At 35.9% G+C, this 121,896-nt stretch overlaps 3 protein-coding genes and 2 long non-coding RNA genes across 6 annotated transcripts; 3 read left to right on the forward strand and 2 right to left on the reverse strand.

The window, feature by feature from the left end:
* Positions 1–22,677: 22,677 nt before the first annotated feature.
* On the forward strand, positions 22,678–24,028 carry LOC127255717 (transcription factor MYB1-like). The gene is made up of 2 exons (XM_051281409.1): positions 22,678–23,157; positions 23,229–24,028. The coding sequence occupies exons 1-2, from the start codon at positions 23,025–23,027 to the stop codon at positions 23,771–23,773; spliced, it is 678 nt and encodes a 225-aa protein (XP_051137366.1). The 5' UTR covers positions 22,678–23,024; the 3' UTR covers positions 23,774–24,028.
* Positions 24,029–57,985: 33,957 nt separating this feature from the next.
* LOC127255863 (transposon Ty3-G Gag-Pol polyprotein) lies at positions 57,986–58,357 on the forward strand. Its single transcript, XM_051281614.1, has one exon. It carries the CDS (start codon positions 57,986–57,988, stop codon positions 58,355–58,357), a length of 372 nt encoding a protein of 123 aa, XP_051137571.1.
* A 26,642-nt stretch (positions 58,358–84,999) lies between these two features.
* On the forward strand, positions 85,000–90,964 carry LOC127255934 (uncharacterized). 2 transcript variants are annotated; one of them, XR_007839744.1, is made up of 5 exons: positions 85,000–85,252; positions 85,373–85,458; positions 86,315–86,398; positions 89,878–89,944; positions 90,717–90,964. It is a non-coding gene; the product is annotated as an uncharacterized LOC127255934 (long non-coding RNA). The 2 variants fall into 2 exon arrangements; XR_007839743.1 differs by lacking the exon at positions 89,878–89,944.
* Positions 90,965–94,792: 3,828 nt separating this feature from the next.
* LOC127255872 (uncharacterized) lies at positions 94,793–114,891 on the reverse strand. The gene is made up of 7 exons (XM_051281626.1): positions 114,607–114,891; positions 114,332–114,478; positions 113,972–114,070; positions 96,218–96,409; positions 95,860–95,979; positions 95,461–95,532; positions 94,793–95,248 (listed from the first exon to the last, which is right to left on the reverse strand). The coding sequence occupies exons 1-7, from the start codon at positions 114,838–114,840 to the stop codon at positions 95,024–95,026; spliced, it is 1,089 nt and encodes a 362-aa protein (XP_051137583.1). The 5' UTR covers positions 114,841–114,891; the 3' UTR covers positions 94,793–95,023.
* A 2,767-nt stretch (positions 114,892–117,658) lies between these two features.
* LOC127255859 (uncharacterized) lies at positions 117,659–119,866 on the reverse strand. Its single transcript, XR_007839734.1, has 4 exons — positions 119,778–119,866; positions 119,287–119,343; positions 117,834–118,167; positions 117,659–117,749 (listed from the first exon to the last, which is right to left on the reverse strand). It is a non-coding gene; the product is annotated as an uncharacterized LOC127255859 (long non-coding RNA).
* Positions 119,867–121,896: the final 2,030 nt, after the last annotated feature.

The following is a 121,896-nucleotide window of genomic DNA, read 5'->3' on the forward strand; positions in this document are numbered from 1 at the left end:
CACCCCAAAACCGATCTGGACAACTGGCAGATAACAACATGGCTTGAATTGTGTCTAAAATATGACGATGCTTGCGCTCTGCCCTACCATTTTGTTGAGATATGTAAGGACAAGAACGTTGGACAAGAGTACCTTGGGTGGATAGAAAACTAAGAAAGGCAGAATCATTATATTCGAAGGCATTGTCAGTGCGAAGAGTCTGAATAGGACACGAGAATTGAGTTTGCACCATTTTAGCGAATGCAGAGTAAATAGAGGCAAGTTCAAACCGCTGACGCATAAATTAAATCTAAGTAAATCGAGAGTAATCATCAATAAAAACCACAAAGTAACGAAACCCAATAAGAGTATCAACAGGAGAGGGCCCCCAAATTTCAGAATGTACTAACGAAAAAGGTTTATCAGCAATAGACAAATTATTCAAAAAAGGTAACTAGTTGTTTTCCAAGTTTACAATGCAAGCAATCAAAAGACTCAAAACGAACTGTGCATAAAACACCTGTATTTGCAAAAGACTTGAGTTTAGATATGGATGTATGACCAAGTCTGAGGTGCCAATGATAGGAAGAGAAATGAGAGACTGCAGCGGAAAAAGATGGTGTCTAGTGAGGGCAAACGTAGTGAAGCTCAACTAGGCGGCCTGTCTTGCGACCCGTCCCAAGTATTTGATCCGTCTGCGTGTCCTGAACCTGTACACCATAATAAGAAAAAATTACAATAAGATCCTGCTCAACCAACTCACCGACAGATGCAAGGTTTATAGCTAATTTGGGAATGACATAAACATCATCGAGGTGAGTGGACGATATATGACCAGTATGGGAAATGCGTATAGAGGTGCCATCAGTGGTAAGTATAGGAGAGGATGAGGTGACGGGTTGAGAGGAATGTAAAAGGCGAGGGTCAAGTGTCATGTGGTTACAACAGGCAGAATCAATATACCATGTGTTGTTACCTGATGTCGAGGCTAATGAAGGATGAATTGATAAAACTTGAGTAAGCATGTGACGTAGGTTCTTAAGAGTCGGAGGCGGTTGAGATGACTGTGATACACTAGTAGCAACAGCAATGGCAGAGGAAGAGCCGGAAGAGGACTGACTAGCCTTGGGATTCTTGGGACAATGCGAACGGATGTGGCCTTTCTGATGACAGTAGTGACACTCAACCTTAGGGCAATAGATATAAAGATGATCAACATTCGGGGAACTGCGACATTTATCATACTGAGGTGGTCGGACATCCTTACGATTATCTCTGCAATGAGGAGTAGAAGAGGGAATTGCCAAGGCCGAATCAAGGGTAGGAGCCTTAAGCATCTTGAGGCGGGTGTCCTCAAACAAAATCTCCTTCATTGCTATCTCCAAGGAAGACAAGGGATGGCGATAAAGCAAGGAAGCACGCACAGACTCATATTCTGGACTAAACTTCATCAAGAGTTGAATCAACTGAAAGTGCTCAATCTGTATGTCTGCCTCATCAATGCGATCCCATATAGACTGTATAGTAGAGAGGAACTCATTCATATCTTGGTGCGAGTCATGTGTCAGTGCATTCAATGACCCTATAAGGTGATAATAATGCACGCCTCCAGTGGCCTGATATCGATGCTGCAAATAATCCCAAGCTTTTTTGGCAATGTCCATGCTGCAAAGTTGAATTTGAATGGACTTGGAAGAAGTATTCCGAATCAAAGTAAGATTAATGTGGTTCTTACTATCCCACTCATCCAAGGTATTCCGATAGTTCGTGAGAGCCTTATTGTTGAGGGGCGCCGTTGAAGTGACAACATGAGCAACCGGTGCAGAAAAGTCGCGAGTAACATAGCGCCATAATCTTTTACCAATCAAGAAACTCTTCATGGATTCAGCCCACAAATCATAATTATCACAAGAAGGAATAGCAATAATCCCGAAAGCGTCTACGCGATCCATATTAAGAGCCATACTATAAAGCAAGAAAATCAAGAATAGTATAGCGCGTAAAAGAATCGTGCAGAAAATCAGATTGTGCAAGCCAACCCAGTAACAGTCGCAAAATAAATTCAAGTCAGATGGCAAAACCGACCATACCAGGATATCGGGGATCGAAGCAAGAGACGGCGGCCGGGAAGGCAACGGTCGTCGGAGGGATACGACGTCGATTTGCGTCGGAGGCACGTGCGGCTGCCACGCGCTGGCTTTGGCGGCGAAAGCAATGAGAATTAGTAGCTATGTCTATCCCAAAAAAAAATAAGTTCTGATACCATATTTGAATATTTGCGGAAAATAAATATATAAACCAAAAAAAAGAATTTCAATGTGCATATATACATGTATATATACGTGGGTTCCAAATAACAATATATAAATAAAATACTAACACCACATTTATTAGATGACACAAATGATCCTTCATAGAAAATATAAATGAAATTTTTTACAAAAGCTTTGAATGAGAGAGATTGGAAAGCTATTGGGAATAATTGAGTGGTACTTGTTGGCTTATATATCTTCAGAAAAGATAAAAATAATATATAAACTTTTTGTGGACTATGGATAACGATATAAATTCTTTGCATGTGAATAATACATAAAATAAGAAAAAAATATATTAGAATTAGGGTTGTAAAAGAATTTATATATATATAAATAGTTTTGGTTACAATTATTATTATTATTATTTTTTCTTTTATACTAAAAATTACTAATATGTGCAAATTATGTTATCCTTTAATGTAGAAATGAAACAAATTATGAGAATTCTTTTTAATTATGAAGATTTAGAAGTTTTTATCTTTTTTGTTGTTAAAATAATACAATTTAATGATTTTGTAAATAAAAATAGGGATTGAGCATTTGTGTTTGTTTAGAAAATTCATTTACAGATTGAAGTACTCACATATGTATTAGAATTTAAAATTTGATGAATACACGATATTGTTAAATTTGAAAATAGTTGATTGGATTATTGATTACATTTTAAACATTCTAAAAAAATGTAGAAAGTGTCACTCAAACAGGTGAGCGCTCCCTTAATATCAATTGCAACGAAAAACATGTGTAGAGAAATTATTTGTTTACTTGGAAGATTTTACGCTTGATTTTACTATTTTAATTTTTTTTTCTCTCTAAAAATATCAAATCAAATACGCAATTCTTATTTATTTTATTACACTAAAATCTAATTTTATATTCTAAATATCACATCAACACATATTTATATCACATCAAACAACTATTTCAATTCAAAATTTTTCTATTCAAAATTAAAATTCAAAACTAAAACCTCACAGGTAAACACACATGTTTATATAGACTTTTAATTTTATTGTAGATTTCAAATACAAGGGTATGTCTTTGGGAGCAATATTATAGATCACATAAATTCTATTCTTCTAACAGCATCGAGATACAACCAAAAGGTTTGATCTATTAATTACCATTAGAAAAATGTTTCTTTCGTTCCTTAACAATCTATTTATTTTTTCATTTTGGTTCATCCCATAACAAAATATCAATTTTTTTTAGTAACTGTATTATCTACCTAACATTACAAATACCCTTCCAATTTATAATATATTACACAAATGTCATTACCTTTATATCATACAATACTAATAGGGTTAATTTAGTCTTTTTACTTTTATTTCTACTTTATTATAATATAATACTAATATTTCTAAAACTCTGTGTAAAAAAACAAATAGATATATAAATATAGGACAGAGAGAATATATACTTATTTTACGGATATTGACTTTTAGTGCAATCATTAACATTATAATAACTACCTACATATTTGAGAGATCACAACAAGAATGTCTAGAAAACTTTATTGAAGTAGTTATTTCAATATTTGATTAATAATAATTTAAGAAGGCAAATGCTAGATAGATACCTAAAACAACTATTTCATGTAATCAATAGTGTAATCTTTTTTTTTTTTTTTTTTTTTTAAGTCACACTAAATACATAAAATGACATGATTTTGGTTCATCTACCTCTGACATTTAATGTCTTTTTGAGTGGCAGAAGTGCAGAAGTAAATTTTATTGTAAATAGTATTGTTGGAAAATAGATTTTGGGAAAAAATTAATTTCGGTCCTAATATAAATAAAATTTATCAATTTTGGTGTTAATATAAAAAACTCATCAATTTTAGTCTTATTATAAACAATTTCAATCAATTTTGGTTCTATTATAAACAACTTCAATCAATTTTGGTTCTACCGTTTAAAAAACTAACGGAAATTGCTGACGTGGACATAACGAAGTTGAAGTGACAGCTAACCTGAAAACTATACGACCATGTACAATTATACATGATCATGCTTTTACACGGTCATGTATAATTCTACACGGCCGTTTACTTTTCTGTTTTGATCTAAAATTTTATTTTTTTGTTGTATTTTTTTTAAAAAAAATATTTTGAATTTAAAATAGTTGATATAGTTAAAATTGAAAAAATCAATATCAATCATAGTATAATTAAAATGTATCAATTTTAGTTTAAATATAAAAATTTATCGAGTATGTCATTTTGAAAGATTTTGTCTAAAATTCTATTATTTGTCAAAAAAATTTCTCTTAAAAATATTCAATTACACAACTATTTTTATTTTTTTATATTATAGTATTAAAAATTAATTTTACATTTCAATACAATTATATGTTTACCTTGAAATTGTATTGAAATGTAAAATAAAATTTTAATATAATATAAAAAAATAAAAAAATAGTTGTGTAATTTGATGTTTGTAAGAGGAAAAATTTTGATGAACAGTGAAATTTTAGCCAAAATCTTTCAAAAGAATATATTCTATAAATTTTTATATTTGAATTAAAATTGATACATTTTAATCATATTAGAATTACTACTGAATATTTTTATTTTAACTATATCAACTATTCTAAATTCAAAAGAATATATATATTTTTAAATATAACAAAAAAATAAAATTTTAGGCCAAAACAGAAGAGTACACGACCGTGTGATAACATGGCCGTGTAGTTTCCATGTCAGTTACCACGTCAACTCCGTTAAGTCCACGTCAGCAATTTCCGTTAGTTTTTTAACGGTGAGACCAAAATTGATTGAAATTGTTTATAATTTGATTAAAATTAATTGAAATTGTTTATAATGTAACTAAAATTAATGAGTTTTTTATATTATGACCAAAATTGATAAATTTTAGTTATTTTGAAACAAAATTTAATTTTTTTTTTCCCAAAGATTTTTTATTGACATGATCTGTGTGTTGATCAGACTACCAAACAAACAAGTCACTCCAACTCTCAAATCACTCGAAAGAGTCTATATTACTTGGTGACACATGAGGTGGCAGAAACAAGGATGTTTGAGTATGGAAAAATTTGCAATTTCAGGACACAAAAGGAAAACTACAAATAACAAAATAAGGATATGAAGATGTAAGGACCAAATGAGATAGAACTAAGAGATAAAATTTGTTTTGATTAGTCCCATCAAGAGAAAAATCTTCACACAAATTTGGATTACATTGATTAGCTAAAATTATATTATTGAAATCTTGCATAATAAATTTGATTTTGATTAAGAGGATAGGGTAGGGCAAGGGGTGGCTGTAGCCCCCCTCACCCCCACTCCAGGCCACCCTATAATTTTTTAAAATTAAATATATATACTTTTTTCGTCTATTTACAATGTTTATATATTTCTATTTTGAACATTCAATTACAAACTTAATATTTCATTAAATACCCTACTTTTTTTCCACAAATACCTTTACTTTACATCACATCATTACTTTTACACAAAAAAAAAAAAGTAAGAGCAAAAATGTCATTACACTACTTTTAACTACTCACTATGTTTAAAATACTATTATTTCTTAAACACCGCGCTAAAAGTAAATGTAAATTTTGTAAGTGGACGGAGGGAGTATATAATATTATATAATATAATATAAAAATTGATAAAAAAAATCATAAAAAATGTTGAAAATTAAAATTGATTAGATTTTAATTTTAAATCAAAATTATTATTTAATTTATATAATTTTTAATAAATATATATTTATAAAATATCACAATAATATATAATATTTAAATTCAAATTAAAATCAAACATATTTTTAATTTTGGGAATATGATAACTTTAATTGATTTTTTTAATAAAAGTAATTTTTTTTTAAAAAAAAAATAAATGTATTTTTTGTCAATTTTAAATAATATAAAAAATATATATTTACAATATGTAATTATTATTTGTCAATATTTTTAGAATTTTTTAACAAAGATATATATCGTGCATATCATATTACAATTTAGTGAGTAATGATTATCTCTAACCAACATCTTATCTAGCATAATTTTTTAAAACATAAGAACTCAAAAATATAATTACTCGAAAATAAATCAATATATATATTTTTATACATATAAATTAAATATAACTGTATTATTTTTTATTTAAAAAAATTAGTCCCCCTCCGGCTAAGTTCTGTTCTACCCCTGAAGAGGATTTGTTTGTATTTTGAAAGTGATAAGTTACAGATAGTGCTGATTGAAAAATACATTACCGAGGAAATCATTTGATAAAAAATAAAAAAAAATTCATTTTATGTGATATTCATTTCCATTTCGACATTTTGATGTATGCCAACTATAAAGTCTGAATTTGTTTGGATTAAATCATGTATTGAGCCAAAAGAATATAAATAGCGATTTTTGAAAATATGTGGGATATATTTTGTCAGAGAGATAAATATAAGACAAAAGTAATAATGAAGTATACGTGTGAAATATTTTTTGCAATTTTCTTATAAATATAGTGAGTTATTATCTTATCCAACCTATTCTTGTAGTTCAAGCCCTATGATATAATAGTTTACACTTCAATAAGTTGCTCAAAAGAATGTTGAACGTGTTTTATAAATTTTGTATTCTATCATTCAACGTCTATCACTCATTTGAGCAGGGCGGCTCGTAGCAGGAGCAAGATGAGCAACTGTTCAAGGTCCCTATTGCTCATATTTTTAAAAAATATTATCTATTATTATTATTATTAAATTTTAAGTTTTAGTTTATATATATATATATATATATTTACATAATTATTCAATTTAATTTTAAAATTTAATTTTAAATTCTAATCATATACCCCCTCCGTCCCAACTACCATGTCCACATTGCCATTTTTGTCCGTTCCATATCTAATGTCACTTTCTTTTTTTTGAAAATGATTATACACTTTAATCTCATTTTTTATTTTTTAATTTAATTTTTTTTAATTTTAATTAAACTAATTAGTTATCTTAACCTTAATCTATAATTATTTATATTATAAAATAATTATTTTCACTAATATATTCTTAATTATCTACTAATTATACTTAGTCTAAATTCTTGTGTCTACAGTGACCCAGACATCCAATGTGGGACGGAAGGAGTATTATTTTTTCTATATCTTTCTTTCTAACCACGGTCTCACATATCTTTCCAAATTTAATCATTGTCTACATTTCTTTATCTCATACCCTGTCGCATTGCGTCCACCAATTCATACCAAACTCACCTCACATTCTTTTTCATTCTCCTTCAGTCCTTCTTGTTTTTCGATCGGACATACCATCCTTCATCTTCTTTTTTCAAATTGATATTGTCCAAACCGTCATGTTCAACCTCTTATCCAATCGACGCTAATCAGTGATATTATTTTAAATATATATTTTAATCATGTGTTTATAAGGATCTATAATTTATTTTCACCCAGGATCCCAAAAAAGTTCTAGACGGCCTGCATTTGAGATAGTTAATATAATTAAGGCGCGCATCATTCGTAATATAATTATTGAAAATTTCAATTTGAATAAGTGGTGATAGATAATGTTAGGGTGTGTTTGTTTGATGGATTTGGATAAAATCTCACTATTCATCCAAAATTCCCTCCCCCAAACATCAAATCAAACACCTATTTTTTATTTTTTATATTATACTAAAAATCAATTTTACATTCAAAACATCATATCATCATCTATTTATATCACATCATACAACTATACAAATTCAAAATTTTTACTATTCAAATCTCAACTCAAAATCCAAAACCCCAAACAAACACACCCTAAGTCAAGTCAAGAATTCATCCCTAACTCACATTATATTTAGTTAAACAACAAAATAATTTAAGTTATTTTTTGTTGTTTTAATTTTGAATGTTTGGATTGTACTTGTAATTGACTTACTTCCAAAAGTTTGATTATTATTTTATATTTTATTTCATCTTTTAACAAATAATACCTAAAATAATAATTAAAAAAATATATTTTGATAATAAAATTCAATATATTGGAAATAAACCAAACGAAAATGAATAATAAATTATATTATTTATTATTATATTAATAAATTGTTAATAAAAAATATTAAATTATTATTGATTGACTATAAAAACTAATTATAATTATTTAAAGAAGGAAACTAGTGATATAGAAATAAATAATATTTTTATAAATATCTTGATTTTAAATATAAAATGATTTCTTGGTAACATAAAAAAATAATAAAAAAAATAATAATGTGAACAAGAAACTCACGCTTTGGAACACTCCATTGTTAGTGCCTTTAATTAAATACCATAAATTCGATGGTGGATTGATGTAATTGGTAGAAGTATTTTCTTTTGTATTTGTATTTCAATTATTTTTATTTTTTTGTAATAATATAATCAATTTATTGTTTTTTTTTTGAAAAATATAATATGAAAATAAAACACTGACATGATTCACACGGTAGCATCTGACATCACTATATGCATATGAAGTGTGTTTACTCGTGAGGTTTTGATTTTGAGTTTTGATTTTGAATAGTAAAATTTTGAATTAAAATAATTATTTAATGTAATATAAATATGTATTGATGTGATGTTTTAAAGGTAAAATTAGATTTTAGTGTAATAAAATAAATAAGAATTGAGTGTTTTATTTGATATTTTTGAAAAAAAAAAAAAAAATTAAAATAGTAAAATCAAATTTAAAATCTTACAAGTAAACATACCATAAGGGTTTGCCCACTTCATTTAGATAGCACACATTTTGGAAAATAAAACATATGTTTTTTTTTTATTTATATTTAAAATGTATGAACTATAAACATATATTATATATTTAATAGGGGTATGTCGTATGTTTATATATATATATATATTTATTTTCAGTTAATAAAAAAATAATAAAAATATCAAACCAGCCATTATTCATGGAAATCTATTAGGAAAAATCAACAACATAGTCGAAAGTACAAAATATTAAAAAATAATCCAGAAAAGGAATAGAATAATACATTTAAAAAATATGTAATATATAAAATAAAAATAAAATACAACAAATCCTTTTAGTATTTGTCACCGGTAAACTAAAATATTATAAAAGATGATCTCATAGTGTACAGATAGATGATCATGAATATTGAAAAAAAAAAAAAAAATTGAATGGTAAAAGTTACTATATCAATTTTCCCTATTAGCAAATCATACACAAAGAAGACATATAGTTTCAATTAGTACAACACATGTTATAATACTTAAAACCATATGCTAATAATTTTTTATATAGAGTGTTATATATTTTTATTTATATATTGAAATCAATAATAGTATAGAAAAATGACATATAGTTTCAATTAGTATAGCACATGTTGTAATACTTAAAATCATATATGCTAATAATTTTTTATATAGAGTATTATATATTTTTATTTATATATTGAAATTGTATAGATAATTTTAATATGATATCAATCAAAATTATGTTGCATTCTTTTTTATTATAGCCATTGTAAATATACTAAATTGTGATGTATTACTATATAGGATAGATGGATGAAAAATAATATAAATACATTTTTTGCGAACAATCAAATAAAAAAAAATATATACGTTTTATTTAGAGGAAATTTATAATATTTATATTTGTATCTTATAATTTTTTTCAAATTAAAATAGTGATAATTTCCTATAGAAAAATATTTTTCTTTATCTTTTTAATAAACTATAATATTATTTTTATTTTTTTTTTTACTATAAATAATAAAAATACACACTCATATGTAAAATCTCATGTCCTAAAATTTGAACATATTTTATATATGATGAATAGAGTAAAACACATGCAGTTAACATATGTGTTTTTGTAGTAAACATATATATATATATATTCTCTCTTTATTTCTATCTTGATTAATAGATAATACGTATATTTTATTATTCAATGAAAGTGTATAAGAGTTTTTGACATTTTGCCTTTTGATTTGATGTATAAAATAATTTTATGTGTAATGATATGTTTGTAATTTAAATAAAAATTAAAGTTATTTTTGAATGTATGATTATTTTTTCTAAAATAGGAAGTAGATATTTTGAAGTGGGACAAACAAAAATGGTAAAAAATGTAAATTTGAATTGAGACAGATAGAGTATTATTTTAATTAATAGAAAAACACACATATATAATATTTCTTCCGTCCCAATTGAAAATATTTTTTTATGATTTATGTTTATCTTAGTCAAAATTATTTTATATACTTCCATTAACCAATAAAATATTACTTTTTCTGCCCACCATAATTATGTCACTTTCTTTGTAAATGTATAATTATAGTGGACGGAGAGACTATTATTTCTTAATATATTACAAAAATCTAAACGTATACATTTGTTTGGTAAGAAAGGAATACAAACTATAGTTTTTACTATTTGAAATATAAGTACCATACTTTATATACATTCCAAAATTATTTTTAGAGTAAATTATATAATACGTGTTTTAGTAAAAATGCATAAAATATCATGTGTTTTAATTATTGCATGAAACTGTCTTGTGTTAATGTAAAGTTTGCATGAAGCACCCTCCTTGTCCAAAATTGATATTCGGTTCTAAATAAAGACTTAAATTACGCAAATTTTATATAAATAAAAAATGTAAAATATGTTAAATAATTTTTTAAAATAAAATAAATAAATAAATAATTCTTCATTTTATACTTTTTGAAGACAAATTGTTATCTGATTTTTAAAAAAATTGTAAAAATAAATTATTGATCAATTATTTATTTATTTATTTTATTCAAAAAATTATTTAACATATTTTTATATTTTTTATTTTTATAAAACTTGCATAATTTAGGTCTTTATTTAGAACCGAACATCAGTTTTGAACAATGAAGATGTTTCGTGCAAATTTACATTAACACAAAGGGATTTCACGCAATAAAACACAATATGTTTTGTGCATTTTTACTAAAACATAAGGGAGTCTTATATAATTTACCCATTATTTTTACTACTATGTACGTCGCGCAAGAGATGAGTCTTTTTGTCAAGGATAAAGTATTTTAAATAGTATAGATTAGTAAGTTATTAATAATAATTTATGATATTATTTTATTATTTTTATATAAATAGTGTTGTTGGTATTATAAATATTTTTATGATTATATCTTAAATAAATACATGCAATATGAATATCATTTTGTAGATAATAAATTTTTAGATATTACAAATAAATAAAAATATATATTTATTTATTTATAATTAAATTAAAATTAATTTATAAAAAATGAGAAGTTTTAAATATAGATATTTGTTTATTGAGCAAAGAGATATAAATAAAGGAGTTTTGAAATAAATACTACATGTAATGTAAGAAGTTAAAATTTTAATTAAATTAATATATATTTATTAAGTATGTTTAAGATGAATAAATTTAAAAAAATATAAAAAAGTCATCTTGTTTTAGACAGACAAAAAAGAAAAAAATATTCATATGGCGCGGGAGGGAGAAAATACTTTTCAACAACAATACTAGGGATAACAATGGATTCCCGATAGATTCAAGGCCTGGCTCCAACCCCACTCATTTAATTGGGGTATGGTTTACTTATTTATGTATCCAATCAGATATGGATCTAGGGTATGTTTGTTCGGGGGATTTGATTTTATTTTCACTATTCATTTCATTTTTTTCCCCCAAAAATATCAAATCAAACCGATATTTTTTATTTTTTATATTATACTAAAAATCAATTTTACATTCAAAATATCCCATCAACTCTTATTTATATCACATCATACAATTATTCAAATTCAAAATTTTTACTATTCAAATTCCAACTCAAAATCCAAACCCCCAAACAAACAATATTATATATTATAGAGCAACCACAGTAATGAGAATACGAGGTTCCCGTCAGTTTGAGACATTTTGTTAAAAATAAAATGTACACTAGCTTGTTTATAGAAGCAAAAAAAACAGAGGCAAGAGCTGTGACACTAAGGGTGTGTTTGTTTGGGGCTTTGGATTTTGAGTTAGAATTTGAATAGTAAAAATTTTGAACTTGAATAGTTGTATGATGTGATATAAATAGGTGGTGATGTGATGTTTTGAATATTAAATTGATTTTTAGTGTAATATAAAAAATAAAAAATAGGTAAATGATTTGATATTTTTGGGAAAAAAAATTGAATAAATAATATAAATCCAATCAAATCCCCAAACAAACACACAGTGAAAATGAGAGAACATTTTTGCCTTCCATTTATCTCTCATCTCTCATATATAAAAAAAATATATAAAAATCTCTCTTTTATTTTTATTGATTGTTTTTTTTTCTCTCTTTTTTCTATTGATATTTTTTTTTTTTTTTTTTTTTCACAGCAAACAAAATAGTCACTGTACATGTTTAAAAGAAAACATGTTTGAATCACAAAAAAATATTTAGACAAATCATTATATAAAAGTATTTTTTTCTCTCAATCACTGCGATTGCTCTTATAGAGTTCGAGACAGCTCCATGATTTAAAGTTAATTAAATCTAATTAAGTTTAAATACAATTCGATTGCAATATAATAATATCACTTATATTGAACAAAACTATTATTTCATTATAATCATTTTAAAAGTATGTTTGTTGAGTATTATCTATTTACTTGTGATAGTTTTATCATAGTTTTTTTTTTTTTTTTTTTTTTTTTAAAAAAAAAGCATAGATTTTGATGTGTGAGTCCAAATTCGAGTAAATTTTTAAATATTGTAAAAATATTTTAAATTTATTGGATCTATTGAATCTTATCGGATATACTTCAAATTGAATCCAAATATAGTCGGGTTCGAGTATGTTCAAGTTCAATTCAAACTGGAGCCTAATTAATATATATATACTAATGTCCATCGGTGCGCTACGCCGTGCGCGTAATTGATAATGTATCAATTTTCGATATCTATTGTTTGAAATATAAAACTATCAATATTATCATGAGGTTGTATATAGTTGAGGTTTGAATTGAAGCAAATGATGTATATCATTTGAAGGTTTTTTTTTTTTTATATATATAATTATACTTTAAAAAAAAAACACAACCTTTATTTATTTATAACAAAAAATTTCGTGAAAATAATCAAAACTAATTAATCTATATTATTTTTTAAATGGAAATTTATTTGATTTGCACAAATACAAGGATGGCGATGCGCCATTTTATGAGGTTACCGACGCACTAAAAGCGGAGGAAGACCGATGTGCAGGCGTACAAGCGTTTTATTTATTAATGGCTATCGGTGACTTTAGTCTTGCCACCTGGTTCCAAACGGCCGCTTGGAAGTTTGGCTTCGTTGGATCAAACCGGCGGACCCATGTATGTGAGCCGTCTGTTGATGGAACCCTAGTTCGGGCATTTCGAGAGGGGTGGGTGGCAAGCATGGAGGAGATCCAACTGCGCATAAGAAGAAAATTTATAGGAAGAAATCGGCGACTTATGTGTTACTTTGTTACAGAAAGAATGAGATTAATTATGCTTTTAGAGGAGGGACAAAATACCTTATCCTTTTTTCACCGGAAATTCTGAATGATCACCATAGCCGTTAAATGATCATAAGGTTTTTATGAATTGGTTTTCTAATATGATTACCTCATCGGTGATTGTAACGTGTGTGTGTGTGTGAATAGCTTATTCAATTCTTGTTTGTATGCAAGTGGCAAGATTTTAAATGGGTTCTGAAGCAGCTAATTCACGCTGCACACAAAATCCAATTACGTGTGTTGTATGATGGGAAGGACTGTTGTTGGTTTAGGTGCGGTCGGAACTCTTATTATGAATGATTTTCAACCTTCTTTAGAAGATACAATTTACTATGCAATTCAGAAAAATAAAAAATTATATCAATATGTATACTATTTTATAGCAAAACAAAATTTATTTTTGAACCAATAATATTGAAAAGTAAACGAAACATATAAGAGAGAATTATACGTTCCAAAACAAAAACCTTTTTTTTTTTATGCGGGTGTTCACTGAAACTAGGATGGATTGAAAGGGTGTCCGGGTTACGACAAACCCCAAAGCAGGATGATCGACCTTATATGACTTAACGTTTGTAACAACATGTGTTTTAGATTTATGAATCGAGATCCACAAACATAAATATAGTAATATGTATATTTGCGTGCGTGTTGAATTAGAGTTGCAAGATTTGTGGTGTATAAACAACAACATATTTTTTTTGTTGGGCTCATACTTGCATTGTCTTGGAAAATATAGAATAAGTGTGTCTTAGTAAACGGGGAGGCTTTGGCTGGTTTTCATTTCTTACAATACAAAAGGCCTAACATTTTTTGTAGCCGAACGTGTTCGTCGGCAAACACTTATTTACAAAAACGGCATGACAGGGGAGGGTGTTTAACATATTAAACAAAAGATGTCAAGCTGGAGTGTATTTAGTTCGTCATGTTTGTTAGAACTACAATAGCAAAAGTTCGTCACACAACAACTCATTTATTTCCTTTGGTTGTTGAGGTGCGGATCTTCTTTGCGGGGCTTTTGTTATACAGGCCAGAGGCTGGGCTTTCATTCTGGGGTGCGGTGGCAGTAGCTTCTAGCAGCGGGAGCAGCTCTTTCTGTGCAACTGGTAGGAAAAGTGTCACATGTAGAAGAAGAAAGAGACGGTGTTTGGTTTTCGTAGGTGGTACTGTGTGTAAAGATAAATAGGGAAAATAATAGTATGTGTTACATGTTTGCGATCCCTCTTCAATGTCAGGGGAGGTTCTCAGGCCATGAAGTATTGGTTTAAATGATATCTTGCTAACCCCCAATCTTTCTTCGGTAGTTTTCAATTGCGTTGAGCTTGCATCATCCATATTATCTGTAATATGAAAAACTCTTTAGAAAAACACATTCCTTTCTCAGTAGTTGATCTTATGTAGTTGACAAGAATGAATTGTACAGTTACCTGACTCCAGTGTTTGAACAACATTAATGGTGTAGCTAAAATTGCTAAATTTTGTCAATGTTGACTATTTTTTCTTCACGGCAAACATAAACTTGCTTTCTTTGATACCCTCATTGCGGTTTTTGCAGTACATGAGGATAGCCTACGAGATGTGTTGATTACAATTAGTATCTCGTTAGCACTGTTTATTAATGATTTAGATGACCATGAGAGGTATTTGCAACTTTTCGATAGGAATGTTTGGGAATTTTCTCATGCAACGGGATGACAAATCACTTAGGAAGAAAGAAAAAAAGCATTAAAAATGTAGTTTTTTTTTGGTTGTCTATTGAAGTGGTGGTGTATTGTTGATGAAGCGCAGAAAAATATGGTCATTAAAGAGGATCGACTTGGGTTTCCTAGTGTGAAATGGGTTAGTTTTATAGGTGCAAGCCGTCCTTATTTGATATGCGTTATGCAGATGGTTTAGAGATAATTGACTATATACAGGGGCTCTGGTGTTCAAAATGAGGTATAAAATGTTGAGTGTTAGGGAGAATGGATACTTTGTAGAGTAATTGCTTACATGGTTGCCTTTACGTTCAAGAGTTGCTGTATCGCAGCCGAGCAGATCGTAGGCAACATGTTCGTATGCGACGCAATTAATCTTTCCAGTTGCGTCGATGAGGTCTATACTGACCATATACCTGATAATATTGTATTTTTATTGGAGAGCGTCCCAACATTGTAATTTAAAGCTCATTTTGGTACTGACCTAGGTGTAGAAGTCTGGACACTTGCGCAGCGGAAACAATGATATGGTCGGGGTATAAGCGTTATTGTTGCGCAGTGGCAACTTAAGTAGGACTTGTATGAGAGCTTGATCTGAGGAGAAGTGCTTATTTGAAAGGTTGCAATCAGGTTTTGCTCTCCTTGCTATAATAAGGAATAACATTTTAAAGGATTAGTGACGTAATTGTGTGAGGATTTAAAAATTAGGCCTTGTAAAAAAGTTGAACCTTTGCTTCTTCGAGATCTCTGATTGATTGTAGGGAACACGGAAATGTGGGCAACCTACTCTTGTCAATGGACAATACTAAATGCTTCAACAGGTCATCTATATAATGGATGTTTTCCATTTTCCTAGAAAGAGTAGAAATTATTATAGATTGGTAGCAGTGAAGTGTGCAAAACAGTTCTCATGTATTATTACCAGTTATCAAGATCGTGGATTACTGCATAGGGGGTTCAATTAGAATGTTGTACATAGACGTGGCTGACAATGATATTCCTATTGAATAGAGAGGGTACACTATTAGGCAAGGGTAATGGCGTCGATTTACTGAAGAACATAGTTAATCTAAAAGACGTAATAAGTGCATCGGAAAACTTTGGAAAGCTGTGACCCTGATGCTCTTGGCCATAATAATCGGCCTCTCTGAGAGAAGCGTTGCAAGTAGGCCACATTCCGCTCCGATTAGGTCATTCCACAAAGTGAGTTTAGTGGCATGTTTCCTGCTAGGACACCAAGGTGTGTTATGTATAGCAGATTTAAAAGCGACGTATTCACAAATACAAATATCAAAAGATTTAATTTAGTCCTCTGTCACTATGACAATCTCCCATAGTTTGTTAGGGCCTTTTTGTTGCGTGCCGGTAACGTCAATCACAACCCCAAGTATGTCTACATTGTGCATTTTAAATAGGGGAGAAAACATCATGGCAATGTCATTTTAAAATCCAAGGAATATGAGATGATGGATTAAACAACGCAAAATGTGTCCCGGTACGCAGAGTTGTTGTGTGGCCATTATTACCTATCAAGTTTTTGTCCTCAAGATGCTTGAAAAGGGCAGCATAGTGGGCAAATTCTGGACGATCCACGAACATGTTAATCGGGTTGTCAATCACTGGAGTTATGCTCGATCTTTGATTCAATATGAGTTGTGTGTTTGGATTTTAACCTTCTAATATCACGGTGCCTGATTTTGACGTTGCTCCGAATTTGTCATATGCTAAAAAATATGGAGGCATCCATCTAGCTTTGCAATGTCAGGGTGGAATGCGCAAGCTTGTACCTTGGTACCCTGTAGATCGTGGTGCGGTTGTTATAAAATAAAGCTTAAATAGAAGATGGTAAAAGAGTGTTTTGGAACCTAAGACAATAATCATAACAACAATACATAAAATATGAAGCAGGGTGTAATGCATGGTAGGACAACATGGTGGTACATCGAATATAGTTTGGGGCATATTTGAGCATTTGTTTCATAGTTATCATGTCGGGGATTGGATCGAAGTAAGCCCGATAGCTCACCTCTGCGTCAATGAAGACGTAACGCTTGTAGTTGTGCCCGGTTTTGGTGGAAGTCCTTTCAACATAACGCTCCAACAATATTACACGTATTGTCCAATTTTGCAGTAGATGAGTAAGTTCTGCAACTTTGGTATAGTGGTCAACTCCTCCACCCTCACCTGGTTGAGCTTCCATCGTTTAGCCAGTTCCGTGATGCCGATGTATGTGCATTGGTACGCCCCTTTTAAATAGCATGGGAGAGTTAGCGGTTTATTGGAAAAAGGCACCGGTGGTCTACACATGGGTCATGTTGTTTCACATCATCGACATAAGTGGATTAGTAGGTGTTGAAGTTGCGTATTGGATGTTCATTTGTCTGCTAGATTTGGATTTCTCTAGAATTAAGTTTGGTATTATATTATATTATATTATATATATTTGTATATTTAAAAAAATATTTATACAAAAATGAGAACATATACAAAAATATAAATATAAATACATGTATGTAAATGTATATATATCAAAATACTAATATATATATAATATAAAAAATAAATATTGAATATAAATATAAATAAATATATAAAATATAAAATATATATACATATGATAACTATAAATGTAAGTATATAGATTTAATGGTATAGTTATGTAACAATGTCGCTAAGACTGTCTTAGTATATTAAATCTTAAAATACACATACAAATATGAGAGATAATATTAGGCGAGTGGTCATTCTTGCGGGCTACTGTAATTGGTAGAATAGCGTACGTCTAATATGGATATATAAAGAGGCAGATTTACTGGTATAGATATATAGCAATTTGCTATTATTTGCCAAAAGGTGGACCCTTTTAAAAAGCTAAATAAAAGACGAAACCTGTCGTCGGTCATCCGCTACAGATAACGAAACATTCACATCGTAATTTCTAAAGCAATATTGAAAAACATGTTGATAAAAAACTTGATATCGGTCATTGCGTAGGGTTTTGGTAACTGTGCAATAGGTGGTACACTTCTCGGTGGTTGTTTAACATCAGAAGATTCAGTACTAGTGCGTGCAAATCAAGACTTTAATGATTGACTCTGGTTGTTTTGCTTTTATTCGGGTAATACATTGTCTTCGAGCGTTCATATTATTTTCTTGGCAAGTGATACTGACGCGCGAAGTGATGCAGAACTCTGTGTATGTTACTACGGATGGCGGGTGGTTGTAAGTGGTGGTACTTTCGACGTGTGAGAAAGGTAAGTGACATGGACGGGGGAAGGTCCGCAGGAGACGTTGTTCGCATCAGTTTAGAACGGCATGAAAGACTGATGGATCTAGGGCAAGGGCCTCTATAAACTAGCAGTTTTCCTTGCGGAGTCATGGTCAGAGTATGATTGATGCTCAAGTGCCGTGCGGTGGCGGCGTCTAAATTCCTCTCATAAGTGGATTGGACGGTGATGGTTGATGGATGTCGGTGACGTTTTGTTCCTGGGTCTAATGATTGGTATGCAAGTCTGATGCGGATTTTTGTTATACAAAATGCAATAGGGTTATGTCACGCAACCAAAGGTACTGTATTATGAACATATAGTGTTCTTGTTTGCTGCAAAAATGATTAACTCATTATTCTTCAGTTTAAAGGTTTTGGCTTGTTCAATGTTGGTTTGTAGGAGCTTCATCACTAAATATTTAAAGCTGGTGGGTGAAGTTGTAATGTAAATGGTAAGGGTTATGTGGTGATAATTGTATACTTCCTAGAGTAGATTATGTAAAGTGTTACTGTATTTTTTTGGGTTTAACAATGTATAGGGTAATCATATCATCGTGGAAAATATATTGGGACAATGTGTGTATTATACTGTATTCTCTATAAAAAAAAATTCTAAATTGATAGTGATATTGTATTGTATTCACCGTAAAGAATTCTAAAATGTTAGTAATATTGTACTGTATTCATTGTAAAGGATTCTAAAAATATCTCCTGATTTCATACATTATAGTTTATACTTGTTTATTTAGAGTTAATTATATTCAAAGCAAAAATAATAGCTTTCTAAACTTAGTATTTTAACCTTTTTTTTTTTTTTTTTTTATCAAAGTAACTATCACAACAATTTTGACTGGTATGATTTTAAGAAGAGCAAGGCATAATCAGTATGCGATGAATTTAGCCAATTACCGTTAAATTTTGGCAGCAAGTAAGCGTTGTTCTGTGTAATGTAATGACAAGAATGGTTTAAACTTAGCCGAAATGTTGTGTTATGTGTGAGACGAAAGGTGAGTTTTGGGGTTGATGTTTGCAAACTTCAGAAGGAACAAATGCGCGATTAATATTACAATCTGTTAGTAATTTTGGAATTTATTTAATGAGTGGTTTGGTCTGATCTGTGCGAAGTTTTGCCCGAGAGAGTGTAAATATGGTGGCACAACAAAAATAGCTGTAAACTCATTGCTTGTAAAATTTAGGCATACACTTTTGCTAGCGGCTGACGGGCCAAACATTTGTAGCACAATAGCATAGTTGGATGCCTTTATACAAACTGTACCGCTTAACTTAGTTCTACGTGGAACAACATTTGTACCATATGAAGGTAGCAGTTAGGCAACTAGAGCAAATCTAAAAATTGATGCCGGCCAGACGAAGAAATTCTGAGTAGGCAATGTTTTTTGTCCACTCAACCACTGTGTCAGCCAACGCTAAGGATCGGACAACGATATGTAAGAAGTTGTATGATTCTGCGTGTGACAAAGCTACGTAGAGCATCCCATGCATGAATACGGGATCAAGAAGGTAAACACCGACATGTTCCAAAGTTTGCCTCTTTGCTTTGTTAATAGTCATGCTGAAACATAGCTTAACTGAGAACTGCGTCCTTGTAAAATCTATGGAGGAATGCTTGACGTTCTTCGGTTCTAAGACACGAGGTATGAAACATGTTTCACCAGAACAAAGACTTGTAATTATTTCAGCCTCGAGAATATTTCGCGATATTGCTTTGCATATCAAACGGGTCTCGTTTGATAAACCATTACATGGGTTGAGGTTTCGTAGTAACATTATGAACGCTCCTTTTTTTAAGCTTTAAAGCATGTGGAGGCATTCCGTTTGGCGTTGATGTAGAAAAATAGTCTTTGTAATGTGCTTGTAGACTTGAATCTTTAGTAACATCACGACCAATAGAAGTAATTGAATCTTATGGAATATTGGGTAAAACAAGATTGTTGATTTCATCTACTATTTCATTAGTTGTAGTTAGAATCGAACGATTGGCGAAGAAATCTGAACAAAAAGAGTATTTTTTTTTTTTGTGTTTCTTTTAATTTTTTTTACTATTTAAATTTCATAATTTTTTAATAAATATATGTATATTTATAAATGTATATTTATAAAATATCAAGGGTTTGTTTGACTATATTTTAGGGTTTGCATACAGTAGAATAATAATTTTTTAAATATAATAATTATTCAATATAATATAAATACATATTTGATATTATTCTTTCAATTAAAAACCTTTGTTTAAATATATAAAATGAAAAAAAAGTGATGTATTGTGTGATTTTTAAAGATGTACATAAAATTACTATAAAGAAATAGTAAAAATAAAAATAGAACTAAATAAACTAATATTTTTTTGAAAATGAAATGTTTAATACTCCTATTTATTTTTTATTATAAATATTATGTATATAACATTTTTTTTACAATATATAAAAATAATAAATAAAAAAGATGCAAAAAAAGAAAAAAGATGATATTATAGGGTCCCCTATCCTCCAATGAAAACGTAAAAAGAAAAAACAATACATGTGTACCTTATCTCTTACACTGTGTTATAAATGTAAGTGAACAAGTAGGCATGGCAATCAAGGCGGGTCTCGTTCGGCCCAGCCTCGGTCCTTGTGTTAATGAACCGAATATATGTTTAATTTTATATATATATATATATATATTTGGAATATATTATGTTTCTTTAGTTAAGTTTTTACAAATTTTATTATTTAAATTCTGCATTTTTAAAATAAAAATATATTTTTTTATCTCATAAAATATCTATTAAATATTATTTTCATATCAAACTCAAATATTTTTTTTTTCCAAACTCATCAAAGAAACACACTAGGCAGAAAATATTACAAATTTGATTAAAAACTCGTTAGCTTAGCGTCAATCTTAACCTGTTTAGATTAATATTATATATTCTTATAATTTTTTATATTATTTAATTTTATATTTAAATTGTTTGTTATTTCTTTTAATTTTTTATTGTTCTAAATTCTCAATCATGCTTATCATTTTTTAAGTGGTCATCACTACGGCTGAAAATGTATTACACCTTTCGTCTATTAAAATTAATTTATTTGAATATTATACGGATATTTAAAAAAATATTTTATTAAAAAATAATTAAAGTAAAAAAGTATTTGGAAGTAATTTTGAAAAATTAATTAAATATTAAAGTAAACAAAAAAAAAGAATATAATAAAAATAGTGATATTTCATGTAAATAAATGTTAAATAAGAGATAATAATTAAATATTAATTTTTTAATTTTTCTAAAAGTTAAATATGTGATAAATTTAGCAGAAAAAATTTAAAAATTGGATAAATTTGACTAAAGAAAAAGGAGTCTCATTTTGGTAATTGAGATTTTTAAAATTAAAAAAAAAATCAATATTTAACTTTTTATTAGATTTTATTAATTATATAATCTATAACATAGATAACAGTTCACCTCATCGTTTTTAATATAAAAAATAGTATGTCAATTCAACATTTTTAATAGAATAATTTTTCATAAATATTATTAAAAAAATATAAATATACATACACATCAATATAATTTATACATTATTCACTCATATAAAGTCAATCATTCAAAATAAAATATTATTTTTTATATTACTAACATATTTTTTCGTATTACACACAAAAAAAATCAATTTATTTAAAAATCCTTGAGTGCACGGACTAAATATATTTTGTGATGAATAATTGACTTTTTTTTTTTTTTTTTTTATGAATGTATAATATATATATATTATATAAATACGTTTATATTTTTATTTTTTTAAGTAATATTTATAAAAATAATTTTATTATATATATAACCATGCTAGCTTGTCATTTCAATATACATGTATATATTTTTTCTCTTTATTTGTTATTATTGTGACAAGAAGTAAAATGTAGCGATGGTCGGCCTCCCAAGATTTAAAGCTGATTCCGCTACTGCACTCCATTGTAGTCAAAGGACACAGAGAAAGAGAGGCAGCGGGTTAAATAATTGAGGTGTTGATATACAAATACATACAACATATGTATCTATATGTATATATATATTCATTCCAGTGGCTTGTGCAAGATCCCAATCCCAATCCCAATCCCAGTTCCAGATTCTCTCTCACCACCTCCTCACTCACTGGGAAGAAGGAGAGACATAGAGACAGATATACATATATATATATAGAGAGAGAGAGAGAGAGGGAGAGAGAGAGTAAGAGAATAAAATAATAATGGGAAGATCTCCTTGCTGCTCGAAAGTGGGTTTGAGAAAAGGGCCATGGTCTGCAAAAGAAGATGCTCTTCTCTCCAACTTCATCCACAAAAATGGCCAAGGCCAATGGCGCTCTCTCCCCAACAAGGCCGGTAATATCACTGCCATTATTAAACTCGATTTATTAACTAATTATTATATAATAATAATATTAATTAATTAGGGCTGCTGAGGTGCGGGAAGAGCTGCCGGCTCCGGTGGATGAACTACCTCCGGCCGGGGATCAAGCGCGGCAACATCACCGCCGACGAGGAGGATCTCATCCTCCGCCTCCACTCCCTGCTCGGAAACCGCTGGTCCCTCATCGCCGGCAGATTGCCAGGTCGAACCGACAATGAGATTAAGAACTATTGGAACACTCACCTTCTTCACAAAATTAATGAACCTTCTTCTCCTCCTGCTGCTGCTGCCGGAAAACCCAATAATGTTATTAAGCCCTGCTGCAACAAACGCCGCCGCCGTGCGCCGCCGCCCAAGACCAAAGTGTATTCGCCCAAGCCTATCCGGCTATCCCCCGCGTCCCTGCCCGCGGCGGCGCCGGCGCAGGCAGTGTCGGATGATCTTGTGGTGGGAGCGGGAAGCATTCTGCCGCTGCTCCTCCTCCAGCAGCAGCAGGGGGAGTACGATGAGTTCTACATGTCCATCTCCGGCGGCGGCGATGTGGGGATGCTCGAACAGGTCTACGACGAGTATCTGCAACTTCTCTAAATTATATATATATATATATCCAAATCAGGTAAATTATTAATTAAATAATGGGTAGTTACTCTTTACTTATTTGTGTTGTGTATCAAAGACTTGAATTATATATGTGATCAGCTTATATAATATATTTTTATCTCTTTTAGAGGATGTTTGGTTAGGGATAGGGAAAAAAATCGAACCGAACCGCCAAACCGTTGAATCGAACTGAATCGAATCGGATTTTCGGTTAATCGAGCAAATTCGATTCGAATATAAATACTGCATATTTGAGATTTGCTCGGTTCGGTTATGTTTCAGTTTTTTATATTTGCTCGGTTCGGTTTGGTTTCAGTTTTTTATATTTTTTTCGGTTCGGTTCGGTCCGAACCGAATATATTTATATATTTATGTTATTATATTTTAAAATTTATATTAATAATTATATTAGATTCGGTTTCGGTTGTGTTACGGTTCAGTTTCGGTTCGGATATTTGAAATATTTGCAAATATTTTGATTTAATTATAATTTTAATTATTTTTTAATTTCGGTTCGGTTCGAATTATTTGCAAATATTGCAAATATTTTCGGTTAACCAAATTTTCGGTTCGAATACGATTCATAATTTCGGGTATTTGTTTAATTCGGTTCGGATATCAAATACCTGCATATTTACAAATATCCGACCGGTGCCTAGCCTATGTTTGGTTAATAAGATATACTATTTTTTACTTTTTTTTAAAAAAACCATTTATTTCATAATTCAAATCTTACCACTTTCCACTACATCCTTTTCACTGTAGAGATAAACAAATTTGTAAAAATAAAATAAAATAAAATTATTACGTATGAAATTTAGAATTAGGTTTAAAAGCTCAAGATAAAAAGAAAAATAGGCCTAGCAATCGAGTTGATCGAATTGGCTGAGGGGCACCGTGGGAAACTCAGGTAGAATAGATATATTTCTGAGGAAATAGCGGGTCGGAAGGTCCGCAGGTCGGGAGGTCCGTAGGTCGGAACGTCCTTAGGACGGAAAATCCGCAGGTCGGAACGTCCTCAGGTCGGGAGGTCCGCAGGTCGGAACGTCCTTAGGACGGAAAATCCGCAGGTCGGAAAGTCTTCAGGTCGGAAAGTCCTCAGGTCGGAAGATCTTCAGGTCGGGAGGTCTACAGGTCGGAAGGTCCTTAGGTTGAGAGGTTTGCAGGTCGGAAAGTCCTAAGGACGGAAAGTCCGCAGGTCAGAAGATCCTCAGGTCGGAAGGTCCGCAGGTCGGATGGTCTGCAGGTCGGGAGGTCTGTGACTGGACCAATAAGTCGGATGGTCTTTAAGTCGGGAGGTCTGCGGCTGGACCAATAAGTCGGATGGTCTTTAAGTCGGGAGGTCTGCGGCTGGACCAATAAGTCGGATGGTCTTTAAGTCGGGAGGTCTGCGGCTGGACTAATAAATCAGATGGTCTGTAGGTCGGGAGGTTTGTGACTGGACTAAATAAGTCGGGTGGTCTGTAAGTCGGGAGGTTAGCAGTCGGATCAATAAGGTGGAAGATTTGCGGTTGGGCCAAAGTGGCGGAAGGTCTGCGGTCGGTCCAGGGAGTTAGATACTGTTGCTAGAGAGCGAGAATGACACTTCGGTTGGTTGAGGGCACGTGTCAGCAGGAGAAGGGTTAGCAGACGGTTGGAAAAGAGGCGTTGTAACAGTTCGGTCGACGGTTTTCAGTATTTTTTCTCAAGGAATATTTAAGGATTTGGATTTTTCTGGAGAAATTATCTTCAATCATCTACAAACGACATCAAAGTCAAGAAATTCGGGGATCACCACTTTAATTTCCAGTTAATTTTCTTATGTACCGTACGGTGTTTAGAGATTCCTAATCTCAGGCACTAATTAATCAAGTTTAAGGATATTTCCATATCTTTGAATTTTACTTTTTGTTTGTTGAAAAAATACATCAACAAATTGGCGACCACAGTGGGAGAAAGGCAAGATTGCTGATCCTACATCAACAGAGAATTTTATACGACTGAGGTCTGGCCGAATCATCAGAAAACTTAGTATGGCAGGCTCACAACCTCAATCATCATCAGCACCGGCGGGAGAAAATGTTTCACCACCCGTCGTGCCAAACTCAGGGGAGATTCCCCAACCACCTACTGATTAGTTGTCTTATGTTCAACAATTGAACAATCAGCAAACTGTGACTATGCAGAACATGTTGCGCGAGCAATAGAACATCATGTTGCGCGAGCAACAAAATCTTATGCAGAACATGTTAGATCAAGCATTATCAAGGGTTACTCTTCAACCCACCCAGACGCTGCCAGGGATTTCACCATCAAGGATGCAAGCAAATTTTGCAGGGCCATCGTATGTGGACAACACACTTCCAAGCGCCACAACGTTCAACCGAACAGATAGGGGAAAGACTCATCTGACTTTCCCAAATAATATTCCTTTGGGACCAAGGGTTGAAAATGTGCAACCGAACATTACAAGAGAGGAAAGACCAGGGGGACATATGCAGGATCCTATTCATATTCCTGTGCAAAATCCCATTGATATTCCTGATCATCAACAATTTCGTTTGGGAGATGAAATTGCTCACGTATTGAGGGTGCAGTTCGGTCTAAATCCCCAGATGGCCAACCGACCTGCTTGTGAAAGACCTTTTCCAGAAAGGATTATTAATGAATATCATCTCCCAAGGAATTACAGGCCACCAGATTTTCATGCTCTTTCTGGAGAGGATGGATCCTCTACTATAGAGCATGTGGGGTGTTTCACAGCATAGTTAGGGGAAATTGGTAACAATTCTTTTTACAAGTTACAACTGTTTGGATTGTCTCTAACTAGGACAACTTTCTCATGGTTTGTAAGTCTGCCACCTGGGCAAATACAAACTTGGGAAGGTTTGGAGATGGCATTTCATGCCATATTTTTCAATCCCCTGCCCACAGTTTCTTTGACTGATTTATTGGAGATGAAAAAATATCCAGAAGAATCAGCTTCACAATTTATTGAAAGGGTGAGATTGATGAAAGGACGATGTCCTACAATAATTAATGAAAAAGAGATGACTAACTTAGTGCTTAGAAATATGCATGGTCGCCTAAGGGATGCGCTCACTGCACATGATGTGGAGGATTTGGCAAGTCTTGCATCCAAGGCTGGACGTTTAGAGTCTCTTTTCAAGGAAAGGGATCCGAATTTCAGGCGTAATAAAGGTCAACATAGGGCTAGTATGGAAACAGAAGCATACGACTTTGATTATGATCAAACAGAAGAGATGGTGGCCGAAATCATCTCTTGAAAGCCTTATGTGTGCTCTAAGTTAAAGCCAGCACTAGGAATTGAAGCTAAAGGGCAACCGACCTTTGACAATTCAAAGGCAGACGAGATATTTGACATTCTGCTAACTGATGGTCAAATCCGAATTCCAAAGGGGCAGAAGTTGGCTACTAAGGACGAAATCAAAGGGAGGTCATACTGTAAATGGCATAACTCCTTTACACATAACACAAGTCAATGCACTCATTTTCGAAATGAGATCCAAAAGGCTATTAAGGCAGGTCGGCTCAAATATATTACTTTGGGAGTGAAGCAGCAGCAACCATTTCCAAAAGTAACCACAACAATGGTTAATATACAAGCAACTTCCAGTAAAGAAAAAGGGAATTCATCAAACAGTGGCCGACCAGAGGAGAAACTGAAGGTCTGTGAAAAAACAGTGGCTGAAAAATGGGACAACCAAGATGGTTCTTTTAATGTGGAATTAAAGGATCAAGCTTTGGTTCGGGACCACCCGACCAGGAGGACGGGTGCGGTTGGAAGCAAATGGACTCGAAATAAGAAACCTTTACCAATTGATGTGGATCCTCGCTTCCCAGGCATGAATCGTACTCAGATTCGGAATGCCAAGCGTAGGTATGCTGCAAGATACAGAGACAAGGTCGCTTCCTTGAGACAACCAAGTTCTTCGGAAGGAGGTCGGTACATACGGGGCGCCTCAGCAAAGCAACCGAATGACAGCCAAGGTGTTGTTAAGTATACTGAAAGAGGTCGGTCCATCAGGATTGTTTCGTTGGACCAGTCGAATGAGGTAGAAAAGGATCGGCCCATTGAGGTCGCCTCATCAAAGCAGCCGACCAACATACGAGACACTGTTAATTACAATGAGGGAGGTCGGTCCTTGCGAAAGAAGGGTAAAGGCTTGTCCGATGAAAGAGTTGAGGGTTTCAAATGTCAGTATTGTAAGAAGATTAACATTAACCCGCCTTTGGAGGAATTTTGTTTGGAATCTCTAACTGTTCAACCCGAAATTGAAGTCGGAGACGAGATTCCAGAGAAGGATTCAAGGTCTATCAAATCTCGACTAGGGCTACGTATTCCCTGCCGAATGACATAAATTAATTGGGTTGAGGAAGAGCCTTTGTGGGCAAGTCTGGTGGATGAGTCTATAGAAGAACCAGAATGGGCAAAGATTTCAGATCCTGACTTTCAATCAGAGGTCCCTCCAATAGTCTTCCCTCCCATTCCAGAAGGCATGGCGTCTCATTTGAAGCCTCTGTACGTTAATGCTCATATTTGTGGGAAACCAATCACAAAGGTTTTCATAGATAATGGGGCCATCTTCAATGTAATGCCATTAAAGACTCTCAAGAAGTTAGGAAAGGGAGTTCATGATCTATCTCCTGTGGATTTTGAGATGACTAGCTTTACAGGGCAGCCAACCAAACCAGAAGGCATGTTGGTCGCCTCCATTGAAGTCGGTCCAAAGAAGATTTCTTCTGTTTTCTTCGTGGTGGATGCAGATACAACATATTCAATCCTCCTTGGATGAGATTGGATTCATGCATCCAAGTGTGTACCATCAACACTGCATCAACAATTGATGTTCTGGGAAGGCAACCAGGTTTTCAAAATGGAGACAAATGACAATCCTTTTGGAGCATCAGAACAAGTTGAAGAATCAGTTTTTTATTCTGGTCATGTACCTCAAATGTATCAGTTTTTTATGGCTAATGACTACCCAAAGAAGGGTTTTAAATTCATTGGCCAGAATTCAATGTTCTTTTAAAAGAACAACTGTACTATATGGCTCTTTAGTAAGCCAGACCTATTTTGTATAATACATTTCTTAAGGAAGAAGCAGAATTACAAGATTGTAATTTACTTATTAATCAGTATTATTTAGATCAACTTTTGAAAAAAGTAGAAAAAATCAAAAAAATACATGATGTTCATTTCCAAGAAGATGAACAATTTCGTTGGCCTGATCTGTTAGAGAAAATAGAGCCAACTTTCTCAGCACAAGATGCTCTGCTGGAATTTAATTTAGGAACCGACCTGGTTCCAAAAATAATCAGAATGAGTGGTTATTTATCTGGAGAGCAACAAACATTGATGCTCGAGGTTATAAGAAACAATATTGATTGTTTAGCTTGGGACTATTCAGAAATGCCTGGTCTGGAGCGAAGTTTGATAGAACATCGATTGCCCATTAAAAAGGATTTTAAGCCTTGTAAGAAATCTTCAAGATGCATAAGTCTTGACTTGATGTCTCAGATTAAAGAAGAGATTCAGAAGCTTCTTAAAGTGGGTTTCATCCGACCTTGCCGTTATGCAGACTGGTTGGCCAACATTGTACCAGTGGTTAAGAAAAATGGTAAGATCAGGATATGCATCGATTTCAGAGATCTTAATATGGCCACCCCTAAAGATGAGTATGTAATGCCTATGGCCGACATGCTAATTGACTCAACAGCAGGACACAAAATTCTTAGTTTGATGGATGGTTATGCAGGATATAACCAAATCTTTCTAGCAGAAGAAGATATTCACAAGATAACATTTAGATGTCCAGGAGCATTAGACATTTATGAGTGGAAAGTTATGCCTTTTGGTTTGAAGAATGCTGGGGCGACTTATCAAAGAGCCATGAACTCAATTTTTCATGATCTCATTGGTAAGTCTATGGAAGTTTACATTGATGATGTTATTGTCAAATCTGCTAGTTTTGAGGAATATTTGAGGGATCTTAAGGATGCTTTCAGTCGGATGAAGAAGTACAAATTGAAAATGAACCCGACTAAGTGTGCTTTTGGTATATCAGCTGGGAGTTTCTTAGGGTTCTTGGTTCATGAGAGGGGCATTGAAATCGATGCCAACAAAGCCAAGGCAATTCTTACCAGCCGACCACCTCAGACGGTTAAAGAAATTCAGAGTTTATTGGGAAAAGTAAATTATCTCAGGCAGTTCATTTCCAATGCTGCTGGCAAGGTCAGACCAATCACTAAATTATTGAAGCCAGGAGGAAGTGCCTTTGAGTGGGGACCAGACCAACATACGGCTTTAGAGGCTATAAAACAAGCATTGGCTCAACCACCTGTGTTGATGCCTCCCAAGGAAGGTCGGCCCCTCAAACTTTATTTGGCAAATACCTATGAAGTGGTTAGTTTTTTATTAGCTCAAGATGGAGATGATGGAAATGAGAGGGCAATTTATTATTTGAGCAAGACTCTCACAGGACCAGAATTAAATTATACAATGCCAGAGAAGATGTGCTATTCATTGGTGTTTGCATGCACCAAACTCGAACATTACATGCTGCCTAGAAGAGTTGAGGTTATCTCAAAGGTTGATCTCATCAAGTTGATTTTGCAAAGACCTACGTTGCAAGGCAGACTCATGAAATGGGCCATTAAATTAGCACCTTTCGATTTGTATCATTCTCCTTTGAGGGCGGTCAAGGGCCAAGCAGTAGCAGACTTTTTGGCAGACTTTGCAGATCGTGAGGAGCAGCCGACTGGGTGTGTATCTTATGTAAGCACCCAAAATTGGTTAATGTTTTTTTATGGTTCTACCTCAGGAAACAGATCGGGAGCCGGAGTTTTGTTATAAGGGCCAGATGGCCAAAGGATTAATCTGCAGTTGCAATTAGAAACTATGACCCATAATTCAGCAGAATATGAGGCTTTAATCTTGGGTCTGGAGGCTTTGATAGCTAGGAAAGTTCAATCGGTCATTATAAAAGGAGATTCCCAATTGGTGATTAATCAGGAAAACAAAAAGTATGTTTGCAATTATCCCCACCTACGCAGGTACAGGGATTTGGTAGGTCGGTTGCTATCAAAGATCTCCGAAGTCATAATTAAGTTTATTCCTAGAAAGGAAAATCAATTTGCAGACGACCTAGCTCAAAAAGCGTGCAAAAGAATCTCAAAAGATATTTGTGCAGAGGTCGGTCCTGAGACAGAAATAGGAACCGACTTGAGGACAGAACTTATCCTGTATTTGCAAGATTCAGGAGCAAATGTACCAATTGGAATTCGATTGAAAGCATTACGATTTCAGTTGGTATAGGGAGTGTTATATAAAAGGACATTCGAAGGATTACTCTTAAAATGTTTGGGTCCCGAGCAGGCCTTGGAGGTGATGACAGAAGTACACAGTGGAATGTGTGGGGCTTATCGAGCAGGTCTGAACATAAGATGGGTTATTCATCGTTTAGGTTTCTTTTGGCCAAAGATTTTTTAAGACTGCATACAATTTGCCAAGGGCTGCCAAGAATGTCAGAGGCACGGGCAGTTAATTCATTTACCAGTAACAGAATTGCAAGCGATGGTGAAACCATGACCTTTCAAATCTTGGGCTATGGATATCATTGGTAAAATTCATCCTCCATCATCCAAGAATCATTGTTCTATTCTGGTCGCAACAGATTATTTCACCAAATGGGTGGAGGGGGTTGCTTTGAAAAATGTAGATCAGAAGGAGGTTATTGATTTTGTGCTGAATCAGATCATATATAGATATGATATACCTCATTCAGTAACAACCGACCAAGGTCTGGTCTTTAATGGGGAGAAGTTTTTAAGCTTCTTGGCAGAGTTTGGCATTCGTCTGAATCATTCTTCGCCTTATTATCCCCAAGCTAATGGGTAGGCAGAAGTAGCTAAAGATTATCATTGGGATCATCAAGAAAACAATTGAGGAGAACCCAAGGAAATGGCATTTGTTGTTATCTCGAGCTTTATGGGCACATAGGAATAACAGAAGTTCTGCCACAGGGTTTTCACCATATCAGCTCACTTTTGGACAAGATGCTGTGTTGCCAGCCGAAGTGCAGGTCTCATCTGGACGCACAAGCTTTACCAATGATGAATTTACTAAGGAATATCAACAAATGATGTTGCAGCAATTGGAAACTTTGGATGTCAACCGACTTCATGCAATTGATCAGATTGTGAAGCAAAATGAGATCAGGGCCAAGACTTATGGAAAGAAAATCATTTACTAAACATTTAAAGAAGGAGACCTGGTCTGGAAGACTATTCTTCCAACTTATAAAAAGGTTGATCAATTATGAAAGTGGTCCCCGAATTGGGAGGGACCATTCATAATTCAAAAGAAAATTGGAAATGGTGCATTTATTATCATAAATCAAGAAGGTAAAAGGGTACACGACTGCATTAATGCTAGATATCTGAAGAGGTATTTTCTTGTCTTTTCAGATTACAAGAAGGCATGAAACAATAAGTTTTCAGAACCCATTTGCCAAGGGTTCGAACCTAACAAGGGTTCATTCATGGTCAGATGTTGAATCATGCCGAGGATCACTTTCTCCTGAGTCAGAATCGTCATTCCAATGATTAAGGATTAGTTCTGGCTCTTCATCAATAAGGTCTTCTAAGCTAGGTCGGTACTTCTCCCATTGGTCCTGCATCTTCTCAAGATCATATTCGGTCCGAGCTTTCATGTCTGTCACAGCTTGGCGTTCACGATCAACAAGAGTGCGTAATCTTAAAAAGACCATACGTTGGTTGGAGAAGGTGTGATCCCAGCCAAGGTCTGGAAGTATGGCTATCACGTGGTGTTCAATCAAATCCATGTGATGATCAATGTCGGGAAGGCGACTTTGAATATCTCGAAGGGTCTCATATCCTTCTAGCACGTTTTCCATCAGGCGAATGACACGATGGATGGTCTTTCTGCCTCGTTGGGAAAACTTGAATTTGAAATCTAATTGTTTGAGGGTGCATAGCAGGTCTTCAGCATGACCTCCAACTGGATGATTACCCACAGAAAAGGGTTGGATAACACCTTGCCAATTGTTTATAGGAACATGAGGACGGTGAGGAGTCATTTTAATACTGGTTGGCAGGCTTGTGCAAGGTTGATTTGTGAGTAAATATTTATTTGATGATTTGCAAGGACTGCAAATATTTATAAGGGTGATGAATGGATTGGTTCCCCGGAGGGTTGGAATCTTGGAAGGTGATCTTTAATAAAAGGAGAGAAATTTTATGTACCAAGTCAAAATTTACAAAAGAGACCCTAAGACAAGTTTTATTTAGGACCATTTATCCTGTGTCCTGGAGAGTCGCCTGTTATTAGCAGCCGACTGGTACTGCTTTATGAGTTGTGATCGGGCGTGAATCTTTAACTCCTAGTCCAGGTCGGCTGCATTGCTTTGGTATCGCTCAATTAGGCGTTGTTCATCGTTTATATGGCCTTCAAGGACTGATTTCTCTTGATGAAGCGCCCTCAGTTCTGCTTCCTTTTGCTGGATTGACCCCTCTATTTGTGCCTTGGCATTATTCAGGCCTTCTAGTCGGCCAATTGTCTGTTGAATAGATTCCTTGGCCTTGGTCAAGGAAGCCTCCAAACTTATTCTATCCAAATCAGGCAAGGGTGTCTCAGCCGTCAAAAGTTGGGCGAACAAAACTTCATTCCGGAGTTCGGATAGTCGTTCCATCAGTTGGTGAAGAATGGGGGCAGCAGCCGACTCTGAAGACATTTGAAACAAGAGACCACCAATGGTTTGAAGAAGGCTGTCAAGCAAGTCTGACCTCAGGTTGGGAAAAGATTGGTCAACAGCCTGTGCAATTATAGCTCGGACGTCCGTTGGAATGGGGACGACCGACAACAGGGCTAGGTCAGAACATCCCTAAAATAAAAGATGTTTATCTCAGACTAAATAGAGCATGAATATTGAAAATTATTGTGGAAATTGTTCTTACCTCTGAACGAATGGTGGTTACTGAGGGTGCCAGGATAGCCACGAACTTGGAAGGCTGGTTGGTTGATATTTTATTAGCCGACTCGTCTGCTGCTTCCAATGGGCGTTGAGGTTTAGATCTGGGTCCCTGAATTATGGAAATATAGTGTGTTAAAAATTATGTTAACATTAGCTTGTAGTGTGAGAGGAGAAATCTCAAATGGTTACCAGATTAACAGAAGTCTCTGAGTCGGAGGAATGAATCTCTTGTAACTCCTGTAAGAGCCCCCTTGGTTGAGCAGGTACAGGTTCTCCTTCCTGTCTGTTCGCTGCTGGTAGAGGGTCTGCTGCGCCTGGGTCGGCTACCTCCAAGTCAACTGCCCCTGGGTCGGCTACCCCCAGGTCGGCTGCTATTGGGTCTGCTACTCCCGGGTCGGCTGCTATTGGGTCTGCTACTCTCAGGTTGGCTGTTCTTTGGTTTGATGCGTTTGGGACGGCTATATCAGAGGCAGCAGAAGCAGGCATAGGCGTGGCCATCGGTGCCATAGTGGGCAGAGACGGGTCTGAAGCAACATAAGGTAACCTGACCATCTCTGAAGCAGTCGTCTCACTAGGAGATGAGACCCTTGTTGTTGCCTGCTCGGCAGATGAAGGCATTTTATTCGAGGCCCGGCGCTTGGTCGGGGGCTCAGGTCCTGGTAGTGGATCGGTTGGTGGCTTTGCTGCTTTAGTTGATCTGGAGGCAGGTTGGGCAGTCGCCCAGGCCGAAGTCACACCTGAGTATAAAATAAGGATTAATACCATGGTAAGGAAAGGATCAAGTTAAATTGAAAGTATGAGATTATATATGGACGGGGTCGGGTCTTTACAAGGGGCCTACCGGGTGGGCGGTTTGTTAGGGACGGTTGATTGTCCCCAGAAGGGGGAATAGTTTGAGTCTGAAAGGCTTTTCTCTTCCTCTGTGGAGTACCTTACTCAGTGCCTTGAGTAATCAAGTTCCTTCGGGTGTTGGTCAGAGGGGTCGCCCCTAATGTTAATGCAAGTGGGGGAAGAAGGATGCCCAGCAAACGATCCTTGCTAGGGGCAATCAAGGCCCAAGTAACCGACCACCACTCGCGAAAGGATTCAACTGAAGTTGGAGAAGATTTGTAAGGAATGTAAGAGTTGGAAGTTATGTAATTGGTGAGTTGGGATATGTATGGGGCGATTGCATCAGGAATAGCTCTCCCATCCGGACTTTGAATTATTAAATGAGGATGAGCAATGGGACCAGACAAGCTTTGTTGGCATCCGAATTGACAGGCCAAAAATTGAGGCTGGTAGTTGAATGTATAGAAGACTTTGGGACCCTTTTTATCGATTTTCTTACTGGCGAATAATGACCTGGGCTTAAGAGCAACATCCCAGGAAAAAGAATAGGTGGGATGTGGAAGTGGATCTGGTTGGGACAAAGGTGACAGAACAAGGAATGGCCAAAACAAGCCGGATGCATAACCAATATACCTTTTGTGTGGGTAGAAATGGCTATCATTTCGATTATCAGTAAGGATAGCAGTTATGATCGGATCAGACGCTTGGAGGTTATTACGACCTAAGCAAAGTCGGTTAAGGGCTACTCCTAGAGACTTCTCAAGTGTGGGGGCAATGGGAGGATGACCAAGGCGTCGGGAAAATAGAAACAGAAGCATAGTTCCAGAAACCAGAAAGGACCCGACGCAGCAGTGTCTAATTTTCTACCATCCTTTTCTGTAAGGCGGTGTTAACCCTGGATAGCCCTTCAAAGAGATTGGCAAGGAAAAGGGTGCCTAATGAAAAGAACCGACCCGAGGCTATGTGTATGGCAAGATCAAGATGAGAAGGGAGGACACATTTCGAAAGGGAAACCACAACGTAGCCAAAAGAGCAGGAAGGCTGTGTGTTCTCGGTCGATTACAGGGGTCCCGTTTGCTCCTTGCTGGTCTATTAGAAATTTAGTCCAGCCCCATTCTTTCACGTCTGTCAGAGACCAGCCCAAATGGTCTACCTTGGGCTCTTGTCCATCTAGGGCACCCATTACAGGGTCTTCCCCTACGATTGGCAGATGGGCGATCATGGCCATATCCATGAGGGTGGGGCCGATGGGGGCTGTTGGAAGAAGGAAGATGCAAACCTCAGGGTGCCAAAACGCTGCCATGGCCAGAAGGACTTTCTCATGTAAATGACATGGGAGAGTTGACAGACGTATGGCCTGGTCGATTTGTTGAGCTTTCCATTGACCCTGGTAATGTTCTGCTACTCTTTGGTACCAGGTGCGGTAGGGATCCTTGGGGTTTGTCAAGTGCGTTTTGATGTTGTCATGGAGGCGGGTTGCGTTGTAGTTGGGGTTATTGATCGCCAGCAGATTTCTTGCCTCCAAGACTTCCCTCATACGGTTGGAGTCTTCAGCAGTTGTGCAATATGGGCGAACAGTTGGAGTGCGCATTTTCGTCGACACGAGAGTGGTTTCAGGGATTGATCCGTCGAAAGGGAGTGCAGGGATGGATCGATTCACCATGGTGAGAGTTGTAGAGATTATGACTCACAAAGGCTCGTATTGAAGAAAGGAAAATTTTGTGGAATCAGGAGTGTTGCAATAACTGGTGTAGTTGCCAAGGTGATTTCTCAGTAGGGTTGTGATTTGTGAACTTCCAAACGATGATTGAGAAATGGCGTTTGAAAGTCCCTTGGCGGTAGGTAAGTTGTTACGTATGAAATTTAGAATTAGGTTTAAAAGCCCAAGGTAAAAAGAAAAATGGGCCTAGCAATCGAGTTGATCGAATTGGCCGAGGGGCACCGTGCGAAACTCAGGTATAATAGATATATTTCTGAGGAAATAGCGGGTCGGAAGGTCCGCAGGTCGGGAGGTCCGCAGGTCAGAACGTCCTCAGGACGGAAAATTCGCAGGTCGGAAGGTCCTCAGGTCGGGAGGTCCGCAGGTCGGAAAGTCCTCAGGACGGAAAGTCCAGGTCGGGAGGTCCGCAGGTCGAAAGGTCCTTAGGTTGAGAGGTCCGCAGGTCGGAAAGTCCTCAGGACAGAAAGTCCGCAAGTCGGAAGATTCTCAGGTCGGAAGGTCCGCAGGTCGGATGGTCTGCAGGTCGGAAGGTCTGCGACTGGACCAATAAGTTGGATGATCTTTAAGTCGGGAGGTCTGCGGCTAGACCAATAAGTTGGATGGTCTTTAAGTCGGGAGGTCTGCGGTTGGACCAATAAGTCGGATGGTCTTTAAGTCAGGAGGTCTGCGGCTGGACTAACAAATCGGATGGTCTGTAGGTCGGGAGGTTTGCGACTGGACCAAATAAATCGGGTGGTCTGTAAGTCGGGAGGTTAGCAGTCGGATCAATAAGGCGGAAGATTTGCGGTCGGGCCAAAGAGGCGGAAGGTCTGCGGTCGGTCCAGGGAGTTAGATACTGTTGCTAGAGAGCGAGAATGACACTTCGGTCGGTTGAGGGCACGTGTCAACAAGAGAAGGGTTAGCAGACGGTTGGAAAAAAGGCGTTGTAACCGTTCGGGCGAAGGTTTTCAGTATCTTTTCTCAAGAATATTTAAGGATTTGAATTTTTTTGGAGAAATTATCTTCAATCATCTACAAACGACATCAAAGTCAAGAGATTCGGGGATCACCACTTTAATTTCCAGCATTTTAATTTCCAGTTAATTTTCTTGTGTACCGTACGGTGTTTAGAGATTCCTAATCTCAGGCACTAATTAATCAAGTTTAAGGATATTTCCATATCTTTGAATTTTACTCTTTGTTTGTTGGAAAAATAAATCAACAAAAATAAAATAAAACTCTTTTAATCATTCATTTGTTCATTCTCCTTTATTTATATATATATATATATATTTATACATCAATTTAAAATATTTGACAATCACATTGTCTATATAGATCTTTATAGATGTGCCAATTAGACTATGAAAAATAACGCTCGTAGCGTGTTGATAAGTAGTTCCTTGCCATGGCATCGATAAACATACCGGCTATCGGCACTACGTCCTCTTCTTCAAGGATTGCAAGGTCGATGTTTTGAAAATCAATGAACATGCACATATTCCCATTTTTTTTTTCATCACCAAAGTGTTGTGGTTTTATTCTGAATATTTTGGAGTTATCGAACAATGCCTTATAAAAAAAATACAAATCAATTAATAGCGGAAGCAAATAAATCGAATAAACTCAAAATTGGTTAATGTTTTTTTATGGTTCTACCTCAGGAAACAGATCGGGAGCCGGAGTTTTGTTATAAGGGCCAGATGGCCAAAGGATTAATCTGCAGTTGCAATTAGAAACTATGACCCATAATTCAGCAGAATATGAGGCTTTAATCTTGGGTCTGGAGGCTTTGATAGCTAGGAAAGTTCAATCGGTCATTATAAAAGGAGATTCCCAATTGGTGATTAATCAGGAAAACAAAAAGTATGTTTGCAATTATCCCCACCTACGCAGGTACAGGGATTTGGTAGGTCGGTTGCTATCAAAGATCTCCGAAGTCATAATTAAGTTTATTCCTAGAAAGGAAAATCAATTTGCAGACGACCTAGCTCAAAAAGCGTGCAAAAGAATCTCAAAAGATATTTGTGCAGAGGTCGGTCCTGAGACAGAAATAGGAACCGACTTGAGGACAGAACTTATCCTGTATTTGCAAGATTCAGGAGCAAATGTACCAATTGGAATTCGATTGAAAGCATTACGATTTCAGTTGGTATAGGGAGTGTTATATAAAAGGACATTCGAAGGATTACTCTTAAAATGTTTGGGTCCCGAGCAGGCCTTGGAGGTGATGACAGAAGTACACAGTGGAATGTGTGGGGCTTATCGAGCAGGTCTGAACATAAGATGGGTTATTCATCGTTTAGGTTTCTTTTGGCCAAAGATTTTTTAAGACTGCATACAATTTGCCAAGGGCTGCCAAGAATGTCAGAGGCACGGGCAGTTAATTCATTTACCAGTAACAGAATTGCAAGCGATGGTGAAACCATGACCTTTCAAATCTTGGGCTATGGATATCATTGGTAAAATTCATCCTCCATCATCCAAGAATCATTGTTCTATTCTGGTCGCAACAGATTATTTCACCAAATGGGTGGAGGGGGTTGCTTTGAAAAATGTAGATCAGAAGGAGGTTATTGATTTTGTGCTGAATCAGATCATATATAGATATGATATACCTCATTCAGTAACAACCGACCAAGGTCTGGTCTTTAATGGGGAGAAGTTTTTAAGCTTCTTGGCAGAGTTTGGCATTCGTCTGAATCATTCTTCGCCTTATTATCCCCAAGCTAATGGGTAGGCAGAAGTAGCTAAAGATTATCATTGGGATCATCAAGAAAACAATTGAGGAGAACCCAAGGAAATGGCATTTGTTGTTATCTCGAGCTTTATGGGCACATAGGAATAACAGAAGTTCTGCCACAGGGTTTTCACCATATCAGCTCACTTTTGGACAAGATGCTGTGTTGCCAGCCGAAGTGCAGGTCTCATCTGGACGCACAAGCTTTACCAATGATGAATTTACTAAGGAATATCAACAAATGATGTTGCAGCAATTGGAAACTTTGGATGTCAACCGACTTCATGCAATTGATCAGATTGTGAAGCAAAATGAGATCAGGGCCAAGACTTATGGAAAGAAAATCATTTACTAAACATTTAAAGAAGGAGACCTGGTCTGGAAGACTATTCTTCCAACTTATAAAAAGGTTGATCAATTATGAAAGTGGTCCCCGAATTGGGAGGGACCATTCATAATTCAAAAGAAAATTGGAAATGGTGCATTTATTATCATAAATCAAGAAGGTAAAAGGGTACACGACTGCATTAATGCTAGATATCTGAAGAGGTATTTTCTTGTCTTTTCAGATTACAAGAAGGCATGAAACAATAAGTTTTCAGAACCCATTTGCCAAGGGTTCGAACCTAACAAGGGTTCATTCATGGTCAGATGTTGAATCATGCCGAGGATCACTTTCTCCTGAGTCAGAATCGTCATTCCAATGATTAAGGATTAGTTCTGGCTCTTCATCAATAAGGTCTTCTAAGCTAGGTCGGTACTTCTCCCATTGGTCCTGCATCTTCTCAAGATCATATTCGGTCCGAGCTTTCATGTCTGTCACAGCTTGGCGTTCACGATCAACAAGAGTGCGTAATCTTAAAAAGACCATACGTTGGTTGGAGAAGGTGTGATCCCAGCCAAGGTCTGGAAGTATGGCTATCACGTGGTGTTCAATCAAATCCATGTGATGATCAATGTCGGGAAGGCGACTTTGAATATCTCGAAGGGTCTCATATCCTTCTAGCACGTTTTCCATCAGGCGAATGACACGATGGATGGTCTTTCTGCCTCGTTGGGAAAACTTGAATTTGAAATCTAATTGTTTGAGGGTGCATAGCAGGTCTTCAGCATGACCTCCAACTGGATGATTACCCACAGAAAAGGGTTGGATAACACCTTGCCAATTGTTTATAGGAACATGAGGACGGTGAGGAGTCATTTTAATACTGGTTGGCAGGCTTGTGCAAGGTTGATTTGTGAGTAAATATTTATTTGATGATTTGCAAGGACTGCAAATATTTATAAGGGTGATGAATGGATTGGTTCCCCGGAGGGTTGGAATCTTGGAAGGTGATCTTTAATAAAAGGAGAGAAATTTTATGTACCAAGTCAAAATTTACAAAAGAGACCCTAAGACAAGTTTTATTTAGGACCATTTATCCTGTGTCCTAGAGAGTCGCCTGTTATTAGCAGCCGACTGGTACTGCTTTATGAGTTGTGATCGGGCGTGAATCTTTAACTCCTAGTCCAGGTCGGCTGCATTGCTTTGGTATCGCTCAATTAGGCGTTGTTCATCGTTTATATGGCCTTCAAGGACTGATTTCTCTTGATGAAGCGCCCTCAGTTCTGCTTCCTTTTGCTGGATTGACCCCTCTATTTGTGCCTTGGCATTATTCAGGCCTTCTAGTCGGCCAATTGTCTGTTGAATAGATTCCTTGGCCTTGGTCAAGGAAGCCTCCAAACTTATTCTATCCAAATCAGGCAAGGGTGTCTCAGCCGTCAAAAGTTGGGCGAACAAAACTTCATTCCGGAGTTCGGATAGTCGTTCCATCAGTTGGTGAAGAATGGGGGCAGCAGCCGACTCTGAAGACATTTGAAACAAGAGACCACCAATGGTTTGAAGAAGGCTGTCAAGCAAGTCTGACCTCAGGTTGGGAAAAGATTGGTCAACAGCCTGTGCAATTATAGCTCGGACGTCCGTTGGAATGGGGACGACCGACAACAGGGCTAGGTCAGAACATCCCTAAAATAAAAGATGTTTATCTCAGACTAAATAGAGCATGAATATTGAAAATTATTGTGGAAATTGTTCTTACCTCTGAACGAATGGTGGTTACTGAGGGTGCCAGGATAGCCACGAACTTGGAAGGCTGGTTGGTTGATATTTTAATAGCCGACTCGTCTGCTGCTTCCAATGGGCGTTGAGGTTTAGATCTGGGTCCCTGAATTATGGAAATATAGTGTGTTAAATATTATGTTAACATTAGCTTGTAGTGTGAGAGGAGAAATCTCAAATGGTTACCAGATTAACAGAAGTCTCTGAGTCGGAGGAATGAATCTCTTGTAACTCCTGTAAGAGCCCCCTTGGTTGAGCAGGTACAGGTTCTCCTTCCTGTCTGTTCGCTGCTGGTAGAGGGTCTGCTGCGCCTGGGTCGGCTACCTCCAAGTCAACTGCCCCTGGGTCGGCTACCCCCAGGTCGGCTGCTATTGGGTCTGCTACTCCCGGGTCGGCTGCTATTGGGTCTGCTACTCTCAGGTTGGCTGTTCTTTGGTTTGATGCGTTTGGGACGGCTATATCAGAGGCAGCAGAAGCAGGCATAGGCGTGGCCATCGGTGCCATAGTGGGCAGAGACGGGTCTGAAGCAACATAAGGTAACCTGACCATCTCTGAAGCAGTCGTCTCACTAGGAGATGAGACCCTTGTTGTTGCCTGCTCGGCAGATGAAGGCATTTTATTCGAGGCCCGGCGCTTGGTCGGGGGCTCAGGTCCTGGTAGTGGATCGGTTGGTGGCTTTGCTGCTTTAGTTGATCTGGAGGCAGGTTGGGCAGTCGCCCAGGCCGAAGTCACACCTGAGTATAAAATAAGGATTAATACCATGGTAAGGAAAGGATCAAGTTAAATTGAAAGTATGAGATTATATATGGACGGGGTCGGGTCTTTACAAGGGGCCTACCGGGTGGGCGGTTTGTTAGGGACGGTTGATTGTCCCCAGAAGGGGCAATAGTTTGAGTCTGAAAGGCTTTTCTCTTCCTCTGTGGAGTACCTTACTCAGTGCCTTGAGTAATCAAGTTCCTTCGGGTGTTGGTCAGAGGGGTCGCCCCTAATGTTAATGCAAGTGGGGGAAGAAGGATGCCCAGCAAACGATCCTTGCTAGGGGCAATCAAGGCCCAAGTAACCGACCACCACTCGCGAAAGGATTCAACTGAAGTTGGAGAAGATTTGTAAGGAATGTAAGAGTTGGAAGTTATGTAATTGGTGAGTTGGGATATGTATGGGGCGATTGCATCAGGAATAGCTCTCCCATCCGGACTTTGAATTATTAAATGAGGATGAGCAATGGGACCAGACAAGCTTTGTTGGCATCCGAATTGACAGGCCAAAAATTGAGGCTGGTAGTTGAATGTATAGAAGACTTTGGGACCCTTTTTATCGATTTTCTTACTGGCGAATAATGACCTGGGCTTAAGAGCAACATCCCAGGAAAAAGAATAGGTGGGATGTGGAAGTGGATCTGGTTGGGACAAAGGTGACAGAACAAGGAATGGCCAAAACAAGCCGGATGCATAACCAATATACCTTTTGTGTGGGTAGAAATGGCTATCATTTCGATTATCAGTAAGGATAGCAGTTATGATCGGATCAGACGCTTGGAGGTTATTACGACCTAAGCAAAGTCGGTTAAGGGCTACTCCTAGAGACTTCTCAAGTGTGGGGGCAATGGGAGGATGACCAAGGCGTCGGGAAAATAGAAACAGAAGCATAGTTCCAGAAACCAGAAAGGACCCGACGCAGCAGTGTCTAATTTTCTACCATCCTTTTCTGTAAGGCGGTGTTAACCCTGGATAGCCCTTCAAAGAGATTGGCAAGGAAAAGGGTGCCTAATGAAAAGAACCGACCCGAGGCTATGTGTATGGCAAGATCAAGATGAGAAGGGAGGACACATTTCGAAAGGGAAACCACAACGTAGCCAAAAGAGCAGGAAGGCTGTGTGTTCTCGGTCGATTACAGGGGTCCCGTTTGCTCCTTGCTGGTCTATTAGAAATTTAGTCCAGCCCCATTCTTTCACGTCTGTCAGAGACCAGCCCAAATGGTCTACCTTGGGCTCTTGTCCATCTAGGGCACCCATTACAGGGTCTTCCCCTACGATTGGCAGATGGGCGATCATGGCCATATCCATGAGGGTGGGGCCGATGGGGGCTGTTGGAAGAAGGAAGATGCAAACCTCAGGGTGCCAAAACGCTGCCATGGCCAGAAGGACTTTCTCATGTAAATGACATGGGAGAGTTGACAGACGTATGGCCTGGTCGATTTGTTGAGCTTTCCATTGACCCTGGTAATGTTCTGCTACTCTTTGGTACCAGGTGCGGTAGGGATCCTTGGGGTTTGTCAAGTGCGTTTTGATGTTGTCATGGAGGCGGGTTGCGTTGTAGTTGGGGTTATTGATCGCCAGCAGATTTCTTGCCTCCAAGACTTCCCTCATACGGTTGGAGTCTTCAGCAGTTGTGCAATATGGGCGAACAGTTGGAGTGCGCATTTTCGTCGACACGAGAGTGGTTTCAGGGATTGATCCGTCGAAAGGGAGTGCAGGGATGGATCGATTCACCATGGTGAGAGTTGTAGAGATTATGACTCACAAAGGCTCGTATTGAAGAAAGGAAAATTTTGTGGAATCAGGAGTGTTGCAATAACTGGTGTAGTTGCCAAGGTGATTTCTCAGTAGGGTTGTGATTTGTGAACTTCCAAACGATGATTGAGAAATGGCGTTTGAAAGTCCCTTGGCGGTAGGTAAGTTGTTACGTATGAAATTTAGAATTAGGTTTAAAAGCCCAAGGTAAAAAGAAAAATGGGCCTAGCAATCGAGTTGATCGAATTGGCCGAGGGGCACCGTGCGAAACTCAGGTATAATAGATATATTTCTGAGGAAATAGCGGGTCGGAAGGTCCGCAGGTCGGGAGGTCCGCAGGTCAGAACGTCCTCAGGACGGAAAATTCGCAGGTCGGAAGGTCCTCAGGTCGGGAGGTCCGCAGGTCGGAAAGTCCTCAGGACGGAAAGTCCAGGTCGGGAGGTCCGCAGGTCGAAAGGTCCTTAGGTTGAGAGGTCCGCAGGTCGGAAAGTCCTCAGGACAGAAAGTCCGCAAGTCGGAAGATTCTCAGGTCGGAAGGTCCGCAGGTCGGATGGTCTGCAGGTCGGAAGGTCTGCGACTGGACCAATAAGTTGGATGATCTTTAAGTCGGGAGGTCTGCGGCTAGACCAATAAGTTGGATGGTCTTTAAGTCGGGAGGTCTGCGGTTGGACCAATAAGTCGGATGGTCTTTAAGTCAGGAGGTCTGCGGCTGGACTAACAAATCGGATGGTCTGTAGGTCGGGAGGTTTGCGACTGGACCAAATAAATCGGGTGGTCTGTAAGTCGGGAGGTTAGCAGTCGGATCAATAAGGCGGAAGATTTGCGGTCGGGCCAAAGAGGCGGAAGGTCTGCGGTCGGTCCAGGGAGTTAGATACTGTTGCTAGAGAGCGAGAATGACACTTCGGTCGGTTGAGGGCACGTGTCAACAAGAGAAGGGTTAGCAGACGGTTGGAAAAAAGGCGTTGTAACCGTTCGGGCGAAGGTTTTCAGTATCTTTTCTCAAGAATATTTAAGGATTTGAATTTTTTTGGAGAAATTATCTTCAATCATCTACAAACGACATCAAAGTCAAGAGATTCGGGGATCACCACTTTAATTTCCAGCATTTTAATTTCCAGTTAATTTTCTTGTGTACCGTACGGTGTTTAGAGATTCCTAATCTCAGGCACTAATTAATCAAGTTTAAGGATATTTCCATATCTTTGAATTTTACTCTTTGTTTGTTGGAAAAATAAATCAACAAAAATAAAATAAAACTCTTTTAATCATTCATTTGTTCATTCTCCTTTATTTATATATATATATATATTTATACATCAATTTAAAATATTTGACAATCACATTGTCTATATAGATCTTTATAGATGTGCCAATTAGACTATGAAAAATAACGCTCGTAGCGTGTTGATAAGTAGTTCCTTGCCATGGCATCGATAAACATACCGGCTATCGGCACTACGTCCTCTTCTTCAAGGATTGCAAGGTCGATGTTTTGAAAATCAATGAACATGCACATATTCCCATTTTTTTTTTCATCACCAAAGTGTTGTGGTTTTATTCTGAATATTTTGGAGTTATCGAACAATACCTTATAAAAAAAATACAAATCAATTAATAGCGGAAGCAAATAAATCGAATAAACTCAAATCAAACTAAACCAATACGAAATTGAAATTAAACCAATAAAAGCTAAAATTGAGATCAAAGGGAAAATACAAACACACAGGGCAATTTATATGAATTGAATTAAACTCCGTGCTCGTCGTCTTTTTATGAAATTGGGGAGAATCAAAAAAATCATCTCCCTGTGTTTGGAATTCAACACCGATGATGATGACGACGACATCCTTCGATCTCCTATTCTGACTTCACCGACGACTTTCAAAACAATCACTACAAAAAAGTATCAATTTTGTAACAAGATTTTTTCGTTCTTAAATCCACTTTTTTCATTACTAATGATATTAGAGACGGAATTAGGGACGGAATTACGTTAGCTACGTGAACTTTAGGAACGGAATTCCGTTACAAATATACTATTTTTTTTGTAGTGAATGGGCAATCTCGTGGCAGCGCGACAACAACATCGGCGGCCACTTCTCAGACCACGGCGGGCGGTGGTGGATCGGACATTGAACTCCGGTGATCTCCAGCACAGCGGCGCGGCTGGGCAGCGTCGTTCTAGAACAGATCTTTCCGGCAGCGCTTCCGATCTCCGATCTACTTTCTTTCAGCGATTCTTCTTTAACCGAAACAGCTCCAATGATCTTACTAGCGAAGGGACGGATGATGTTTGGCTCAGCCCCATGGTGCAAAGTAGCCCGAGGTAATCACACCTCAAAGTTGGAGGTCGGCTCGACACTTCAAGCCTCGGTACCCACCGGAATCGACCATCGGATAAGGTTCTACTCTCACCAGAAAATCACTCGAACTCACCGGACGGCTCTCTTCTCTCCTTCCCTTCTCTCTCGGTCTCACCCTCTTTCTCTCTATCTTTTTATTCCGAAATTCTAACTCGCCCAAATATAACTCACTCTCTATATATATCTAAAACTGCCCTAACAAATTAACTAATACAATAGGCTTAGGATATGGGCTTGGGAAAATGATTAATGGGTTTGGGCTTAGGCTAAAGGGTTTGAGCCGATCTGGTGGGCCGAGCTACGCAGTGGGCCAACAAATTATTTACCGAGGAACTTGTCGGGTTAGGCCTCGAACGACCATAATTTCCAACATACTCCACCTATTTTGGTTTTGATTTAACCAAATCTCAAAATACATATTTACTAGATATAGACTTACCTAGCACCATTGAATTTCATTATCATTTTTTGTCTCTCACTGCATCCACGAACAAATGTTAACGCACACAAATCATATTACACAAATGCCTGGATAGAAAACATAGCAGCCTAGCACATAGTACAAACAAACAATATACATGCATATACACAAAGGAAATAAATCACAAGGCAAATACAAAACAACTTAGAATCACATAACATAAGTTCCAACTTATTTAACGTCTACTAGAGAACACTCAACACTAGACACAAAGAAAATCTCAGGCACTAAACTCTACGGCTCTAGCACACACCTCTACAGGCTAAGCACCTGGATCAATCGACCAATAACACTAAGATCTCCGGAGATACAACCACTCAGAAATCCTACCTAGAAGAACACTCAGCAACCTAGGAAAAAATCTAGAATAACACTAAACAACTAGGACGAAACCTAGAAAAACACTCAGCAACTAAAAAGAGAGCTAACCTTAAAAGAACACTAAGCGACTAAACGGAAAGCAAAACAGTAAGTGACACTTCAAGCCTCGGTACCCACCGGAATCGACCATCGGATAAGGTTCTACTCTCACCAGAAAATCACTCGAACTCACCGGACGGCTCTCTTCTCTCCTTTAATTCTCTCTCGGTCTCACCCTCTTTAGCTCTATCTCTTTATTCCAAAAATCTAACTGGCCCAAATATAACCCACTCTCTCTATATATATTTAAAACTGCCATAATAAATTAATTAATATGATAGACTTAAGATATGGGCTTGAGAAAGTGATTAATGGGTTTGGGCTTAGGCTTAGGCTAAAGGGTTTGGGCCGATCCCGTAGGCCGGGCTACGAAGTGGGTCAACAAATTATTTACCAAGGGACATGTCGGGTTAGGCCTCGAACGGCCAAAATTCAACGTAATCCATCTATTTTGTTCATGATCTAACCAAATATCAAAATACGTATTTACTAGATATAGACTTACCTAGCACCAATGGATTTCATCATCGCCTTTTGTCCTTCGCTGCATCCATGAACAAACGTTAACGCAGACAAAACATATTACACATAACACATAGATCCTAGCATGCTCCTGGATAGAACACATAGCAACCTAGCACATAGTACAAACAAATACTGCACAAACAAACAACATATATGCATACACACAATGGAAAGCAATCACAAGGCGAATACAAAACAACTTAGAATCACACAATAGAAGCTCCAGCTTATTTAACGTCTACTAAAGAACAATCAGCACTAAACACAAAGAAAACGTTAGGCACTAAACTCTACGACTCTAGACACACCTTTACGGGCTAAGCTCAAAGTCCTACAGCCTACGCACTTGGATTGACCGACCACTAAAACTAAGATCTCTAGAGACATAACCACTCAGAAATCTTACCTAGAAGAACACTCAGGAACCTAGGAGAAAACCTAGAAGAACACTGAGCAACTAGGACGAAACCTAGAAAAACACTCAATAACTAGGAAGAAAGTTAACCCTAAAAGAACACTAAGCGACTAGACGGAAAGCAAAAAACTAAGCACCTAGTTCGATCAAACACTACCACTAAGAATACCTTGGAACTCAATCACAAAGCAAAACTAATCACATAGCATACAAATCAAGAATCATCCATTTTCACCAAGAAATTACATAATGCAGCAATTAATCATCCATTTATTCTTGATTATGCTTCAATCATTCATTATTTTTAATCATTTTTCAATTAACACCTAACATAAAATTTTCTCTCTCACAAAGAAAAACTAAAACATGCATATCTAACACACAAAGAAAATTAAACATGCATCTATTACAATAATTGGCTATAGCAACTCTAAAAGATTTCACTAGGCTAACAACAACAATATAACCCAAGAAATACACCAAGAATATAAAGGAACAAAAAACTCTCAAGAAATATAACCAAGAAAACTATAAAAAAATAACAAACAATTCCGAAATTATACACCAATCACCAAGAAATGCATAGCCAATCAACACAAAGAAATTCAGCATATTATTTAACAACAGTTTCACCAAGATTCACCAAGATAATAATATACAAAAAATAAAGAGACGGAGGATTTGCCTTTTACCATGGATCGAGTCTTATCAAACTCGAACCAAATATTTCTTTCAATTTCGGAATCGGTTGCCGGGTTCTGATACCACTATTGTATTTTTATTTCTGGATCTTCTGGATTTATCAAACAATATCTCTTAAAAAAAATACAAAGCGAATTAAATCGAATAAACCCAAATAAAACTAAACCAATACGAAACTAAAATTAAACCAATAAAGGCTAAAATTGAAATCAAAGAAAAAACACAACCAAACAGGGCAATTTATATGAATTAAATTAAACTTCCCGTTCGTCGTCTTTTTCTGAAATTAGGGAGAAGCAAACAAATCATCTCTTAGTGTTTGGAATTCAACACCAATGACAATGATGACGGAATCCTCCGATCTCCTACTCCGACTTCACCGACAAATTCAAAAACGACAGGCAGTCCCGCAGCGGCGCGACTGTCGCATCGGCGGCCACTTCTCATACCACGGCGGGTGGTGGTGGATCGGACATTAAACTCAAATGATCTCCAGCACAGCGGCGCGGCTGGGCAGTGGTGGGCCAGAACAGATATTTCCGGAAGCGCTTCCAATCTCCGATCTGCTTTTTGTTATCGATTCTTCTTTCACCGAAATAGCTCCAATCATCTCACCGGCGAAGGGATGGATGATGTTCGGCTCAACCTCATAGTGTGAAGTGGCCCGAGGAAATCACGCCTCAATGTTGGAGGTCAGCCCGACACTCCAAGCCTCGGCACCCACCGGAATCAACCATCAGATAAGGTTCTACTTTCACTGGAAAATCACTCAAATTCACCGGATGACTCTCTTTTCTCCTTATCTTCTCTCTCGGTCTCACCCTCTTTCTCTTTATCTCTTTATTCCAAAAAACTAACTCGCCCAAATATAACACACTCATTATATATATCGAAGTCTGCACTAAAAAAATTAACAAATAGGATCTTAGGATATAGGCTTGGGAAAATGATTAATTGGTTTGGGCTTGGGCTAACGGATTTGAGCCGATCAGGTGGGTCGGGCTACGGAGTGGGCCAACTAATTATTTACCGAGGGACTTGTCTGGTTAGGCCTCAAACGGAAAAAATTCCTAACATTCTCCACCTATTTTGTTCGTGATTTAACCAAATCTAAAAATACGTATTTACTAGATATAGACTTACCTAGCACCAATGGATTTCATCATTGACTTTTGTCTTTCGCTGCATCCACGAACAAACGTTAACGCAGACAAAATATATTACGCATAACACACAGATCCTAGCATGCTATTGGATAAAACACATAGCAACCTAGCATATAGTAAAAACAAATACTACACAAACAAACAACATATATGCATATACACAATGGAAAGCAATCACAAGGCGAATACAAAACAACTTAGAATCACACAACAGGAACTCCACCTTATTTAATGTCTACTAGAGAACACTCAGCACTATACACAAAGGAAACCTTAGACACTAAACTCTATGGCTCTAGCACACACCTCTACGGGATAAATACAAAGTCCTACAGCCTAAGCACCTGTATCGATCGACCACTAAAACTAAGATCTCCGGAGAAACAACCACTCAGAAATCCTACCTAGAAAAACACTCAGCAACCTAGGAGAAAACCTAGAAGAACGCTAAGCAACTAGGACGAAACCTAGAAAAATACTCAGAAACTAGGAAGAAAACTAACCCTAAAAGAACACTAAGCAACTAGACGGAAAGCAAAACACTAAGGACCTACTTCAATCGAACACTACCACTAAGAATACCCGGTAACTCAATCACGAAGCAAACAACTAATCACATAGCATACAAATCAAGAATCATGCATTTTCACGAAGAAATTACATAATGCAACAAAACTAATTTTTATTCTTAATTATCCTTCAATTATTCATTTTTTTAGGCATATTTCAATTACCACCTAACATTTAATTTTTTATCTCACAAAAAAAAAATTAAAACATGCATATCTAATACACAAAGAAGATTAAACATGTATCTACTACAATAGGCTATAGCAACTTTATAAGATTTCACTAGGCTAAAAACAACAATATAACCAAAAAAACACACCAAGGATATAATCAAGGAACAAAAAACTCCCAAGAAATATCACCAAGAAAACTATAAGGAAATAACATTCAATTCCGAGATTATACACTAATCACCAAAAAATGCATAGCCAATCAACATAAGAAATTCAACACATTATTTAACAACAATTTCACCAAGATTCACCAAGATAATAATATACCGAAAAATAAAGAGATGGAGGTTTAGCCTTTTACCACGGATCGAGTCTTATCAAATTCGAACCAAATATTTCGTTCAATTTCGGAATTGGTTGCCAGGGTTTGATACCACTGTTGTATTTTTATTCTCGGATCTTTTGGATTTATCGAACAATACTTCGTAAAAATAAAATAAAAATCAATTAATAGCGGAAGCGAATTAAATCGAATAAATTCAAATCAAACAAAACCAATACAAAATTAAAATTAAACCAATAAAGGCTAAAATTGAAATCAAAGAAAAAACACAATCAAACAGGGCAATTTAGATAAATTAAATTAAACTTCCCGCTCGTCGTCTTTTCCTGAAATTGGGGAGAAGCAAACAAATCATCTCCCTGTGTTTGGAATTCAACACTGATGACGATGATTATGGCATCCTCCGATCTCCTACGCCGACTTCATCGACGACTTCCGAAACAACAGACAATCCCGTGGCGGCGCGACAGCAGCATCGGCGGCCACTTCGCAGACCACGGCGGGCGGTGGTGGATTGGACATTGAACTCCGGGATCTCCAGCACAGCGGCGCAGCTGGGCAGCGGCGGTATTCTGGCCGTGCCTCTGTGTGATACCCGAGTTTCTCACTACTCATTGGCCAATATATATTTCATATTTTAGGTGCTGGTAAATTACTTATATGTTAATTTGTGGTAGTTTAAATATACTTCATGAGTTGCATACATTAGTTTACTTGAGTATTAATTGTTTAATTATATGTTATGTTTATATTATTTATGTGTTAATTTATAATTAGTAATTCATTTTTTAGTGCACTTTATATTATTTATATGTCACAGGTGATGTTAGGTTATTTATTTTACTATTGAATGTTAAATTGTTTATAATTTGGTATATGATTTACCTGTTTATTAATAAGAAAATATTATCATAAATTATCTGAGATTCTAGTAGGAGACAAATAAGTTGGGTAAATTATTTGAATATTAGTGGTGTAAGTTAAATATAGATCGCTTGAAAATTAATTGTAGTAATTAAATAAAAATTAAAATAAATAGAATAAATAAATAAATAATAATAATAATAATAATAATAATAATAATAATAAAATATATAAATAAATAATAATATAAATTAAAAAAAAAGTACGGCGGTGGGGCAGGGTAATAATCCCCACCCCCCACCTCAATTAAATCATCTTCATTACAATTGCAGAAAAGATGGAGAAAATGCAGAGGGATACGCGAAGAAAAAGAAAAAAAAAGTTTTTACACCGAATTCGTTAAAAGCCTAGTTCAAATATTTTTCCGTGTTCACGAATTATTGTTATTTTTACTAAGTAGATGACGTTTTGAATAGAAATAATTATTTAGTAAATTGGGGTAATATTTGTAACCAATTGTTATTAGATACGATACTGAAATCGTTAAAAGGGCTTTAAGAGTTAGGGTTATTGAAGTTTTTGACAAATTTCAGGTAAGTAGAAATCCATTTGCAACTACAATACATAAATATATTATTTTGTGAGTTATTTATGTTTAATTGATAATATGTGAATATCAGAAAATTGTAATATGGGATTAATATTCTGTGATTATGTGGTTTGAGCCTACGGGCTCCGTATATAAATTGGTTTCAGCCTGTGAGCTCTGTATGTGATATGGTTGAGCCTGTGAACTCTATATTTGATGTTGAAGGAGTCTATGAGCTCAAAAATTGATGTGGTTTGAACCAGTGAGTTCAATAATATTTGTATATTGTGAAATATGTTGCATTGCATTTTCATTAAGCATGCATATCATGCATTGAAATGAAATAAGATGGTTTTACTATGTTAGACCGCTGATTATACACCGAGGGCGGGAGAGGCGACCTAGGAAGAAGCGACCTGGGGAAACCTGGTGTAAGCTACCTGGTGTAGGCCATCGTCTGTTGTGACTTTACATACAATGCATTCGGAAGAGGCGAGCTGAGAAGAAATGGCCCGGGGAAACCTTGTGTGGAAACCCGGTGTAGGCTACCTGGTGTAGGCCACCATTTGATTTGAATATGTGGATATTGAGCTCTTTCCGGTGTATAGCAATGTGTGTAGGGGCCCTGGAGAGTATTTCATAAATAAATTGGTGATTTCAAACGAGAGTACATTCTGAATAATGAGAATTTTGAGATAAACTTCACATCATGCATAATTTCTACTTACATAGATTTATAAATCTCACTCGGTTTATACATTGTAGTTAGTCTTGATGATATATGACTTGATGGTCAGACTGGAGTAGCCGTGGCGTTTTTACAGGCATTTTGAGTCACCATGTACATAGATGACGACCTGTGGGCAGGACCGTGGCTTGTTTTGCTTCCGTTGTTCCATATTACATTTGTTTTAGAAGTTGTATGGTGTTGTTATAAAGAGTATGTCGATTGTGTAGTTTTTGATATGGTTTGAGATCCTTTTGGTGAATGTTAACAGGTTACTGTTGAGTTATGTTATGTTTTGCTGAGAAAAAAAATTATAGCAGGTTAACATGTTGTTATATATGTAAGTAATTAAGAGGGATTATAGCATGTTTATCGTTTACTTATATGTGAATTGGTGTTAGTAGTATAGTGCAAGTGTGGTCGTGTCAGAGTGGTATCAGAGCACGCTTAGCTTCCTGTAGACTGTCTATGTACACGAGCTCAGAACTTGAGAGAGCCCGGGTACACCTAATAAGTGTTTATTTAAATTTTGTTTATATTTGTGTATCATGAATTATATTGACTTTAGACTTTACTTGATAATGAATTGCTGGTTATTAAATGATTTTATAATGAATGGCGATTGGTTTCCATGTTACGTGCTCTTCTGTGTTTCGAAATTAATGAAGATGATATGTGGTAAAATGATTCCTACTACCGTACTTCTACATAATTCTATTATTACTAAAATGCTATTGTTTGATCCCCGCCATTGAGCCACTGACTGCAGCAGTGTTCTCGTGAGCATGTGTGATCGTGCATGTGTATTGAGGTACAATACATGTGTGGTAGTCATGGTAATTGTAAGTTTTGGTCTGTGTTTAAAGTTTGGATATAAGCAGTTTTAATTATCTTATATATGGTATATTGTGAATAATACGAATGTGAAACAAATCGGGTGCATGTTTAGTAGGCTAGAGTCAAGTTATTTCTTGTTCCGACATTATATGTACTATGAATTATATTGGCCATGTGGTGCAGGACGGGTGGTATTGTTGAATAGATATGGTGAGAGAACAGGGTGAAAGTAGTGGTATAGAAAGAACGCCTGAGCAGACAACACCGATTGTTGGTGTTGATCCGGATGCTGTTAGAGTTCGGCTGACAGACTTAGTTAAATGCCAGGCGCAACAGATTCAACAGCTTATTGAACAAAGAAATGCGGACAACCAACGTACTGATGTGAATCAACCACAACCGCGAACAGAGCCTGTTGAGTTGGTGTCCGAGCGATTCCGTAAACTGAATCCACCAATCTTTGAAGATGCTACCGATCCTTTGGTTGCTGAAGACTGGTTGAGAACTTTGAAAAATATGTTCCAATATAGTAGAATTCCAGATACAGAGAAGATTTTGTGTGCTTCCTTCATGTTACGTGGTAGTGCGGGACACTGGTGGGACACAGTCAAAAGTATCGAAGATGTTGCTGTAATGACCTGGGAGAGGTTCAAGGAGATTTTCATAAATAAATACTTCACTGCTCCAGTCAGAATCATGAAGATGAATGAATTCATACAGTTGATTGGGAACCATGACTGTTACAGACTACCTCTGTAAATTTGAGCAGTTATCTAGGTTTGCGGAACACATGGTCAGTACTGAAGTATTAAAAGTGGAGAGATTCCTTGAAGGCTTGAGGCCTGAGCTTTATAGAGATGTGATTATGGCGGGAACTTAAGGAATGACATATGCAAAAGTTGCAGAGAGAGCACAAACTGCTGAACAAGCTGAGATACTAATAAGACATGCATAAGAGATGAGACGTCATTTTCAGCAGCGGCAAGCACCACAGTGGGGTGGAAATAATAGAAAAACGGCATGGCAACCTCAATCATCACGACCATTCCAACCCCGACAAGGACATAGACCTGAACAAGAAGGACCAGATAAACGTCCCAGGGTGAAGCAAAGAGGAGTACCACTACCGCCGCCGCCGCCACCACCACCACCACGACCTCTATGTTGAAATTGTGGTAAATCACATTTTGGGATTTTTCGTGATGAACCGAAAACTTGTTCTTCTTGCGGACAAAGGGGAAATATGACTAGTATGTGTCTGAGAGCACAAAAGGACCAAGGGAGAGTACCAACGCGATAATTTACGATGACAAAGAAAGATGCAGAAGAAAATCCAGTTGTCACCGGTAAGCTTTCTATCTTTGGTACTTCGACTTATGTGTTATTTGATTTTGGGGCTACACATTCTTTTGCATCCACTGAGTATGTGAGAAAACTGGGTAGAACACCTAACTTAACTGAGGCTAAATTCGTTGTGATGATTCCTTCCGGTGATACAAAACAAACGAATCAGATCCTGCAATGATGTGTTATTCCTATAGAAGGTAGAGAATTATATGTTGATTTGATCATGCTGGACATGAATGATTATGATGTGATATTGGGTATGGATTGGTTTCGAAATATGGTGCTACAATCGACTGTCAGAAAAAGAGTATTGTATTTCAGTGTGAGGGTGAAGAACCATTTTCTTTTATCGGGATGAAGAAGCGTTTCAAATTATCTATAATATTAGCTGTTAAGGCACAAAGATTACTGGAAAGTGGTTGTGAAGGCTATTTGATAAGTGTGATGGGTGTCGAGGGGAAACAGTGTCCTACTGTTGGTGATATGCCAGTAGTGCAAAAATATCCTGAGGTATTTCCAGATGATCTTACAGGGCTACCACCAGATCGCAAAATTGAATTTGTGATTGAGCTACAACCTGGAGTGTCACCTATTTATAAATCACCATATCGAATGGCGCCGAATGAATTGAAAGAACTGAAAGTACAACTGCAAGAACTACTTGTTCGAAAGAAAGATGGCACGTTGAGGATGTGTATCGATTACCGAGAATTGAACAAAATCACGATCAGGAATAAATATCCTTTACCCCGAATCGATGATTTGTTCGATCAGCTACAAGGTGCGACTATCTTTTCGAAGATTGATTTGCGATCTGGGTATCATCAATTGAAGATAAAGGCAGAAGACATTCCCAAAACAACATTCAGTACGAGATACGGGCACTATGAATTTCTAATAATGCCATTTGGACTGACAAATGCCCCAGCAGTGTTCATGGATCTGATGAATCGGGTGTTCAAAGACTTTCTAGACAAATTCGTTATTCTATTTATTGACGATATTTTAATTTATTCCAAGACTGAAGAAGAGCATGCGATGCATCTGAGGAATGTGTTAGAAGTTCTGAAAGAGAAACAGTTGTGTGCAAAGTTCAATAAATGTGAATTTTGGCTAGATTGAGTTGTATTCTTGGGACATGTGATATCGGGAGCAGGAATTTCAGTTGACCCAAGCAAAGTTGAAGCCATTAATAATGGCCACAACCTACAAATCCATCAGAAGTGCGTAGTTTTCTCGGACTGGCAGGATATTACCGTAGATTTGTAGAAGGCTTCTCTAAAATTGCTTCTCCTTTGACACAATTGAACAGGAAGAATGTGACATATAAATGGACGGAATCATGTGAACAAAGCTTTCAAGAATTGAAGAGACGATTGACATCAGCTCATATCTTAGCAATCCCAACCGGGACTGGAGATTTTAAAGTTTACAGTGATGCTTCGAAAAATGGTCTCAGGTGTGTATTGATGCAGAACGATAAAGTGATCGCTTATGCCTCTCGACAGTTGAAACAGTACGAAAATAACTACCCTACACATGATCTGGAGTTAGCAGCCGTGGTGTTTGCGCTCAAAATCTGGAGACATTACTTGTACGGTGAACGTTGCGAGATCTATACCGATCACAAGAGTGAAATATTTCTTCACTCATAAAGAATTGAATATGAGACAACGAAGATGGTTAGAACTTGTGAAAGATTATGACTGTGTGATCAAATATCATCCTGGTAAAGCTAATGTTGTGGCAGATGCATTGAGTCGAAAATCAGTAAAAATAGTGGCAGCTATGACTTTAATTCAGAAACCTGAACTCCGACCTATAAAGGATGAACATCAAACTTATTGAACCTGGACTTGTAACAGCAAAACTTGCACCTTTAACACTCAGACCGACATTGCTGGATCGAATTCACGCAGGACAACAACATGACGAGTATTCTGCTAAGGTGAAGAAAAATATCACTTTAGGTGAACCCTCTGATTTTCAGTTGACAGAGAATGACGTACTCCGATACAAGAACCGGTTATATGTCCCAGATACTGATAAAATTCGTGAAGATGTGATGGCTGAAGCACATTTGACACCTTATTCTGTACATCCAGGAGCCACTAAAATGTATAGGGACTTGAAATTGCATTATTGGTGGCCAGGTATGAAAAAGGACATCGCTCGATAAGTAGAACAATGTTTGACTTGTCAGCAGATCAAAGCAGAACATCAGAGACCAGCAGGAACTTTACAACCCTTGTTTATCCCAGAGTGGAAATGAGAGAGTATTACAATGGATTTTGTTACAGGGTTTTCCAAGACAGTCAAGGGTTACGATGCAGTCTGGGTAATTGTTGATAGATTGACTAAATCAGCTCATTTTCTACCGACCTGCACTACATATTCTATGGACCGTTATGCTCAGATATATATACAAGAAATTGTTAGACTTCACGGTGTACCCCTCACTATCATTTTAGACAGAGACTCCAGATTTTTATCTAATTTCTGGAGGAGTTTGCATAAAGCATTAGAGACTCAGTTATCTTTCAGCACTGCGTACCATCCATAAATAAATGGACAGTCACAGAGAACGATACAAATTCTGGAAGATATGCTCAGAGCTTGTGTCTTAGATTTCCAAGGTCAGTCGAACAAATTCTTGCCTTTGCTTGAGTTTTCTTATAATGACAGTTATCAGTCTACTATCATAATGGCACCATATGAAGCAATGTATAGTAGAAAGTGTCAATCTCCAATACATTAGGATGAAGTTGGGGAACGAAAACTTTTGGGTCCAGATTTGATTCGAGAAATGAGTGAAACTGTAGTGCAAATTCGGGAAAGAATGAAAGCTGCTCAAAGCCGACAAAAGAGTTATGCTGATAAAAGAAGAAGAAAGCTAGAGTTTAAAGTGGGTGATCAGGTATTTCTAAAATTTTCTCCAATGAAAGGGGTAATGCGGTTCGGAAAGAAAGAAAAGCTTAGTCCAAGATACGTTGGTCCATTCTCCATTACTAAAAGAATTGGTAAAGTGGCCTACAGACTTGATTTGCCTACATCAATGTCTCAAATACACAATGTGTTTCATGTGTCAGCATTTAGGAAGTACATAGCAGATCCATCACACGTTTTGAAAAGTGAACCTACAGAGCTAAAATCGGATCTGAGTTATGAATTCCAGTAGAAATTCTCATGAGAGAAGTGAAACAACTTAGAAACAAAGAGATTTCATTAGTCAAAGTACTATGAAGAAATGAATCAGTAGAAAAAGCTACTGGGGAAAGAGAGGATGAAATGAGATCTAAGTACCCAGAACTCTTCAGGCAAGTTAAATTTTGAGGACGAAATTTTGTATAAGGAAGGGAGGATGTGATACCCGAGTTACTCACTACTCATTGGCCAATATATATTTTATATTTTAGGTGTTGGTAAATTACTTATATGTTAATTTGTGGTAGTTTAAATATACTTCATGAGTTGCATATATTAGTTTACTTGAGTATTAATTGTTTAATTATATGTTCTGTTTATATTATTTATGTGTTAATTTATAATTAGTTGAGTATAATTCATACTTTGAGTGCACTTTATATTATTTATATGTCACTGGTGATGTTAGGTTATTTATTTTACTATTGAATGTTAAATTGTTTATAATTTGGTATATGCTTTACCTTTTTATTAATAAAAAAATATTTTCATAATTTATCTGAGATTCTAGTAGGATACAAATAGGTTGGGTAAATTATTTGGATATTAGTGGTTTAAATTAAATATAAATCACTTGAAAATTAATTGTAGTAATTAAATAAAAAGTAAAATAAATAGAATAATTAAATAAATAAATAAATAAATAAATAAAATAATAATAATAATAAATAATAATAAGGCGGTGGGGCGGGGTAATAATCCCCACCCCCCACCTCAATTAAATCATCTTCATTACAATTGCAGAAGAGAGGGAGAAAGGCAGAGGGATACGCGAAGAAAAATTAAAAAAAATACTTTTTACGCTGAATTCGTTAAAAGCCTAGTTCAAGTATTTTTCTGTGTTCACGAATTATTGCTATTTTTACTAAGTAGATGAAGTTTTGAGTAGAAATAATTATTTAGTAAATTGGGGCAATATTTGTAATTAATTGTTGTTAGATACGATACTGAAATCGTTAAAAGGGCTTTAAGACTTAGGGTTATTGAAGTTTTTGGCGAATTTCAGGTAGTAGAAATTCATTTGTAACTACAATGCATAAATATATTATTTTGTGAGTTATTTATGTTTGATTGATAATATGTGAATATCAGAAAACTGTAATATGGGATTAATATTTTGTGATTATGTGGTTTGAGCCTGCGAGCTCCGTATGTAAATTGGTTTCAGCCTGTGAGCTCTGTATGTGATATGGTTGAACCTGTGAACTCTATATTTGATGTTGAAGGAGTCTGTGAGCTCAAAAATTGATGTGGTTTGAACCAATGAGTTCAATAATATATGTATATTGTGAAATATGTTGCATTGCATTTTCATTAAACATGCATATCATGCGTTGAAATAAAATAAGATGGTTTTACTATGTTAGACCGTTGATTATACACCGAGAGCGGGAGAGGCGACCTGGGAAGAAGCGACTTGGGGAGACCTGGTGTAGGCTACCTGGTGTAGGCCACCGTCTACTGTGACTTTACATACAATGTATAAACAATGCATTCGGAAGAGGCGACCTGGGAAGAAGCAACCCGGGGAAACCTTGCGTGGAAACCGGGTGTAGGCTACCTGGTGTAGGACACTGTTTGATTTGAATATGTGGATATTGAGCTCTTTCCGGTGTATAGCAATGTGTGTAGGGACCCTAGAGAGTATTTCATAAATAAATTGGTGATTTCAAATGAGAGTACATTCTGCATAATGAGAATTTTGAGATAAACTTCACATCATGCATAATTTCTACTTACGGAGATTTATAAATCTCACTCAATTTATGCATTGTAGGTAATCCTGAGGATATATGACTTGATGGTCAGACTGGAGTAGCCGTGGCGCTTTTACAGGCATTTTGAGTTACCGTGTACATAGATGACGACCCGCGGGTAGGACCGTGGCTTGTTTTGCTTCCGTTGTTCCATATTATGTATGTTTTAGAAGTTGTATTGTGTTGTTATAAAAAGTATGTCGATTATGTAGTTTTTTATATGGTTTGAGATCCTTTTGGTGAATGTTAACAGGTTACTGTTGAGTTATGTTATGTTTTGCTGAGAAAAAAATTTATAGCAGGTTAACAGGTTGTTATATATGTAAGTAATTAAGAGGGATTATAGCATGTTTATCGTTTACTTATATGTGAATTGGTGTTAGTAGTATAGTGTAAGTGTGGTCGTGTCACTCCGATCTCTGATATGCTTTCTTTCATTGGTTCTTCTTTCACGGAAATAGCTCCAATCATCTCACCGACGAAACAACGGATGATGTTCAGCTAAACCCCATGGTGCAAAGTGGCCTGTGGTAATCACGTCTCAAAGTTGGAGGTCGACTCGACACTCCAAGCTTCAACACCCACCGAAATCGACCATCGGATAAGGTTCTACTTTCACCAAAAAACCACTCGAACTCACTGGACGGCTCTCTTCTCGCCTTCCCCTCTCTCTCGATCTCACCCTCTTTCTCTCTCTCTCTATTATGAAAAACTAACTTGCCCAAATATAACCTACTCTCTATATATATCTACAACTACCATAACAAATTAACTAATATAATAGTCTTAGTATATAACCTACTCTCTATATATATCTACAACTACCATAACAAATTAACTAATATAATAATCTTAGTATATGGGCTTGGGAAAATGATTAATGGGTTTGGGATTGCATTAAAAGGTTTGGGCCGATCCGGTGGCCCGGGTTACGGAGTTGTCAACTAATTATTTACCGAGAGACTTGTCGGATTAGCCGTCGAACGTCCAAAATTTTCAACAACCGGAGCGACGATTGAAATTTATTTAGGTTAGCGGCTACTACGCCTAAAATTAGCTTACAATAGTTTCTCTATTTATTCTTTAATTTTCGTGAAGATGTGTAGGTTTCAGGGGCTGTTCGTGCATTGTCGTAAATGATGTTCGACAACACTCCTAGCTAGTCCGGCTATTCAACTTTTTTATAAATATCATATTAAATATTTTTTTTTCTCATAAAATATTATATCAAATTCTAATATTTTATTATTTTTAGAACTTCAAAACTTCTAAAAAAACCTCTCTACTAAACGGAGAATTTTTCTTTGTTATTGTTAGGGGTGGGCACGGTTCGTGTATTTGTAAATATGCAGGTATTTGATATCTGAACCGAACTGAAAAAATATCCGAAACTGCGAACCGTATCCGAGCCGAAATTTAAAAAAAAATATGAACAAAATATTTTATATTTTATTTATTGTGTCGCTACAAAAAAATAATATATTTGTAACGGAATTCCGTCTCTAAAGTTCACGTAGCTAACGTAATTTCATTCCTAATTCCTTTTCTAATGTCATTAGTAATGGAAAAAGTTGATTTAGCGACAAAAAAATTTTGTTACAAAAATAATTTTTTTCGTAGTGTGTGAAACTCATTGTGTTAAATTAAAGTTTTTACAAATTAATATCTTCATCTAAAGTTGATGTTTGGGTGTAAATGGGAACCTAATTATACAAGTTTTATACATATCTTAAATAGTTTTTGTTTGAATAAAATAAATATATAACAATTGATTATTTCTTTATTTTATTTTTTGAGATAAATTATAAAAATGAATGATTAATCAATTATTTATTTATTTATTTTATTAAAAAAAGATTATTTAAGATATTTTTTATTTTTATAAAATTTGGATAATTTAGGCATGCATTTTCGACCAAACATTAATTTTGAACAAACAGAGTATTTTATACATACTTTAATTTCATACAATAAAATTTTACGCAATAAATAAAATACGATATATTTTGTGAATTTTGACTGAAATACAAAAACAAAAAAAATTATATAATTTATCCAACTTCTTTTGATCAATATTTATTTAAATATTAAATTTTACATCCTTTACATGTAATTTTTATACTATTCTCACATTAGTTTTCTCTTTTTATAATTTTATTTCTTTGTTATTATTTTGTTTACAATTTCACTCTCTATACTTAATGGATTCTAATTATTTTCAATTATAACATTATCCACCACCATAATGTATCACATATAAATGATTATTCAAATAAAAAATTAAAATTAGTTCTCATTTTTTTTTTGTCAGGTTATGAAAGTGTAGTCAGTTATATTTTCAATATTAATTATTTGTGTTGATGTAATTTTTCAACAAAAATAAAGTAAAATTCAAAGATATAGAAAATATCCTTAAACTTGATTAATTAGTGCCTGAGATTAGGAATCTCTAAACACTGTATGGTACAGAAAATAAACTGGAAAATAAAAGACTGAAATTTAAAGTGGTGATCCCCAAATCTGACTTTGCTTTGTTGAAGTTGATTGAAGATGCCTTTTCAAATGATGATCCAAACCCTTAAATATTCCCTGGGAAACTGTACTGAAAACCGTCACCCGAACGGTTACAACGTCTCCTTTCCAACCGTCTTCCAACCCTTCTCCTGCTGACACGTGTCCTCAACGGACCAAAAATTATCACTATATTTCACTCTTTGAGCCGACCACAGACCTTCCGCCCCTTTTGGCCCGACTGCCAATCTACGACCGACTTGCAAACCATCTGACTGGTTGGTCCAGCCGCAGAGTCCCGACCTGAGGACCTCCCGACCTGTCCGACCTGAGGACTTTCCGTCCTGAGGACTTTTCGACTTGCGGACTTTCCGACCTGAGGACCTCCCGACCTGCGGACTTTCTGTCCTGATGACTTTCCGTCTTGAAGACCTCCCGACCTGAGGACCTCCCGACCGGAGGACTTTCCATCCTGAGGACTTTTCGACCTGAGGACCTCCCGTCCTGATGACTTTCCGTCTTGAAGACCTCCCGACCTGAGGACCTCCCGACCGGAGGACTTTCCGTCCTGAGGACTTTTCGACCTGAGGACCTCCCGACCTGAGGACCTCCCGACCTGAAGACTTTCCGTCCTGAGGACCTCCCGACCTGTATTTTCCTTAGAAATAAACCTATTTTCCTTGAGTTCCCCACGGTGTCCTTCAGCCAGTTCAATCAACTCTATTGCCAGGCCCATTTTTTCTTTTACCTTGGGCTTTTTAACCTAATTCTAAATTTCATACGTAACAACTTGTCCGCCGCCAAGGGACTTTCAAACGCCATTTATCAATCGACGTTTGGAAGTTCATAAATCACCACCCTCTTGAAAAATTCCCTTAGCAATTGCACCAGTTACTGCAACACTCCTGATTAACTTCCCTTTCCGCAATACGAGCCTTTGTGAATCACAATCTCAACCACTCTAACCATGGCGAATCGATACATTCCTGCCCTTCCCTTCGACGGAACCCTCCCAGAGGGCCCGTTTTCAGCCTCGAAAGTACTAACTCCGACCATCCGCCCATACTGCACTACTCCTGAAGACTCAAATCGGATGAGGGAAGTTTTGGAATCCCGAAATTCCTTGGCTGTCAACAACCCTACTTACCAAGCAGTTCGCATTCGAGACAGCATCAAAACCCATCTCACAGACCCAAAAGATCCTTATCGCTCTTGGCATCGATGGGTATCAGAACACTTCCAGACCCAATGGCGATCTCAAAAAATCGACCAAGCGATTCTATTGTCCACCATGCCGATCAATCTGCACGAGAAGGTGCTCCTAGCTATGTCGGCCTTCTGGAATGCGGAAAATGGGACTTTTCTCTTACCGTCGGGCCCCTTTGGTCCGACTCTTATGGATGTAGCGATGATCGCTCATCTCCCAGTCGTGGGTGAAGACCCTGTGATGGGAGCCCTAGATGGGCAGGAGCCACCAGAAGACCATCTAGGGTGGTCTTTACAAGACGTGAAGGAATGGGGCTGGACAAAGTTCGCGACTGACCAGCAAGGGGCTCCAGGGACCCCCGTGACCGACCGGGAGCATACTGCCTTTATTCTTTTTTGGCTTTGTAGGTACGTCATTGTTTCCCCTTCTAAATGCGTCCTTTCTTCTCACCTCGACCTGGCCATTCATATCGCGTCAGGTCGGTTCTTTTCCCTTGGCACTCTGTTTTTAGCCAATCTGTTTGAAGGTCTCACTAGAGTTAGCCTTCGTTTAACAGATAATGATAATAGAAAATTAGACACTGCCGCGTCGGGTCCTTTTTGGTTTTTAGAACTTTGGTTCCGTCTTTACTTCCCCGACGCGTTCAACTTAGGATCTCCGCCCACTATGCCAATATCCGAAAAACATTTGGGATTAGCCCTCAACCGACTCTGCTTTGGACGCAGTAAACTCCAATCCTCCGACCCAATAATAACCACAATTTTGACAGATACCCGCAATAACTCTCGATTTTCTATGTATAAAAAATATGCGGGTTATGCTCCCGACCACTTTTGGCCTTTTCCGGCACCAAATCCTCTTCCGACTCCTGAGCCTTGTCCTCATCCCACTTATCCTTTTGCCTGGGACGTTGCCCTCAAACCCAGGTCTCTTTTTAGCAGTAAAAAACTTGATAAAAAAGGGCAAAAAACTTTTTGCACCTTTAATTACGAACCTCAATTCATGGCGCGCCAGTTCGGCTGCTGCCAAGGTATCCCTGGACCCGTCGCTTGTCCTCATATAATTTTTCAAAGTCCTGACCGACGGGTCCTACCTAATTCAATTCCTTCTTATATCTCCCAGCTCACCACGTATATAGTTTCCAATTCTTATATTCCTTTCCGCTCCAACCCTGAGACTGTAAATACATTCAATGAATGGTGGTCGGTTGTATGGGCCCTGATTTCCCCTGATGAGGATCGGTTGCTGAACATACTCCTTCCCCCCCAAGGATTGGTTCTAGGGGCAGCTAGACATACCAGCACTCAGCAACAAACAGCCGCCCCGGGAGTCGGATCTAGCGTCCCAATGCGGAAAAGGAAAGCTTCCCAGCTGCAAACACCTCCGACCTCTGGGGCCGACCAGCAAGCTCCGGCGGACCCTGGAACTACTAGGACGTCAGCAAGGACCCGACCCCGAATAGGTAATTTTTCTGAAAACCGTGAACCATTTCACTATATCTTAACTTTGATTTCACTCATTTCATTCACCAGAACCGACCTTGGTAGCACCGACCACACAAACGACGCCAGCCCCAGCCGACCAATCAATTGTCCCTTTGGTCCAGTCTCAGGCACTTCCTCTCCAAACCCCTACTCCACTTCTCGCTTTGCCCATGAGCAGTCGGGCGGAGGACCCGACAAGGAGGCAAACTCTTCCTCCTGTGCCGAGGAGCGGTCGGACCAGGCACCCGACCAGGAGGCAATCTTTACCAGCACTGCCTATAGAACCAGTAAGTCCTTTCATCTGCAATACTTAGGATTCTAATGATCAACCTTGGTGTATTTAACAACCACATTTCTATACTTTTTCACAGACACCTTCACCAATCGCATCAGCAGCAGGGGTCTCTTCAGACAGCGAGGGGACTACCTCTCAGATGGGTCGACCGCCATACATGGCATCAGACTCATCCATTTCGAAAGAAGAACCGGCTGCCCTTGCCGAAGCTGACCCTCAAGACAACATCCCTGCTGCTGCTGATCCCGAAAGAGTCCAATCGGATGCGGCCGCGCTGGAAGCCGAAGGTACCTCAACTACGGCTATCCCAGTTGCTCCTGAGGTACCGGCTGCAGTGGCCCTAGACGCAGCCGCCCAACCAACAGCCGCCTAGCCAGCAGCCCCCCTACTTCCAGCAATCGAGTGGCAGGCAGAAGAACCACCTGTGGCAGCCCAACCTCCAGAAATAGAAGAACTTTCTTCGTCCGATTCGGAGACTTCTGTGAATTTGGTAAGATTAAACCAAATCATGCCACAATATTTCTTTCTAAAAACACTAACTGTTTTATATACTACTTTCCATAGGGACCGAGGTCGGCACCTCAGCGACCATTCGCAGCAGCCGACGAGTCGGCTGCTGTTATACCAGCTGTCCGTCCTACTCGACCGACCTCATTGTTGCCCCCTTCAATGGCAGCAGTTCGCCCAGAGGTAACATATATATCTTGCTCAATCGTTCCTAAATAATTTTGCACCTCCTTTGGAATACTTATTGAAGCTGTAAGACTTGCAGGGGCCTTCTGACTTAGCCATCCTATCGACTGTTCCGGTTCCAGCGGAGGCCCAAACTATATTCACCGAGGCCATTAACCATCCCCTTCCAGAATTAAGATCCGACTTCTTGGAAAAACTCATTCAGACGGTTGGTGGCCTTCTTTTTTACACTCCAACGGAATCGCCAGCCGTCCCCATTCTGCATCGGCTGATGGAGAGACTTACTGAGCTCAAGACTGAAGTGTTAGTTATCGGACTTCTGTCAGCCGAAACGCCCCAGCCTATCTTCGATCAAACAACACTGGAGAATTCTTTGGCTAAGACCCGAGAATCTCTTCAGCAAACTACTGGAAAGTTGGGCGGTCTCCTTAGCACGAAGGCTCTAGTTGATGAATCCATTCAGAAAAAGGAGGCAGAATTGCAGGAGCTAAGGAAAGAACAGTCCATCCTGGATAATCAAATTGCCAATGAGCAGCGTCTGCTTGAGAGGTATACAAAGAACGAGGCCGAATTGGATCAAGAGCTGAAAACCCAAGCTCGATCTCAATTTATCAGAAGATATCAGACGGCTGCTAATACCAGAAGGCTATCCAGGGATGAGGTCAAATGGACAAATATAAAAACTGTCCTAGGGGCACTTTTGTAATACTTCCCCCTTTGTAACATAATTTGACTTAGTAATATATTTTTCCTTCTTCTCTCAAAACAAGGATCACCTTCCAATTTCCAACTTTTGAGGAACCGAAACAAACTCCTCCCTTAAAAGAACAATGTTTCTCACATATTAAGAAACACACCAAATTCCAAGGCATATTTTGAAAACCAAAACACTTGAAGTGTTAACAAACATGGCGAACGACCGACCTCATGTTCCATCAAGCAACTGGGAAGGTGTTCTTCAACCCTTCTTTGTAGGTAATCACCCTGTTGGAGGCCATGCAGAAGACTTGTTACATATACTCAAGCAACTAGACTTCAAATTCCGATTCTCCCAACGAGGTAGAAGAACCATTCATCGCGTCATCCGCCTAATGGAAAAAATCATTGAGGGGTATGACACTCTTCGTGACATCCTTAGCCGCATCCCTGACCTCCATCATTACATGGAATTGATTGAACATCACGCAGCAACCATACTTCCAGACCTTGGTTGGGATAATATATTTTCCAATCAACGAAAAGTCTTTTCAAGATTGCGTACCATTGTTGACCGTGAATATCAAGCCATAACAGATATGCAAGCACGTACCAATCAAGATTTAGACGAAATGCAAAGCCAATGGGAGAGGTACCGACCAGATTTGGAAGATCTTATTGAAGAAGAACCAGAACTAATATCCACTCATTGGGATGAAAATTCTGATTCAGAGGCAGAACATTTCTCACAAATACATGATGACTAACAGAAATGAACCTTTAAATAGGTTCGAACCCCATAAATGGGTTCTGAATAATATTTTGTTTCATGCAGTTTTGTTATCTGAAAAGGCAGGATAATACCTCTTCAGATATTTAGCATTAATACAATCATGTACTCTCTTACCTTCATGATTTACAATAATGAAAGCGCCATTCCCAATATCTTTTTGAATAATGTATGGTCCTTCCCAATTCGGTGACCACTTTCCCAATTGGTCAGTTTTCTTATATGTAGGAAGAATGGTCTTCCAGACTAGGTCTCCTTTTTGGAATGTCCTGTAAAAAACTTTCTTTCCGTAATTCCTTGCTCTGATTTCACTCTGTTTCACACTTTGACCTATTGCATGGAGTCGGTTAACATCCAAATCCTCCAACTGTTGCAACATAAGCTGTTGGTATTCTTTTGTAAGATCACCATCAGTAAATTCTGTTCGGCCAGACGATACTCGGATTTCGGCTGGTAAAACAGCATCTTGGCCAAAAGTGAGTTGGTACGGTGAGAACCCTGTGGCCGTATTTCTGGTATTCCTGTGTGCCCATAAAGCCCGAGACAATAACAAATGCCACTTTCTTGGGTTCCCTTCAACCATCTTCTTTATAATCCCAATAATGATCTTATTTGCTGCTTCCGCTTGTCCATTGGCTTGGGGATAATAAGGTGACGAATGGTGTAATCGGACACCAAATTCTGCCAAGAAACTAGAGAACTTTTCCCCTGTGAAAACCAGGCCCTGGTCGGTTGTTATAGACTGAGGAATACCATATCTGTAAATAATTTGGTTCAAAACGAAGTCTATCACTTCTTTCTGATCTACATTTTTCAAAGCAACTGCTTCTACCCATTTGGTGAAGTAGTCAGTCGCGACCAATATGAAACAATGGTGTTTCGATGAAGCAGGATGTATCTTACCAATGATATCCATAGCCCATGATTTAAAAGGCCATGGTTTTGCCAAAAATTGCAATTCGGTTACTGGCAAATGGTTTAAATTTCCATGTCTCTGACATTCCTGGCAGCCTTTGGCAAATTGTATGCAATCTTCAAAAATCTTTGGCCAGAAAAAACCCAAACGATGAATGGCCCATCTCATATTCAGACCTGCCCGATGAGCTCCACATATCCCACTATGTACTTCTGTCATTACCTCTAGAGCTTCTTTAGACCCCAAACATTTTAAAAGTAAACCTTCAAATGATCTCTTATACAAAATTCCATTTATCAATTGAAAACGTAAAGCCTTCAATCGTATCGCAATTGAAACATTCGCACCTGGATTTTGTAAATACATGATAAGTTCTGTTCTCCAATCGGTCGCTGTTTCACTGGTATCTTTGTGTCCGACTGTAACTACACCGTCGGGCTCCTGTCCGACAGTAACTACGCCGTCGGGCTCCTGTCCGACAGTAACTACGCAGTCGGGCTCCTGTCCGACAGTAACTACGCAGTCGGGCCCTGTCCGACAGTCTCTTGTCCGACCATTCGATCACATATTTGGTCTGTCTTTCCTTCTATGTCCGACTTGACCTCCGAACACATATCCTCCAGAATTCCTTTACAGGCCCTTTGAGCCAACTCATCAGCACGTTGGTTTTCTTTCCTTGGAATGAACTCAATTATTACTTCTGAGATTTTTGTCAGTAACCGACCCACAATGTCCCTGTATCTGCGAAGATGAGGGTAATTGCAAACATATTGATTGTTTACCTGGTTGATTACTAGTTGAGAATCCCCTCTTATGATTACAGACTGGACCTTCCTGGCTATTAAAGCCTCCAAACCCAAAATTAAAGCTTCATATTCTGCCGAATTATGGGTCATGGCTTCCAATCGTAGTTGTAAGTTGATCTTTTGACCGTCAGGTCCTTGCAAAAAGACCCCTGCTCCTGATTTGTTTCCAGAGGTGGAACCATCAAAGAACATCAACCATGTTCTGGTACTTATATAAGGCACACATCCGACCTGTAGATTATTCAGATATGATGAACAACTGAGTGGTCGGACACTATCACAAAAGGAATATCCGACTTGTGAGAATTCTGCTAAGAAGTCGGCTACTGCTTGTCCCTTGATTGCCTTCAAAGGGGAATGTTGGAGATCAAAAGGAGCCAATTTGATGGCCCACTTCATGAGTCTGCCCTTCATAGTAGGTCTCTGTAAAATCAATTTGATGAGATCCACCTTTGATATGACCTCAATTCTTCTGGGCAGCAAATAATGCTCGAGTTTAGTGCAAGCGAAGACCAATGAATAACACATTTTTTCTGGCATAGTGTAATTCAGTTCTGGTCCTGTAAGGGTTTTACTGAGATAGTAAATTGCCCTTTCCTTCCCGTCATCACCATCCTGTGCCAATAAACAGCTAACCACTTCATGTGTATTTGCCAAATAAAGTTTGAGCGGCCGACCTTGTTTAGGAGGCATTAAGACTGGAGGGTGAACCAATGCCTGCTTGATAGCATCTAAAGCCGTCTGTTGATCTGGACCCCATTCAAAAGCATTTTTTCCAGCTTTTAACAATTTAGTAATTGGTCTGACCTTGCCAGCAGCATTAGAGATGAAACGCCTCAAATAATTCACCTTACCCAAAAGACTTTGGATTTCTTTAACCGTCTTGGGTGGCCGACTGTCAAGAATGGCTTTAGCCTTATTAGCATCGATTTCAATTCCTCTCTCATGAACTAAAAATCCTAAAAAGCTCCCAGCTGATATTCCAAAAGCACACTTGGTTGGATTCATCTTCAACTTGTACTTCTTCATTCTTCCGAATGCCTCTTCAAGATTTCTCAAATGTTCGTTAAAACTGGAGGATTTAACAATAACATCATCAATATAAACTTCCATAGATTTGCCAATTAAATCATGAAAGATTGAATTCATGGCTCTTTGGTAAGTTGCCCCTGCATTCTTTAACCCGAATGGCATGACTGTCCATTCATAAATACCTAAAGCCCCTGGGCACCTGAATGCTGTCTTAGGAATGTCTTCTTCTGCCAGAAATATTTGGTTATAACCTGCATAACCATCCATCAAACTAAGGACTTTATGCCCTGCTGCTGCATCAATCAACATGTCGGCCATAGGCATCACATATTCGTCCTTAGGGGTAGCTAGATTCAAATCCCTGAAATCGATGCATATCCTTATCTTACCATTTTTCTTGACCACTGGTACAATGTTAGCCAGCCACTCCGCATAACGGCAAGGCTGAATGAAACCCACTTTGAGAAGTTTTTGGATTTCTTCCTTGATTTGAGGCATCAGATCCGGGCTCATTCGCCTTGGGGGTTGTTTATAAGGTTTGCAACCTTCCTTGATAGGCAATCGATGCTCTATTAGACTTCTTTTCAAACCAGGCATTTCTGAATAATCCCATGCTAAACAATCAATGTTGTTTCTAATAACTTCGAGCATCATTGTTTGTTGCTCTTCAGACAAATAACCACTTAGCCTGATCACTTTTGGAACCAATTCGGTTCCTAGATTAAACTCCAATAATGGGTCTTGTGATGAAGCTGTTGGTTCTGTTTTTTCTAATAAATCAGGCCAACGAAATTGTTCATCTTCTTGGAGGTGAACATCAAGAATCTCTTTACTATTTTCTGCTTTATGTAATAACTGCTTTAAATAGAACTTATTAATAAGAGAACTACATACTTCTAAACTTGTATCACCCATAACAGACAAATTATACGAGAATAGGTGTGGCTTTATCATGAGCCATACAATAAAGTTGTTCTTTTAATAGAACATCGAGTTCTGGCCAGTGACTTTATAACCCTTGTTTGGGTATTCCCTGGCCATATACAACTGAGACATCGGAGCCAAATGACTGGAATAAAAAACTGACTCTTCAACTTGTTCTGATACATCGAATGGGTTGTCATTTGCTTCCATTTTGAAGACCTGATTTCCTTCCCAGAACATTAATTGTTGGTGCAGTGTTGATGGCACACATTGAGAGGCATGAATCCAGTCTCTTCCCAGCAAGAGAGAGTATGTAGTATCTGCATCCACAATAAAGAAAACAGTGGAGATCTTTTTTGGTCCGACTTCAATTGTGGCAACCATCATACCTTCAGGCTTGGTCGGCTGCCCTGTAAAGCTTGTCATTTCGAATTCCACAGGAGACAGATCATGAATTCCTTTCCCTAGCTTCTTGAGAGTCTTCAATGGCATAACATTAAAGACTGCTCCATTATCCACAAAAACCTTTGTGATTGGTTTCCCGCAAATGTGAGCATTAACATACAGAGGTTTCAAATGGGAGATCGCACCCTCTGGAATAGGAGGAAACACTATCGAAGGTGTCTCCGACTGAGACTCGGGATCTGAAGCCTTTGCCCACTCTGTTTCCTCCAATTCGTCATCTGCCAAGAATGCCCATAAAGGTTCGTCCGTAGGATCATCTACCAGACTCGCCCACATCGGTTCATCTCTCATCTGATTAATCTCTGTCATTCGACAAGGGATTCGTGGCCCTAGACGAGATTTAACAGATCTCGAATTTTCCTCTGTAGTTACAACTTCTTCCTTTGTCTTATTCCGAGATTGAACCGTCAAAGATTCTATACGGAATTCTTCAGGAGATGGATTGATGTTGATCCGTTCACAATGTTGGCATCTAAAACCTCTAATTATTTCATCTGATATTCCTTTACCTTTCCCTGTCCCGACGAACTTCCTTTGGTATACTCCGAAACGCCTAATCCGTCGTTCGGTTGCTTTCTTGAACAGACCCGAATGGACCGATTTTTTGGAGATTGAATGGCTGCTCTCTGCTCGTTGGTTGTTTGTTCTGTTGAAAAGACTCTAATGGACTCATCTCCTGCCGAGTGGTCGGCTGCTTTTTGTTCGTCGGTTAGTTGATTTGCTGAAGGAACTCGTTTCCCATACTTCGCAGCATACCTGCGTTTGGCATTACGAATCTGTGTACGATTCATACCTGGGAAACGAGGATCTATATCAACTGGTAAAGGCTTTTTATTTCGAGCCCAATTGTTTCCGACTGACCCTGTTTTTCTGGTCGGGTGGTCACGCACTAAAACCTTTTCTTTCACCTCCACATTAAAAGAACCGTCTGGATGGTCCCATTTTTCAGCGACTGGCTTTTCACAAACTTTGAGTCTTTCTTCCGGTCGGCCACTGTTTGGCTGACTTCCTCTTTTTGTTCTGGGGCTTGCCTGAGTTCGTTCCCCTGTTTGTCCACTATTGGCCGAATTTTTTTTGTTTCCGAACTTGGTTGGATGTCAACCATTGCCGTTGTTACTTTCGGAAACGGTTGCTGGTCTACACCTAAAGTGATGTACTTGAGCCGACCTGTCTTGATGGCTTTTTGAATTTCCTTCCTGAAATGAGTACACTGACTTGTATTGTGTGTGAAAGAATTATGCCACTTGTAGTATGGTCTCCCTTTGATTTCTTCTTTAGTGGCCAGTCTTTGCCCCTTTGGAATACGGATCTGTCCATCAGTCAGCAGGATATCAAAGATTTCGTCAGCTTTCGAACTATCAAACGTCGGTTGATCCTTTCCTTCAGATCCTGGTACTGGCTTCAATTTGGGGCATACATAAGGTTTTCCAGAAAGGATTTCGGCTGCCATCTCTTCTGACTGATTAAAATCAAAGTCACATGTTTCTGTTCCCATACTCGCCATATGTTGGCCTCTATTACGCCTGTTATTCTGATCTTCCTCTCTGAACAAAGACTCTAAACGTCCAGCCTTAGATGCAAGACTTGCCAAATCCTCAACGTCCACGGCAGTGAGTGCCTTTCTTAAGCGAGTATGCATATTCCGGACCACTAAATTGGTCATCTCTTTCTCACTGATTACCGTAGGACATCGCCCTTTCATCAATCGCACCCTTTCTATAAACTGTGAAGCAGATTCTTCTGGATACTGTCTCAATTCTAGTAAATCAGTTAAAGAAACAATTGGTAAAGGATTGAAGAATCTGGCATGAAATGCCATCTCCAGTCCTTCCCACGTCTGAATTTGTCCAGGAGGCAGACTTGCAAACCACGAAAACGCTGTTCTAGTAAGAGATAAACCAAACAGTTGCAACTTATAAAAAGGGTTATTACCAACTTCTCCCAATTGTGCTGTGAAACGACCAACATGTTCTATGGTGGAAGATCCGTCCTCCCCTGAGAATGCATGAAAATCGGGTGGTCGATAATTCCTTGGGAGGGGTGTTCATTAATGATCCTTTCTGGGAAAGGTCTCTGATATGCAGGGCGGTTAGCCATCTGAGGAGTTAGCCCAAACTGATCCCTTAATATATGTGCAATCTCATCAGGATCTACATGAAAGCGTTGATGATCAGGAACATGGAAAAGATCCTGCACAGGAATATGAATAGGATCATGTATATATCCTCCAGGCCTGTCCTCCCTTGTATTGTTCGGCTGCGGACTGGAAACCCTTGGTCCCAGCGGAACAGTGTTGGGAAAAGTCAGAGGAGATTTTCCCCTATCCGTTCGGTTGGGATTTGTGGCACTTGGAAATGTACTATCCACGAATGATGGCCCTGCGAAATTTGCCTGTAGTCTGGATGGTGATACTCCTGGTGGAGTTTGAGTGGGTTGAAGACTAACCCTTGACAGTGCTTGATCTAACATGTTCTGCATCAGATTCTGTTGCTCACGCAACATGTTCTGCATAACCAAAGTTTGCTGGTTGTTCATTTGTTGAACATAAGACCTCCAATCAGTTGGTGGTTGTGGGATTTCCCCGGCATTTGGCACAATAGGTGGTGGAACGGATTCTCCCACCGGTGCCGAAGATGATTGAGGTTGTGAACCTGCCATATGGACCCTTCCGATGATACGGCCGGATCTAAGACGTATGAAATTATCGCCGGAATTGGAATGAGCAATTTTGTCTTGCTCCCACTGTGGTCGCCAATTTGTTGATGTAATTTTTCAACAAAAATAAAGTAAAATTCAAAGATATAGAAAATATCCTTAAACTTGATTAATTAGTGCCTGAGATTAGGAATCTCTAAACACTGTATGGTACAGAAAATAAACTGGAAAATAAAAGACTGAAATTTAAAGTGGTGATCCCCAAATCTGACTTTGCTTTGTTGAAGTTGATTGAAGATGCCTTTTCAAATGATGATCCAAACCCTTAAATATTCCCTGGGAAACTGTACTGAAAACCGTCGCCCGAACGGTTACAACGTCTCCTTTCCAACCGTCTTCCAACCCTTCTCCTGCTGACACGTGTCCTCAACGGACCAAAAATTATCACTATATTTCACTCTTTGAGCCGACCACAGACCTTCCGCCCCTTTTGGCCCGACTGCCAATCTACGACCGACTTGCAAACCATCTGACTGGTTGGTCCAGCCGCAGAGTCCCAACCTGAGGACCTCCCGACCTGTCCGACCTGAGGACTTTCCGTCCTGAGGACTTTTCGACTTGCGGACTTTCCGACCTGAGGACCTCCCGACCTGCGGACTTTCTGTCCTGATGACTTTCCGTCTTGAAGACCTCCCGACCTGAGGACCTCCCGACCGGAGGACTTTTCATCCTGAGGACTTTTCGACCTGAGGACCTCCCGTCCTGATGACTTTCCGTCTTGAAGACCTCCCGACCTGAGGACCTCCCGACCGGAGGACTTTCCGTCCTGAGGACTTTTCGACCTGAGGACCTCCCGACCTGAGGACCTCCCGACCTGAAGACTTTCCGTCCTGAGGACCTCCCGACCTGTATTTTCCTTAGAAATAAACCTATTTTCCTTGAGTTCCCCACAGTGTCCTTCAGCCAGTTCAATCAACTCTATTGCCAGGCCCATTTTTTCTTTTACCTTGAGCTTTTTAACCTAATTCTAAATTTCATACGTAACAATTTGACTAAACTAATTTTTTTTTACATTCTGCATCTAACCCTATTATGACTTTAAGAATAGACTTTATATATAGATATTATCCCACGATTAATTTTTTTACAAAAATAATATACTGTCATCGAAATTGACACGCTGTCAATAAAATGGTTGTGCTGATTTGATTTTTATATCCAATATTTTAAAAAAATAATCATAGTTTTTGAAAAACCAAAAGTGAACACATCCAAAATAAACATGACTTATATAAAATCTGCTGCCACTATTTTTTAAGTATCTTATCATAAATTCTAATAGTACCTAATAACCTATTAAAATAAATTGATAAAATAAGTCATACTGACAAACAATGTATGATAATAACAAAATAAACAATACACACAAACTGCACTTTCGACCGAAAATTTATCCAGTGTGTACTTTCAGGTAACGGCAACGAATTTCTACTATATATATATATATAAAAAATAAAAAATAAAAAATAAAAAAGCTGGACTAAAACTCATTTACTACTATGACCGGCCGCCATCATAATTAGCCAGCTAAGGCATTTGGTATTATTATTATCTACCACAGACGGAAGAGATAACGCAGTTTGTTTCCATTTCAAAATTTCCTCATTAAATGTCGTCCTCCATTACTAAAATTTTAGAGCTATGTTTACTTCTATATTAAAAATAATATTTTTAGGATTTTTTTCAATTATTTTAAATCTAGTTTTTTAAGGGAAAATAATTATTAAAATTATACCATATGTCATTCAAATTTATTTATTTATTTGTTTATTTATTATCATCTAATTTATTATCATTTCGTTATTTAGTAAAAAAAAAAATACTTTTTATACCTTTTTTTTTTATCCTAAAAATTATTTATCTGATCAAATGAACACACAATTGAATGACGGATGGAGTAATATTTTATCTAGAGTTTAGGTTTTGTTTAAATATACGCATTCCGTCCGTCTCTAATAGTCATATTTATTTTTTGTGTCATTGTACTTAACATAAAAAATATTCATATATTTGTATAATTTTTTTTACAAATGTCTTTGTATTAGTATTATAAGATACTAATGAAAGTTTTTTTGCAATTTTTTCTTAATTTGTACTATGTTTTGATATAATAATTAATACTAAAAAATTAACATGCAAAAAGTAAATGAGACTCTTAGAGTTGCACGAAAGTAGTATTTTAAAAATATTTTTGAAATTTAGAAAATTTTAAAAATAATAAAAAGTAATTGTTTGGTGTTGTTATGAAAATTTCACAATATAAAAACACAAGAAATAAGATAATCTATTCGTCAGCAAAATTAGCACATTTAAAGTTGGCACGAAAGTTAGAAAAAATATATATATTTTTTATTGAAAAAATAAAAAAAAAATATAGTTAAAGATATTTTTAAAAACTTTAGTTAGTAATTAAATTATATGAAGAGAAAGAATATAATAAAAGTAATGACAATTATAATAAAGAAGTGTTAAATTAAAAATAATAATTAAATATTGAATATTTAACTTTGTCAAAGTTAATAATAAAATAAATTTAACTGATGAACAAAAAAAATAATACTAATAAATTTAAATTTGGTGGGCGGATGATATATATATATATATATACATATATGACATTGACAAATGCCAACAAATCCCAACACTATCTTTAATTTTGGATTGTCGGCTGTTTATTATCAAACTTAATAATCCAACAATCTCTCACTTTTTGTTGTCATTATGTGTTGATTTCGGCACTGATTTGATTCAGTTAACATATATCATTGAATCAAATAGCATATATTTGATAGCATATGATATAACTTTCATATAACATATATTCTAACATCACATTATATCATTTCACGTAGTATAATATATTATTGATTTCAATACAATTAATATATTTACACGTCACAACGCATATATAAAACTTTACAGCAAATGCTTCTATATGACATAATATTGTGTTGTGCTATATAAAATATGCATTATTTGCTTTTATTGTGTGTGTTGATTGACTCAATCAGCACATATCGCCGCCAGTTTCATTTGTTTGGAAGATTTCTATTATTTATACAAATTTTTTTTTTCAAAAATATCAAATTAAATACTTATTTTTTATTTTTTTATATTATACTAAAAATCAATTTTTCATTTAAAACATCACATCAACACCTATTTATAATCACATCATAGTTGGTTTGAAGATTTGGATTTTGGATTGAGATTGGAATAGTAAAAATTTTGAATTGAAATAGTTGCATGATGTAATATAAATAGGTGTTGATGTGATGTTTTGAATGTAAAATTGATTTTTAAAATAATATAGAAAATAAAAAATAGGTATTCCATGTGATATTTTTTGAAGAAAATTCTTGGATAAATAATAAATTTTTGGCAAAATCCCTCGGACAAACACACCCTAAGTATAACTTTAATATCTCTAAAAGTGCAATCTTAATCAACATATTTATAGTATTGTATAGGACACATCATTTTTTGCATTTAGCCCATAGCATTTAGCGTGTGTTTGTTTGGGGGATTGGATTGGATTTACACTATTCATTCAATTTTTTTCTCCCAAAAAATATCAAATCAAACACTTATTTTTTTATTTTTTATATTATAATAAAAATCAATTTTACATTCAAAACATCACATCAACACCTATTTATATCACATCATACAACTATTCAAATTCAAAAGTTTTACTATTCAAATCTCAACTCAAAATCGAAACCACCAAACAAGTGCACCCTAAGAAGTTTTCATATCTTGGATCCAAAAGTTGTGACATAGTCTTCGTCGTCCAAATGTCCTACATAAATCAAATCTCTCTCCTAACCTTCTTTGATCTTTTTGTTTTATTTTTTACAAATTTTAATGATTAGGCCCAGCCCATGACAAACCATATGGACCATGTCCGGATCTATTTCTAGAAGGGGCCCAAAAGACCCAATATTTCTATATGGCAAAATAGCATAAGATTTTTTTGTGATTTTCAAATTTTGCTAAAGATTTTCTCTAGTCATAAAATTTTATAAAATCTATTGTGCTTTGAAAAATATTGTACATGTCTCATTTTTTTAAAATTGAACTAACGGTGTTAATATTTTACTCGTCCCGACAGTTATACTCTTTCAAAATTGAACATCAATCATATATATATATATATATATACTCATTTTTAAAGTCCCCCCTCATCCATCCACCAATTTTTTCCTCTTCCTTCTCCCTTCTTATTCTTCTTTCCCCCACCACCCCTCTTTGCGAGAGTGTGTATATATATATATATACACACGCGCGAATAATCAATTAAATTTACTGTTTTTATTTTTTTTCTCTTCTTCCTTTCTGAGTTTTAGAAAGATTTGAATAATTATTAATTTTGTCGTTCTAAATTTTGCAAAAGTTTGAAAGAATTCTTAATTTCAGTCTCATCCACGCTCCCACTCTTCTCTGCATGTTGCATGTGTATATATGCACATAGATGAATAATCAATTGAATGTATTGCTTATTCTTCTTCTTCCTTTCTGGGTTTTGCAAAGATTTGGAGAATTATTAATTTTGTTGCTATGGATTTTGCAAAGATTGGAGGAATTCTTAATTTAATTGCTTTGGGTTTTGAGAGAATCAATTAAAGCATCTGGAAAATGGTTTATTTGTTTGTTTGGTAGATTGATTGAAAAAAAAGAAAAAGAAAAATTGGTTCTACTTCAATCAATCTGAGCAAAGCATCCCCCTCCCGTGCCCCTGTCGACCCCTCTAAAAGACCTTCTATCGCTCTTCCCCCCGCCGATTACTTCACCTGGGAGTGTGCAAAATTATCAATTTTTTTATTTATCGATCGAATTCAAATTAACAGCTTTGTAATTCAGACGATATTCGAATATGCCAAATTCAATATTTTTTAAATTAATTCGAATATGGTTTTACCATTTTTGAATTCGGATTTACCGATTTCGAATTCAAATAATTATTTTATTTAATATTATATATACATATATTTTATTTTATTTTTTTGAAAAAAAAAATTACTTTATATAACACCAATTCACCAAACATTAAAAAAAAAAAAAAAAAAAAAAAAAAAAAAAAACCCTACTCTTTTTATCTCACTAAAAGTGTTTATGGTACGGTAGACACATGAATTTAGGTAAATTATAATTAGTAAGTAATTACGAATGTATTAGTAAAAATAATTATTGTATAATAAAAATAATTATAGATTAAGATTAAAATAACTAAATAGTTTAATTAAAATTAGATTTATACAATTTAAAATGTGATTAAAGTGTATAATTATATTTTCAAATAATGAAAGGACAAATTATATGGAATAGACGAAAATAAAAATATGGGCACTTTATGTTGGACGGACAGAGTGTAATTTTACATTATTTTATTTTATTTATATTTGATTATATTATTATAATATTTTAAATAAATTAATAAATTTAGATCATCATAATTCAAATTTATTATGTTTATATTGAATTTGATCAATCCGATAAATACCGAATTCAAATTAATTTTGAATTGAGAAATTGAAATTGAAAAATATGAACTTGAAATTGGATTTGAATTTGGATTTGGTCGGAAAATTCTTTTTAAAAAATTCTTTTTAAAAAATTTTGAAAAAACCGACTTCAAATATTCCAATTACCAACAGTCCTGAGGTTTCATAGGCCTAGGGCGAAATTCAAATTATGAGCCCCTAAAATATATCACAATAATTTTTTTAATAATAAAAATATAAATAATTAAATAAAATAATTTCTTCTAGCATTTTTAGATGCAAATTCATCGATAATAGTATCAATATTAATTTTTTCTAATATTTCTTTTTCAATACACAACATAGCCAAACCATTTAATCGTTCTTGAGACATACACGATCTTAAATAAGTTTTTAATAATTTTAATTTTGAAAAACTTCTTTCGGCTGATGCTACTGTTACTGGTACAGTTAATAAAATACGATAGACTATGGAAACATTAGGATAACAATCAGCCGCTCTAATAAATTTAAGAATTTCAATCGGTGACATTAAGTTATCAGGTAAAATCATTCGTAGAACTTTTAATTCAGCAATCATTTCTTCTATGTCAATATCAGAAATATTATTATGAGAAAAAATAGTTAATAAAACAGTACAACATTCTCTTAACTCCTTATTGTCTAAAGATTTTAATTTTTGTGAATTAAATAAAAAATCAAAAATGCTATTAAACATTTTCAATTGCATAAACCTATCATTAAATGAAATAATGGTCATATCTACTACAACTAAAAAATAATTAATTTTAAAGTTTTCTTCTTCTGATTGTACTTGTTCATTTTGATCACTATCATCAAATTTTCTTTTTCTAAAAATACGACGTTTAGTTGGAAATACGCATTCGATATCCATAATTAAAGCAATTTTTTTTGCAACATGCATACTATTGAAAAGTCCTTCATTTCTATATTTTTCAAAAAATAATAAAGCATCCTCTATTTGTTTCATAGCCGTATCAATACTTACAAATTCAGATTGTAATTTTTTACTCACACTATTAATAACAAATAAAATATCATACCAAATAATCATACCAAGTAAAAATTCATAGGATTCAAGTGAACCAATCAAACTTTCAACTTCACTTTTTGATTTAGCATCATCACATGAATTAATTAAATCTAACAAAGCTAATCTAATTTGAGGAGTTTGAAATCTAATAGCTTTAACACTTTTAATTCTACTTTCCCAACGAGTGTTTGACAAAGATTTTAAAGTAAAATTTGAAATATTATCGAGCAAAAATTTCCATCTTTTTGTCGAGCTTGAAAATAATGTATATATATGTTACACAATTCCAAAAAATGATACTACTTTTGTACAAAAATGTGTCATATCACAAAGTGTAAGATTAAGACTATGACAAGCACATGACATATATAATGCTCTAGGATTTATATCAAGTAATCTTTTTTGAACTCCTTGGTATTTATCTTTCATATTAGATCCATTATCATAACTTTGACCCCTTATATTATCAATATTAAGATCAAGGTATTCAATTGCATTTTCAATTCTTTAAAAATTCCTAAACCACTTGTATCTTCTACTTGCAAAAATTGTAAAAAGTATTCTTCGATTTTAATTTTACTACTTGACATATCTATACAACGCACAATTAAAGTCATTTGTTATTGGTGACTAATATCCGGGGTACAATATAGAATTATTGAAAAATATTTTGACTCTTTAATAATTTTTATAATTGAACTTCTAACACTATGAGCCAATAAAGAAATTAATTCATTTTGAATTTTGTGACCAAGATAATGATAATGAATTTCATTATTTTGAATACGCCTAATATGATCTTGCATAACTATATCAAATTCAGCAATCATTTCAATTATTTCTAAAAAATTACCATTACTGTTTTTATAAAGTTTTTCATTCGAACCTCGAAAAGCTAAATTATGTTTAGAAAGACATTTTACAACAGAAATTATTATAATTAAAACTTGTCTCAAACGTTCCTTTTATTTTGTAATTTCTTTTTGAATATCTTTATCAATTGTTTGATATTTATTTAATCTTATTTTTAATTCATTCCAAGTATTCATATATGTTATATGTTCAATACTATTTTCATGTTGTTTAAGTCTTTCGGCTAAATGTTTTCGATCTTTAAATTCATCATTTGCAAACAAACATTTACTGTTATTTTTCTTAGACATTTTACAACAAAAACAATATATTTTATCTACATGTTTAGAATAAACTAACAATTTTTTATCACTAATTTCTCCATTATTTAATTTTCTAAAGTAATGGACATATGAAAAATGTCTGTAAGTCTTATATAAAGGAAAAGTAAGACCTAATTCTCTTCTAAGTCCATTTTCAATTAAAATATTTTCTTGTATACTATCCAAATTATCCCAATTTTTAGGATCATAAATATCTAAATAAAAAATATCACTATCATCAATTTATAATCCTATTTCATTATTATTATTATTATTATTATTATTATTATATTATTATTATTATTATTATTACTACTACTACTAGTACTATTATTCTTATTATTATTGATAATATCAATATCGACAATATTTTCGCTATTTAAATTTTCAATAGATTTAGAATGTTCAATATAATTATCATTTAATTCATCAAAACTCGTAGAATAACCTATATTCTTATTGAAAAATTTATCTAAAGCTCCTTTTTGTGATTTTATTAATTGTTCTTCTTGTTTTTTTTTTTACCACTTCCTGATAAATGTTTTTTAGATAGCATTTTAAAAAATTTATAAATATAAATAAAACAATAAAATAACAACACTACCCGATGAATTTTCCTCTTTTTTGCTTTACTGCCAATTTTTATTGTGTGTTCCTTGATACCTACATTGAAAAAATAATAAATAATATACAATTGGTAAAAAGATATAAAATTTCAAAATTTAAACGTTCTAAAAATTAGACATATAAATGAAACAATAATATATATGTAAGACAATTAAAAATATAATAAAATAATAAAAGAGTTTAATCCCTAAAATAAAAAAAAAAAGTTAAACCTTGTTAGTCGTTACCTTAAATGTACGAAAAAAATATTCTGAGTGATTTAGAATTTGAATTTTCTTCTTTATTTTTTTTCTTTATCTTGTACCTGCAATAGAGAAAATACCATATAATAAATATTAAAAAATCAAATAATAAACATTAACAAAAATATACACTATTAAAATTTTAAAACAATAAAATCTAACATTGACTTTGTTATTCTGTATTCTGTAGAATAAAAAAATAATCTTATAAAAAATTGTAGATTGGAGAAACAAAAAATCACAGTGTGAAGATGAATGGATGCGGAATAAAGATGGAGAACAGAGAACAGAGAAAGAACGAAAGAAATAAGAAAATTGACATATAACTTAAAAGAAATTTATAAAATGAAAAAAAAAAAGTTAAAAACAGTCTAAAAAAACTCTTCAAGCAACTCTGCAACTTCCTTTTAAAATTCTCATAGAGATTACATAGAAACTACCATTGCAACTGCACGCCACACTGTATTTTGACTTTTTTTTTTCAATTATAAATTTATTATTTATTTTTATTTTTTAAAACATCTTTTATATATATATATATATCTACATGTTGATGGGCCCTTTTGCATTTTGGGCCCTGGGCGAGGGTCCCTTTCGCCCTGGCCCAAGGCCGGGCCTGATTACCAATTACATTTTCGATGCCCACCCCTAATCTTACCCCATGGCCGCCCCCGAAACTCCCAATCCTCCCCTTCCTCCCCCTGTGTGTGTTGTTGTTGCCGCTCCTCATATTGCAAGTGACGAAAGTGACCCTAAAATAGAGGAAAGCGAAAGAGGGTGAAGAAAAAAATACTTTTATTAAGAAGGGTATTTTTGTATCTTCATCTATTAACTATGATTTTGTGATACTACTCGCAGTTTAGACGTGTGTTTTACAATTTCTTATAAATACTAATGGATGAGATATTTTTATACAATATTTTAGAAACTACAAATAAGTTTTATAAAAATTTTGGATCATCAAAGGTTTAAGAAAATTCAATAAATTACAGAGACTTTTATACTATTTTATCTATTTATATATGTACACATAATGTTGGTATAAAAGTTATTATAAAATAAATTTAAGATCTTAAATAAAATGAATAAAATTTATATTTATGTTTAAATAAATTATTTTGATATTAATTTTTTTAATTAACTTTATTTATTATGCCTTTATTATTATTGTCTCATCTTATTTGTTCAATTTTCTGTAGATATATATGAAATTTAAATAAGAGTATAATTAATAAATAAATAAAAACTATGTTAATAAAAATAATTATTATATATAATACAAATAATTATAAAATATAATTAAAATGATTAATTAATTTAATTTAAATTAAGAAATTTATAGATTATAAAATTTAAAATTTAATTAAAATATATTATTATTTTTAAAAAAAGAAATGACAATTATATAAGATTGATGAAAGCAAAAAATATGAACAAATTATATGGACGAATGGAGTGCTTTTTTTTTATAATGTGGTTGTTTAGTATTTTATATTTTTAGGTTTTGTTTTGTTTTTTTTTTTTGGTAAATATGAAGAATTATAAAGGTATCATCTAATATGCATATATATATTTACCCTGGAAAGGCAGGGATAAAGGCAGGGATCACGCCACGTGTTGGCCTATTAATTTTTTTATTTATTTATTTTATGAGTGTGGATCCTACGAATTAAAAATTAAATGACTTTCATCCTTCTAATCCATGACAGAGGCTCCACAAACCCTTCGCTGCACAACCTCAACCTCAACTCATGGCCACCTCACTCCGGACTTTCTTCCACTTCCGCAATCATGGCCGTTGACCAGAAACTCACCACTGCACCGCCAATTTTCCGGTTGCCCCATCCGGTTACCTCCTTCCCTCAACACCTCGGAATATCACCGGCCTTATTCGACGCGGCCTGTACCTCCAGTAAGATTTTGGATCGATCTCATCTTGATCTACAACACGTGTTCACTTATCCACTTAATTTGAGGTGTTAATTTACGCGTTCACTTATCCCATTATACTATTCAGTTATCCCGTTAATTTGATGTGTTTACCTAGATTCATTCGACCACTTACTTTCCTAATTTTTGTTGAATGCATATTGTAGTCCTCTAGACGAAGACAACAAAAGAAGCAATTTTGGACATCCTTGCGACCCATTATATTCCCCCAACCATGTCCGGTGATCTCAACGTATGAGACACAATATCAGTTGGAGTTGTTTTTTATTGGTGTTTTCCTTCCCCTTCTATTTCTAACTTTATTGTGCATTTGCAGTATTTTGAATAATCATGTTTTACTTGGTTTTGGAGTTGAAACAACCATTAGTTTTTTATTATCAAACATAAATTTCTGTTTTGAATTATAGGATGTGGTATTGTTTGTTACATAATTTGATTTGATTGATGATAATTAATATAATTGTCTCATGTCAATAGAAATGTCCCACTTAATTTACTTATCATTTGTTAACGCAATATCAGTTGGAGTTGTTCTTGATTGGTATTTTTCTTCTCTTTTTGCTTCTAATTTGATTGTGCATTTGCATTATTTTGAATAATCATGTTTCACTTGGTTTTGGAGTTGAAAGAACCATTAGTTTCTTATTTTGAATAATCATGTTTTACCATTGTCATATGGTTAATAGAAATACTCTGTTGTTGAGCATCAAAATGTACTTTCAAATTTTGACGTGAGAATTGCTTATTAGATGGTTTTGGAATTGCAAGGAACATAATGCACAAAAGCATTAGTTATTATTATTATTATTAAACATAAATATTTGTTTTCAATTATGAGATGTAGTATTATTTGTTACATAATTTAATTTGATGTGTCACAGTTATTGCTTTAGTAGTTTGGCTGGTAGGACAGTTTATGATATTGAATCTCGAAGGGGGTTATTTTCAGCTTGAGCAATTATAATAACAACAGGAAGAATTATAGTTTAAAATGCAATAACGGACATATAATTTGTCATCACTTTTTGAGACTTCAGTTTGCATTAGGCTTATATTATGTTTTAATATCTTAGGCTTCATGATGACAGGATCATTGGCCAACTTTTTTTAAAGAATATGTCCATAAGTTGAAGTCCCTTTCTTTTCATCGGGAGCAGATAAATCTTCACCAGGTACTGTTCGCTTAACTCCACTCTTTAGGTTATTATTTTTCATGCTTCCACACTATAGCTCAATGGTTGGAGAATTTTTTTTGCTAAAATGACCAAATTCAGTTCTTTAAAACCTTTATATTATTGAAGAAGCTGACGTTTTGTGGAAAAAAGGTCATGTAGATATATCACTAAGAAGGAGTTTGAGTTCATGAAATCTACATCATTCTGTTTGACCCGTACACATAGATGTATTCCTGTAAAACCTAAATCATAGAATATAGGTAGAAAAAGAATAACTACAATTTCTGTTGCGACAAAGAAACTATTATAACTTAGATGCTCATCTGACATTGAGTGTAGCTAATTGAATTCAAATAATCTACAAACTGAAACTAAAATGATAAAAGAAATTTTTCATGGACGAGGAATCTAAGCAAAATAAACATCAATCAACAGGAATTCAAGGGGGTACAGTAAATGCATTTATATACTATAGTATTGAACTACTATGTAATGTGATGTACATTCAGATAAATTTTTCAGTGTTGTTGGGAATAAAGTACTCAAGTATGTTTAGATAATTTGATTATATGAATAAGTTTCATCTCTATTTCTAGTTGAATTAAGTTATTTCTGGATTAACATATCCCGAAGTGAGTTGAGATCTAGGATCTCTATCTTTCTCAACCGACAGTATGTCATACAATTTTTTTATTAAATTATAATTATGCAATACCACCACAAGGAAATATGTGCTAAAGTAGGATCAATGTTCAAATTTGCACAAGTTTCTTTATATACGTACTTTACCTTTTATTTATATGTTGATTTAAATATTTTTTATTTACTTACAAAATCATTTACTTTAAATATTTATCTATATAATAATTTAATCATTTTGAATATTTCTCTAAAAAAATTTCAATGTAACACTTGATTAATACTAAATTGAATATGTTTAATAAATTATTAATTTTGTAGTAACTTCTTATTTTTACAGATGGATACGACACGAGCTTTTAGCAAAATTGCTCGATTATTTTTAAATTTATAATTATTTTTATTATACAATAATAATATTTTTACAACTTCCTGTGCATAGCACAGGGTTACTTCTAGTAAAATTATGTTTTGTATGCTTTTACTAGTTTTATTTTATTGTGTATATATATAATATTTTAAATTACTCCCTCCATTCCAAACAAATGTACCCATTTGAGTTTTTTCAGTAAATTAAAAATAATAATAATTTATTAGTTAGTAGAAATGTATAATATAGTCTTGAATATTTTTGTGTTTTGTACTTTATGTATGTATGGAATGATATTCTATAGTTTATGTAAAAATTAAAAGTTTTAGCGTTAATATGTGATTCTTTTTACTACAATAAAAAATTGATTGATTGAGTTAGACAAACTAAAATAGTAAAAATTGTACCTTCAATTAGAACATAAAGAGTATATATATATTTACTTGTAAATATTTTTATAAAATTCTATATTCTATAAATGCTAAACAAACATTCATTATGTTTTTACTATTATTTTATTACTTTTTAAGAAGAAAATACTAAAAACAAAATTTTATTTTTTATAGAAAATATTTTATTAAATAATTATTTTATCTCAAAATTATTAAAATAAAACAAAAGTAAAAGTACAAATTATTTGATTCCGTCTATACATATCTTCAAGACAAACAACATATATTTGATAGAACATGATATAATTTTATATAGCATATATCATAATTACATATTATATAATTTCATATAATTTGATAGAACATGATATAATTTTATATAGCATATATCATAATTACATATTATATAATTTCATATAATTAAATATAATACTGATTTAAAAATAAATAAATAAATATATTTATACGGTAAAACATAAATATAAAATTTCATATGCTATATGATACAACATTGTGTTGTACTATATAAAATATGCACCGTCTGTCTTCACTATGTGTGTTGGTTGGATCAAATCAGTACAATGTTTATATGACCCAATCAACACTGAAACCGCCATTATATATATATATCAATAAAAATGCCGAAATATACATAGATCCATTTATGATGTCTCAAGGAGAAGATGTTTATGATGTTGTTGAGTTCGCGTGATCCCATCCAACAAAGACTATTTGAGGAAAAGATTATGTTTCCAGTGTTGCGAAGAAACCAAAGCAAGAATGGACCTTAAACAAGAAAGCAGCTGGAATTGCTAATTTGAAAGTTATTTACTCCATTTTCAACGTTATGGATGAAACTCAGTTGAAGCTTATATCCAACTGCAAGGTTGCTAAGGAAGCTTGGGATTTTCTAAAAAATGCATTTGAAGGGTCTGTCCAAGTCAAAAAATCAAAACTAGAATATATTGAAACAATATTCAAAGGGCTGAAAATGAATTAAGACGAAACGGTTGGTGAATATTAAAATCGTTCTAAGGTCATTGTCAACCAAGCTGAAGCATTGGGAATGCACATCGAAAAAAGAATATTGGTGAGGAATATTTTAAGAACAATTACAAAGAACTTCAAACCAAAATTGATTATGCTCGATGAACCTCAAAAGTTGAAGGATATGAGTTTGGATGACTTGTATGGTGCATTTGTGAGCTACGAAATGAACTATCTTAAGGATGAAACTCCTAAAAGTATGACCCTGAGTGTGGAAGACATGGAATTAATCGAATCTGATGAGAATGACATTTTTTAGTTGAAAACTGTGATACCTGAGTTTTTCACTACTCATTGGCCAATATATATTTCATATTTTTGGTGCTGGTAAATTACTTATATTTTAATTTGTGGTAGTTTAAATATACTTCATGAGTTGCATACATTAGTTTAGTTGAGTATTAATTGTTTAATTATATGTTCTGTTTATATTATTTATGTGTTAATTTATAATTAGTTGAGCATGCCTTGAGTGCACTTTATATTATTTATATGTCACTGGTGATTTTAGGTTATTTATTTTACTATTGAATGTTAAATTTTTTATAATTTGGTATATGTCTTACCTGTTTATTAATAAGAAAATATTATCATAATTTATCTGATATTCTAATAGGATACAAATAGGTTGGGTAAATTATTTGGATATTAGTGGTGTAAGTTAAATATAGATCACTTGAAAATTAATTATAGTAATTAAATAAAAAGTAAAATAAAAAGAATAATTAAATAAATAATAATAATAATAATGATGATAATAATAATAATAACAATAATAATTTAATTAAGGCGGTGGGGCGGGGTAATACCCCACCACCTCATCCATATCAATTCAGAAGAACAGGGAGAAAGGCAACGCGAAGAAAAATAAAAAAAAATAAAAAATTTACGCCGAATTTGTTAAAAGCCTAGTTCAGGTATTTTTTTCATGTTCACGAATTATTGCTATTTTTACTAAGTAGATGAAGTTTTGAGTAGAAATAATTATTTAGTAAATTGGGGTAATATTTGTAATTAATTGTTGTTAGATACGATACTGGAATCGTGAAAAAGGCGTTAAGAGTTAGGGTTACTGACGTTTTTGGCGAATTTCAGGTTAGTAGAAATTCATTTACAACTACAATGCATAAATATATTATCTTGTAAGTTATTTATGTTTGATTGACAATATGTAAATATCAGAAAACTGTAATATGTAATTAATATTCTGTGATTATGTGATTTGAGCCTGCGAGCTCCGTATATAAATTGGTTTCAGCCTGTGAGCTCTGTATGTGATATGGTTGAGCCTGTGAACTCTATATTTGATGTTGAAGGAGTCTGTGAGCTCCAAAATTGATGTGGTTTGAACCAGTGAGTTCAATAATATATGTATATTGTGAAATATGTTGCATTGCATTTTCATTAAGCATGCATATCATGCATTGAAATGAAATAAGATGGTTTTACTATGTTAGACCACTTATTATACACCGAGGGCAGGAGAGGCAACCTGGGAAGAAGCGACTTGGGGAAACCTGGTATAGGCTACCTGGTGTAGGCCACCGTCTATTGTGACTTTACATACAATGCATAAACAATGCATTCGGAAGAGGCGATATGGGAAGAAGCGACCCGGGGAAACCTTGCGAGGAAACCCGGTGTAGGCTACCTGGTGTAGGCCACCATTTGATTTGAATACGTGGATATTGAGCTATTTCCGGTGTATAGCAGTGTGTCTAGGGGCCCTTGAGAGTATTTTATAAATAAATTAGTGATTTCAAATGAGAGCACATTCTGCATAATGAGAATTTTGAGATAAACTTCACATTATGCATAATTTCTACTTATGGAGATTTATAAATCTCACTCAGTTTATGCATTGTAGGTAATCCTGATGATATGTGATTTGATGGTCAGACTGGAGTAGTCATGGCGCTCTTACAGGCATTTTGAGTTACCGTGTACATAGATGACGACCTGCGGGCAAGACCGTGGCTTGTTTTGCTTCCGTTGTTCCATATTACGTCTGTTTTAAAAGTTGTATGGTGTTGTTATAAAGAGTATGTCGATTGTGTAGTTTTTGATATGGTTTGAGATTCTTTTGGTGAATGTTAACAGGTTACTGTTGAGTTATGTTATGTTTTGCTGAGAAAAAAAATTATAGCAGGTTAACAGGTTGTTATATATGTAAGTAATTAAGAGGGATTATAACATGTGTATCGTTTACTTATATGTGAATTGGCGTTAGTATTATAGTGTAAGTGGGGTCGTGTCAAAAACTTTCGAGGATAATTAGTGGGAAACGTGCAGCCAAGATAAAGTATGGGCAATTTCATAATCGAGGTGGCTATCAAGTGTTAATACATTAAATTCAAAATGGAAATGTTTTGAGCAAAAACCATCAGATTACAGCAAGCCTAAAAAAAAAAATTGATGGTGGATTCAAGAAGAAGTTTATTGTATCTACTAAGCCTGAATCGGTTCAAGAGCCTACCTGCTATGGATGTGGAGGAGTTGGTCACATTAAATCTGAATGTCCAACGGTGAAGAAAAGAGAGAAAAGAGTGTATCAAACAATATGGAGTGACAATGATGAAGATGAATCTGTCTATGTTGAGGAGAAGACTGAAAAAGATGAAGTTGTGGCATTCATGGCTGGTGTCGATGAAGCCAGTAAAGTAAAGGAAGTTTCCATTACAGAAACTGCTGAGAATCAAGAGAACTGGATGCAGATGAGTTGATTGAAGCTTATGAGAAGACGGTAGCAGAGCAAAAGAAATTTGTGGTAAAGAACAAAGAGCTACTGGATACTATCTACCAATTGGAAGCTCGGAATGAGAAATTGGATGATGGAATCGAAATTTTGAAGAAGGATATTAATGAGAAATCAACTGAATCTAATGGATTAAAGGTTGAAAATGTGTAGTTGGAGCAAAAGAATAATAAACTTCGAAAGGGAAAAGAGATATTAGATGAAGTTCTTTCGATTGGAAAACCATTCGGAGATTACAAAAGAATAAGTTTTTTGAATCCTCTCAAAGCAAACCAACTACATTTTTTTGTGGTGGACTTCGTGTTGATGTCGAAATTCCATAAAAGAAACAAATCTCAGTTGTGAAGTAGAACTCAAAAAGAAAAAAAAAAATAGTTTATGGGAGAAAAATCTCAGAAGGACACATGGCGTTAGATAGATATCATCACGATGTAACGACTATGGATACTGCAGATGTCTTGGACATACAGCTAAAAATATTTCAAATTGACAAAAGATGTGATGAATGGAAGACATATTCAGTGGCCTACTGAATAACTGAAACATAATGTTAAAGTCAGATTGGTATGGATGCCCAAAGAAAATTAAAAGACAAACATTCTTACGAAGGCTTTGGATGCGGATTGATTTGAAAATTTTGGACGTTATTTTGGATATGCATTCGTACCCTACTTGATTTTGCATGCATAGGCTTAATAAATTCTCCAATATATTCATGGTATTTAGAGTATTCGTGGTGAATATTGGAGAATGAAAATAATTTTAAAAGATTTTTTAAAATAAAAATCCAAAAAGAATTGAGAAGAGATTTGATTGAACAATGGTGAAAATCAGATTTGATGCTTGTTTGAGTGATCATGGTGAACGTTGTGGTTGTGGATTAATTCGAGGTAAAGAACATTTTAGTCCTACACGGGATTTTGAAGGATTTCAGGTCTTTTGATGTTGCACAAACCATTGTTGATGTTGATGTTGCTTGAACAATTGTTTCTTATGTTGGGAAGTTGTTGCTACAAAAAAACTAATGTCGAATCAACCGAAGTTGTTGGTGTTGGTATTGGTGTTGCTGCAACTATTTTCAGCAGACCATAGGAGAAGGAATTCCTGAAAATGGAATAAATGAAATTTATGAAGGAATTGAAATTTCTGTTGATGATGTTGATGATGTTGCTGGAACAACGGCTGGTGATGTTGTTGAGGTTGTTGTTGCAACCATTTCTCAGCAAATTGAGATTGTTTTTTAAAGTTACTTATTCTTTTTGTCATATGCTCCCACGAAGGGGAGTAATGCAGAAAATGGGAGATTATTTTTTTTGGGGGGGGGGAAGTTTAGTTTGATGTTGTCTGCGTTGCTGATTATTGATTCTATCTACTGCTACTATTTTCGTTAGAAGATTGGGTGTGTGAGTAGACTAATTCCTACATTTGAATTTTGTGGTTCCGTATGCTAAAAAGGAGAAGAGTGTGAATGAAAATTTGTTTATGTTATTTTGGCATATGGACAAATGGTGTCTTAATTCTGCATCAAAATCTTTTCATTTCTAGCATTCAGAGAGAGTCTTATGCTGGGTATATGGGTTTGGTCTTATCCAATTTGTCCCATTCTTAAATATTTACAAAAAAAAAAAAAAAAAAAAAAAAAAAAAGGTATATTTGAGAAAATGTCAAACCACATCAGTCCTATAAAAAATCACTCCTTTTATTTCGGTGCAAAGAAAAATTAATGTAAAATTTTTTATTTAAAAATTGTGAGTTGAGAGCATGTTTTAGAAAAAATACTATTGAGTGTAGCTTTCATCATCCACCCTTATTGATTATCCTCGGTTTGAATGAGTGTTTGATCCTAATTTAGTTTATATTAATACTCAATTATTAATCAAGACCTCAAATTGCATATAACCTCAAGTGAACAAATTAAAGTCTAGTATCAATTTCATTTAAATAATAATAATAAATAAATAAAGACTTGCTTGAATCAACTCTAAAACTATGCTCACAGGGGGTTTAGGATCTAGAATAACTTATGACTCGATTCTTTTGAGGTAATTCATATAACAATCAATGAAGCATAATTTGATTTTTTTTTTTTTTTTTTTTTTTTTTTTTTTTTCGAATTCTATTTGAAAATCATGTGAAAAAAAGGAGAGCTTGGGGATGTAGTCGAAAGTTTTACATGCAAGTGGTGGAAATAGAAGAATAAAAGTCCCTATGAGCTCAACCCATGGGTAAAAGGTACTAAACATGAATATCTTGTAAAGTATACGATAGCCCAATTTTGAAAAAATTATGTAAAGATTTGAATAAAATACTAAGATAAAATCTTTTGAATTTTTAGTAATGGTGAATTTTCTTTCTTGTACGACCATTGGTGTTGTGAGAATCTCATAACTCGATGAACTAATTTTGTATCAATAGAGAATAGAACATCTAGACATTCTTATGGCGCCTCTTTCTCAACCGTGTTCCATTGACGCTAACCTTCACAAACGAGGTATCCCAATTGTTTCTACATGCCAATGTTGTGGAGATACTAAGTCGATGGAGAACTTGTTTGTGGCGGGTGAGAGCAGTCGAGGGCTTGTGGAGATTCTTCTCTAACATTTTTCCATTTACATCCCCCCATTGCACGCTCACCACACATGATAATCATTTTTTTGGAAAGTCTACTACAAAAACTCACAATGTATATTCAATATCTTCTGCCTTTGCTAATCTTTTGGTTCATTTGGGCCGAAAGAAATAATGCAAAACACAAAAATAATAACATTTTGTGAAAACAGCTTCGCTTAACTTTTTGCGCTTAAAAAAGGTTTAGGAGATTGATGCCGATATTGGCTGCATCCCACTGTGGATTGAGCTCGACTAGAAAGCCCGCACTCACCTCATTCACTCATCATCAGGCCATTGGACACTCGAAGGGCTTCTCTCCAAGATCTCACTTATTGGGTAGAACTAACATCGTCCTTGACTCACGGCCATTTTGAGTTTGCCTTGTGCCCGAGTCGCCATCACAGCCATTAAGTTGTGTTCTACATCTGCACCGCTCAGATCAATCAAACACGGCTACCGGCTGAGCCCAAGTCACTCCAATACAGCTTAAACGTCGATCCACTTAAGAACGCTTAAGTACATCTCTGTTAACACAACTAACTCAAAGGGATAAAAAAACACAAAGATGGAAAATTGAATGCCCGGCAAAAAACTGAAGTTTCAACACTGATACCCGGTTCAACATTGATATACCCTACATTGAAGTCAGCTTTCCCTGTGCCAGCCTAGCAAACATCTTACCTCGAAACAATGACAGATACGGCCTCAAACCAAAATTTAAGAACAATCCGAGAAATAACAGTGCTACCTTGTCAGATTTCTTTAGGCAAATCTGAGTTTGAATCGAGTTCAGTTGAGGTACCATGAGGTTAGAGTTTCAGGGCAGATTTTGCCATTGCCAATGCGCCCTCGTATGTATGGTTTCCACCGATAAATCCACTCATGTGGACAAAAATGCAACCAGAGATTCCTGACTCCTTGGATAGTTCTTCGTCTCTGAGTCCACGCCATGCAGAAGGAAGTGCTTTACGACTCTCAAATCTATCAGGTGCTATTGCCATTGCCTGAACTCGCCAACTTTTGCTGCGATCATCCTAATAACATTTCCAGAATATGTCAAGAAATTCTAAGATTGCATAAACAGTTGTGCAGATGAACACGTGTTACGAAAATTCACAGGGAGATAAATAGAATGGCGCATAGTTGACAAAAAAAAGTAACAGAGACCAAGCAGAAAACGTTAACACGGAATTAAGTGCAGGACCAAACATGATTAAATGAACAGAAACATATTCATAATAACTACCTCATAGAGAACATATTTAATCGATGGGCTAATCTTCATCTCTTCCTCCAGCTCAAACAAATGAAGTTTCCACTGAAAAGGATAATCTCAGTATGATCAATATATCACATGGCTTTCTTGGATAAATTTCTAGCAATGCATTAACATCTACTACTCTGACAAGTAAACTTCTAGGACTAAATACATGAGAAAGTAAATCAAATGCTAAATAATTACACGGTTACAGAATTGCTTTGACAAGGCCTACAGAAAAAGCTGACTTAAGATAGGCATATAAATATGCTTACTAATTGTAAGCTTGTGTGATAAATAAGAGAACAAATGCTACTGGCTAGAAAGCCTGGCCTATTCATAAAATACATGTTTAATTGCAGAAATCGTGCTGGTAAAACTACTCACCGGACAAAATCTATCTAATACCATGATTTCTCCAGACAGATCATATTCAAGCCTAGCTTCAAGACATTTCCTAACAATTGAACGAGCTGGCAGCCATGATCTTGCATGAAATCGGAGACTCTGAATATACACAAAAGTTGTTAGAGTTTGTATGAACCAAATCTCCAGCTTCAAGCAACGCAGATGCCATTTCCATATAAATAATTTCAGGTTCAGTGAAAACGTCTGGTTGAAATTCTCATAATGAGAATGTTTTAAAAGCAGCAATGTCGAAAGAAACTAATCTGTGAAGATAGGCCAGAAAAATGACCAAATAATAATAATAATAATGAATTCTGTTTGGATAGACGAAACTTACATCCAAAAACTCTTTGCCTGCCAGAGTCATGGCACTTTCAAAGGCTTCATTTTCCTTCTCAGCTGATTGATCGGGATCTATCCAATCCAAGTTTAATTTTCCGACTCTTGAAGACAAATGAGTATTATTTACGAATCTTGGTGGCTGGTCAGTATCATATTGATTGATTCCATTGTCAATTGCATCAATTGCCTGCCATTTGTGTAATTAGTGTACGAGCAATCAAAAGTTTCAAATAATTTTAATTATACATGGATGCTGCAGATAAGACAAGAAATACAGGAAAATAGTGATAACCCATAAAACTAAATAATAATATGAAGAATGATCATGATTAAACTTTTATGATACCAAGTTCAGAAAATGCTGCAATTGCAAATGGTGCCATTGATATTGTGACGAGGAATTATATAATGGATTGGTAGGTTTCTGTCTTGCACCACAAAAGCAGTGTTGGTACAATTGAGGGTGTGTTATGAGACGTTGAAGTTTTTGAAACAGGGCATACGAAACTGGTGTGATTCATAATTACAGGTCATATCATTTAGACGTTCGTATTTAAACATGATTGGGCAGCATCTGATTATTTATCTTCAGTTGATGCGGTTGTTCTAAAGAAGATAGAAAATAAAAAAGACATTACATGGATGAACACTTACAACTGTTAATTCCACAAGTTGTGTTGTACTAGGATCATACTTCTAAACAAGTTTTGTCACAATCTTGCGAACACCATAATCTTAAAAGAAGGGGTTGCATAAGGAAAGATGCTACAAATTGCAAGGGCGCCCACCCTCGAGCTAATCTCGCCCATGTTGACTTGCCTCTGCCTCATGTTGATGTCTCTCAATCTATAGTGATCGGTGGTTCGGATTATGCAGCATTCCTTGAGTACCAAGCTTTGAAGCAGTCCATTCCTCCTGACGGTCCTGTTTCCGGTCTGGTCGCCTGTGACTTTTATAAATTCCCTCCTGGTTCTTGGATCCTTGATTCTGGTGCATCAGGTTATATGTCTGAAAATCTCCTTTTTTTCTCTTCCTCTTCTCCCTCCACATCTTTACCCCTTGTTACTTTGGCTAATGGTCATCGAGCCACTGCAACCGCAATTGGTACCGCCCATCCTCTTCCTTATATTTCTATTGATTCGGTCTTTTATGTTCCTTCATGTCCATTTAATATTGTCTCTATTAGTCGACTAACTAAATCCTTAAATTATTCTTATCACCTTTAATATAGACTCTTTCTCTATCCAGGATCGTCAGACGGGACAACTGATTGGCGAATGTCGTGAGTCGCATGGCATTTACTTTTTCCCACCATCTCCACCTCCATCTTCATCGCCCGTATTATGTCTTGCCACTGCTGAGCGGAACCTTTTTCACCAGCGGTTTGGTCACCCATCTCCATCCAAGTTGAAGCATATGGCGTCTATTTTATCTTCTTTGTCGTCTTTAGAATATGAGTCATGTCAGGTTGGTAAACAGCCTCATGCATCGTTTCCTCAGCGCGTAGATTCTTGGGCTTCTAAACCCTTTGATTTTGTCCACTTTGACATCTGGGGTCCTAGTCGTACTTTGTCGGGTTTTGAATTTCAATATTTCATTACATTTGTGATGATTTTTCTCGTTGTACTTGGCTTTATCTATTGAAAAGTCGTTTAGAATTATTTTCTTCTATATTTTGCTCTTTTTGTGCTGAAATTCAAACTCAATTTGGGGTGTCTATCAAGGTTTTATGAAGTGACTGCTTCTGAGTATTTTTCTTCCTCTAACTGCATACATGACTTCACACGATATCCTCCATCAGTCCTCTTGTGTCATCACATTTTTGAGCCGATGTAGTACTTGCGGCTTGTTACCTAATCAACCGTATGCCTTTTTCAGTCCTTCAGGGTGGGGTTCCTCATCAGTGTCTTTTCCATCCGAGCCATTGTTCTCTTTACTACCTCGTGTCTTTGGGTGTACGTGTTTTATTTATGATCACTCTCCTAGACTCGATAAACTTTTTGCATGTGCTATTAAGTGTATTTTCTTTGGTTATTCGCGGGTTCAAAAAGGGTACAAATGTTACTCGTCTACACATCGCCGATATTACTTTTCTGTTGATGTCACATTCTTCGAGTCATTTTCATTTTATTGCACCTCTTCTTCCACTACTTCTACTCCTATGGTCCTCCCTCTTCCTTCATCCGATTCACTCATTCCGTCTCCTCCTCTTCAGGTTTATCATCGCCAACATCGTCATTCTTTTTCCAAATCAACTCTTCCGGCGTCCTTTGTCATCTCCGAACCGATTCCGGTCCCACCCATTTCGACATCCGACACAGCTCCTGCTTTGACTTCACGCCGTGGTACACGCTCTACTCGTAATCCTCATCCTTTTTATACGTTTTTAAGCTATCATCGTTTGTCTTCTCATTTCTACAGTTTCATGACAAACTTAGGATCTATATCTATCCTAAGTCAGTCTTGGAGGATCTCTCTCATCCCGGTTGGCGACAGGCCATAATGGACGAAATGGCTGCCTTAGAAGCTAATGGTACTTGGGATCTTGTTTATTTACCTCCCGGTCAATCTCTCATTGCTTGTCATTGAGTTTATACTATTAAAGTTGGTGCGGATGGCAAACTAGATTGCCCTAAGGCTCGTCTGGAGGCCAAAGGCTTCAGACGGGTCTATAGTTAGGATTATACTGACACTTTCTCCTGTGGCAAAGATGTCCTTTGTTCGCTTATTTCTTTCTCTTGCAACCATTTGGGTCGGCCTCTTTATCAGTTGGACATCAAGAATGCTTTCCTCCCTGGTGATCTTCATAAGGATATTTATATGGACCAACTACCTAGATTTGTTGCTCGGGGAGAGTCTGGTCTTGTGTGCAAGCTCGTCGCTCTCTATATGGCTTAAAACAATCTCCTCGTGTTTGGTTTTGGCAGTTTAGTGCCACTATACAAGAGGTTGGGATGACTAGATGCAAATCCGATCATTGTCTTTTACAGACATACTACTGTTAGTACGTGTTTATACCTTATTGTCTATGTTGATGATATTACCATCGTTGGAATGGTATTGTGCTTTCACAAAAAAAAAAAAAAAAGTATGCTTTGGATATGTTAGAAGAAGCACATATGATAGAGTGTAACCCTGTTGACTCTCCTATGGATGCCAACTATAAACTTCTACCGGATCAAGGGGAACCTTCAGAAAATATTGGTCGTTATCGACGATCAGTAAACTGAACTATCTCACTATTACTCATTCCGATATTTCATATGTTGTTAGTGTGGTTAGTAAATTTCTTCAATCACCACGTACCACCAATTGGGAAGCTGTTGTTTGCATTCTTCGGTATGTCAATGGGTACCTTGAGCAAGGTTGGTTATATAAGAATCACGGTCATATGGACATTGTTGGATATTTCGATACAGATTGGGATCTCCGTCTGACATACGTTCTACCTCAGGATATTGTATCTTTATTGGAGGTAATCTTATTTTTTGGAAAAGCAAGAAGCAAAACTTTTTACCCGATTGACTGTTGAAGCCGAATATTGAGCTATGGCCCTTGCCACCTATGAGCTCATCTAGATAAAGAAATTGCTTTTTGAACTTAAATTTACTACTATCTCCGAGATAAAGTTATGCTGTGATAATCAAGCTGCATGTCACATTGCTTCTAACCCAGTATTTCACGAGCATACAAAGCATATTGAAGTCGATTGTCACTATTATTTAGGTGTACTGGTACTAACTATGTATGTTCTATTGATCAGCTGACAGATATTTTCACAAAATCTCTTGGTGATCCTTGCATCAAGTACTTATGTGACAAGCTTGGCATATTTGATTTGTATGCTCCAACTTGACGAGGAGTGTTAGATATTAGATTGGATTATTTTACAGTTAAGCCCAATGGGCTTGTGTATATAAGCTTTGTTATATAGTGTACAATATACAATTTCAAATAAAGTATAGAATTAGATTTTTCTCTCTTTAATTTACTTGAGGATATTTTGTATTTTTGGATTTTGATGTTTTTCAGGTGAATAGTGATTGAATTTCAATGTAATCCTCCTGGTAGTATGATTGTGATAAATAGAGTAACGAAAATAATTAACTTTATTCTTGGTGCAAAGATTAAATTAGCATAAGAAAACCAATTCCAACTAATACCAAGCCAAAGCCGGGAATTATTCCTACAGAGGAATACCAAAAAGCCATCACTAACCCAAAGAATCTAATAATCCCCCTAACCTATATATGAAGTCCTTACATATATTTGATGTAGATAGGCCCTTATGGACACATGGATACATTTATATCAAGATATCATAAATAAATGACATTAACTAAATGATATAAAATAAAATTCTGAGTCTTCAACCTTGTATTACGATTAAACCTAAGTAAACTTGGTCATTTTTTCCTCGTCTAACATAAACCTTAATATTGTCCAACCTCATATTCGACCGTGCCCTAAACTGTCACCGGTGAGCAAGTAGAGTATGCTAGTGCACTTGAGAGAATCATATCGAAGGAACTCGGAAAAATGACCCAATACCGTCGGGAGACGGGAAATCTCTTATCTTTTGATTACAAAAGTGACACAAACGTAGGAGTAGCAACTTTTTATTAAAAACACAGGTTGCGGCGGCGCAGCGGCAGTTCAGACAATCTTGGTGGTAAAAGGGTTATCCATAAGTAAATAAAGTTCATTATCACCTATATTTCACTTTGCGATTATTGAAAAATATGGGCAATAATGAGGAAGCACTGAGGAAGTCAATTCGAAGAAGACCTCTTCCCGCAAAGCGAAATACGGCCGGTAGTGCTCCGGTTTATTCATATCACTCTCAAAGATAAAACAACTTATATCCTTTCAAAGTTGCACCACTAGCAAGAGAGCTGGCAAGCACGAAAAGAGCAGGATAGTCATTAGTCAGTAGAGGTAGAGGTGGAAGAGGAGAATCTCAAGATAAGAGTGTGTTGGATTATGAATGCATGTATGCCTTAGGGTTATGGTCAAACCTATTTATAGACTTTCCACATAACAGATTGTGAAGATTCTCTCTTGATATGGTATAACTGTTAGGATTAAATCACACACACAAAAACAAGAAGAAAGAACATAAAGAATTACGTGGTTCGGCCGATAAGAGTTATCGACCTACGTCCACAGGGGCAACCAAAACTTTTTTATTTCTGCAATATCAAACGGCACAGTTTACAAGTACAAGAGATGGTATTCATAGACTAGGTTTAGAGTTAATCACAATTGGGCCCGAACTCCTAAGCCCATAAGGGTTAACTACCACCTAACAATCTCTCACTTTGAGGCTTCAAAACATCTGCGCTCTATTGTACTTCCGTAAAATCCTCAACTTCACTTGATTGCCACGGTCTTCTCATCATTTCTTAAGAAGACCAGCTGAACTCATGCATAACTTCAGCTTGTCCAGTGTCATAATCTTTGTGAACATATCTGCTGGATTCATAGCGCCTGATGTTCTTTAACTTTATCGTTCCTTCACTTATCGACCCTTTGATAAAGTGATATCTTATCGCAATATGTTTCGTTTTCTCATGATAGACCGAATTCTTAACAAGTTTGACTGTCTCTCATTGTCGCAATGTAATGAATAATTTGTCTGTTTTTTATCCAACTCCAGGAGAACGTTCTTTAACCAAACTAACTCTTTGCTAACCTTAGCACCTGTCATATACTTAGTTTCTGTCGTCGAAAGAGCCACACTTTTCTGAAGTTCAGACATCTAGCTGACTAGAGTTCCTCCCACTGTGAAGTTGTACCCTATAGTAATCTTAAGCGTCTATTTGCATCCAGCCAAATCAGTATCAAAATATTCTCTGAGAATCATATTTTTGCCTCTGAAACATAACTTCATCTTGGAAGTACCCTTCAAATATCTTAGTATCCACTTGACGGCTTCCCAATGTTCTCTCCCCGGATTTGACATCTAGCGACTAACAACCCCGACTGCATGAGAAATGTCTGGTCTCGTGCACACCATCGCATACATGAGGCTGTCAACTGCAGATGCATAAGAGACTTTAGCCATATCTGCCTTTTATTTGTCTGTTTTCGGAGACTAGTAAGCTTGAAGTGGCTTCCCAAAGGTGTTTTTCGGCTTAGTCTTCTCACTATTCATGTTGAACTTTTCTAACACTATCCGATAGACTTCTCTTGAGATAATGTCAGAGTGTCATCCTTGTTTCTGATTATACTCATCCCAGGTATCTGATTGGCTAGACCTAAATCTTTCATCTCGAATGCCTCATACATCAACTAATTGATTTCTCGCATGTGTGCACTGGCTATCAATATATCATCCACGTAGAGAAGTAGAATGATGTATAAACCTTTGAACTTTTTCACATAGCAGCAATGGTCCATTTCGCATCTCTTGTACCCCGTTCTCATCATGAAGTTGTCGAACTTCATGTTCCATTGCCTGGGGGCTTGTACCATGTACATATTCTCATCAAAATCACCATGTAGAAAAGTTCTCTTAACATCTAGTTGCTCTAGATGTAAGCCCTCTGTAGCTACAATACTAAGAACCAATCTGATAATGGTCATCCTTACTACTTGAGAGACGATTTTAGTGTAGTTTCCTCTTTTTTTCTGTTGAAAGCCTTTAACCACTAAGCGAGCTTTGTATCTTTTTTACCCATCTAGTTCATCCTTAATTCTGAAAACTCATTTATATTGAAGCACCTCCTTGTCGGAAGGAAGTTTAGTCAAAATCCATGTCTTGTTTTTGTGCAAGAAACTATCTCTTCTTTCATGGCCTAGTCCCACTCAATCAAATCATTCTGTTTGGTTGCTTCATGATAACTTTCTGGTTCACCATTTTGAATCAAAAGGAGATAGTTTACATTAGGATCATATCTCGCTAGAGGTTTGGTGACTCTAATGGATCTCCTAACCCACTGTGACTCGGCTGGCTGCGGCTGCACCAGTGACTGGGGAGGTCCATCACCCTCCGAACTTTCACTGTCAACAAAGTCCCCTTGATTGCCTTCAAATTCGTCTATACTAGATTCATTCTCCTGATTCCCACTATCTTGAGGATCCACCGACTCTCTAGTTCTGATAGCATCATTGTCAAACTTAACCTATTCTTTCACAACCTTCAGATTTTTTGTGCTTGTCTTCGAAAAGTTCAGTCGCTTCTGACAACCTTTTTACTTTCAACGTCCTAAAGCCAGTAACCCATGTTGTCTCCTCCGTATCCAATGAAGGTGTATTTTCTAGCTTTGACATCTAACTTGTCACTATCTCTCATCAGATCATAAGCCCTGCATCCTTACACTCTTAAGTGTTCATACTTTACTATTCCTCTTTCCACTCTTCTTCGCGTATCTTGTATTATAGAATTAGATAAGGTCGTCTATATTAGAAGAGCGAGAAACACCTAGGATAATTATTATTTTATTCCTTATTATTTCTCTTATTATTTTATTTATTGTTTAATTCTTGATTATGACTCTTGGGCTTGGCCCATAAGTCCACCTATATATAAGGTGCATCTAGGTCATGTTAGGCGGTCATTATTTTGGTTTTGATTACAAAGCGAATTGGGTTTCCCTTGTGGTTCTCTATTTCTATTTATTCGAATATAATTCTCTTTTCAACTAACCCTAAGTCATAAAAATTGGTCCGACATGCCGGATCCTCTGCTGACGGAATCATGCCCATCTCCAATCAACAACAATTTGAGCTACTGGAATCAACCGTTGGGGAAATACAGGATGAGGTAAACAAAATCCGCCAGGATATTTCCGCCAAGCTGGAGACTTTACGAGACATAACACGAATCAGATGGTGTCGTTGCGGCAAGAGTTGCTTGCAGCGATCACGGCAGCGTTTAGCGACGTTAGCACCGCTGCTGACACCACTGCGTCAGTAGGTCAGCCACCGACGCAATTCTCAGCACCCTCAACGTCGCCGCCTATGGTGCAGCCTCCATTCGCACCGGATTCTCAACCGTTAGGGGGGTTGACCCCCCGCCACAGCAACTTTGCCACCCCGCTCCTCTCAGAAGTCAAACTACCACCGTTTGACGAGACGGAGCCTATTGGTTGGGTTGCTTGCGCCGAGCAACAGTTTGAACTCCACCAGGTGCGAGCAGAACTCAAGGTAGCATTAGCGCACATCGCCGTGGAAGTCACAACACTGCACCAGTCTCAATGGCAACACTTTTTCCATCCAACCACCATTTGGGTGGAGTTTTCCCGAGCCCTAGTACTTCGTTTTGACGATCGTAGGGAACTCCTACGAGCGTCTTGCCACACTTCGGCAATAATGTAAAGTTGATCAGTATATCAACTAGTTTATCCAACTGGCGACACAGGTGCCAGGCTTGGGGGATAAGCATTACCTTGGATACTTCATGAGAGGATTGCAACAGAACATCCACAATCATCTAGGGACACTAGACCCCAAAGATTTGGACTCAACTATCCAAATCAGCTGCCACATTGAGTGGGAATTCAATGCAACATAAGCAATAGACCAAGCACAGACAACAGCTCAACTGGCGGACGCCCGGTGGCATCGGATCAGTCCTCTGTGCGAATCCCTTTCTGGTAACCGAGTCATAAAGAGTATCGCGAGTGTCAGTCTAAGCGACTTTGCTACCGCTGTAAGAAGCCTTATACACCATTGCATAAGTGTGCCAGCAAGTCCCTTCGAACTTATATGGTAGACACAGACACGAATTGGGTGGCTGAGCTCAAAGAGATGGATAAGGTCGAAGGGTGGACAGAAGATGAGGTCAGATCCACGGAGTTCGAGCAGATGGTGGCAAAGACGACAAGCTCATTCCCTAGGTTTTGATACAATGGCGCAGACTAATGGACAAGGATTCGACTTCGGTTGATGAAGAGAAATTGCACTTTCAGTTTCTTGTCTTCCGCCTTAAAGACAAGGTTTTTCAAGAAAGATGGAGTTGTTATGGAGTTAATGTGGAGCAAGGGATCGGGGTGGCAGAGCCACGACCGTTACTGGCCTATAGCCGACAGCGTCGCAGCGAGCGGGCTTGGTCGGCAGTGGTTTAGTTATTTATCCTTATTATTATATTATTCGTTATTGCGTTGTTTTATTAATTGTGGGCCTAATTGTTGGGGTTATGGTTAATCGTTACTTAAGTATGTGATGAAGACATTAATAGGGGATATTTTTTAATAATTGTGAAAATAAACATGAGTCTTCTGGCTATTTGGCAAACGCGTCGCATTTGATTTTTTTTTTAGTGCTAACAGGAGTTGAATAACATTAAGGTCTACATTAGAAAAGGGAGAAGCACCTAGGATAATTATTATTTTATTCTTTATTATTTTATTTATTGTTTAATTCTTGATTATGAGTCTTGGACTTGGCCCATAAGTCCGACTACATATAGGGTGCATCTAGGTCATATTAGGTTAGGCAATCATTATCTTGGTTTTGATTACAGAGCGAATTGGTTTCGTTCGTGGTTCTCTATTTCCATTCATTTGAATATAGTTCTCTTTTCGACTAACTCTAAGTCATAACATCTTGAAACCCAATGTCACTGATGATCCCTAATTGATTAGATAAGCAGCATTGTTAACTGCAATTAACTGCATCGGCCTAGAATGCCTTTGGAAGTCCAGCATTCAGTCTTGTGGAAAAATATGTGAATCAATTATTTTTCAGGAAACAAATATCTTCTTTCCTTTGTACAGTTGGAGATCCCATGATCCATGGTATAAGATATAAGATGATCCCATAATTCATGGGATAAGATATAGGATAGTTTGTTTCTATTTTTATTAAGTTCTTTTTTGTATATAAGTCCTTTTATCCTTGTCAAGAATACTGCTTTTTGAGAATTATTTTTCTTCTTCATTTGATTGTTCTATTCAAAATCTGAGATAGTATCATAGCAGCTCTTTCTTGGGAACTGTTCTTGATTTTGCTAAGGTTTCTTTCCTCTATTCGACCAGCCTTAATTGTTGAGTTTTCTGGACTATTTCTCAAAGTTTATTAGTCTTCATCATCGAGTCTGCAAGTTATAATATGTCAGACCTAACAGAGACTGCACAGTCCTGGGAGAAAATCCGAGTCCAACATGCCGGCGAACTTCAAGGCATCCAGTCTGCTTATAGACTAAATGGAAAAAACTACCTCAAATGGTCTCAACTCGACCAAGCAACATTGAAAGGAAAGGGAAAAATGAGTCATCTCATTAGGATAGGACCAAAGAAGGAAAATCCCAAATTTGAAGCATGGGATGAAAAAGATTCTATCTATATAATGGCTTGATTATGGAATTCTATGATCCCAGAAATCAGCGATACTTGCATGTTCTTGAATAGTGCCAAGGATGTTTGGGATGCTATTCGAGAAACCAATTCCAAGTCTAAAGATACGGCTCAGGTGTATAAAGTCAAGATGAAGACGATGGCAGCAAAACAAGGAACGAAAACTGTAACTGGGTATGCCAATCAATTAAAATCATTGTGGCAGGAACTTGACCGTTACAGGGTAATAAACACCAAGTGCTCCGCAGATGCAGCAATTCTAAAGGAATTTATTGAGAAAGACAAGAGTTTAAAATTTTTTATATGGTCTGAATCCAGAATTTGATCAAGTGAGAGTCCAGATCCTTGGTAAACAGGAACTTCCAAACCTCAATGAAGTTGTAGCTCTTATTCGAGGAGAAGAGAGTAGGAGGTCTATGATGTTGGAACCACAAAGTGTTGATAGCATAGCTATGGTGGCTAGTGATACCAAAACAGCCTATTCAACCTAAGTTACAGAATCGCGACGAGTTGTTTTATACTTACTGCAAAAAACCTCGGCATACTCGAGAGAAATGTTGGAAGCTTCATGGAAAGCTCTCAGGCCGAGAGTGGAATAAAATGGGAGACCAATCAAGGAATAAAGAGCCCTTAAACCATGCTGGACAAGTACACATCGCTGCTGCACCACAAAAGTGAAGAGCTGTGTGGCCTTAATCGGGAGGAAATTGAGAGGTTAAGGTCTCCAAAGCCTTCAGGCACTTGTTCATTGATATATTCAGGTATATTTCCTATCTCCATTGGATTATGGACTCGGGAGCCACCAATCATATGACCCACTCATCTAAATACTTTTCCATCCATACCCCATGTCCAGCCGGAAAATAGTCACAGCTGATGGATCTCTATCAATTGTTGCAGGAGTAGGAGATGTTTTAATAACCCCTACCATGACCCTTAAAAATGTCCTTCATGTCCCCAAATTATCCACCAATCTTGTTTCTATACAAAAGCTTACCCAAGATTTATCATGCAATGTGGTTTTTTATAGTGGTTGTTGTGTATTTCAAGACAAAGTTTCAGGGAGATTGGACGTGCTAAAGTAGGAGACAGCCTTTATTACCTTGAGATGCCAAGACAGCTGAACTTTGTCTAGAGTAAGGGTCTAATGTCAGAAAGCCGTTTATCCAATAAAGAGAAAATTCATCTTTACCATTGTCGTTTAGGACATCCATCATTTAAGGTTGTTAAGATCTTGTTTCCCACCTTGTTTTCAGATTTAAATGTTGAAGAATTTCATTGTGATGTGTGTGAACTTGCCAAACATAAGCAAGTGCCTTTTTCCCATTAGTAATAAAAGAAAATTTGTTCATTTTCAACGCATTCATATTGATATATGGGGTACTTCTACTATTCCTAATGTCTTTGGAGCACGATGGTTTGTCTCTTTCATTGATAGTTGTACCCGTGTCACTTGGTTGTTCCTCTTGAAGTCCAAATTCGATGTTAGTACTATTCTACCAAATTTTTGTTCAATGGTCAAAAATCAATTTGGGTTGGTGTCAAGAGATTTCGGTCTGACAATGCCAGGGATTATTTCAACCAAGTCCTCACTCATTACTTTCAAAATAATGAGATTATTCATGAGTCATCTTGTGTGTATATTCCACAACAAAATGGAATAACATCGAGGAAAAATGGTGAGCTTCTCGAGAAGACTCGAGCAATGTTGTTTCAGAATGGTGTACCTAAAACCTTTTGGGGAGAAGCAGTTCTTACAGCCACACATCTCATAAATCGCTTGCCTTCCCTTGTCTTGCACCACAAAAGTCCAATGGAAGTTCTCTCATCCTTTTATCCCAACTTAAGAACCACAAATAATCTCGTTCCTAGAGTCTTTGGGTGTGTGTCTTTTGTTCATATACATGGTCCAAACAAAGGAAAACTGGATCCTAGAGCCCAGAAATGTATTTTTGTGTAGGGTACTCTTCCACTCAAAAAGGATACAAGTGTTATCATCCTCCATCCAAGAAATTCTTTGTGTGAATAGATGTCACATTCAATTAGAATCAATCTTACTTCAGTAGATCTTATCTTCAGAAGGGAAACTCATCTCAGGAAGATAAAGATCACGAAGGTTTCTTTCTAGATCCTCTTAATCTCTCCCCTACTATTGTTCCTTTGCTCGAATCTTCTCTTGCAGCTTTGCCCGAATCTGTTCTTGTTGTTGTCCCTTTGTCTGTTCCTGCTGCTCCTTTGTCTGAGTCTGTTGCTCCTGATATTGCTAAAAGACACGATGAAGACATGAGGTGTGCAAAGAAATACAAAATGAAGGGAATAAAGGATGTCCCAGCACCAGCACGCATCCAAAAGTCTAACTCGGAGCCCATAACTGAGGTAATAAATTCTGATCCTAACTCACATGTTGAAGTTGATAATATTTCTCAATCCATTACAATGGTTGAAACACAAAATGAACCAATTGTCGATGATGAATTGAATTTACCCATTGCTGTTAGAAAGAAACACAGAGAATGTAGAAATAGGCCTTTGTATCCTCTAGCTCAATACCTATCTTTTAAGAAATTTTCACCACCTCAAAGAACCTTTCTTGCTAACCTAAACACCATCATTATCCCTACTAGTGTGTCTCAAACTATATCTAATGTGAAATGGAAACAAGCTATCGACATAGAAATGGAAGCATTGAAAAAGAACAAAACTTGGGAATTGGTAAGGTTGCCTAGTGGGAAAAGGTTGTGGGTTGTAGATGGGTGTATACAGTCAAAAACAAGGCGGATGGGACAATTGAACGATATAAGACGCAATTGGTGGCAAAAGGATATACACAGACTTATGGGATTGATTATCTAGAGATTTTTGCTCCTGTTGCAAAAATGAATACACTGCCAACTATGGATGGGACCTGCAACAGTTTGACGTTAAAAATGCATTCTTACATAGGGATCTAGAGTAAGATTTATATGGAGGTTTCACCGGGTTATGATAAGAACTTGGATGCTCACACCGTGTGTAAATTGAAAAAGGCTCTATATGGACTTAAGCAATCTCCTCGGGCATGGTTTGGAAGATTTGCAAGGGTTATATTGGCTATGAGGAATAAACAGAGCCAAGGTGATCACACATTGTTCACAAAACATTCTCCTTCATGGGGAGTCACAGCCCTACTTGTGTATGTTGATGCCATAGTGATAACAGGGAATGATGATGAAGAGAGGAAAGCATTGAGACAGTGTTTGGCAAAAGAATTTGAGATCAAAACATTGGGAAAGCTGAAGTATTTCCTTGGAATTGAGGTTGCTCATTCAAAGCAAGGGATTTTTATCTCCCAGCAAAAGTATGTTTAGACCTTAATGAAACAGGGAAGACAGCATGCAAACCAGTGGCTACCCCAATGGACCCGAATCTCAGACTTGCAACAGCAGATGATGATGCTGCAGTAGACCGGGAGATGTACCAGCGATTGATGATGCTGCAGTAGACCCGAATCTTATTTATCTCTCCCACACACGACCAGATATAGCATTTGCAGTAAGTGTGATCGGTCAATTTATGCACAACCAAAAGATGTTCATTTGCAAGCAGCCAATAGAGTGCTACACCAGGAAAAGGTATTTTCTTCAAAAAAAAAAATGGAAGTTTGATACTTGAAGCATACACTGATGCAGACTATGTTGGGTCTATAGTTGATAGAATGTCAACATCTGGATATTGCACTTTTCTTGGGGGAAATCTTATGACATGGAGGACCAAGAAACAAAATGGGGTAGCTCGATCAAGTGCAGAAGCAGAGTTTAGGGCAATGACTCAAGGTGTTTGTGAGCTACTTTGGTTAAAAATTATTCTTGAAGACTTGAAAATTAAGTGGGAATGGCCTATGAGACTTTACTGCGACAACAAGTTAGCAATCAGCATAGCTCACAATCCGGTGCAACATTACCGGACAAAACATATTGAAGTTGACAGACATTTTTTCAAAGAGAAGCTGGACAGCGGTTTGATTTGCACGCCTTACATAACAACCGGTCAACTAGCATATATTTTAACAAAAGAATTGAATAGCTCAATGTTTCAAACTATTGCATCCAAACTGGGAACGGAAAATGTCTATTCACCAGCTTGAGGAGGAGTGTGGAAAAATATGTGAATCAATTATTTTAGAAAACAAATATCTTGTTTCCTTTATACAGCTGAAGATCTCATGACCCATGGGATAAGATATAGGATGATCCTATAATTCATGGGATAAGATATAGAGGATAGTTTGTTTCTATTTTTATCAAGTTCCTTTTTGTATATAAGGTCTTCATATCCTTGTACGTAAGAACACTGCTTTTTAAAGAATTATTTTTCTTTTTCCTTCTATTGTTCTATTCAAAATCTAAGAAGTCTCGTACTTCTAGCCCTCTCATTCAATGTTATGTTCATCTTTTCTGCCATTCCGTTCTACTGAGGAGTGCTCGAGACAGTTTTGATCATCCGGATCCCGTGTTTAGCACAATACTCAGTAAACTCTTTGCTGATATATTCACCTCCATTATCCGATTTCAAGCACTTCACCTTCAGGTTAGTTTCTAATTCAACTGGAGACTTCCATTTCTTAAAAGTATTGAAAACTTCAAACTTGTTTCTAAAAAAATAGGCCCATACCTTTCGTGTTGAATCATCGATGAACGTTACACAGTCGTTTGATCCGCCAAAGGAAAAGACTAGTGTTGGTCCATAGACATCAAAGTGAACCAATTCCAACTTCTGAGCTCTCAGTGTCTGCGCCGTCTTTGCAAAAGAGACTTTCTTCTTCTTGCCAAGCACACAGGGCTCACAAAACTCGGAATCCACCCTCTTTAGATCTGGAAGTTTTCCTTTTGCGACAAGCATCTTCATTCCTTTTATGCTCATTTGGCCAAGTCATTGGTGCCACAAACAGACGGACTTTGCTTGCTGGTTAATGCATTCGTTTATTTTTTAGAGATATCGGTCATGTATAGAGTACCCATCTTCTTGCCTCTGGCATTACGAGATTGCCTATAACGACTCTCCATTGCCCTCTTTCAAACGTGACGTTATGTCCCTCTGATCATACAGCTGCCCAGTGGAGAGAAGCATTTTCTTAAAACTAGGGATTACCCTAACATCTTTCAACGTCCAGACGGTGTCCCAATAAGTCTTTAGATCTATGTCACCCATCCCTGTGATGTCAAGAGAGTCGTTATTGGTCAAACGAACTTTACCAAAGTTCCATGTCCGTAGATTCTTCATTGTCTTCGTGCTAAAAGTACCATGTAATGAAGCACCAAAATCCATAATTCACGACTCAATTGAATTCTCAACACAGCAAATGAGTGCATCGTCTGAGCTGTCTGTAGTGGCATTCACCTCCTTTTGCTCTGGCAGTTTTAAGAACTAATTTTTAAAGTGCCCATACTCTCTGCAATTCCAGCATTGAATGTCCTTCCTTGGCTTTGATTGACTTCCTTTTCTAAAATTTGATCTTCCTCCCATTTCTTTCTTCCTGCCTCTTCTTTCAGTGCTCAACAACACGCTTGAAGTTTCACCAGAATTTCGTCCATGTATATCCTTTCCTATGATTTAAGTCACGAATGCCTTCAAAGGTAAGTTTAGAATTTCCAGCAAAACTACTAACGGCTATGACAGTTCCTGACCAACTTTCACATAATGAGGATAACAAGAGCAAAGCCTAAACTTCATCGTCAAACTTAATATCCACTAACAACAATTGGGATATTATAGTATTGAATTCATTTATATGCAAAGTAATAGAGGCGCCTTCTTTCATTCTTGTATTCACCGTTTTATCAGAAATACCTTGTTGGAAGCAAACGGCTTCTCATATATGTTTGTCAACATCTTCACAACCCATATGCAGTAGTCTCCTTCAGAATGTTGAGTCCAACGCTTTTGGGTTGGCATAGATCTAATAGCAGACGGGGCTTTCTTGTTAAGGATTGTCCATTCATCGTCGCGCATCTTCTCGGGTTTCCTTCCGGTCAAAGGCAAATCTAGATATTCTGGCAAAGCAAATCCTCGATTTGCACCTTCCACCAACCGAAATCTTTTTCATCAAACTTATCAATCTTGGTCTTTCCGTCCTCATACATGATTTAATCATACAAATATGAATTCAGCAATTTGCGGTATACGTCGGATCAGATCATCAGCGTGTTGTCGGCGATCAGGGCTGCCAAGTAAATTGCGCGATGCTGCTGACGGATCTGACGTGTTTTGATGCTGAAAGGTCTGACGCAATCTGACGCTGACGAGGTCTGATGCTGTTCTAATTCTCTCTGCTCTGACACAAGTGTGTTCGGCTGTCTGACATAGTCTATTATGTTCTTTGCTATTCTTGAACAAGTGTAACTCGTGTGAATAACATCGCTCTGATACCACTTTTAGCATTAAATTACATGCACACGCAAACAAGAAAACATAAAATAAAGAATTACGTGGTTCGGCCGATAAGAGTTATCGACCTACGTCCACAAGGACAACCAAGAACTTTTTTATTTCTGCAATATGAGACGACACACTTTACATGTACAACAAATGGTATTTATAGACTAGGTTTAGGGTTAATCACAATTGGGCCCGAACTCCTAAGCCCATTAGGGTTAACTACCCTAAAGAAGCCTACAAAATCATATCTCATTAGATGTGATATCAATTTTTAGATATGGAAATCACTTCTAAGATATGCCTTATTTGTTTGGTATAGATAGAGTTTTTTTAACTTCTCTATCCGACCGTGAGCTCACCGAGTCAATCCAACGCCCGATCCGAGTCCGCAATTCGATTCGGTACATAATTATTGTAACGTGGATAATCATATCATCTCATCTATTTTTTAATCACCATACTTCGATTTTGAAAATAGACTAAACGTTTAATCATTATTTGATTTCCTAAATTTTCAAAATAAAAATTCCTACGTCTTATAGAAAACTAAAATCGCGTTTTGTTTTTCCAGTCAAACTTAACTGCACTTGACTTCTGATTCTACAACATTTCTAGAACTAGAATCAAACATATTAATTTAGTGCATATTATAATTTCAAAAAACAGCATAGAACCTTGAATTTCTAAATACTGCTGACATTCTCATAAAGCATCCTCGCAAAGGTGTATACTCTCTTTTATTCCTAAACTGCCCCAGATTGCTACCTCGTTCTGTGAACACACAAAGGTACCATAGCAGACATTACACTCACAAAAACACCCTCCCTCAGTAGAACATTAAAGCCAACGGGATATGCCCATTACGAAGCTCAGAGCTTGCAGCCTTGACATATTTGTGTCTTTTATGATCACAAATACTACAGTATACAACTTCACAAAAAGGTAATAACATGCAAAAAGAACAAGTAAAATTGTCAGACAATTATAAGACACCACATTATCAATAAAAACCTTTAAAAAGTAAAATCAAATACCTCCATGAAGCTCTTATAGACTGCAAGGAACAATCTATGCACATCTGGATGGTCCTCATCAACTTGAAGCTCCTTAGCTATAATCTCCTTCCCAAAATGCTACCCAACAAAAAAATAAAATAAAAAAACTCACCAAGATACCTTCTATCACAAAAAATAAAGCTCTAGTCTCACAAATTTAGCCTTCAATTATTTATTTAAATAATTTAAAACTAATAAAGAGTAATCTCACTCAATCTAAACGGAAACTAGTAGTTAAAGTTCATCCTTTTATCAGAAAAGAAACTACGACACCAAAAACAAATTCTCTTTCGAACTAGATGACATAATTGAAGGTTAGCACTCTTCATTAAACTTTACCTTATAAACAAGACCAGCACTACTGAGCTTAGTACCGAAACCATGTCCAAAGACTTCTTCAAAACCCTTTTGATGATGATCGTAGCGGTCTTTGGCGGGATCATAAACTCCACCCACATCAAGCACAGCGTCAAGCGTTTCCAGTACCTGATACATTTCAAGAAGCATTTCATCATACACCCTATCTGCACTTGCGAACATCAAAACATAACAGCACAAAGATCCACAATTCCCTCTATGTTGAGAAGAGAATATCAGCATCACCACCACACAACCTGGGGGTCACGGGTTCGAACAATATGAGCGTCGGCGAACTTTTTGGTCAGGCGAATCATGAAGCAGCCGAGTGCTTCATCACAGTGGAAGCTTCCATTGTGGGTGCCCACTCGCTTGGCTGCTGCTGGAATAGACATGGTGGAGAGGGAAACGCGGAAGGTGGCGCTGGAGCTGGGGTTGAAATGGAGGAGACGGTGGGCGCCGAGCAAAGCTCTTGAAAATGCTCTAAACATAGAGCCCTTCCCTCTCAGTCACTGACTGCGATTGGCTGTTCGTGAAACGACACCGTTTTAACAGTTGCTGATTGACTTGTCGTCCAGTAGGGTTGCTTGTTTGGGAATCGAGAGGGCCGTGGGGGATCATGCGCCGTTCGATTTATTTACACGGTCAAGATTTCGCTTTAAGTTTTTTTTATATTTTATTATTAAAATTTGTATTTGAAATTATTTCCTTTAACTTATTTATATGAAATACTCCCTTCTTTTCCGTGTTTTTTTTTTTTTTTTTTTACGTTAAATGATCACTTTTTATTTTTAGTAAAGTTTTAAATCAAAATATAATAACAATAATCATTAAAATTAATTATTTTATTCTATTATTAATATAAAATATTTTATTTTTAATATATAAATAAACAAACTCATCCAAACTCATGATTAAAACAAATAATTAAATTATAAAAATTGTAACAGTTTTGCTATTCTTTTTTCTCCCCAACAAAAGCCCTAGTCGACTTCGCAATTCTTCTTCCTTCCTAACAAAAGCTGTAGTCGAAGGGAGGAGTAATCGACTTCGATTCTGAGACAACTGGATTGTCTTTTCCATCGATGGTTTCGACGGTTGAATATAGTGAGTTTGTTCCTGAAACTCATTTCTCTAATGAATCGGTTTTCTCTAATGAATCGGTGGTGACACTGCTTAGTGATGACCAGGTGAGCTTCTCTGGCTATGTGATTGATACCCCCACTGATTTATTAGGTTATCAAAGCTTGGGTGGATTCTGATCTTCATTTTGCCCATAATCGTCATTGGTGTTCAAACGACATTTAAAAATCGTGGACGTGTTTCAATTGCTCTACTTCCCGTCAAATTTCACTCTGTGAGACTAATAATAATTTTTACTAATTTATGCTAATTTTTTTATGTTTAGAGAAATTATGCCTAAATTTATTTTTAATTTTTGCAATTTGATGCTCTTTTAGTTGATTTTAAGTTATATGAACTCTACTTCTCACGTAAAATTTTATTCATAATATACTGTTTGTATGAGATTTTCTGCTCTTATGAAAATTTATGTCTAATTTTTGTTAATCATGAGTTCTTTGTTATATGTTAGACATCTTTCGTTGCATTAGATGAATATAAGGATATGTTACTATGCAATATATATATAAAGAAAATAACCGATTAAAAACAAGAAGAATGCTGACATATTGCAATTACACAGAGTCTTTCAATTTTTAATATGCAGCAATGTTATAGATGAAACTAAGAATTTACCATGTAGTACACCGGAATATTGCGGTGCGATCTCTTGGGACCATAAGAACGTTGAAAATATGTTAGTAGTTAGGCTTTAGAGTGCCAACAATTTTGCTAAAAGAGAGAAAAGAATTAATAATTTATCAACCAGAAGATTTACCAGGAAGCCACAATGACTAAATGCTTTCAAGAAAGTGTTAAAAAAAATAATAATTTAAACCAATAGTAGCCAAGTCAGGACCCATAAACCCAATTGTCTATAGAAACATATACAGAATGAGATATTAGTGTTAAAAGCAGTATAGAAATTAAAAATAAAAATAAGGAAAGTGAGGGGCACAGATAAATCAAGAGCATCCCATGCATAACCTTTAAGATAACACCATTGCATTCACTAGTTCATCCATGTTAGTGCAATCCTTTTCAATTTGAATATTTTGTATAGCGCTAAACCATCCAAGGTCGTTGATATTCAAATCTGGAGAGTTGGGAGGTTGTTGCACTAAAATAATGTCAAATCCATCACTTGTGGCAGCTTTTCTTAAATCGGCATCATCATTTTTTATGTGTGGTCTAGCGTTATCTTGCTGAATATAGATTATTTTCGTCACGTTGGTTGGCCATTTCTCCTTTATGGCTGGGGATAATCTGTCAAAATATTGAAAAGTAAATAATGGACACATTCAATCTTTCAAAGTTAGCGAATGTATATAGTAAAATAGAATAAGTTGGATTGTGTTAGTTTGAATGAACACTAGTGCAATATAACGTTTTATAAATTCAAACAGTAGTATACTTACTTTGTCAATTAAGCAAACCTTAGTAACATCCTTTGTAATTGATTGAATAGGCTTGGTGATTAGGGTGTCTGCTGCCCGATTTTTACTACTTCTTTTTGCAGCTTCCTTGTAAGTAAATGAGAAGATACCAATTTTTTTATCAAAAATCAGCGAACCATCCGCCCTATATAGCGGTCTTGAGACTGAGCATATGAACATAATCTTGGTAATAAATGTCTTGTTTTGACATATTCTGTATAGATCTTCCTCTTCCGGAGTCATATAGAATCTATGTGACCTTTAGTAATATAAAATCACTTTTCATCTGTGTGTATGACATTATCAATGCATTTAAATTGAATAGCTTCTTCAATTGAAGAGTAAACAATTTGTTCAAGTGCAAATTGCAGCCTAACTTGTTTGGTGTTGTGAGATCTGGTTTAAGAGCACTTGTGTGTGCTCTTAAGGCTCCATTTGAAATCCACCTGTAAATAGTATTTTTAGAACAATTGATTGATGCAGTCATACTTTGAATAGAACTTCTTTTTTTAAGGGAATACTAGCAATCAGCTTATAATTTGGAAGCACTTTCTTTGGCTTAAAAACATTTTTCTTTTTACTGCTTGAGTAAATTACTTCGCCATTATCCAATTATTTTTTGGCATCCCTCCAATACCGACTGACAGTATACTTATAACATGAAAAAAAAAAAGAAAAAAATTGTGCCTCCACCATTTTTCTAAAAGTAGGTTTGTCATTCTTAAGATTCGTAAGTAAAAATTGAACTATTGTGTTACGTTCACTATCACTGCGATTTTTCTTCCCTGTCATTGTAGGCCGGATGTCAAGGAAAAGCTTATACTGAAATGATCACGGGCAAGCTACAGTTTAAGATAAGATAAAAATAAATAAATATATATTTTTTAAATAGATAATTAATTGTGAAATAAAATAAGCAAATTTACCTTTTTCAAAGACACTCTGGAAAATTTTATCAATTCTCTACTTTACTTGTAACACCCCCAGTTGGCTCATACTGGAAATGCTACCGCCACACTGCATCATGAGGTCGTCACCTCCTACTTCGGGCCCCACAACACAGTGTTAAGGCTAAAATTAATTATATAAGCATTTTATTATTTCCAAAAAACAAGTTTATAAATATTTACAAAAACATACTCCCAAAACGGGAGGTTTTTCTAGTTAGAATTTACATATAATACATCAGATGCAGTTCACTCATTCAGCCCGTCTTTCTATCTCCCGAGACGTCCCCTGTCCCGGAGGTGCCATGCGTACCTGAATCAAATATTTTTCTTAAAAGCAGTCTAGAATTAAATCCATTTTAAGAACTAACATAAAATATGCCATGTCATGCTCGAAAATAGAGTTTAATTTCCGTCATTTGCAAAATAAATGTCATGCCATGCCCATACTGAAATAATGTAACAATAATGTCAAAATCGACAACTCATGCACATATACCCATATACATATGTCAAAGTGAGCAGCCGGAATAACCTCGGCTCCATAATAACGGCTCACTAGACTATCATCAATAAATAGCCGGAAAATCCTCGGCTCAAGGAAGGACCTGGTAAACCCATAATAATATAACGGTCACCCGGTCACTTCCATATACCCACCATACGACTCCCGCAATCAATACATGGATAGTCGAACGTTGTCGCCATTAACCACAAGACACCCCATAGTCTGTGATAGCGTAGATAGGACCCTCCTGTCTAGCCCTACCCCGTGTAACGTAGTAGAATCCGTGCAACCTGGAATCACCCGAAGGAAACCCGGAAACTCTACTCCTCCTCGCACGCCCTAACGGGATCGCGTTTGGAGTTTGGCATATGATCCTAAACTACCGGTAGACCTCACTAGTAGCTACTCCAATGAGTGGAACAACACCGAACTCGAATGATTAGACCAAATACGTCTCAACTGCAATGGGTCTAATCCCTGAATGACCGTGCGACTAAGTCACCCAGTTGTCCGACTACTATCGTCCACTATCGCCAAAGTGTTACGGTACATCGGGGTCGAATATCCTAACCCCAGATGATGCCCTCGCCTAGCACTACCGCACACGGCGACTAAACGATAGATCCATAAAACATATCCGATAAATCGTGCAATGTGTGCAGCATGTCAATAAGTGAATTTAATGAAAAGGGCTGGTGAGACGGCCCACCTATCCTCCTTTTCATAAATTCACCAACACGATCAAATACGTATATCAAATATCGTAAAACGAAGTTTCACACATGCATATACACACACATATATACATATATAGATGCACTGACCAAATGATTCCACATAATATCATATCAATATCAGAATCAGAATCACATGCAACATAAATACCTAATTTCTTAAAATTAGATTTAATTCCCTACTGCTTACCTCCTACCGATACTTTCTGGATTTTATAACTTCACCCAAATCTCCTCCAACGTACACCTGTCCCATTATTTACTCAAATCAGATGAGCTTTATGCTTATTCTCAGGAGCTACCTGCTTATTCAAAAGCTAATTTCTATACTTAACTCGTCGGGCTCCAAACTTTTATATTTAGTAGAATATGATATTCTAGCTATAAAATCCTTCTACCTCATAATATTTATATTGCCCGATTATTAAATAAAAATACGCAAAGGTATGAACAAGCAGGCAGGTGCGATATACTGCCGTTTTTTATTCGACTTGGATTGGTACGAAATTCTCAAAATATAATGTCGGCGCTACGAATAGGCTATTAGCTAAAGAAATTCATCGATTAAATAGCTAAATAGCCAATTTTGAATTTTTGAAGAATTTCTAATTTAATACTCCAATATCAAAATTCGTATTAAAATTTATAATCGGACTCTACGAATAGCAAGGAATACCATACCCAAGTCGGAATTGGAATCGGACGGCTAAATCTTTTTCTTTCTTTTTTTTTTTTTTCTTCTCCTTTCTTCTTCTCCTTCGCGTTTCGTCTTCTGCGTTCCTTCGTTTCGAGGTAAGGTTTGTTTGTTTTTATATATATATATGTATAATATATATACACATATATATTATATTATTATTATTATATTATATTATATTATATTATATTATTATTAACATTAACATCTTTATCTTCTTTATTTATTTATTATATTATATTATTAAATTATATATTATATTTTATATTTATCCTCATTGATATTATCCGTTTAACAGTCTTTTTAATCATAATCAATATATAAAATAGGAATAAAATTTATTCCACAATATTAATTTCTTGATTCCAAAATATTATAAAAATATTTATTTGCTATAATAATATTATTTTATACATTCCGAAATCGGGGCATTACATTACTGCATCTTGACTAATCTTTGTATTTTTTTTGTGAATGGCAGTGCAACTTTTTATGGTCTCCTTAGTGTAGTTTATAGCATATGTAATTTTGGAGAAAAACTATTAGGAGAGAGCAAATTTTGGGGAGTATTTGGCGGAATTTCATATCCATATTGCTTTTTGCTTACTTCGATTGACTGGTTGATGTTGTATCTGTGATTTGTTATACTCTACCATGCAGTATCTTTTTGCTACAATTGATGTTGTATAGTTTTGTTATTATCAAATTTGAAATGGCTTATTATGTTAAAATTATGGCTAAAATGATTTTTTCTAGTTCTATTATTGTTGATATTATGTTTTTATTATCAAATATGGAATGATTTATTATGTTGTGTATAATTATCACTGAAATGATTTCATAGTTATGACTGATATTGTATTTTTATTATCAAATTTGAAATAATACGTTATGTTAAGATTATAAGTTAAATGATTATAACTTATTACACAGAAAATATAAAACACAATATAAAACTTCTACTATTAAAATTATGAATTTAATTTTAATTCAATATAAAATTTTCATTGTTAATTTTTTTTACTAAATATTTAAATTTATTAGATTTTAAAATAAAATAAAAGTATTAAATATTATTAAAATATAAATAATATATAAAATTATTAACAATATTATCTATATAAAAAAATAAATAAAATTATAATATAAACCATCATAGTTCACTAAACTACCTATTTTAACTCACTAAATTACATTACCTTAAATACTGTGTCACAACCCAAAGGTATCATTTCACTTGGGTAATATATTTTAAATCATTATTTATTTTAAATGTATTTTATCAATAATAATAATAATAATAATAATAATAATATGTTTGTTTTGTATTTTATTTTGAAGTGCTTTTATACTTCTTTTTACATTATGTAAAATTAGAATATTTTGGTCATCTGGACATTAAGAAAAAGAGTATTTTATTTAAAATATAATATATAAAAAATTAGTTAAAATATTTTTAAAAATTTAGTTAATAATGTAATAAAATTAATAGTTGCAAATAAAAATTGGCCGAAAAGTAATATTCAAATGTTAATTTTCTATTTTGCCAAATTTAATAATAAGTAAATTTAATGGACAAACGAAAAATAAAAATGAGTAAATTTCATATATGGAGAAAATTTTAGTTATGAAAAAATATATCTATAATACTTTTAAAAATATTTTTTTGTTAAATTAATATACTCTCTCTATTCCATAGAAATGTTACCGATTTTTTAATATTAATATTATATTGGGTTGTAGTGAAACAGACATAAATACTTTTATTAGTATGATGTAATAGAAAGTCTATCAAAAATGGAAATATTTCTATTTCTCTTTTTGTTTGAATAAGATAAATGGAACTTGAGAAATAAATCATTTCTATTTTTTGTTTTCATTTCTCTCTCATATCAATAGAAATCGAGAGAAATGATATTGCAGTATATATATTTTTTATTTTTATTTTTTATCTTTTTTGTACTATTTAATTTTTATAATTATTTATATTATATTATTTCAGTTATACAAAAATTACATTTAATTTATTATTCAAGTATTTAATTTTTACGATTTTTTTAAAATATATATATTAAAATATAATCTTACAAAACATCGTATATA

Source organism: Andrographis paniculata, unplaced genomic scaffold, assembly GCF_009805555.1.
Source record: "Andrographis paniculata isolate CXL003 unplaced genomic scaffold, ASM980555v1 Contig54END, whole genome shotgun sequence".
Taxonomy (NCBI): domain Eukaryota; kingdom Viridiplantae; phylum Streptophyta; class Magnoliopsida; order Lamiales; family Acanthaceae; genus Andrographis; species Andrographis paniculata.

Excerpts from the sequence above, each read along its gene's own strand:
- LOC127255872 (XM_051281626.1), bottom strand. The coding sequence starts at position 114,840 with ATGTTTAGAGCATTTTCAAGAGCTTTGCTCGGCGCCCACCGTCTCCTC. Across the intron at positions 114,071-114,331 it reads GTGCTGGTCTTGTTTATAAG|CATTTTGGGAAGGAGATTAT; the intron begins GTAAAGTTTAAT and ends TTTGTTGGGTAG. Across the intron at positions 95,249-95,460 it reads TTAAATATGTTCTCTATGAG|GATGATCGCAGCAAAAGTTG; the intron begins GTAGTTATTATG and ends AAATGTTATTAG.
- LOC127255863 (XM_051281614.1), top strand. The coding sequence starts at position 57,986 with ATGAGTGAAACTGTAGTGCAAATTCGGGAAAGAATGAAAGCTGCTCAA.
- LOC127255717 (XM_051281409.1), top strand. The coding sequence starts at position 23,025 with ATGGGAAGATCTCCTTGCTGCTCGAAAGTGGGTTTGAGAAAAGGGCCA. Across the intron at positions 23,158-23,228 it reads CTCTCTCCCCAACAAGGCCG|GGCTGCTGAGGTGCGGGAAG; the intron begins GTAATATCACTG and ends TTAATTAATTAG.